The sequence below is a fragment of the Catharus ustulatus genome, chromosome Z (assembly GCF_009819885.2).
Source record: "Catharus ustulatus isolate bCatUst1 chromosome Z, bCatUst1.pri.v2, whole genome shotgun sequence".
NCBI lineage: Eukaryota > Metazoa > Chordata > Aves > Passeriformes > Turdidae > Catharus > Catharus ustulatus.
In genome coordinates, this window is record NC_046262.2 from 65,888,954 (window position 1) to 66,024,401 (window position 135,448).

Below are 135,448 nucleotides of genomic sequence, written 5' to 3' on the forward strand. Positions count from 1 at the left end.
ACTAGCTGTCAGTCAGAGAAGGGCTCCTGGGTGCCTGCCACCAGCACACCCTTGTCATAGTTGACTGCAATATGCCAACCCAGCCAAAAGAACCTCATGGAAGAGACAATTTCTCCAGGGTAGAGTGGGATTCAGCCCCAAGCTCTGTACCCTGTGTAGCAAAAGGCAGGAGGGAAGTAGTTCTATGGCCACAGCCTCACTACCACACAACAGTGGCACTGCAGGGAGGGTCCATGCTCCCGTCTCCTTGCCACGCCTCCTATGCCAGGGTGCAGCCATTCACTGAGCAGTGACACAGCTCAGCAATTTCACATCATCATGTGAAGGAAAGAGTGTCTCCCAGATCCCACCTCATTTTATATTTCTGCACCATGGCCAATGTGTATTTTTGAGCACCTAGGGCCGCCAGGTTTTGACCAAGGTGGCAGGTGCTAGTCTCCAAACCTGAGTCATTCCTTCATCCAGCATCCATCTACAGCAACGTCTCAAGCCCTGATGTGGTGCTCAGGGTGGCCCCTTGCAAGGAAAAGAAGGTGCATTAATGTTGCCTCTCCGTGCCCAGTTGCTGTAAAAAACTTGAAGGTATTTCCAACTGTTTGAGAGAGAGTTTAATGCATGAAAGGGTCTGTCCCAGCTCTGCTCCATGGTTGCATTCTGTCCAAAGGAACAAGAGGATGCCTCCAACTGCTGTAAAAGTGAAGCTGTGCTTGGAAATCTGACCTAAGTGCCCTGGCCTGTCATCAGGGAGTGTTAAGAAAGAAGGACCACTCCACAAAGACAACCAGGCTTTTCTTCCTTATTGTGTGTTTTCTCCAGGGTACTTATTTACTACAAATTTAAAGATTTTGCTTAGCACTAGTATGAGACCAAAACACTCAGAGGCGTTGGGGCATGAAGGGCACTGGGAAACATTTTTTAGCCAAACAATTGTTTAATGTCTTTTTATTTAGAAGGCATTTTGATGACAAGTTCCACAGGGATGTATTCATGTATTGAAACCCTCTCTCAAGATCCATTTAATGGGGGCCAGGTGAGACATGACCATAGTGGGTTTCAATTTGATTTGGATTAATTTTACTGCCTTTCCAAAACTCTCATTAGTTAACAAATATTTGCTGTATGAACATTTTTAACTAGTAAAGTATTTTAATAGCCATCAGTAGCTGTTTGGCTAGACTATTACTCAAGACACTGTCAAAAATCTCGCGCTTCCTTTGATAAATATGGAGGCGCTGTTGCAAGGCACTGAACATAACACAAAGGAGCTTAAGGGCTGAGTTAATTTTGAGTAAGGAGAAAACCTCAAGTGCAGACATTATCCTTCATGTCTAAGAGCACATTTGTCAGCTCATTGCATAAGGAAAAGAAATTAACTCAGTCGACCACAGAACACTTTTTAGAATAAATGCAGATCAGACATGTTTAGGTTTTGGGTTTTGGATTAAGAGCCATGCAGAGCTATGAAACTCTGTGTGTGTGTTTGTTTGTGTGTGTGTGTGTGTTTGCAGTGAATTCATTGACTGAGTAGCAGCAACTTTCTGTAAGGAGGTGGACTGAGAAAGAGCTGCAGCAGTCCAAGCAGGGGACAGAAGCCTCTGTCCCTCAGGACTGAGCAGTAGCAGGGTTATGCCTGAATTGATGGTTTCAAGCAGCAGTACTGGCAAGAAGGAAGAGTTTTTTCACACTGTGGCTTAGGCCAAACATTTTGTCATGCGTGTTGGGGATTTGGGGAGACTTAATAGTTTAGAAGCACACATTACAGGAAAACGTCCATAAATGGGGACCTGATTGCATAAATAGAGGAGGATCCATTCTGGATGCTGCAAGGAGAGCTTCCATAGGGCTTTATCATCCCTACAGGCTGTCCCTGCTTCATAGTACTTCCTTATTTTCAGAACAGCTCCCAGAAGCTTACGAGAATACTGCTGCATGCTGCTGATGTTCCAGCCTGTAATACAACTATCCCCCACCCTTACTCTCAGTACTCCTTGCCCAGATCAGCTGGGGATTCTGAAGCTACCTGAGATTTTCAGAGAGAAGAAAATATTAACATTTTCAAATTCACAGGGCTCCTAGGTGGCCAAAACCCTATCTGTCAAAAGTTCACCCCTCTACACCCCCATCCACTATCATGTGGCTTTCTCTAGCACATACTCCTCCATCCAAAATAAAGGCACAGCCAAAGGGTTGTTCTCCTTGTTGTGGAATCAGTGGTAATTTTCCCACTGAGAGGAAAACTTCCTCCAATGTATAGAAAGAGAAACAATAAAACCAGCTATATAATAACAAATACATTATTTGATTTGAGTTGTCAGAACTTAGTTTAGCATCTGCGAAGTTCTCAGATCACAGAAATTGACTCTTAGAGTGAATAACTTTTAAATCTGTTATCTATGAATAGATATTAATAATGCTATAGCAGCAGGCTGGAAGAGTACACACACAAACACTTAATCCTAACCCAAAACACATACATGGCTCTGTACATTTCCTACTCTATATCTTTCAACAGCAAGAATTCCACATTACAATCACTTCCAACTCTAGGTATCTTATTTTGGAAATAATCTTTTCAAAATATGTTAATGCTTTAAGCATCCCACACAGAACTGGTTGCTCTGAGTTCTCCATTATTCTTTTAGCATAGTGAATGCACACTTAAAATTTCCTAATAGGGACTAAGAAGCTCAAGGCAGAAAAGATTTCTAAAATAACTCATGCTATTTTCAGAGAATCCAATTTAAACAAGTGCCAGCTAAAATATTTCTGGATTGAAAAGTTTTCTATAGTAACTTGCAAATGCAAAATCTGTCACCAGGACAGTTCTAGCTGCTATCTTTTTTGTCACAGACCTATACTTCTGTCCAGTTAAAAATTCCTAGTTTGAAAATAGGAAGGTGTGGGGCGAGCACTGATTTTTATCTAAGTGTTTCCAAAAACAGATTCGTGTTTCTAAACCACAGGTTACAGGTAAGGTCAAAGGATAAATCTGCATGGGTGTTAGTACAAGGCTTGCTCCTACAACTGCTGGAGGAGCCAGAGCTATAGCTTCTGAACACAGAATTGGTGATCAGGTTCTGCCAGGGCAAGTTTGGGCCAGCTGTGGTCAAACACAGCCCTCTCTGTGGATCTCACAGACCCTGTGTTGTAGCATCCCAGACAAGTTGGAAGATCTCGCATTTGCAAGATCAAGGCCAGAAGCCTCACTGCACCTTCTCTGTTTTTCATCCTGGCTCTGCCTGTACATTCTCACTGTAAAGCAAAGCAAAAGCTACTTTGTGTTATAAAAGGGGGGAAACTGGACCTGGGCACAAAAAGAAGCTGAAAACTTGAAGTCAGTCACACAGGCCTATTGGGTAGTTCTGTTGTTTCGTTTCCAAATGGTTGCTATTAAACCCTTTGGAATATTCTCTGCCTATCTAAAAGCCAGGCTGCATATCTCAGCCTCTATGTGAGATTTTAAGCACCTGCTTTTCAGCAACTAATTTCCAGACTCCGGGCTCTTCTCCCAGACTGCTGTGACCCTTGCTGTGTACACCCAAGCCAAAGAATCTGTTAGAAGGAGATACAGACATCCAGGTGTGAAAGCTGAGAATGGCATGCTGGAATGCTCAGGCAGGCAGAGAAACACAGCACAGCCTCTTCCACATGTGCTGCTGCAGGGGCCCCTTCCTGCCCATGCTGGTGCTGGGCTGGGGAGAGAGCAGCCAGCCCTGCTCAGTGCACTCAGGACACAGGTTGCTGCTTATGCTCTGAGCAGCTTGGAGACAGCTTCTCTCCCACAGCAGCTCCTCATGTCCCTACACCACTCCCCAAACTCCCCTGCCACCTTTCCGTAGCTCCATTTAGCTGCTTTACTTCCAGCACCGAAGACTGGTCCACTGGGGCAGCTCTGCGAGCAGAAGCAGCAGATAGAATTGTCTCCATCAAGAAGTAAACAGTAAAAAATATCTGCTTTAGCCCCACAGAAGTGGCTGTCAAGCATCTTCTGTTCCTGGAAAGATCGAGACTGTACAGATCTCTAGCATAACATTAGCTGCCACACAGCAGACCCCAGCACACAGGAAGATTTGAAAGCCTACATGCTAGAAACTCAGTGAGATCAATCCCACCGGGGATGGAGAAGCCAAGGCAGAGCACTGACTAGCACCCACACGCATCACTTCTTCCTCTGTCTCAGCTGGGCAGACAGAGCACAAGCCATCAGAAAAGTTCACACACTGCTGCTTTAAATAGCAGCTAATCCCCAAAGCCCAGTACTCAACAGAAAGCTGCCTGAGGAAAAACATTCAACAGCCTGAAAATCCCAAATTAATTCATTCTGATCGCTGCTGCCAAATAAACTGAAGTGGATTAATGGCAGCACACAGTAGACAACTGAATGTAAAGGCTGCTTTCTGGCTTGTTGCTTGGTTCTCCAGAAGACATCACAGCACATCTCCACGCAGGGAGTTCCAGCTGCTCTGTCCCCAAGCAGCCTCTGCAAGACAGGAGGCCAGGGGCTGGGGTTTCACATTGTATGTGGGAATGCATCTGCTTTCAAGGACTTGTTGAAAATCCACTGAAATCAGCCTGTGGAGGACCAGGGCTGAGTTTTCACCTTGCTCCAGCAGCCCCTCCGCACACTTGCGGTGCCATTGCCTCAGCACAAGCACTGGATCACCAACCCTGGCCCATCCTGTCTGCAGAGGGTGACACCAAGGATCTCACATTCCCTTCCTGACACATTCTGCCTGTGTGAGGCCCTCAAGCTAGCGCCCCTTAAGGCAGAAGCAATAGTTACCTCCAGGCAGTGCTAGTGCCCACATCATGGATATAGGGTTTCTGTCTTCCCTCATAACCCATCTGTGCCAGAACTTCACACACTGAACAATGAAATTGCCCAGATGAGCATGTACACGCCTGGGAAAATGGTGGTGGCTTTCTGTAAAGCAGAGAAATTAAGAGCTCTCCATCTTCCATTTCATTTGGGAATCTCATCCTCTGGTAGCCCTTAGCTCTGCAAAATAACATCCCCAAGAAGCTCCACCCTCACCTTTCAGCACCTCATCAACTCACTTCTTGCTTTTGTTGGAGGCACCCAAGAAGGCAACATGCCTACAGAACTGGTCCCCTCTTATATTAGACACTGGAAATCCATACATACCTTCAGATAACTCTATTCTTGACAGTACCCTTGAAACTGTCCTACTTTTCTTTCAGACTTTTCATCTGGACAAGACAAGCCTGCTCTCTTCATCCATTTTAAGAAAGTTTTTGCCTTTTCTTCACAAATTCTCTTTGAGGTCTGGAAAACAGCTGTCTTCAGGTCAGTAAAGTCTCCAACAGTTGCAAGGAACTACTGAAATGTTGCTTCTCACATACCAGAGGAGCAGACTCACCAGAGAAATCATTCTTGTCTAGATACTCAAATGAATGTGGATATTCACAAAACTGGATGGGGCTGCTGAGTCCTAGCTTAAAGGACATCAGTCTCTAAAAGCACCAGTTGAAAGCTTCCCACAGAGCTGCAGGAATTGCCAAGCTCTTCCTTCCAGCACATCAGCTGGGAGTGAGATGCTTCCAGGGCTTTGCCCAGCCACATGCAGTGTAATAAGCTGCCTTCCTCCACAAGCCCTTGTAGACAGCCATGTCAGGAAATGTCAATAGCTAGGGTTTCTGGAAGGTGGCACAGGTTTTCCGTTGGCTTTCCAACTTTTTATCACTGATATTACCCTCACATGCATATTCTTTATGTAGACATGCATACAAGAACTTGTCTGATTTTTGCCTTAGCTAATAAAATTTATTCTCTCCCTGCATGCCTTTACAAGAAATCATGTCCTGATCAGTAGACTGTGCACAGGGACACCTCACCTCATACAAAGGGAAAGAGAGCCAGGAGGAGGGGGTGTATTGGGTTTTTGTGGACAGGTTTTGATGGTGGGGAGACTACAAGAGTAGCCCTGTGTTCAGCGGAGCCAATGCCAAATGGCTCCGGGATGGACCTGCCACTGGTCAGGGCTGAGACAGCCAAGTGTTATGATAATGCCTCTGTGATAACCTATTTCAGAAGGAAAAATATAAAGTTGCTGTGTAGATGCAATTGTGGCCAGAGAAGAGTGGGATGAGAATACGGGAGAGGAAAAACTCTGCAGGCACCAAGGTCAGTGGAGAAGGAGGGGCAGGAGCTCCTCCAGGCACTGGAGCCAAGATTTCACTGCAACCCATGTACAGACAGACCATGGCGAAGCAGCTGTGCCCCTGCAGCCCATGGGGATCCATGGGGGATGCAGAGATCCACCCACAGCCACTGGAGCAGATGGGTGCCTGGAGGAGGCTGTGATCCTGTGGGAGACCTGTGGTGGAATAGGCTCCTGACAGAGACCTGCAGACCCATGGAGAGAGGAGCTGCAGCAGATTTCCTGGTAAGACTTGTGACCCTGTGGAGGACGCACGCTGGAGCAGACTGGGCCTGAAGGACTGCATCCTGTGTAAGAATGATCCATGTTGCAGCAGGTCATGGAGGCCTGTCTCCAGTGAGAGTGATGCACGCTGGAGCAGGAGAACAATTCCTGTCCCTGTACAGCAGCAGAAACAACGTGTGATGAACTGACCCCCATTCCCTGTCTCCCTGCTCCTCCAGGGAAGGAGGTAGAGCTGAGAAGGGGTGGGGGCAGAGGAGGGGAAGATGGTTTTTAATACTTATTTTATTTCTCATTATCCTGCTCTTATTTTGCTAGTAATAAATTCAACTAATGTCCTCAAGCTGAGTCAGTTTTGCCAATGATGGTATTTGGTGAGTGATCTCTCCCAGTCCTGACCTCATGAACCTTTGTTGTACTTTCTCTTCCCTGTGCACTGTTGGAGAGGAGTGAGGGAATGTCTTTGGTAGGTGCCTTGCATCCAGCCAGGGTTGAACCACAATGGTAAAAGCACACTTCAGTTAAAGCTCTTGACTGCCTGGGGCTGGCGGGACTCAGACAACTGTCCCCTCATCTTGGCCATATTGAGGTTCTGCACAAAAACCCACCACTGACAGTTTTCTGCCTCATTTGTGACCAATCTTCAAGTTTTATCTTTAGCCACAAAATCAGTGCTGTGAATTCAGCTTGGACTGGGGAAGCTGAGCACGGGAAGAAGCTCATTTTCCAGCACAGCAGAGGAAAGGATAGGCTAAGTGTTCCCCTTTTGCCCTCCTCATGCCTCCTCCTGCAGGATAAGAGCTAGACCAGCTGTAGTTTCCATGCCATAGAATGCTGCCAGCCTCATCAGTTACCAGACTGAAATACTCATGTTTTTCTAAGTGCTGTTTCACACAACAGACAGCAATTATGGAGAAGCATGCAGAAGAGGATGAGTTTTATCTCTGTCATTTAATTTGGGAAAAAACAATTTAACTTGTCATTTAGGAGTAGAATCCCAGAAACTTCCCCCTGCCCCTTTTGTCAACACACTAACAAGGCAGTAATTGCCCTGTGAAAGCAGAGGCACAGCACTAGTAATCTAAAACAGCTTTTTCTCCTCTTGAAACACAGTTTAGTTTCTCTCAACATAGCTGTGTGAAATGCAGCAGATGAACAAATACATACACAGAAAGGCATGTATAAAGTTGTGAGATGCTCCCTGAAAGAGGCACATGACAGTGGTGTTCCCACAAGCTGGTTTGTGTGCAGCTGAATAATTCAAGGACTCAGCAGCTTCAGTAGTTAAAGCAAGAGAGGGCAGAAGTCGCCTGAAAGCTAGAAGTGGTGACACAGAAAAAAGCAAAACAAGTAAATACAGGTGCTGTCTTCCACTTGCCATGCATGCTCCTGTAGAAGGCTGTGTTCAGAAAATACGGGGTTTCTAGATATATATCTATTCACAGATTAGCTGTGTTTTTCTTTCACCAGTAAAACTCTCTCTCTTTAAAGCAATGAAAATTCTCAACCACTTTCTAGAATTTTGGCTTCATTCTTCTTAAAACAAGCTTCCCTCCTTCATTCATAAGCTGTGACAGGACCTTTCTTGAGATGTTACCTTGAGGGAGCAAGCATCTCTGTGAAGTAGGAGCCATAAAATGAGTGTTTTATAAAACATTCATGCATGAAAAAGGAAATTGAACTATACTATCAATTCTAGCAATGCTCAGGGTGCAATGTCTGTGGATATTTGTACATTATATTTACAGCTCTCCCACCTTACGCCTGCTTTTCATAGCATCATAGTAAGATTTGGCTTGTAAAGGATCTTAAAAGGTCCTGTGACCCAAGACCCCTGCAACAAACAGGGACATCTTCAACTCCATCAGGTAGCTCAGAGACCTGTCCAATCTGGCCTTGAACATTTCCAGGAATGGGGCATCCACCACCTCCCTGGAAAACCTGTGCTTTTGTTTCACCACCCTTACCATAAAATATTATTCCTTACATCTAGTCTAAATCTCATAGAAGCACAGAATCCTAGAACCACAGGATAGTTTGAGTTAGAAGGGATCTCAAAGGCCATCTAGTTTGAGACCCCTTGCCATGGGCCAGAACACATTCACTAGACCAGATTGCTCAGAGCTCTTCCCAACTTGGCCTTGACTGCTGCCAGGAATGGGGCATCCACAGCTTTTCTGAACACTACTCTCACAGCAAAGAATGTTTTCCTAATTCTAAATCTACCTTATTGTAGCTCAAAACCATTGCTGCAGATCCTACTAAAATGTTTTTCCCCATCTTTATTATAAGCTCCCTTAAATAGCGGATAGTGTTGTAAGTCTTCTAGGAAGTTTTTCCTCTCCAGGCTAAAGAGCACAAATTCTCTCATCTTATCCTCCTAGGAGAAGTGTTCCAGCCCTCTGATCATTTTTCTGGCCCTTCTCTGGATCTGCTTAGGTCTAAGTCTTTCTTGCACTGTCTTTCCACCTGCACTACATCAAGACACATTGCTCTGTGCAGGTCTGAAGCTGCACAGAGGGTGATCAATGCAGGATCCCATGAAATGCTTCCTAGTCAGCAAGCAAGGCTGAACATGATGAGATCCCAGCACTCTCATATTGTACTGTGGGATGCTGCTCATAAGAAATCATCCTGTGTGGAACAGAATGAATGTTCCATGAGACGGAGTGTTCTCAATAAGAGCAGGGAGTTTTAATTGGCAGTTCTTATAAATGCTATTGGTCTTCAAACTAGACTAATTTTCCAGCACTGGTCATTTTGTCCAGCCTATGTTGTCAAGTCCCCTTTAGTTTTCTTTGCATTTCAATTCAGAAAAAGAGTGGATTGAAGTTAGTCACAAACCCTCAAGAAACACCTTTAAAACAGATTTCATCCTTGCTTTTCCACATTGCCACCAATAAGTTGAAGGATCACTGCCTGACACTGGATTCACATGTTTGAGTCTTCCTCTTTTTCTTCTGTTCATTGTCTTCCTGGTGTTTTCTGTGTCCCATCTGGCTACTTCCATCTGATTCCAAACACTCAATCCACACTGCTCTTTTCCTGCCTGCAATTGTTCTCATCACTTCTCCTCTCCTGCCAAGTCTCTCCCTCCAATCACCACCACTGCTCAGGGATAAGATGCAGAAAGCCTCTCCTAGTATCAGACTGCTAAATGCAGACCCAGCCTTGAACACAAGAGTAGCTGGATGTCTGTGTCATCCCCTGAGAAGGCCTTCTCCACATGCTTAAGCATTTTCAGGATCTGGATCTTTGATACCCTTGAATTAGAGAATGCACCATTCTCTTTGCATGATCAACAGCACTTAAGGCAATTACACTCAGAAAATAACACTCAGTATGCATATGCCTACATAAAAGCAGCATGACACTGACATTTCAAATGAAGAATTAAACTGATTTGGTCTTTATTTTCTAAGAGTACTTCATACATCTCAAGCAATACAGCATCAGGCAAGTAAGAGATTCAGTGATGGCAACTGGAAATTATTTGCAAGTTAGGGCTCTCTTGCCACTATGAGCAAAACACCCCTGATTTCAGTGGGAATAAACAAGGCTCAATTAAAAAGCCCATTCCAGGGAAACAGTATGTTTAGAGGGGTTTTTGGGGGGGCACATGGTATGTAAGAATGCGAGATAATCTAATTGGTCTGATGAAAAGAATCCAGCCACTTGATTTAAGCATCTAACAGCAGGTGAAACACTTCCAGGGAAGTTACATTTGCTCTGTATTCAGCTAGGATATTTTCAAACCATCACATATCAAAATACAGACTAATTATAGTCTTTGCAAAAAAAGAGGAAAACTGCCCAATCTCTGTGCTTTTGTTTCATCTAATCTACGTTCATTGCACTCCTCATGCAAATGAGCACATTTGTTACAAATGGAGTAAAATTACTTCGCTAATCATCTAGTATTTTATCATCTGAGTTTCAGGCTTTAAATATCTTGTTTGTCTATACCTGTCTGCTAACTGTGGTATACAGCACGTGATATACTTTTGGTATGATGTTTGCTCTGCAGAATTCACCCTAGGGCAAGCAAGCAGGCTCCACACAAGTTATACACAAAATGGAGAAGGAAAGTCAGACCTTTATCTGTCTGTCTCAGCTAATCTGTGAGCTAGGAGAGTGTTGAGTGTCCCTTTGGGTGGCAGACAGCCCCCAGGCATGTCCCTACAGCATTCAGTGAAGAGGAAAAAGCGTTCATTCGAAACTCAGTGTCCTAGTCTCAGGCAGGCGGTGTGACACTCCTGGTTCCCTTTCTGCTGAGATGGGAATCCAGTGCAGACAGTGTCACATACCCTGACAGATGCAGCAGTGTGGAGGAAAGATGGAAAGGGTGACTCATTTCTATCCTGCACTTGTACTCAGGAATCAAAACAGGAGCAGCTGTCCAAACTCCACCACAAGGATGATAAAGTAGAGTTGCAGGTGTTGACCATGGTTGTAGATAAGAGCATTCATCAAAAACCCAGTAAAATTCTGCTACTGAGGCACATTTGTCAGATGACTGTCTCTTTAGTGAGTAAGAAGGTACTTGGAGGAGCTTCTCCACTTTGCATTTAAATAAGTTTGTTCCAGGGCCAGGGGAACTAGCAAGGCCAGGTTTCAAACCTGTTCTTTGCCCAAAGCTCATGTGTATGAAGTGGCCAGGCTGCAATTATGGGGAGTGGACACTAGCTAAGTCCTGACTGCCCAGTCCTTACAGAATCACAGAATTGTTAGAGTTGGAAGGGACCTCAGATCAGCCAGTCCCCCTGCCAAATCAGGGTCATCCTGAGCAGGTGTCACAGGAACATCCAGGTGGGTTTTGAACATCTCCAGAGAGGGAGACTCCATGACCTCCCTGGGCAGCCTGTTCCAATGCTCCGCCACCCTCAATGTAAAGAAATTCCTCCTTGTGTTGAGGTGGAATTTCTTGTATTATAGTTATGGCCCTTAACCCTCATTCTGTTGCTAGCACTGCTGAGAAGAGTCTGGCACCATCCTCTGGGTACCTGCCTTGGAGATATTTGTATGCATTGATGAGACCCCACTCAGTCTTCTCCAGACTAAACAGGCCCAGCTCTCACAGTTTCTCTTTCTGTCTTCCCATAAGAGAGATGCTCCAGATCCCAAATCTCCTCTGTGGCCTGCGCTGGACCCTCCCCAGGAGCTCCTTGTCTTTCTGTCCTGAGGAGCTCAGAACTGGACACAGCACTCCAGATGTGCCTCACCTGAGCTGAGTAGAGGGGGACAATCACCTCCCCTGACCTGCTGGCCACACTGTCCCTGATGCCCCTCAGGATCCCACTCTCCTGGATCCCAGCTTTCCTGGCTGCAAGGGCACTGCTGGCTCAGGGACAGCTTGTTGTTCACCAGGAGCCCCAGGTTCTTCTCCCCAGAGCTGCTTTCCAGCAGGTCACCCCCAGCCTGTGCTGGTGCTTGGGGTTGCTCCTCCCCAGGTGCAGGACTCTAAACTTGCCCTTGTTGAACCCCATTGGGTTTCTCTCTGCCCAACTCTCCAGTCTGCCAAGGCCCCTCGAAGTGGCAGCAAAGCCTTCAGGTGTGCCAGCCACTGTCCCCAGTTTTGTATCACCTGCCAGCTGGCTTGGGGTTCATGCTATCCCTTCATCCAAGGTGTTGATAAACAAGGTGAGTAAGACTGGACCCAGTATTGATCCCTGGGGAATTCCATCACCACAAGCTTCCAATTGGATTCTACTCTGCTGGTCACAGCCCTCTGAGCCCTGCCCTTTCAGCCAGTTCTTGATCCAACTCACAGTCCATTCACTTAATCTGCATTTACTGATTTTACCTATGAGGATGTTATGGGAGGCAGTGTAGAATGCATTGCTGAAGTCAAAGTAGTAGCAGAGGCCTGGGAACTTTGTACATGAGATACTGTGGATATTTAGCCAAGAGATATGGGAACTCAGAATATCCTGTGACCTCTGTTTTGCTCCAGGTTTGATTCAAACTGGTCAGCAGTACAAATACGATCACATAGGTTTTGTTTCCTTCTGTTCCCCTTTCTCTCCACTAGCAAAACTTTCTGAGTAGGATGTTGAAATGAAAGCCTATGGAAAGTCAGCTGTTGTGAATTTATATGTAACCAAACTATTGGTTCCAGTCAGATAGCTGTCCTGATTATTGTGATTTTTCTACTTGGGGTTTGGTTTGGTTTGGTTTGGTTTGGGGCTTTTGCTTGGTTGGTTTTTCCTTCTTTTTTTTTTTTTTTTAAATCCTGGGGTTTTCATAAAAGGGATTCATTTTGGCTCACTCAGAAATGCTACATGTGTTGAAAGGGCAGATGAGATTGACAGCACAGCCCATCCTCCAAAAACTACCCCACAAGAGAAAAATTCAACACCATTGAATTCAACACCAATAACTACCACTTTGTTTCATCCTTGCACATCTCTTATCACAGCTATGCTTTCCCTTCGCATCCCATCGTGGAATCATCTCAGTCTGCTACTGAGAGCCTTGGGAAGGAGCCCCAGTGCCCTCAGAGGGACTCCCCAGGCTGCTCATGGTGCACCCGGATATGCCAGGCATGGAGCTTCTAATCACACACAGCTGAGAGTGGCTCTCACATATTAATCTTTTCACATGCTTCACACACCAAATTATGTGCTTTGCAAACCAAAGCTGTGCCCCATGCTACTGCTCACCAAAGGATTTATCACAAGCAGGCACCTCAGTGCACGTGACAACACAGAGTGCTGTGCTGTGCTGGGCTGGGCTGGGCTGTGCTGTGCTGGGCTGTGCTGTGCTGTGCTGTGCTGTGCTGTGCTGTGCTGGGCTGTGTTGCTCTGGACTGGACTGGGCTACGCCGCGCTGTGCTGCGCTGTGCTGGGCTGGGCTGTGCTGTTCTGGACTGGGCTGTTCTGTGCTATGCTGTGCTGTGCTGGACTGGACTGGGCTGCGCTGTGCTGTGCTGGACTGGGCTGTGCTGTGCTGGACTGGACTGGGCTGCGCTGTGCTGTGCTGGACTGGACTGGGCTGGGCTGTGCTGGGTTGGGCTGGACTGGGGCCCCTGAGGGAGTGCCTTCCATTTCCCCTCCATGGTGGAGCTCCACAGGCTTGCCCTGCAAGCTTATGGCAGAGAGGGAGGGAAGCCACTACTGTGTGTGGCACACTGTTGAGCAACATTAACAGGCAATATTGGAGACTTTCTGCCTACACAGACCAGAAAGGAGGTGTTCACACTCCCAGAAGCATGTCTTCGTCAGAGCTGTGGACTGCAAAACTCCAGTCACAACTGCATCTCCAGTTCTGAAAATCCTCTCTACCTGGCTTCTGTCTCCTCTCAGCAGCTGCCTTGTGTTCCAGTTGTGAAAGGCAAGGAGGACCAGGGACCTTACTCCACTGACAAAGCACCTCCAGCATGGCTTTTGTGGAGGAACTAGGCTTGCAGTACCACTGCCAAAAGTCCTGATCACTGATGTGTAGGGTGAATTCATGTGCAACCAAAATCTAAGATGTTCACCCACTCCTAAGTCACTGCTCTGGGCTATTGATTCCACTTATGTTAGTCTCTTAAACATTTATTCAAAACAAAAAGCCACTCATAATACAAACCAACTTGTGCCAAATCAGCAAGCCAGGCACTACACCACGCTCCAGTGCTGTGACCACACACAGCTTTCTCAGGGGATCACCCCATACAAACAACTTTTGCAGGTCAGCAAAAACTTAAGACCAAGAAGGGATGTTTTGGGAACTCCTTCAGCCTCCAAAGACAGCTTTTCAGGGTTTGGTTTTTTTTCTATTAGTGAAAGTTGAGCTCAAGTCTTTTTATTTTGACAGACAGAACCAGTCTCAGGGTAAGAGGTGCAGGATCTTCTGAATGTTTGGAACCTCATGTCTTCCTGCTGGTGAGTACCGGGTGCATATTTGCCATGTGAGTGGGACTGTGTCAGGCTCTGCATCACCAGTAGTCTGCAACAGACATCAGCAAATACAACACACTGCAGTGGTAATGTCAGAGGTCTAAACAAGGCATAGCTGAATAAAGTTTTGCCATGTATTGATGCCTGGAAAGGTTGACCTGGAACAGAGACTAGACAGAGCAAAAGGAATAAAATGGGTATTTATTGAAAGGATGGGCAGTGCAAGAGCCTGGCCAGAGCTACACCCAAGTTGAATCCAAGATGCATTCTGGTCATGAGATTTACATTTTTATAAGTTTTGGTTCATCCAAACCACAGCCCCAGGTTATGAAGTCTCAACCCCTTGGCTTGCCCCACTCTCTTTGCTGTTATTTGTGTATTTTGGGTAACTGGTGTCCTTGTTTCTCCAGCGGGGAAAGGATTGTTTTATCTAACTACCCTGGGAAGAGAACTTACTAACACCTAAAATGTTTCAGAGTTAGATACCAAGCAGCAGAAAGTCTGAAAAAAATAAAAGCTAAAACCCAAGGCATCACTATAGTTCATCTTGAGACTACCATGCTTAAGGCCCATCACTAGTGGCCAGCATCCTTAGTTCTTCAAATGACAATGATGTCATGCAAAAACAGTGGTGCTTTGAGCAACAGATTGAGCATTTCACTGAGTTATACCTTAACCAATGTATCACACTGAAAATGTGTCCTCCGTACCCTGCAAGTGGGGAGGACAACAGTACTACGTTGAGTGGGAAAGACAGCTGAAGGAACAGGGCTATTCCTCATGGCAACCCAAGCTCTTCATCAAATGTTGAGGGAGAGGTAGCAGGTCCTTTGGGAAGACCCTCTGTCCCCCACCAGGCAAAACAAAAGGAATTAATGTCCACAGCCTATTCCTCAATCTGAAAACAGAAACAATGTTAGAAAGTTAGTCACCTACATGTGTCCTACCAAACATACCCAGCATGGACCTGCAGAAATCACACCTAGCTTCACTTCAGGTCTGACAGGAAAGCTGAACATTTTGGGGAACCATCTGAATCATAACAGAGGCAATGGCAGAATAGGGCACCTTTTGTAATCAAGTCTGGGAATGCTCAAGCTACGGAGGCACTAAAGTGCAGGTGACATTAAAACTAGGATGTAAATGCATGGCTACAGAAATAAACAACAATTTTCAACTGCGATGTTTATCTATTTTTTAAAAAATTACACAAACATTTTCTTTTTTGTTTGCTTTTGAGTTGTTTGTTTCTTTTTTAAATTATGAAATCAATTACAAAGCTTTTTGACTTCAGGAAGAAACCTGTGAAGTGGTCAGTAAGAAATTGCAGAGACAACTTCAAACACAATAAAACCACAGAATCCTTGCTGAATGTTGGCTGGAAGAGATCTTAGGAGCACACACAGTACAACTTCCAACCCACAGCAGGGACAACTAAATGAGGTTGCTCCAGTACTGGAAGATCTCCCAGGGTGGAGACCTGGGCCTCATCTCCACAGTAAACACACAGGTAAGAGAAGTCCCCTGACCTCCTGGAAATGCCCTATACTGCAACTTCAAGGGTCTCCCTGTGCCCTTGTGAGAAGAATTCACTTCCATACCTCCCCTCCTTGGAGACGACTGCAGCCAAAAGGTCTCTGATGCATCCTCATCCCCAGGCAACAAGGCACAAATCACTGCAAACTCAGGTGGTAACACACTGTTCATGACTGCACAAAGGTCAGATAAGCAACAACTTGCTGAGGATCTCGGCTAACCTAATTGCTCAATCAGTATTTCACAGTAATTTATTTAGATGACAGCATAATCACTCACTAAGTAACTGGACAATTATCCCACGTGTGAAGCACATTGGCATCAGTCAAAAAAAGAAATGTCTCTTCCCAAAGACCTTGCAGACTCAAGGAATTCACTGCCTGGAAGAGCATAGGATTCATGGGATCTACAGGGAGAAGCACATCAGGATACAGTGAAACTTATGGCATGTGTTTACAGCGATTGATGGAATATGCAAGTCATTACACAATACTTGGGGAAGAAACAAAAGGTCAGGAAAAGGAAAGACCACGATGGCTCAGAAAGGAATAAACATGGGAAAGCAGAGGAAAATATGGAGAAAAAGTGCTGACTCTGTATAAACAGGCCTCTAGTTAGTGTATTTATCTGTGTGAGTCCTTCACTTCATCAGTGCCAAGTGCCCCATCCTCTCATTAAATCCTATTTCTCTGTGAGTGTATCTTCTACTCTTGATAGATGTGTGTGAAAAGCAGTGAACTTCAAGGTGGATTCACTCATAAGAGAAGAGGTCTGGATACCAGCAACAGCAGCTGGAAACCTCTGGGGTGCCCTTGTCTGGGTGACAGCAGCAGGGCAGGCCACTGGGATCGAGGGTTTACTGGGTAAACTGTCCATGCAGACGTGTGTGCGCGCGTTTGCTCCTTGAACACTGATGAGCTGGGGAACAGGCTCAAGCTGTCAGGGCTGCTCAGCAGCCCACGGGCCCCATCCTGCACCATTACCAGCTAGGGGCGTGTGCCCAGGCTGTACTGCCGGTTGTCAGCAGCCCTGCCCTTCAGCATGTACACCACTCCCCCTACTTGGTACCATTTACAGATTTGCTCTGGTCTTTCCCCTCATCCAGCTTAAGAATGATCCTAAGGTGCCTTGCCCTAGTATCACATCACTTCCTCTCTGAAAACCAAGGCTGAGATGGGGTGACTCAGACCACTGAAGTCAGAGTCCAGATCCAGTCCACCTTCAAGCCCACTCATCTATTGGCTGAGCATGTGGTTGCCAAGTACACCCTCCTGAAGGCCTTGCTCAAGTTGTCCAACATCCAGTGCTCTTCCCTTCTCCACAGAGTCTCTCATTTCTTAAGAGAAGAAATCAAGTACCAATGGGCCAGACACAAATTGTCCTGCAAACTCCCTCTGAGTAATTTTCCCTCCATCTAGCTCTTGGCAAAGAGTTTCTCTCTCTATTACCCGCCTGTGGATTGAAAAGAGGCTATTTCCCAGACTTTCCATACTTCTGTTATGGTGCAATGCCAGCCTAACAAATGTCCCCTGAACAGTCTTTCATAGTTAGGAGTGGCAGGCCTATAATGACATCAGCCAGCTCTCTCTCCTGCCCCACCGACCAGTGGGATCACAGCTTCTTTCCCCTTCTGGGGAAGCACTCAGGAAAACCTTGGTTTTTCAGAGGAAGCCCTTCACGGTAACTTGCAACTGCGGTCCATCCTCCTGCAATTGTGCAATTGTGGAGCTAAATCTTGCTTAGTTTTCAAATGCCTGATGTGAGGGATTCCAGAAACTGCCCAACCCTTACAGAAAGAACCACAGAGGAACACTGGCCTACCACATATGGCCTGCCTGCTAGAAAGGCCAGGGTTCATGCTGTGGATTTTGTGCTGGCTTATGCAGAGGCAGGGAAAATGGAGGCTTCTTTTCCTAGAGCAGAAACACATATAGAGTACCTGAAATACAAACAGATTTAATATTTTTTTTCTTAAACCTGAATTCATTTACAGGAATGAAACTCAAGCTTCACCACTGTGAATCCCTGGGACCACAATGGACATCAGTTACAAGTTTTGAGTTGTGCTGACTGGTGGTGATCTAGTGAAATCTAGCAGAGTAAGCTGCAGACCACAGTAGTTGGTTGTACTGTCTGACCAGCAGTGGAGGTGCTGAGTGGAAATATTTAACATATTTAATAATACTAACATTTAAAACTTTATCCAAACAGAGAAAACATCCCTGCTTGGACAGTATTTAAGGAGTCTGTGCCTGTGCACAGGGCACTACTGAGGAAGCCCAGGCTGATCCCACACTGGAGCAGAGACTACAGGTGAATTGGACAGAAGAAACTGGTATGCTCAGAATGGCAAAAAACATCCCATTGGCATTCCTACTTCCCGCATCACTTCTCTCCTTTTCTGAGGGCCTGAAACACACTGACAAGTGAGGTGGAACAACTAACGAGATGAGAATTTGTGTTCAGGCATTTGCTTTCTCTGTACATTCAGACCAAATGCCAAAACGTTATGTCGATTTAAAATAAATTTATTACAACATAATTCCCCCAGTTAAAACCTGGTTGCCTGCAGCAAGAACTAATTCATTCCTTCACTGCCTAAGATTTGCATTGCAAGAGCCCATAAGCACATGAAGCATTATTTCATTTGCCTACACCCAAAGGGAAAGGGTGAAAAAAACCAAAAATGTCAATTCTGAAGTTGAAAGCACCATGTTTCTTTCACATATGCAAATTCAAAAGTTAACTTGAGATAGAGATGCAGTCTCTTCTCCTTCCATCCTTCCTTTCCAGATCTTTAGGATAAATAACGGTTTTCCCAAGCCATTTAATCCTGGTCCAATCTTTCAACTTAAGACGAGAAGGGTGACACTGATCATTTAACTAAGTAACCTGAAAAAATGCAATCTTAATACACACACAATAGTTTTGATTCAACTATTTGATAAAAGAGATATACTAGAAGAAAACAACAATAACAACAAAAAAACCAGAAGGAAGGAATAAAAGACCTAGTAGGATTTTGTACACCACAAGCAACTTCTGCTCTTCTGCTCTATCCCTTCCATCTCTTCACTAGCACCCTTTCTCTCTGACTCAAATGTCTTGTAAACATACTCATAAGAATTTTAGGGAGGACTGCTTACAAACTAACAATATAAATAAACAGAGAATATGTTGATAATGTTGACATGGCTGCCAGCCAGCAGGTAACCAAAAAAATACTGAGAATAATGAAAATGGTAGATGCATATTCACAAATTGTTTTAAATAACCATAATTGGCAGTAAAAAGTGATTTATTAGAAGTATTTAATTTTCAGTCTTCCAGCAGGTCACAGTAAATGACATTAAGATCCAGTACTCTCTCCTCCAGAGCAATATGTTGCAAGTGTATTGAAAATTTTAGTTGTTTTATAGCTCAAAACATATTTCATTATTAGTAATCAAGATGGCCTATTACTAATGTATAAAAACTAGAGGCCTACATTTTGAGATCTGCATTATCTTTTACATGAGACAAAAAGTGCATCAGTGATTTTAACAACTGTGCTGTCAAATATATCGGTCTTGAAAGTTTTATTTTCCCATATTTATAACAAAAGTTAAAAGGTCTTTGTATGCTTCTCTTCTGATATACCTCAAACATATTTAGACTAACTCATATTAGCCACTAACATGGACAAAAAACATGGACAAAACTAAGAGGCAAAAAGACCCCTCATAAATACTGATAGTCAGTATAGTCATTAACATGTATCTTCTTGAGAGAAGCAGGCAAAACAATACTGTTAGAAATTAATTACAGCACATTCAAGTGAGATGGCTAGACAGGTCACTAGAGGGGTGGTGATGCAAACTGCAAATACACCTTTTACACCTTTTATTCTGCTGGCAACTTAATCCATTAAACTGTTTTCCTGTTCACTGCTCACAACTCTCTACCCATGTGTGGAAAACATGATCAAATGTTCAGGATGGCTGCACCAACCTGATTTATCATTTGTACCTTGGTAAGAAGAAACAGCATTTAAGCAGTGAACGGACTCCACAGAAGACTCATTACTTTGTTGGACAATAAGTGTTTCTTATTCAATGTCTGAAGTGCAGATCAAAATCCATTACAAATAATGATGACACTCACCTTGCAAAGAAAAATGCTGCTTTTAAACAGAAATCCTTTGCTGCCTATGTAAAACAAACAATATTTCTTACCTGGGATGTTTGTACAATAAAAATTTAATAATTATTTCAATGCATGAACAAGAAAGAAAACAAACAGAACCCCCCCTGAGGTTAATGGATTCAGGATCATGTGAACAGCACCTAGAAATCCTGCACATTTTTAGGATTTTTTAGTGTAAGAAGATAAAAAAATTGTGTACACACAAGATTTTTTTCTGTGCCCATGAGGCACTGGTCTGTATTTATATTAAGATGTATATTTTTAAATTCAAAGTGTGTAGTATCACCACTCTGTTATTTGGAAAGTGCTATAATGACAGCCATAGAACAAAAGGTATCCATGAAAAAACAGTTTATTTCAATCCTATATTTTAAAAGTAAACTCAGTTCTAACACAAGACTGATCTTGACTAAAATAAACAACTCTTTCAACAATTTGCTCTTCAAAATCTGCAAAACAATTTAAAGCTGATATTTTCCCTCTTCCATTCCAGTGGCACAGTGGACATTGCAATGCGGAACCACACATCGCCCACTTAGTTTCAGTCTTGCACTTTTTAAGTGTGGTTCTGATCCATTGCTGTGAAGAAGAGGCAGACAGCAGCTGTGATGAACACATGCACTCCCTCATACAGTAGCTTTGGCGAGAAGACGCTCCATATGAACAGGTGGTAGCGCAGACCTGTTACCAAAACAACGTAGATGGCAACTGGAATTGAACGCATTAGAGCGTAGCAGAAACAGCCGTGACCCACTGCTGCAGAATTCCTGAGAACAAAAACAGAGGAGTTCACTCTCAGGCAAACTCAGAAAAGACACTGGAGTTCCTCCCCTCTTCAGCATTATTTCACCACACAATGATTATACAGAGAGCTCCACTTTGTGTTAGAAAACTGATTGTCAATGCAATGATGAACCAATAAAATTTGTTCTCGTCACCTCTATATATATCCTATAACGTATATGTCTGGTGTAAGCATAGCAATTGTCATTGCAATAAAGGCGTCCAGTAGCTCACACTTAGATTGTTCTGTGCGTTAATGTATTTTATTCTAATTGTCAAAGTTTCCATTAACCAGTTTCAATTCAGCTTTGTCTCCTGTTGGCCTTACAGTGCCATTCCACAGAACCGGAATGGTAAGAGGAAGAGAAGACTACAGTACTCCTTACTAAGCTTTCTAACCTGTTCTACAATCAGATGGAGTCTGCCCTTGCTTTTAAAGAGCATAAAACTTGTCAGAGTACACTGCTGCCCACAGCCAGCAGTACAGTACAAAACAACATAAAAGTTGTAATATTCGAAAACTTCTCAACGCTAACTAACGTAACATTCTCCAAAGAATACCATATTCTTAGGATCACAGGAGCGATACACTGCATTCCTGTCACAGCTGCTTAGCTCAGCTGAGTCCGCTGCATCCCAAGAAATGCCTACCCCATGTAACCTACATGGTCCAAATTTGCCACGTTTATGTATTTTGGTTGGTGACAAGAGTCAGATGAAAATGGAAGTGAAAAGGTTTTCTGCATTCTGATTGTCCTCCCTCTCCTGAGGCACCAACTCAAAGAAATTACACTTATTGGCCCAGTCCAATTTACCCAAAATATATCTGCAGAGATTAATTCACTTAGATTCAGATGTTTACCCCTTTAGACAAAAGGAAGGAAAAAACTATTTCACTGGAATAATAAGCGAACATTTTCCTCTCCTCATCAAAATATTTTACATCATCAGTTCCCAAAAGAACCCACTGGCAAAGTGTGGAAATGTTTTACAGTGAAATCCTGATCTGAGAATCTGTTCTGCTCCTCCCAGTTTTTAATTCTAATCTTGTTTCAAGTAATAAAAATGTAACACGGCTAGCACTTCTGCAAGATGTTAATTAGTCACTTATGACTAAGTAAGCTACAGAAAGCAGTATTTTACATAAACCATTAAACTTCTTACTCTTTAAATAAAAATAACTAGGATACAGCCCTGTTTTCCAGTGAAGTCAAGATCTAAATTCCCAAGGCTTTCAGTAGAAGGAAGAACAGGTCATGAAAGCAGAGTTTTAAAATCAAGAACAGCAGGCATGAATGACTGAAAAACATACTTGCAGTTCACATAAAACTATTTCCCTTGCTGCTTAGCCAAGGAAACTGAGACTTGGGAGTGAACTAGACTGCTCCCTGTTTCTGCTTCTGTAAATAACCAGATTCATGTTTAATAACCGATTTTGTTGACAAGGATTAAATAAAGTGCAGTTCACTCAGTCTTGGCTGTTTTCATGCCGATATGAGTTAAAACAGTATTTGTAGTAAAAATAGTATTTGTAGTAGTCAGATGACCACTGAATAAACAGAGAAAATGGTTTTTCAATCAGACAAAGAGGTATTTTTAAAAATAATTTTCTAGAGTTAAAAAATGCACTTGATACCATATAGATGAATCCCCAGCTCAATGACACAATTTTTTCTGTATTCTGGTATCATAAAAATAGCTGTTTTCTACTTATAGGATACCTCTATTTAGAAAAGCTCTCAGCACTCACTTCACCTCTCAAGATAACATAAACACCTACCTTCAGAGGGAAAACTCGGACGGCTTCACTGTACAATTTAGTGGTGCAATTTAGAGAAGGCAGCAAAAGCACACTGTATCCACAAAGTTAAACTGCTACTGGAACTCAACAGCAGAATAATTGGGTTTATCTCAGAGCTGGTGAAAGTGTTCACACATGCATCACTGTGCATAGAGCACTGAATGGTTAAGCACAAGCAGGTAGACCTACTTGACCTGATCCTAAGGCAACAACTTAGCTCTTCAAGCATATCATCACTCTCTCCTCTTACTATGGCCAGGGACAAAATTTGAACAGTCTTTGTGTGCTCCTTCACCTCATTCTACAGACACAGTGCCCACAGCATCTCTAGGCCGCAAGGAAGGCAGCTACTGGTAACATGACCATGACAATCCAGCTAGTTCATCTGGTTTCTGAGTTACTCCAAATGAATTCACCACAGCCAGAGAAAGCTGGCTGCAGGATGCCACTCACGTATCCTCATGTTTATGATCTGGACCAGCCAGTAATGAATAACCTTGCAGATTCTCAGTGCTGTTTTCAATTAAAATAATGGAAGACCACAGGATACATCTAAAGTATCAATCTCTAACTAGTCCACACTGAGATTAATACCTTTCACTATTTAAAGGAGAAAAGCATAGACAGATATAAACTGCACACAATACCTCCATGTTCTGACAAAACCAGCCCACTATTAAGGCCTCTGCACAATGCACAAAAAGGAATACTCACTTCTAATATTCAGCTCATTTAGAAGGTTAACGTATGGGAACTTGAAAGAGAAATCCATATGTGTTACAGGTGACAAAGCCTACCCAAACTTCATGAGAGATCCAGGAAAAAAACAATGTTTTTGGAGAGTTCTGAAGCAAAGAACACTACAGATTCAAATCACTAAATATGCTGTTAATTAGCATGCAAACATTAAGTGTGGTCCAGAGAACATAACAGCTTTCAGCAAAAACTGTCTTTTTTAATGGAAAATATTTAATATGTAGTAAAAGACACCAAAGAAACTGTTATATAATAGGTTTACCACTTCTTTGGATATCCTAAACTCTATTTGTAGATGTTTTATCAGCAAATCTTTCACCTCTCAATCCATCTCTAAGGTGTTGCTAAGATGAGTAATATGAGGCTCGCAAAATGAAAAAATTACAATGCCAAACAAAAAAAAAAAAAAAAAAAGAAAAAAAAAAAAGAAAAAGAAAAAGAAAACCTATTTTCTTGTGAAAACATGTACCCTAGTTATATGGAATACTTGGTAGCTAGTGCCAACAAGTTTTGTAGCTTAAAAATCAAGCAAAAAATCTCCATAGACAGCGCTACAAATGCATCTACAAGGAATTTTAAAATACACTTTACAGTTTTTACAGTGTTCCAACCCTTTTCCCAATACACCAAATCAAATAACCAGTTCAGAGACATGCAAGCATATGAGGGTGGAATACCCTAGTATTGTTGCTTTTCTAGGGTTGGAAGAGGGTTTCAGTATGAATGTGCTGAATCTTTTAATGCAAGCTACCCTCTAGCATTTCTGCCATCGTGAGTATCACTGTCTAAGTTATCTCCTACTGGAGATACTGAATTTGCCTATTTGAAGGCAGTTCTTACCGTATTAACATCTTCTACAGTATTAAGTGGCACTTCTCTTTCCAGGTATTCTGCAGTTTCAAAGATCTCCCTGTTTAGCGCTCTCTGGAAAATACTTGGAGTTGTGGGGTGTCTCAGTTTCAACGCTTTATTCTGATACCCTTGTGTTACTGGCTCATTCCCAGTTAGCGCCTCCTTCTTAGCTGCCAATCTAACCTGATACCTGCTCCTTGTTCCAGCAAATTCGCTGTCAATCCTACCTTGTGCCAACCCCCTGCTTGGAAATCCCCTAATCTTCGAAGCCCTATTGGTTTGTTGAAATTGTTCCCTCCCCCTGTGTTTTCTCATTGGGTTATGTATTGTAAACCCCACCTTGTGCTCCTCCCAGCCTTCTCCACTATTGGTTGAAAATCTGTACCTTCCCTTAGAACCTCCTCCGTATAAAAGTCCCTGTACAGACAGCGTCTTTGTCTTTCGTCCCCGACACTAACTTGGGATAAAGCCTCCTTGGAAACCATACAGACGACCTCTCCCACATCCTTGTGCCAGCTACACCTGTGCTGTAGAGCATCTGCTCTAAGCTGTATCCCTACTCTCCTTTGGGGAACAGCCCACTCTCAGTGTGGATCTGCGAGCTAGCTGTGACTCCAGCACTGCGTCAACTTGGCATTTCGTTCATCTGCCCCATATATACCAACGAAGGGTTGCACTCAGAAACAAACCATGTAGCACTCCAAATGTCTCCAACATCTTAGAGTAGCTGCAATGTATAAGAAATTTCCCTGATCTAAGCAAGTATCAATCACTTCAGCAGCAAGAATAAATTAGCTACATCTCTCCCACATGTCCCACTCTCCCTGAGTACAATTCTACAGCACTATTTTAGATTATAGAACACAATTCTGCATTGTCATGGAAAAACACTTTTTATTTTTAGAAGTTCCAAGGGAACCAAGAGTCCTCTGGAAATTTGCATGATTAATTCTGGTAGAAAGTACCAATCAGAACAACTTTTTTAATGCTATGAAGTCACAATTTTTGTCACCACACCCTATCAATGGACAGATGTCAAAAATGCTGGTTGCCAGCAAGTTAAAAGAACTATAAAGTGTATTCTGCTGCCATGGAAATGATGGAACTTGGGGATGACTGATTTTTCTCTGCCCTTTGGATTCTCTTTCCCAGTAAGAAAAGCAGAGAAGGTACAATTACCCAAGCAAGGTTGTGTCTGTGGCAGTAAGTTACAGGGGACTGTAGTACATGCAGGGCTCAGCAGGTTCTCACAAAGATTTAGCTGTAAAAATCTATTAGGCCTTGTAACTTCAATTCTCTTCATTTCAGCATCAAGAGTACAAAAAATAGAATTGTATCAATGTTTTTTCCTGTTCTCACTGCTGGCATAATCAGTTGTGCTGTGAGCTTCACATCAGCAAAATAAGAAAAAAAAAAAACCAAACACCCAAAAGCCCAACAACATCCCAACAAAACAAACAAACAAACAAAAAAACCAAAACACACACATCCAAAGCCAAAATATAATCACACACACAGACACACAAACCCCACAACGCCACAAAAAAAACCAAAAAAAACCCATGCACACATAAAAAATACAAAAAAAAAAAAAAAAACCAAAACAAAACTAAACCACCAAACCAGTCTATTCCTGTTGACACTGGCCCAGATTTTACTGCAGCAAAGTATAACCAAACTGTCCTAATAATCAAAACACAAATCCTAAGTATTTCAAAACCCAGCATTGGTCAGTTTTCCAGTAGGCAAAAAATCTGAAGCATTTTACACTGGCATAATACATGCAAGGAATAACAAGGAAATTTATAGCTTGATTTCCTGTTAGGGTACATCTGCAGGCTTTCCTGCCCATCTTTTTAAACAAACAGTTATTCTTCACAATATTAGCTAAAGCCATAAAGAAAAATTTCATCCAACAATTGCTATTGATAGCTGGGATCTGAAGAAATTTAACAGAGATTGTTAGTGTCCAAGTTATTTGATTAAATTCAAATTTAACAGGTTAAAATATACAAGTATAACAAGACACAGTGACACAAGGCATTTCAAGAAAGGTGAAGCACAATTTATTTAAGTATGGATAGCAAACTGGCCAGCAAGGCCATAATGGGTGATCTTTACTCAGTGTGGCTGCCAGTCACAAGCAGAGCCCCACAGTGAATATTACTGAGCCCCAAACTGCTCAATGTTTTCATAGTCTAGATGGTAGGATTGAAAGCACCTTCACTAAAGTGCCGTTGACAGTAAACTGGATGGACACATTAGAAGGGAGAACTGTCTGACAGAGAGATCTGATCAGGTCATCAAGACCTGTATGAAATAATGAGTGCAAAGTCCTGCACACGGGTTATGGGCTAGGATGCATGTGGCTGGGAAACAGTGTTGCTGAAAAGGACCTGGGAGTACTAGGTGACAACAGGTTAAACATTAATCAGCAGAGCACTGCTGCAGCAACAGCAAATTGCGTCCTGGGCTGCATCCTCAGAGGCACTATGGACAGGAAGAGATGTGATTATCCCAACTCTACTAGGTGCTTGTCAGGCCATACCTGTAGTACTGTGTCCAGTTTGGGTCCCCCACCCTTCGAAAAAGACATGGACAGGCTGGAGGGGCACTAAAGAAGGACTAGAGAAGATGAAAGAGCTCTACAGCATAAGACAGTAGGAGTTAAGTCTCTTCTTCATGGAGAAGGCTCAGGGAGACTTCATCACAGCATTCCTGTACTTAATTACTTAAAGATGGTAACAAAGGATGGAGCTGCTCTCCTCACCATGTGGTGCATGGAGAAAACATAAGGCAATGGGTACAAGTTGTGCTGGGAGAGGTTTCATCTCAGTATAAGAAAGACTTGTTTTGTAGTGAGAACAATCAATCATGGATACAATCTTGCCAGAGATCTGGTAGAATCCCCATCACTGCAGATTTTCAAGACAAGACTGGACAGCATGCCAGATGATCTCATGGAGGCTCCTGTTCCCAGAAAATGTTGAACTACATGATCTTTTAAGGGCATCTCCATCCTGGCGTGTTCTGTAGTTCTGTGAAGCAACACTCACTCTTCTGCACTGAGGGCAGAGTCAATTCTTGTATTTTTCCACTACAGTAACTATTTTTAAACTTGTGACTTAAATAAAATAACAGCTCTCTCCTCAAATTACTCCTGCCATCCCAGTAACACACACATTCAAGAAGAATTTGTTAACTTCAAGAAAAGGTGTGAGGAAAGAAGATAGAAAAATCCTAGATAAACACAGAATGACAGTATGTTATGTACAGTCCTATCCACAGCACCATAACCAAGTAATTCTGTTTGCCATGGAATAGATGAGAACAGAAAACCAGTGGTGAAAAAGGAAAAAACTTGTAAGAATAACAGAACTAGGCCAATACCAGCAGAAGTACAGGTTACATCTAGAAACATTACTACAACAAAGAGGTATGTAAGCAAAGGTCTACAAATATGACCCTCTCTTTCCAGTAGTGTTCTGAATGACTCTGTTTCTGCTTGAGCAGCAGCATAAATCACTCAGAGTCCAACATCATCATGCAGCTCTTCCTAATTTAAGAGAGGAAAAGTTGGTACTATGCTCCAATCTGTTTCTGAATAAAGAGGAAGGAGCATGCAAAGTACAGTAAATTCACGAATACAAGCTGCACTGAGTATAAGCCGCATCTCTGGGTGTTGGCAAATATTTCGGTTTTTGTCCATAGATAAGCCGCACCCGAATATAAGCCGCTCTGTCGTTCGCAGCGAGGACCCGCGTGCAATTAGTAAGAGAACCGCGGGAGGGCGGGGTTTACTGGCTGAGCTAAGGCTGTGCAGGCTCGGCCCGCTAGGGGCCGCTGACGGGGCCAGGTGACTGAGCCCGGTGCTGCAGCTCGGGGCCGGCCGCCGCTGCCCCTGGGCTCGGTCACCCCGGGTCGGCGCTGCCCCGCGGTGGCAGGCAGGGACGGAGCTTCCCCCGCTCCTACGGCAGCGGCGGCGGGCGGGGACGGAGCTTTCCCGCGCCCGAGGCGCCGGCGGCGGGCGCGGACAAAGCACCCCGCCTCCTCCCCGAGCCGCGGCAATGGCGGCGCGCACTTCCCGCCCCTCCCCGGGCCGCGGCAATGGCTGCGCAGGGCTCCCGTCGGCTCCTGGAGCCGCGGCAAAGGCGGCGCCCCCCCCCCCGTCAGCTCCCCGGGCCGCGGCAATGGCGGCGCCCCCCCCGTCGGCTCCCCGGGCCGCGGCAATGGCGGCGCCCCCCCCCCCCTCGGCTCCCCAGGCCGCGGCAATGGCGGCGCGGCCCCCCCGCGTCCTCCCCGAGCTGCGGCAATGGCGGCGCCCCCCCCCCCCGTCGGTTCCCGGGGCCGCGGCAATGGCGGCGCCCCCCCCCCCCCCCCCACCCTGGGCTGCGGCAGAGGAGGGAAGAAGAGAGCTCTCCCGCCTCTCTCCCCGCCCCCCGTGCTGCCTGCAGGGAGCCAGGGCAACACGGTAACACTGTAACAATTGCGAAATGCCGGCTTTTACTGGCCGGTGCTTGGCTCGGCACTCTGGCTGGCACGTCTGGGGTTGTAAATGTCAGAAAATTATTAATATATTAGCCGCACCCGACTATTAGCCGCACTTCCGGGTTTCCACCAAAATTTTTGTCAAATTGCTGCGGCTTGTATTCGTGAAATTACTGTACTAAAGATAAAGGGGGCACAGGATAATTTCTTTCAGTGCGCTGTGTATACTTCACGCACTGTATCAGAATATTGCTCCCAACTTTCTTCATAGCTTTTTCTAGCACAATGCACAGCATATTCATCTTCAGACTCTCTTCCTTGTGGTGCAATGAGATGTCTTCTGGGATTACACAGGAATACTCTTTTTAAGTCCAACTGTCATACACACTTTTTACTTTGGCAAGTTTATAGGAGTATTGGACTTCTTAGTAATTCAGCTTTGTGCAAATTATTTTTAAGAACAATACTCAGCATTAGGATAAAGACTATAGAGTCCCACATACTTTGTCTGGAAAACAAAATGGATTGCAGCATGATCTGTAAACCCATACCCTAAGATCTCTTCAAATGATAAGACACTGCTAATACCATTAAGTGTAAAAGGAACAGTGTAAAGTGTAAAAGGAACAGTGAGCAAAAATGGTTTCATCTCAGGAAGTAATTAATTGCAAGAGCAATCTGATTTTTGATGAAGATACCTTAATATAGTAGCTACAGACCCTCTTCCTAGCTGAGAAGACAGACAAGTCAGCACAAGATTTTTCATGCCATAGTTTTGGTGACACCGTAATTGTAATGGCTCTGAGACAGAAAATGTAAACAAGTATGCAACTTTCAGAAGACTGCAGATGTTAATTTGCACCTGGAGTGTAGGGGGGAGGGGAGGGGAAGGGAAGGGGAGGGAAGGGGAGGGAAGGGGAGGGAAGGGGAGGGAAGGGGAGGGAAGGGGAGGGAAGGGGAGGGAAGGGGAGGGAAGGGAAGGGAAGGGAAGGGAAGGGAAGGGAAGGGAAGGGAAGGGAAGGGAAGGGAAGGGAAGGGAAGGGAAGGGAAGGGAAGGGAAGGGAAGGGAAGGGAAGGGAAGGGAAGGGAAGGGAAGGGAAGGGAAGGGAAGGGAAGGGAAGGGAAGGGAAGGGAAGGGAAGGGAAGGGAAGGGAAGGGAAGGGAAGGGAAGGGAAGTAGATGACGGGAGAGAAAGAGAGAGACAGAGATAGATTAGGATGAAAACTTCACCCCTCTGTGCATGCAATCATCCTGGTGATGCTCTCCATCAGGCCTTCTTGGTGCTGAGGGTCCCCCAAAAACATGGAGCTCAGCACACTGACAGACACTTGGGCCAGGGGAACCCCCAGGTAATTGCCCTGGCTGGGGGAAATATGACACAGTCTCTTGCAGCACACTGCATCTGTGGCATCCCTCTGCATCCTGTGCAATGCTCTGCTGCAAGGCCTCAGCAGTAAGCTGGGGAGTACTCTGGGGCTCTCGGAGGGATTATGACTTGTCCTCACTGCCTCTGTTTCTCATTCTTGTCCTCGTCCATCCATGTCCTCCTTGTTCTACTTGTTCGTGTTCTTTTACTTTTCCTTATGCTTTATTTTCTGCTTTTTCCTCTTATGCTTTTTGTCTTACACTTTTTCTTACATTTTACTTAAGCTTTTTCTTATTCCTTTCTTTCTTTCTATTCTTACTCTAATTTCTTCCTATTTCTGTTCTTACAGATTTTCTTATTCCTATACTTATTCTAATTGTTATTCTCATCCCTATTCTTATTATTTTTATTATTTTAATTCTTCTTATTTATTTTCTTTTTCTAATGCTTTTGTTTATGCGTTTTCTTTTTCTAATGCTTTTTTTCTTATGCTTTTTCTTACCCTTTTACTTAAGCTTCTTCTCATTCCTTTCCTAATTTTTATTCTTATTTTGATTTATTCTTATTCTCATTCTCATCCTTATCCTCATTCCAATCCTTACACTTTTTTAGTACTACTTCTTCATCCCTTCATCTGCTTCAACTTCTAATGGTTCTTCCTAATATTCCTTATCTTTTTGGGGATTTTGGGGTGCTTTTGTGCTTTTTTTGGTGTGGGGTTTTGTTTTTGTTTTTTTCTTTACAACTCCTGTTTCTTAAACCAGTCTTTCTTTCATTTTGTTAGAAGTGGGCGCGTCAAAGTCTGGCAGTGTGCGGTCATGTCCTGGGAACAACACCTCCTGTCTGTGCTCAATCCTCATGAACAAAATGCCAAAGAATAGTATGGAATCCGTTCCAGAGGACAGCAAATAGAATTAGGGCTCTAGCAAGGGGAGGTGCAGGTTCAGTGTCAGGAACAACTGTCCCCTGACAGAGTAGTCAGGGGAAAAGAGGAAAATACAAAGGTGGAAAGAATGTGCATGAACAAAAACTACATGTGCAACAGAAATATGATAAGGAAAGTGGAGAAACTGGGCAAGGGAGTGGGTGGGGAAAGAGCACTGGAGGGAGAGAAGTTAGATGAGTAAAGGCTGGCAAGAGGGGAAGATGACGTGGAAGCAGAGACTGAGAAAAAAGGGAGTGCAGAGAAAAGGAGAGAGGGACAGATAGGAAGACAGAGTGAGGCAAAGAAAAGAATGGATGGCTGTGGGTGGGGTGACATTGGAAGAGACAAGGAGTGAGTGTGAAAGTGATAAGGGGACTGAGGGCGAAGAAGAAGAGAAAATGGGATTTTAAAAGAGGGGACAAAAGAGGAACAGAAGGAGCGAGCAAAGACAACAAGATATGCAAAGGAAGAAGGAAAGTGAGAATGAGAATTTCAGAGATTTGGAAAGGAGCATGTGGGGTAGACAGATTAACTGAGATCCAAAGAAACATAAACAGAAGCAGGGCAAAGAAAACCTGAGCGGGATTGGGAGAGACAACAAAAAGCAGATAGAAAAGAGTGAGAAGGAAATAAAGTGAGTCACGAAGAGGGGAAGAAGAGCAGGGGTAAGAGAGCAAGAAAGATGGAAAGAGGAGTGAGAGGGAAAGGGCAAGCATAGGCAGAGACTGACAGGGGAACAAACAAGAGGACATAGAAAAGAGGGAGGGGGTAAGACAGTGAGCATGACATGAGGTAAAGAAGGAAAATTGCATGAGAGAGACACAAAAACACCTAGGGAAGCAAGAAACAGAAGCAAAAGAGGATATGCAAAGGAGAAGAATGCCCTCATATGCAAGAAGAGGGAAAGAGCTTGACAGAAAGAAGAGGCACAAGAGAGAGGGAGCACAAGAAGGAAAAAGAGGAAAAGTGCACGTAAGAGAAAGGGACAGCATGTGCACATGCAAGAAAAATGCTCAAAATTACACAAAATCTGTAAGAAACTACAAAGCAGAAACATGAGAGAGAGAGCCCATGCATGAGGCGGGGGAAGAATGCAAGACAGAAAGTACAAGGGGTAAACATGAGATACAAGGCAAGTCTGACACAGAGAAAGCATGTAAGATAAGAAGGGAATGTGTGACTATTAAAAGAAAGCATAAGGCAGACAAAATTAGTCAAGAAAGCTTAGCAATCCAAACTCCCAACCAATCATATATGCGTTTGCCCAGGAACTCCAAACTCTCTATTTAAAGACAATTCACAACAATAAAATGCTTTTGTCACATGGATCATAAAGTGTTGTGTATTTGTCTCCAACCTGGCACCAGCCAACATTAAAATGTGTGACATGTAAGACATGTGAAGTACAGGGGAGAGAGCAGACAGACCAGGAAAACAGGGAAAGGAAAAAGGGAAAGCACAATGAGACAGCAATTGTAATATGGCATGTGATGGAAAAAGGATGAATGTGCCTTAGAGAAAGAAATCATAAGAAGAAAGGGCAGGAAAGTACATCAGTGAGAAAGTGATGGTGCAAGAGAGAGGACAGGTACTGTGCACCAAGAGGAAAGGAAAGCTCACACATTAAAGGAACACTGCATGACAGAAAAGTGGTTAGAAGAGAGAAAGTGCAGAAGATAAATTAACACCTTGTTGGAAAGCGTGAAGACAGTCCTAGAGAGGAAGAGATGTACAGGACAGAGGTATAACATGTCAGAGAGAAAAGGAAATCTTTCACGATAGGAAGGAAGAGAAAGCATGCAAGAGGGACGGAAAAAGGATCAGACAGATGTTCAATCAAGAAGGAATCTACTTGAGAGGGGAAATGGGCACACAAGAGGGGCTCATATTTTGATTGAGAGAGACCAAGAGAGTATAAAAGTGATAAACATTCAGAGCAAAGACAAGGGACGCTTGAGCAAACAAGAGGTAAAGCCTGTATGGGAAATTGAAAGAGCTTATCGGAAAGGGAATGCACATGATAGAGCAGGAAACTGAGAAAGAGAAAGTACATGAGAGAAAAATGAAAAGTAGGAGAGAAGGATGAAAAACAATAGGAAAAAGGAAGAAAAGCATACCAGGAATACACACTGAACGTTATCTGTGGGTGTGAGCACAGAGATAAAATGAGAGACTGTGTGCACAAGAGAGCAGAAAGGTGCCACAGAAAGAATGAAGAGGTGTTAGAGAGGGGAAAGATGGGGGAAATGGATGAAAAAACAAGAGAGATTTTATGTAGAATATATTTTTATTAGGAATATACCTGTGGAAGATCACAATCGTGATAGAACAGGAAAATATACAAATGAGACATAAAGTTTCCAAGTCAGCACAGGAAAGGAGGAAAACGGCTGCGTAAGGGAGGGAAAGTGCACCCAAGAGAGGGAAAGTAAAAGCAAGAATGAGAGGGCAAGAATAATCAATAGAGAGGAAGCGGAAAACTGTGAGATGGGGAAAGTGTATCAGAGAGGAAAAAAACATGCAGAAGAAGGGGGACACACTACAGAGAGAGAAGGAAAGCATGCATGCAAGAGAGTAGAAACTTGAAAGATGAGGAAACCAATGTGAGGCAGAGGAAGGGGAAGCAAGAGAGGAAGGCGTACAAGGGCAGGCAAGGAAAACTGCAGTGGACCAAAGGAAAAGCACATGCAACAAAGTAAAGGCATGAGACAGAGAGTATTCTAGGAATTCAAAGCATTAATTAAAAGGAAAGCATAAAAAATAAACAGGGATGGAATGTGTGAAAGAAAGAAAGCATAAGCAAAAAGGGAGAGGAGGGGAAGTGAAAGAGCAAGTGAAGGCACAGGTTACAAAAATGCAGTGTGCACAAAAGTAGAAAAGTACAAGCAAGAGAGACTGGGATACTGTTCAACTGAAACTTAATTAAAGACAATGAAGTATAAAAGAAAAACAAAATGCATAAATCAACCCACAAGAAAATGAAAAAAAAAAAGTAAGGAGTGCAACTGGGATAGGAAAGTGCATATGCAGAAGAGTAGGAGCCAAGAAAAGCACAGTAGAAAGGGAAGCCCTGTGAGGCGACTGTGAGAAAGCAAGCAAAAAAGCGACAGAGGGAAGTGTGTGAAAAAGTAAAAGAGGGTAAGAGGTTGAAAGATGTCTGATAGGGGGACCCAAAGGTACAGTGGGTGGGAGGGAAGGGATGTCCAGAATGGGGTGAAGGGAGTGCAAGGGAGAGGGAAAGACGCCAGAAGAGACAGACTGATGAGGAAGGAGCATGTGGGAGTGACAGAACCTGTGTATGCCAGTGAGTGCCAAGGTGCGTGAGAGGCAAGAAGAGTAAGGAAGCAAGAGAGGGAGTGCTAGGGTGAGTTTTGGTGGGAAAGTGAGGGGGCAGCAAGATGAATTAAATTATGGAGGAGACGAATGCAAAGAGAGAGGGAGCTAGCAAGTAGAGAGTGAGAGGAGTGCTACTGAGTGACAGACACACAGGAAGCACAACCAAGAGTGACAGCATGTGCTGGGGCTAAAGTGCAAGTGAGTGATATGAAGCATGCAATGGGAAAAACTGCAAGGTGGCAAAGTGAGAGAGCATGATAAAGGGAAGAGTGTGGGGAAGATGAAGAAAAACAGGAAATCGTGTGAGAGGAAAGGAAAACAAGAGGAAGAGAAAGAAAGAAGGGAGAAGGAAAAGCAAGAAGAGATCATAAAAGATCAAAAGAGGCATCATGAGAGAGAGGGAGGCAAGGAGCACAGGAAATTGACAGTAGGAATAAGAGAGGAAGTACAAGCAGAGGAGAGGAAAATTGTGTGCCTTGTACAACAATGCAAGAAAGGGGGGCAGCAGTAGAACTGTGACAGAGGGCAAGGCTGTGCAAGAGAAAGATGACACACACAAATGAGTGAAGGCATGCAAGCGAAAGATAGAAAGCAAGAGAAGGGGTCAAAGTGCATCCAGGAGAGTGAAAATGCACACTCGAGAGAGGACATGAACATGAGGACAGCAGTAAGGACATCTGACAGAGAGGGAAACATACTGTGAGAGATGTAAAGCTAGAGGAAGTGTGAAGGGCAGCAAGGGGGACAAGGACAGAGAGCAATAGAGAAGGAGGTAGCAAGCTTGAGGGGGAAAGCATTAGCCAGAGACTGGAAGCACAAGCGAGAGGGAAATCCAAGAGGAAAAAATGTGAGAAAGGTGGGAAAGCATGAGAGAGGAGGTTAGTGAGAGAGAAAGACTTGACACAAGATAAAAAAGGAAACAGTAATGCACAAGGGAAAGAAAAAGCACAAAAGGGAAGCAAAGCATTAGAGAGTGAGCACAAAGTGCATGCCCAAGACAAAACTACATGCCAGACAATAAAACTGGATGACAGCATGAGGGAAGACGTGTTTGGCAGAGGGAATACAGATGAGGTGAAGATGGGGAAGGGGTGTGAGAAAGTGCGACGTGAGCAGAACATGACATCAGTAAACCATGCATAAGACAGAGAGAGGCACTGCAGGTGAGAGGGAAGCAAATCATATACTACTGGGAAAGTGTGTGAGAAAGATGAGGCAAGTGACAGAGGGTAGGAGTTGAAGAAAGAGAGAGGTAAGGGGGAACTGAGGACAATAGGACAGAGGGAATGAAGAGAGAGGGAAAGCTAGAGAAAAAGAGAGGGAGCAAGACAAAGACAAAGTAACAGAAAGAGAGAGGGAACAATGACACTAGACAAGACAGAAAGCAAAAGTGGCATTGAAAGTGCAAACAGGAAAGGTCGTTTTGTGAGACAGAAAGCATGGAAGAGAGGGAGGAAGACACAGAAATGAAGAATAGTGATACACATGAGAGAGGGGAGTGCCAGAGAATGAGAACAGCAAGCAAGGAAAAGCACACATGGGAGATAACATAAGCATGACAGGTAGAATTTATGTGAGAGGGGAAACACGAGAGTGAGAAGGATGCATGTGAGAGGGAGGTTGCTGAGACAGAAAGGCACAAGGTGCACCACATGTGGGTAAAGGGCACAGATAGAGGAAAAGGGTGTAGGAAACCAGTGAAAGGGAAAGTGTGAGAAAAAAAAAGTAGAAATGAAGAAGAGGGAAAAGAGGCAAAGTGTCAGAAAAGCAAAGCAAATGCAGATATCAGGAGGCAGAAGGAGGAAAAGAACAGGTAAAAATGGAAGCAAGAGGAAAATAAAATCAAAAGAGAGAAAAATATGAAAGAGAGATGGTGCATGCAAGAGAAAGGGATCTGAGGTGAAGAGATTAGAACAGAAGACATTGAGACAGGGAACCACCTGAGAAAGAATAAACTTACAGGACTCAAAGGTACAAGAGAAATGCCAAATGAGAGAGGCAAAATGAAAGTAAGAGAGAAAACACTAAAAAGAGTGAGGAAAGGCATGTCTGAGAAAGATGGGATGAAGGAGACATGTGAACAAGTGTGGCAATTAGAAAGGGAATGCATGTGGAACAATGAAGGGAGAGGAGGAAATGGGAAGGAAAGGAAGAGTGGTAGGAAGCACTAGTTGGGGAGAAGGGACCAGAGAGAGGCGGGTGGTAACAGATGCAAAGCATGAAAGAAGAAAAGCACACCTAAGAGACTGAAAGCACAGGCAAGAGGGAAATCACATCAGAGAGAGGGTAAGTATGCCAGAGAATGCAACAGCAGGAGAGAGAGGTGAAGCAAATCCAGAAGAGCAGGCAAGCATTTGAATGAGGCAAAGCAGGAGCACAGCAGGTGCATGCAAGAGATGAATCATGTCAGATGGGGTGACCAAGATGGGAGAACGCTTGAGAGAGAAATCTGTGATGAAAGCAGAGAACAAGCACATCAAGAAGGAAAGCATGCCTGAGGCTAAGGGGCAAATGATAGAGACAAAGAGAAAAGGATAGCATAGGGAAAAGAGAAGAATAGAGTCACAGAACGAACTACATTGGAAAAGATCTTTGAGGTCATCCAGTCCAACCTGTGACTTAGCACCACCACCTGATCAACTAAACCACAGCACCGAGTGCCACGTCCAGTCTTTCTTTAAACATGTCCTGGGACAGTGACTTTACCACCCTTCTGGGCAGACAATTCCAGTGCCCAATCACCCTTTCAGTGAAGAAATTTTTTCCTGAAATCTAACCTAAACTTCCCCTGGCACAACTTAAGATGGTGCCCTCTCATTCTGTCAGTCGTTGGCTGGGAGAAGAGGCCAATCCCCGCCTGGCTACAACCATCTTTCAGGCAGCTGTAGAGAGTCATAAGGTCTCCCCTGAACTTCCTCTTTTCCAGGCTAAACAATCCCTGCTCCCTCAGCCACTCTTCACAGGACCTATGTTCCAGACCATTCAGAAGCCTTGTTGCCCTTCTCTGGACATGTTCAAGCATCTCAACATTCTCCCTAAATTGAGGGGCCCAGAACTGGGCACAGCACTCAAGGTGCGGCCTCACCAGTGCTGAGTACAGGGGAAGAATCACTGCCCTGGTCGTGCTGGCCACACTATTCCGGATCCAGACCAGGGGCCATTGGCCTTCTTGGCCCCCTTGGCACACTGCTGGCTCATGTTCAATCACCCTGGACCAGTTATGCCCAGGTCCCTTTCTGCTGGGCACTGTCCACTCTGTCCCAGCCGCAGTGCTGCAGGGGTTGTTGTGACTCAAGTCTAGGACCTTGTACTTGGACTTGTTAAACCTCCTATTTTTGGACTTGGCCCATCTATCCAGCCTGTCCAAGTCCCTTTGCAGAGACCTCCTACCCTCCAAGAGACTGACACTCGCTCCCAGCTTGGTGTTATCTGCAGATCTACTGATGGTCCAGATCATCAGTGAAGATATTAAACAGGACTGGTCCCAGTACAGATCCTTGGGAGACACCACTGATGACTGATCCCCAGCTGGATGCAGCACTGTTCACCTCCACTCTCTGGGCCTGGCCATTCAGCCAGTTCCTAACACAGAACAGAGTGCTCCTGTCCAAGCCATGGGCTACCAGCTTTTCCAGGAGTGTGCTGTGGGAGACAGTGCCAAAGGCCTTGCTGAAGTCCAGGTACACAACATCCACAGTCCCTGCATCCACGAGGCGGGTCACCTGGTCATAAAAGGAGATCAGGTTGGTCAGGCAGGACCTGCCCCTCTTAAATCCATGCTGGCTGGTCCTGATCCCAGGCCATCCTGTAGGTGCCAAGTGACCACGCTCAAGATGATCTGTGCCATAATCTGGCCAGGCACTGAGGTCAGGCTGTCAGGCCTGTAATGTCCTGGATCTTCCTTCCTGCCCTTCTTGGATGAGTGTCACATTGGCCAGCTCCCAGTCATCTGGGACTTCCCCAGTGAGCCAGCACTGTTGGTAAATGATGGAGAGCCACTTTGGAAGCTCATCTGCCAGCTCCCTCATCATGCTGCGATGGATTCCATTCAGTCCCACAGACCTGTGAGCATCTAAGTGGCTCAGCAGGTCTCCGACTGCCTCCTCCTGTATTATATGGGGGCTACCTTGCTCCCTATGCCCATCCACCAGCAAAGCAGGACAGTTGCCCAGAGGACTGTCTTTCTGTTGAAAATTGAGGCAAAGAAGGTGTTAAGTACTTCTGCCTTTTCCTCATCTTTAGTTACTAAATTCCCTCCCGCATCTAAGAATGAATGGAGATTATCCTTGACCCTCCTTTTGCCATTAATATTAATAAAAATATTTTTATTGTCTTTCGCAGAAGTGGTCATATTGAGTTCTAACTGGGCTTTTGGCTCTCTAATTTTTTTTCTACATGACCAGCAACTCCGTTAAACATTTCCTGAGATACCTGACCCTCCTTCCAAAGGTGATACACCATCTTTCTTTTCCTTAGTTCCTTCCGAAGTTCTTTGCTCACCTAGGCTGATTGTCATCCTCGATGGTTCGCCTTTTGCCACAGGGACAGCCTTCTCCTGTGTCTTCAAGATTTCTGTTTGAAGCATGCACACCCACCTGGGACCCCTTTGTTTTTAAGAGCTGCTTCCCAAGGAACTCTACAAATAAGTCTCTTGAATAGGCCAAAGTCTGTCCTCTGGAAGTCTAGTGGGGAAGTTTTATTGATACTCCTCCTTGTTTCACCAAAGATTGAAAACTCTATAATTTCATGATCACTGTGCCCCAGATGGCCTCTAACCACCACATCTCCCACCAGCCCTTCTGTTTGCAAACAAGTCTTCCATTGTCCCTCCCCTGGTAGACTTGCTCACCAGCTGTGACAATAAGTTGTCCTCCATACACTCTAAGAACCTCCTAGACTGCCTCTTCTCTGCTGTGTTTAGTTCTCAGCGGGTATCTGGCAAGTTAAAGTCACCTACAAGAACAAGGGCTGGTGATTGTGAAACATTTTCTAGCTGTTTATAGAACAGTTCATCCACCTGTTCATCCTGGTTGGGTGGTCTATAATAGACTCTCACCAGGATGTCGGTCTTGTTGGTCTTCCCCTTTATTCTTACCCACAGGCACTCAACCATCATTAATCTCCAGTTTTGTGGTGACGAGAGCCCCTCCTAGTATACAGAGCCACTCTTCCACCTCTTCTCCCTTGCCTGTCTCTTCTGAAGAACTTGAAGCCATCCATTGAAGCGCTCCAGCTATGTAAGTCATCCCACCATGTTTCCATGATGGTGCATACATCATAGCTTTCCTGCTGTACCATGACTTTCAGCTCCTCTTGTTGTTACCCATGCTGCATGCATTAGTGTACACATACTTCAGCGAGCTGCTGATTGCAACCCTGACTCTGGCTTACCACCCATGGGCTTGTTTCTGGAGAGCCTAGTTGCATCCCCTTCCCACTCTGAATCTAGTTTAAAGCCCTCTAAATGAGTCCTGCCAATTCATGGGCTAGAATCCTTTGGTCCTTAATGGATAGATGGAGACCATCTGGCTCCGGCAGGCCAGGTGCTGTAAAAGTTGCCCCATGATCAAAGAACCCAAAATTCTGCTGGTGGCACCAGATCACTTGTTGATCATGCAGGTTCTCCCGTTCCTTTCATCATTTGTCCCTGCCACTGAAGGGACTGAGCACCACCTGCACTCCTACCCCATGAACCACTGGACTCAGAGCTCTGAAGTTCCTTTTAATTGCCCTGACACTCCTCTTTTCAATCTCATCACTGCCAGCCTGGAGTATCAGCAGTGAGTATTAATCAGAGGGCCAAATCAGCCCAGGGAATCTCTTGGTAATATCCCATACTTGGGCCCCGGGGAGGCAGCAAACTTCCCTGTGGGATGGTCCCTCTATTCCCCTCAGAAGGGAGTCACCCACTACAACTACCCTTCTTTTAATGCTAGAGGTACTGATCCATCTGACAGATGAGGTGTAATTGGGAGGCTCTCTGGGGAGATTATTTTTTTTTATGTTATCTACCTGAACCTCTGGACCCAGGGCCTCATACCTATTTTGAAGTGGCACCTGGGTAGGTGATGGGGCTTGAGAGGAATTTTTATTAAGTCCCCAAGAAGGGACACATTTCTACTCTCCTTCATCTACTAGGTCTCCTTCTTCTGCCTGATTATAGGAGGCACGGGAGTCCTCTGGCTCCAGATGGGCTTTTCTTAGGGATAGAAAGGTGAAGCTCCACAGTATTTCCTTTTACTTTCCCTAATACTCCTTAGTCTTTTGACTTCCTCCTTAAGCTTGGCCACCAGAGAGAGGAAATCATTCACCTGTTCACACCACAGCCGGGAGTCTTCTGCACCATCCCCTGGTACAATGACAGGCTCAAACATTCCTAACATGAAATGGTCTGGACAGACACATTCTTCTTGGGGGGTTCTGTTTGAGTTGGCACACTTTTACTAGCTATGGCTTTTGATCGTTTGGAGACTATTGCTGAAAAAAAACCCACAAAACCAACCAACCAACCCACCCCCAAAACAAAATAAAAAACCCACTAGCAGGAGGATGACTGCAACCCTGCCTGCACGACCTGGCCTGCAACTCCTTCAAATATGGACCACACCCCTGTTCACCATGCTCCCTTAGACCCTTCTTTTAATCGCACCTCCAATGGCCAGAGGAAGCTCCTCCCTGTGCCTGAATGGCTGCCAAGAGGAAGGGGGCCACCTGCTCAACTCCTTTGAGAGAAATCTGTGAGGAAAGGGGAGAACAAGCACATCAGGGAGGAAAAGCATGCCTGAGGCTAAGGGGCAAATGATAGATACAGAGAAAGAAATAACAAGGGCAAAAGAGAAGGATACTTAGGGAGAAGTAAGGCTGGGAAGAGATGGCAAGAAACAGGAGTAGGGAAAGTATGAGCAAGAGATCGCAAGTATGAGCAAGAGGGAAAGTGCACACATTAAAGTAGAAAAATGTGTCTGAGATGGAAAAGGGCCCAAAGGAGAGGAAAGAATGAGAGAGAGAAGTAAGAGTGGGAAAAGGGAAGTGCAAAAGAAAGTAACAGCCCTCAAGAGATGCAAAGCATGTGACAGAGGGACAAAAGACATGTCAGTAGTGTGAGAGAGGCAAAGAAAGTAAATAAGGAAGAACACTGAGAGAGTGACTATGAAAGGGAAAACGTTTGAGATAGAGTAAAAGAAGGGTAAGGAGAGACAGAGACTACTCTGAGAATATCAAAGGAGGGACAGAGTGAGGGGGAAGAGGGGGAGGAAAAAGATACAAGAGATTGAAAAGGGAAAGTGAGAGAAATAAGCAGATTGAGAAAGAAGGGGAGAGAGGGATAGCACGAAAGAAGGTGAGGAAGCACAAGAGACAAAAGTATGAGGGAGGAAAGGTACTAGCAGGAGAGAAAGGTATTGTGTAATAGAAGGCACATCAGGGAGAGGAAGAGAGATGAATAAGAAGGGGCAAGAGAAAGAAGAAGCACATGCAAGCCTGGGAAACTACAAAGACATGCAAAGTGCATGTAACCAAAAAAAAGCACCTGAAAGTGGGAAAGCTAAGAGAGAAGAAAGTAGACAACTTTGGGAAAGTACGGGAAAGAGAGGGAAAATATGCCAGGGGAAAGATTATACAGGCAAGAGGTAAGCCAGAGACACAGAGAGAGGAAATGAGATGGGTAATGAGAATAAATAAAAATAAAAGGAAAATAAATCAAGCTGGAGAGAGAGAAGAGTGTGGAGGAGAATGGAAGAGAGTAGGTGAAGGGGGGAAGCAAGACAGGTATGTGGATAGCAAGACCTAGCAAGGGCTCATGCAAGAAAGGGAGAAAAGTCACAAAGCACAGGAAGCAAGAGCAAAAGGAAAACTGAAAGCAGGAGACAGGAAAATTGTGTAATAGGGAGAAGGCATGCAACATGAAGAAAGAGACTTGGAATGGAATACAGAGAAAGAAAATGCAAAAGAATGAGAAGGAAACACAACAGAAAAAGAAACATACAAGAGAATCAAAGCACATTAGACACAAAAGCAGAGTGTTGAAGTGCGTGCAAGAAAGTGACAGTGCATCCAGGAGACATAGGAATATTGGGGGGCATGCTGTGCAGTAAAGGAGGGATAATGACCCAAAGAGAAGAGAAGGTTTGAGAAAGAGACACTAAGAGTATGAATGAGGGCAATAAAAAACATGTTTCAGAAATGGAAAAGTATGCAAGGAATGGGAAAAAAATAAAGACTGAGCAGCACAGCAAAAGAGGGAGAGGGAAACTGAAGCAGAATAAGAAAGAGAAATGCAAACTCAGGAAAGATGAGGTGGGGGCAGAGTGTGTCCAAGAGAGAAGACAAGCGAAGGGAAGGAGGTCAAGAGAAGGAAAGTGCATAGGGATAAACACACATACCACAATGACACAACATTCAGAAATGTTCTAACATTCAGAAACAACATTCAGAAATTCAGGTAACATGAGAGAGAAGTGAATCATCTATGGGGTAAAGTGATGTAAAGGGAACATGTGTCAGGGAGAGCTGCAGCAGAAGAGAGGGAAAGGTTAAAGGAAGCAAATGCACAAGGAAAGGTGAGCTAGTTGGAGTGTGTGCATGGAAGAGAGGAGAGAAAACATGGAAGACAGGGAGAAAGTGAGAAACCACAAGAAAATAAGCATGTTAGAGGGAGTGCTAGTGAGTGTGCATGCATCAGCAAGATGAGGAAAACAAGACAGAGAAGAGGGAAAGCTTACCTGAGAGTGGGAAAATACATCTCACAGAATGGCAAAGCACATCCAAAAGAGAGGGAAAATATGTCTGAGACAAATGGAAGGCTCAGGAGGGAGTAAGCAAGAGAGGGAGGAAGTGAGCAATCCAGAATGAAAGAGTGAACAGAGGACAAACAAGAAGCCACAACCATGAAAGCAGGAGTACACACAAGAAAGCAGAAAGTTCTCAGTAATGGAGTGGCATGTGAGCCACAGGCAAAGACAGTTTGAGAGAGAGGTAAAAGGAGGAGGGGGGACAAGGCAGTTGAAGACCAAAAATTAAGCAAAACAAGATGGGTAGGAAAGCATGGGATGGGGGAAAGGGAATGAGAAAGATGAAAGAGAGAAAAAAGGGAAACGAGAGAGGGACAGCAACAGATAGTAAGGAATAGCACAAGAACAAGAAAGCGCAAGTGTGAGGATGCAAGTAAAATAGGAAAAATGCAAAACAGGAACATGTAAGAGGAAGAGGAAAAACCTATCAGAGAGAGACAGAAAGCACATCTCAGAAAGAAGGGGAATTTGGAGAGAGAAGAGAGAAAAATACATAGGGAAAGTAAGAGCAAGAGAAAGAGAAGTCAGTGGGATGACAGCAAGGAGGAAAAGTGAGGAACACAGAAAAAATAGAAAAACATACAAGAGCATGAACGTTCACAAGAACATAAGAGAAAAGCAAACTAAGAGAGAAGCAAGATGTGTGAGAGGCAATGTCTGTGAGAGAAAGCAAATGTGTTTAAGGTTGTAGGAGAGGTGAGGGGTCTGTGAAAGAGAAGGCTGATCAGAAGCAGATCTACAAGAAGGAGATAGAGTTTCTTTGGGAAGGGGAGAGAGAGAGTCAAAGGCTGAGAGGTAAGAAGGAATTGAAACCAAACTGCTAAGAGGGAAAACATGGAGGGAGAGAGACACGTGGAAGGCAGAGAGGAGTCCAGAGAAAGCCTAAGACAAGCAGAGACAAAGGCAGAAGCTACACAAAGAAGAAGAATAAGAGTGAGACTCGGAGGTAATTTGTGAGGAGAGGGGGGAGAGAAAACATATCTAAGACAAAGGAAAAGCCCAAGAGAATGATGGATAGAGAAAGGAACACAGTGGGATGCTGAGAGCAAGAAATAGCAAGCAGTGTAGGGAAAGCACAAGCAATGGAATGAAAGCATGAAAGAGAGGGAAAGTGCATGCAAGAATGTGTCAGAGAGGTGGGAAAGCACATGAGGAATGGAGAAAGTGAAAGATGCAAAGCAAGGGAGAATGTAAAAAGGCAAGCATGGGAACAAACATCATGCAAGAAGCAAAGAGAGTGAGTGTTGTAACCCAATACCCTACTGCTTTAAGAATAGTATGTCCCTTTAACCCTGTAACCCCTGCAAGACCAATGGACTGACCCCTGCGATGGGATTGGCAAGAAACCAAGACTGACCCCTCCCCTTTCCTGACCCTTAAAAACCTGAGCCCTCCATTGGGACGCTCTCTTTATCCTCCTCTCCCGCTCTGCCCACATGGAAGCGTAAGAATAAAACAGAATAACCATCCCTGGGACTAAGAGCCCCTGATATCTCTTCTGTTCTACATGATACAGCACCCCAGGCCAGCTCTGCAGGGTATTTGAGGTACAGGGCCAAGGCACAGGGTGCTGTTTCAAGTGAGAGGTAAAACATATCTGGAAGACAAGAAAGGCCGGAGGGCAGGGACACAAATGAGAGAGGAAAAGCTCATCTCAGGGAGCCAGAAAGATAGGAGACAGAGCAGAAGAGATGAAGGAAGAGAAGGACAGAGGCCAAAGACAGAAAGATTGATGGGGAAGAGGGAGGCAAAAAGAGATGCAGAGTGAGATGGAAAGTTATGGAGGGAGAGGAATGGGGGGTATGATTGAGAATGAGGGATAGTGAGCAGAAGAGAGAAGTACAGTGAGGCAGAGAGTGGGACCATAAGTGACACAAGGGGGATAGTGAGAGACAGAAAGCTGTAGTGAGACAAAGTGCAAGGAAAGTAAAACTGAAAGATGGAAATGCATGAGAGAGAAGAATTTTAGACACTACAGCAAGAGAAACTAGGAGAGCAAAATGCCTAAATCGACACATTAACTGCAAAGCACGAAAGACAAAGCAGCAAAATGCGTATGAGGGAGACAGAGTGGCAAAGCACACACATACAAGAGACAAAGGGCACACGCATAAGAGGTAAAGCATGAGCACAAAACACTGAGGAGAGAGAGGCAGAAAGAAAAAAAAGAGAGAAAGGCAAAGCATATGACACAAGAGACAAAGCACAAATGAGGGAATGGCAGAACATGTGATAGGTAAAGCCCACATGAAAGACAAAGTATGTGAGAGAGAGGCAACAAGCTTGTAAAGATGACAACATGCAGAAGGGAATGGAAGATTCCCCCTGAAAGAGGGGAAGTGTACAGAGGACAGAAAATGCATGCAAGAAGAAACACACAAGTGGAGGGAAGTGCACACAAGAGTCAAAGGTCAAAGCACAAGAACAAATTGACAGAATAAGAAATGGAAGCTTGGAGTAACAAAAAAAGCCACATGAGAGAGGCGCAGCACAGTACTCAGATGAAAGGCAGGAGAAGCAAAACATGCAGGAGAAAGCAAGGGATAGCAGGGAAAGCATAAGAGGGAAAATTAATGCAAAAACTATGTAGAATCATTTAGGTTGGAAAAGACTTTAAGATCTGTGAGTACAACAATGAACCCAACACTTTCAAATCCACCCCTAAACCATGTCCCGAAGTGCCACATCTGCACATCTAAATACCTCTAGGGATGGTGACTGAGCTACTTCCCTGGGCAACCTATTCCAATGCTTGACAATCACTTCAGTGAAGAAACTTTATCTTAACATCCAATCTAAACTTTCCCTGGCACAGCTTGAGGCCACTTCCTTTTGTCCTATGATTTGCTACTTGGGGGTAGAGACTGACCCCCACCTTGTTACAACTTCCTTTCTGGTAATTGTAGAGAGCCTCCTTTTCTCCAGACTAAATAATCCCACTCTCTCATAGGACTTGTGCTCCAGACCCTTCAACAGCTCCACTGCCCTCTCTGGACATGTTCCAGCACTTCAATGTCCTTCCTGTAGTAAGGGGCCCAGAACTGGACACAGGACTCAAGGGATAACCTCACCCTGCCCTGGTCCTGCTGGCGACACTATTGCTGATACAGGCCAAGATGCCATTGGCCTTTGTGGCCACCAGAGCACTCAATGGTTCATGTTCAGCTGTTGCCAACCAGCACCCCCAGGTCCTTTTCCATCAGGAACCTCTCCAGCCATTCTGCCCCCAGCCTGTAGGTTGTTGTGACCCAAGGGCAGGACTTGGTACTTTGCCTTATTGAATATCATACTACTGGCCTTGGCCCATTGATCTAGCCTGTCCAGATCCTTCTCCAGGGCCTTCCTGTCCTCCAGCAAATTAACACTTCTACCTAACTTGGTGTCATCTGCAAACTGACAGAGGGTGACCTGATCCCTTTGTACAGATCACTGATGAAGATACATATGAGGGGCAGGCAAAGCAAAGCACATGAGAGAAAGGCAAAGCCTATCAGAGAGAGGGAAATATGGATGCAGAGAGAAAGAGAGAAGAAGCCTCAGAGTGAGAGTGGGAAGAGATGTGGGAAAGGAACAACAGAGAAGAGGAACAAGTGGAGATAATGCCAGAGGGGAGAGAGGATGGGAAGCAACTATGTTTTGGAAAGGACTCAAGAAAGCTTGAAAGACAGATAGGAAAACCCCAAGAGAGAGGAAATGCAAATCCAAGAGGGAGGAAAAGCAGGTTCAACACAAGCCAAAAGCAAAGTATGACTGGGGGAAGCTCTACAAATTTAGAAGAAAAACTATAGAGATGGAAAGGACAGAGAACGAGTGGGAAGAAGAAAGCACAAGTGAGACACTGCAAGCTTAGGAGAGGCAGAGTGCATGCAAGAAAGTATGCCTGTCAAGAGACTGGAAAGCATACAAAGGAGAAAGTAAAAGACAAAGAGACAAATGGAATGAGGGAGGGAAAGGAGGAAAAGGCATGTGAAAGAAGAAAGGTGGGAGCGAAAATGAGGACCCAGGTAAAAGACTTAACATGGGACAGAGAAGGAGAGTGCAAACAATTTGCATTTGGAAGTATTTGAGTGCGTGTGAGAGCTGGAAAATCTGTGAGACATGGGAAAGCGTGCAAGAAAGGAGAAAAGCTACAAAAGGGAAAGGAAGATATGAAAAGAAAAACCAAGAGACATAAGGATGCACAAGAGAAAGACACAAGAGACCGAACATGCTCAGGAAAGCAAGAGAAAATCAAAGCACATTTGAATGAAAGAGGGGGATCATTTGCATGGTTGCAAGGGGGAGAAAGTGCATGAGCAATAAGAGCTGCATGCATGAGAGGGGGAAGCATACAGGGCGGAACTGCAAGATGGGAATACACTAAAGAGGAGAAAAGTGTGCCAGCCAGGAGAAGAGCATAAAGGTGAGGGAAGCAAGTGAGAGGGAGAAAGGTATGTGAGAGAAGGGGAGAAGTGTGTGAGAGATGTGGAGCACACGAAACAGAAAGAACACATATGTGAGAAGGAACAAGCATGATTGGGAGATGGAAAAAGTGAGCATGGGAGAAGGAGAAAAGGTATGATGGGGAGTCAGGGAGCCATGAAGTGTGAGTGAGGAAGTGCATGAGGAGGAAAGCTCATGCAGAAGCACCAAACAGCAAGAAGCATGCTTGCAAGGTGTCAGAACCATCAGAGTGACATGAGTGCATTGAGGAGAACAGCATGAGAGTGGGGAAGCCCATGAGAGAGAGGTAAGCGTAACGAGGACACGTACGGGAGGCGGGAAGCACACACATGTGGCAAGTGGGAAAAGCCTGCACATAAAAGAGGTGGGAAACCCAAACATGAGGGGTGATGAAGCACAGCCATGAGACCGGCAAAGTGCACAAGAAGGGCAAATGTCTGACAGAGTAGGAAAGCAAGAGGGAGGAATAACTGAGGGGGGTAAAGAGAAGACAGGTGTAGTACCAGACAGAGACAAAGAGAGAGACTGACACAGTGAGAGAGGAGCATGAACAGAGGTGTTAAACCACATCCAGGTGCCTCAGTTTGACTGGGACACCTCATTTGCGTAAATAAATATTTACTCTTGTAATTCTGTGCTTTCTGTCTTATTCTCTCTCCTCAGTCTGTATGGAGCAGTCTTGTCTTGATGCAAGTATGAGAGGGAGAGAAGTGATGCACATCTAAGTGACAAAAAGTATGAGAAACAGGTACAAAGTGTGTCCATGAGAGAAGGGAAGTTTGGGGCAGGGTGGTGTGGTCGTGACAAGAGGATAACAAGCAAAGAAAAGGATACAGAAGAGTGAGAGAAGAGACAACAAGCAAGATATAATAAAGGACAGTGAGTCAGAGACAGCCAGAAAGCACACAGGAAAATGAAACATTTCATAACAGCACCAAGCTTCACAGTCCTTCATCTACTATCAGCTGGGTTGACTAATCAAAACTTTCTTACATGGCAGTGTAGAAAAACCTGATCTCTTTCATACAAATTTACTAAAATTCCACTTATTGCAGAATGATGTGCTTTTTGAAAATAACACACTGCAAGACCACCTATTATCCTGCAAATTTGAGGAAGGATAGCTCTCCTCTGTTACATTCCAGTAACCATAGCTCAGTAACAACAGGAAGGACTGCCATAAGTTTATTTACAGACACAAAACTTAACCAACCTTTCATTATTATCTTCTCAGCTTTTGAAGTTGCTTTAGACTCCTGCTAACAGTTTCTGACTAGACTGTCATTATTCTCTGAGGATACCCTGCATGCCTACCATTGGAACACAAAATTTCCCCAGGTTACTCATGTCCAGCATGGTTAATATCAATTGTCTTAGTACATTCAATAAGCTTTGCATGTATTAACATCTAATGAACTCTTCTGTGTAAGCAACATTGGGAAATTTAACCATACAGGATGGCAGAAAAATACTGTCTCACAACACAGAGGTTTCAAACAAAAATAAAGAACAAATACTGCACCCTTTTGAACAGAAGAGTAGTATTGCATAGTTGCACTGTAGGTAGTTGCAAGTCTAAAGATGCAATGAGAACTGTCAATTCAGCTATGTGCTCTTGAGCAAAAGTCACATGAAAACCAAAAGAACAAAAAGAAGAAGACAATGTAACCATGACAACCTCAAATCAGAGCTTGGGCAGATATAAAAAAGATTTTCAGAACCCTTTCAATTCAGTATTACCCACAAAGAAAAAGTGACAGACCATTTAAATTAAGAAGTATAGCTGATGTTAATCAAAGTGGTCTCTTCCTACTGCAGTTCTGTCTATGAGAACAAATCTCACAGCAATTGCAATATATAGCATCAGTAAGACCATTTAAAAGCCAAGTGAATAAGTCTCAATGATTTGGGCAGCAGCTGGCACACTGGAGAACAAGTTCTCAATTAGGGTCATCAGTCATTACCAGAAAGCAAACTTCATGTTTGATATGCTAACTGTACTGAAAATTAGATCATAATTTTTTAAGTTCCAAATCCGCTCAGATACTTACTTTTATCTACAGAAAGCAAAAATAACCTAACCTACCCCAAATCTGTGTATTTATAAATTCTGTGCACATAACTTTCCTTAATATTTACACAGAAAGTGCTTCAGTTCCCAAAACTGATCCACGGAGAAAAAGGATGATGTTTATTTTGCAAATGACTTTGAAGCAATTTATTTGTTTATAAAAGAGGCATCCCTACTTTGCTGGATCACTTTCCAACTAGAAAATACTTTTCAATACTGAGAGTCATGGCTGCCTGGAGGAAGTCTCATAGGAAAAGTCAGTATCTCAGCAAGAAAAAGGAATAAATGAAGAGGTATCCATCACAGAGCAGTAACAAAGTCCAAGAGAAATCTTCAGCCATCTCTACAATGACAGCATCTCAGGAAAAACCTAAGTGAGTAGAATACTCTTCCATCTTGTGGCAATAAAGCCCCAGCTCAATTTTAGTCAATCACTTACAGATTTCCATGCATATCAACAAATAAGTAGGTTACCTCTGTATTTCTTTTTATTTATTTAGAAAATGAGACTGCTGGCAGTACAACAGATAACAAGTATTACAATTTTAGAGAATGCAGCAGCATGTACTCTTAGATGCTAGTATTTTTTCAGCTTTAGTTAACCTAAGTAAGAGAGAATGGAGTTAAACAGAAGAATTAAAAACTACTTGCATAAAATATTGAAGGGTTCAGTGGAAAATGTTTGGATTATCCTTTGTCTGTAAGGAGGGCTCCACTTTCTACCTTGGACTCAAAAATAAAGGTATACTGAAACCCTGACTGCATGTCCAGCTTACATCAGAAAGAAAAATGATTAATGCATTAACAAGGGTAGTGAATGGGGGACTCAATCAATCAAACACATAAGGCTGAAGATGGCAAAAGCTAACATTAACTACTGAAATTCCTTAGCCAGCACACTTTCCTAATTCTGTTTAGATCAGCATTATAAAAGAATTCAGAGCAAAATTTAAGTTTGCTATGCCAAAGTTCTACATTAACATAGTTAAGGCATAACATTCAAGTTATGCAACTATTAACACCCTCCTGTTGGGCATACATCCATTTCTGTTATCTGAAAGTCATTTGCTAATGTGAAAGCACTGTTACAACTTTTGATATCTGAGGAACAAAAACTAATAGGCGTGCAGGTTTCTAGCACTAGGAAACGCCCACCAGTTCACCCTGACACCTAACTAACTAAACCAACTAAAACACAGATTTCAATGTGCTGGTAATCTGAAAACTATCACGATGCCTAACTGAAGAGTGGTAATTATACAACACTGTGAACATCACCCACATGACAATTTTGTTTGGGTAGGACTTGGAAACTGAATCCATCTGGAGTGTACTGCACAGTGAGGTCATATAATATAGGTCAAATTATCCAACAACATGGGACCTTTTGCAGTTGTAAGGACCCAAAAACCCAAAGTGCTAATTCAGATCAGAGCAATAGCATGGTCATGGTAAAAAACAGCTTTTATATGAACCAGGTGCTCACAGGAACTCATGCAAGTCACACACAGAACACTTGGTTAAGTTCAGGCATCAGTTTAATCAGTACTCCCCATCTCAAAAATAGTTTCAAGAGTTATTGCACAGTTTCCATGGAGATTGAACCTAAAGAGTTCTTTCTATTTCTGTCTGTGAAAATCCCTTCACATTTATGCTGCCAAGTTTCTCAGAAGAGCCTGAAGGATTAAAAGTGGCAGTAATATCCATGTTAGTGTCTATCACATGCCACTTAATTATTTTAGAAACACATTTACCTTTCCATATGAAGAGAATATCTTAGTTTCAGGAGTTTGTTCAGATGAAAGCAAATTATTTAAGGACTTCCAGCTACATTTCCACAGCAAACGTACTATCTGAAAACCTCCTTATCTTCTATTCCACCTTATCATACCAGCAAAATACATATGGTCTACATGTATCTAATGCACTTTCATCTCACAAGTAGGCTCTTAATGTCTCTCAGCACATCTCCACAGGCAAACTGATGCAGTCCAGGCCAGGTGGACATTCAGGTGAACTGAAAAACTATTGAGATGCTGCAGAAATTCCATCTGAAGGCCAGTCACCAGTGATCAACCACAGGATGTCACACAGGGGCCAGTACTACTTAATGTCTTCACTAATGAACTAGGCAATGGGGCAGTGCCCCCTCAGCAAGTTTGCACACAATACAGAACTGGGAGGAATAGTCTGTGCAGGAGCTGGGTCTGCAGATGGGTCAGGGGCATCTTGGCAGATGGAGAAATGAATGGACTGACAAGAAACTCAAGCTCTTTAATAAAGGGAGACACCAAATTCTGCACCATGCACCAGGCTTGGCGTTGACCATGTGGAAAGCAGCTAGGAAAAGAAGGACATATGTCATTCCTGCTGGACAACAAGTTGAGCATGAGCAAGCAATGTTCCCATGAGTCAACCCAGGTAGTACAAAAACGGAGCCAGCAGGTTGAAGGAGGTGATCTTGCCTCTCTGTTGAGCAGTTGTGAGATCACATCTAGGGTTCTGGATCCAGTTTTGTGGCCCCTAGTACAAGACAGACATGGGTGTACTGGAGCAAATGCACTGAAAGCTCACAGAGATGTCTCGGGCATTGGAACATCTGACAAAGTGAGAGGCTGAGAAAGCCAGGACTGTTTAACCTTGAGCAAAGAAAGTTTGACAGAGTTCTCACCAATGTTTATAAATGTCTCATAGGCAGAAGTAAAGAAGATGTACTCAGACTCTTCTCACTGGGACAGCAAAAGGATTAATGATATACAACAAATTCCCCTTAAACACCAGTGAACAACTATTTAACTCCAAGTGCTGCTGTATGCAGGAACAGGTTGCTCAAGAAGACCCTGGAATATCTCTGCTTGCTCTGACTGACCCTACTTTGTGTAGGAGGGCTGGACTCCAGATTGAAGTATTCTGAGGCTTCATAAATGCAAAGTGCCAAAAGAGGTAAGGGTATGTACCAGTACTTGCCCCTAGGCAGTGATGCCCAATGCAACACAGCTTTAAAGAATTTCAACAAGAAACTCTGGTAAGCCAATCCAACTGATGCAGTTGTTAATTACACGGGCCAAGTAGCTGAACTTAACAACAGCCCTGGAGTCAGGCTTTCCTATCCAGACCAACCTCCTCAGACGCAACAGCTCTTAAAGAGGCTGCAGAATGCAAGGCTCTTTGCTAAGAATGACACTTCTGAGTGGTTCTGGGCACATTTTCATCTTGTTCTCAGAAACATATCAAAAAGTAGGGGTTTGAATTCCATGGACCAAAGCACATTGCTATAAAGCAGTTAATAAGAACCTTTTATAAAGAACATCCTGAAGCATCTGGCACTTTTTAAAAAAAGTTCAGTCTCCCATACATGTAAGAAAACACATGAAGCAGCCAACCTCCTGTCTTCTGCAGTTTCAGCTTTGGTTCCAAGGAGTAACAAGCAAGTAATAAGAATCATTTGGACAGTGATGGCAAAGCACAAGAGTAAAATAAAAAGCATATAGCCCAAGTTCTGAGCAGACTAACATACCAATTTAAGCATGTCCCAGCAGCTAGAGATTCAGTCCATATTTATGTACTGTTTCATTGAGGAAACAGCCTTACCAGTTGACCCAAATGCACCTTAAAATGGCTACAGACACAAGCTGCTTGATGGAATCTACTTACATAAGTGATGTGGGTATTACAGGCCGTAGCTACCCACTTGAGAGCAGGTTAAGCCAGCACTGTACCTGGCAACACTACTAGCTGAGATTTAATCTGCAAAAATTCAACCAGGAAAACATCAGAACAACAACCAACACTACCGTAGATGCATATTATTTGAAGCAACATAAAACAAGTACAGATACTCAAAGATTTTGTCAGCAAAAGTTTTTTGTTATTTTGTTAGAAGAGCTCTCCAAAAACATGCTAAATGTTATCATTTTCTCTTCATTGTATGTTAGTGTTCATCACAGTCTGCAGTCTAGGTTTTAAATAACAATAAAACTGCAGTTCTTTAATTATTTTTTTTCTCCTCCTTCCTCAGACAATGCCACCAAAGCAGTGCTCTTTACACTGATCAGAATCCTCCAAGCTCAAGCAAAAAGTGTCAGTTCCAAAGCACCTACAGTGTGACAATGAAGAATGGAGAGTGGGTCTGCAAAAAACCCAACACGGCAGAAACACGGATGTGAACAATTAAACGGCACAGCGCTATTTTAAACGAAATCACAACAGAGGTATAAAGGAATTGGGAAGAACAGGACATTCATAGAATGCAAGCAATACACAGATTTATGGGTGACATATTTACAAGAAAACAAGCAGCAAAACTTTTTATATATACATGCTCACTCTTTTGTCGAAGAGCTGAAAGAATGGAAAAAACTTGAAGAGTTTGGAGACTGGAAAAATATATTGATTGAGCAAAGCAGTAACTAAAGCTAAACTGGGGAGCATTAGAAACAGAGTTAAAATTCAGTTTGGTGTCAAGTCAATAGGTAGTAAGGAAAAGAAAGGGCTTTCTAAGGTTACACAAATCAAGACATCAATAACTAGTGTACTCCACATCTACTCCTCCTGAAGCAAAAAAATACCAGAATGAACCCAGAAAAGCCTAACTTTCGGAAGTGTTATACTCAAACACCAGTACTTGGACTGTATCAATCTATTTAAGACTAAAGAGTAAGGTAGCTGGCCTCAGACTAAGAAGTAAGTGAGTCTCAATTTACACTAAGGAGTGGATGAGTAGATCAATACAATAGCCCAGCACTGGCCTGCATAAATCCACAGCAACCAAGTAGAGACTGCTAGACACCTTTAGAGAGCCATGCAGCAGGACAGGCAATTCAGTGAACAAAGGAACAAAGGTTCATCATTGTGAACACCTATTAAAGGAGCTGTTAATTCAGAACAATGGACACAGTGTTCTAGTCTGCTAGAACTGGTCCTGCCTGGCTCAAAAACCTCCACTGGTCAGTGCAGCTTGGTCAGCTGGTGATCCCATCTCCTTACACCTTTAATGAACACAACTGAGCCAACACAAGTACACAGTGTAGGCACAGCCCAAAATAAAGAAGAAAAAAGAGAAGAGAGAAGCCAGAAAACAAAAATCACTGACAGGGTGAGACCAGATGACACTCTGTAGATAAAAGGGAGTCAGAGGTTTACAGAGCTTGACAATGCCTAAGGCAAAAAGTTGTGATAAACTAAATACTGTCTAAAATCCCACCTGCCAAGCCTACTGCAATAATTTTTTCATCACTGAAAAAAAAAGTAGATAACAGAGAGAAGACTCTGAGATGGTAAGAATTTAGTCATTGTCAAATGTTAATTCTGTGAAAGTATATCAAGTTTTGGCATTTGTGCATTGATATGATACAATATAGAATTCACAACTCCCCTATTTTAACATACTGTAATGCTCAGTTTAAATACCCTGAATGATGATTTTAAAGCCATTTTAGAGAGTCCAATTGGATTTCATATGCACACTCTTAGATTACATTAGCATTTTACAACCGTCTTCTTAAAATTCCAATGAAATAATTAATTTTACTTTAATTCTTTCACCACACAAGATACCAAGAGAAGTACAAATACTTTAGATACAAATGACTGCAATAACCAGTAACATACAATAATATTAGTATGTTTTGTTTATAAAACTTTGTGTGTCATGACATCAAAGAAAGACATTCAAAGAACACAATGTTAGTTAAGTTTGAATTCTATTCTAATACTTTAAAAAGCCCTTTTCAGGCTCTAACTTCAAAGGTTTCAAGAAAAATGTTTTTAGACAGAACATGCTGTCATAAAAAAAAAAATAGAATTTAAAGTAATTTAACACAGCAAACTGAGAACTCATTAAGAAACAAAATTAGTAGAACATACATATATATTCCCAAAGCAAAACTTCTGCAGATAAAATAGAACTGGAAGAGTTAGGTGATACAAACTTAAACTGAAAAAAGAAACATGCATTTTTTTTTAACACAAAACTTTCAGGGAGAAAGATTATATGAACAAAAACTTATTTGAAGAAATATGCACTCTATGGATGGTATTTATATCTGCAGTGCATAGAGGAGCATTACTTTAATTCAAAAATTATTACCTGCTAACTTCAGAACTCAAGTAGCACAGCAGATGGATGGCCCAAAGGAAAGGTCCTGCATATGTTGCAAATGCTGTGAGGAAGATAGCTGGTATCTCCACATAGCTATCTAGTCCCACAAAACCTGCTGAAATGTCCACAGTAGCAATACCATTTGAATTTCCCTGAAAATAGAGATAAAATAGTAAATATCCAAATACTTCCAAAGATACACTTAAAATATATTAGAGTAATATTAATTATTGCACTCATTAAGGACTTACTCTTTAAATTGCTTTATAGTACAGATATATTCTTGACATCTAAATTTCAATAAAACAGCTTACCAAACAAGTGCCTTTAATTAGAATTTACAAGTTAACAAAGGCATAAACAGCATGCTATTTTGCAAGTGTTATTTTGTCTGCAAATTAACATGCCTATTGTTTAATAAGTTACATTTTAAAAAAATAATTTAAAATAAACAGCTTCACTTGCTGATTTCAGACACATTAAGAAAAAGATGCATTTTTTGTCACACAAGGTTCAAACACAAGATTTTAGGTCTGCTGCCTAAAATTACACCAAGAAATAAATACTTCTTGCCTTTAGAGACAGCAGGACTCTAATTTAGAGCTGTAATGGAACATTACATCGCCCACCTGCCTGCCTCATGGCACAAGTTCCTGCATGCAAACAGATTGGGACAGACAAATTCAGAGAGGTTTCTCCTTCTCAAGTCTCTACACCACATAAGACTGCATTGAAATAGACCAGAAGTCAGTCTAGATAGCCTGAATCATCAATAAAAGGCATTTAAACCTACCAAGGGAAAAAGAGAAGGAACATACAGCAATTAAAGTATCAAGTGCTGTCAAAGTCTGGTATGTTTTATTTTCCAGTGACGAGGACACTAAATAACAAGGAACAACGTAAAATTGAAGGAGGTGTTTTCCACTGAAAATCCGAAAGTACTTAACTTTACCCAAACACCTAAAGCAACAAACACACCCTATGATTAAGGCAGAGTATTTTTTAAATTAATAGGTCAGAGATAGGTTTCCTCAGACTAGTGAGATAGCTCTAAGATATTCTTGCTGTACCTTGAGCAACTGATCAGTTTCTACAGCACTGATATTCTAACATCCATCAAACCCTCTTTTTCCACTTACAGAATCCCAGAACAACATAAGAACTGTCACCACCACTAGCCTTAGACTCAATCCCAACAGAGCAGATAAGGAGTGGTGGCTCCCCATTTACCTCAAACCTGACCACAGGTCACCTTAGTGACTGCAATTCCCTTGAACTGCAAGTTACCCCAGCAAGGAAGTGCTATCATCAAATACACACTTCTGTCACAAAGTCCAGAGCACACAGGGAAGCACAAATGATAGGCAGCTATTTTAGTTACATAACTAACTAGGCACCAGCAAAAAAACCTGTTCCTGAGACAGCCCTAAAATCTAAGCAAAAAAAGGCATGTTGATGGAACCATTTAGAGCTCATTCTAAACAGTCACCATCCCCATCAATCCCACCATAAAGATATCCCAGAATGTGAGGGAAGCCTGAACTGCAAGAGAGTTGTATGGTATGGATTTTACCAATATATCATAAAGCAGAAAAATCTTGATTTATGACTGTTAGTCTTCCTCATTTTGACTTTCATCATGCACCAGTGTAGTAAATCACTGTACCAGTATAATCAATTATTGTTATGAATTTAGTGTAATGTATATAGATGGGTATAGCAGCAGGTCTTTTACCCACCACATTCACTTATTTTTCACTCCCCTTCTCCTCTGCATGATGCATGCAGAGTAGAAAAGATGAGACATCAGGAGGTCCTTCCTGCCTGTGTCATAAGGAGTTGAAAGGTCTCTTTATACTGTTTAATCCACATCCACATGGCTGATCTTTGCCACCTTGGGGCAACTCCCCATGCCATTGTATGTGAGAAGAAGCGAGAATAAATGCAGCGCTGCAATGCATGTCACTGGTCCTGCAGAACCAGTGCAGGCAAAAAGATGTACTTCCTTTTGGTAGGTAGTCAGGGCAAGCAAAGAACCTGGAGGAAGGAAAAGGGTCTCCTCCTCAGCTCCCCAAGTCCCTTCCCGATAGGGCTCACTCCATCAGTCTTTGACTTTGTTTAAAGTGACATATCTGTAGACAAGGATGCACACACTTGGATCCACACGCAACTCCAATCGCACTGTGAAGTGTCCAAACATCTTGCTCCTACCATGAATTTGCCAAGCCTCATGGATACTACTGGATACCAGAAGAGCCCTAGTGGGTAGTAAGCAGCATTTTTGCTTCACATTAGATATCTTTGTCCAAGACAAATTCATGTATTTACATTAAATTTTCATAGCTATAAATTCTAATACTCCACACAATAAAGAACTGACAAGTCAAAGTGCCTCCTTTTATTTTAACATATCACTCCAGTGTTTCAGAAATGGTTGGCCAGAAAGGTTCTGCTGTCTCCAGACAGATCTTGGAGGTTTCAAGACCCTGAGCCATCTTGTTTGACTTCACAGCTGTTCTGAAAATGGGACTGAACTGTGAGCCTGCTGAAGTAATTTCCAAGGTAAATTATCCTACTATACCTTGAAATCATAACAAGAGAAAGTTAAAATCACTTTAAAATGTCACTCAGGCCATCTCTTTACTTAAAGGCAGGAAGAATTAGATATAAATGATTCTAAAAATGTACAAACCTATTCTGGTTTCCTCCAGTGATAAAAACCATCAGAAACTGGAACAGTATTTTCTTTTTCCAATCCACAGGTATACTGCTCTAAGCATGGCAATAAAACCCCACGAAGACTAATAAATAAATAAATATATGGAATTTTTGTTCATTTATGAGCTTTCATGCAAGGAAACAAAAATACTTTAGCAATATTTACTGCAAAATAAGTTTTTTAGGAACTGGTTTATTGAAGAGAACACAAACAAGTTATTTATTTCTATTCTAACTGCATTTTAAGGACAAATAGTAATGATAAAGATACAACACACTTTTGGGAAATGACTGCTGAGTTATAGGATGTGGACAACTCAGGGCTTAGGAGAAAATTAATTATTCAAGCTCATTGCAAAATTGAAGAGATTCTCAGGCTTGCAATAATATATAAGTAGTATTCTGACTAAATGTATTAATTTAATCTATTTTTGACAATACTGGAGTATTTTAAACTTCGCTTCACTTCATCAATTCACACAAAGTGATAGATAAAGCAAAGACCTTAATTACTTAAACAAGACTAGAAAACAAATTGGCTTTACGCAGTTCCATATTAATAACATGGTTCTTTATTGAGATAATCTCTAAAAACCTCCAAGCATGAAGACTGCACAACCTGTGTGAGCAACCTCTTCTTCTCCTTGCTATTCACAAAAATCTTGCTAAAATACTGGAAAAATGACATCGCACATAGTCTTCCCATTTAATTTACAACTGTTTAACAACTGTGCCTTTTAGATCCAAATTACGAGAGAGCAGATAGGGACTTCCTTTGGTTCTGCAAAGGAAGGTAAGCTGGGAAATGAGTGTGAAAACAAGGCAGGTGAGAGCAGTAAATCATTACTCTTCAGGGGCATATCCAGGTCAGGGCTGGATGCAGAGACAGTGATCAGGGCTAGATGCAGCCCAGAGATTGCAAGTCTGTAGTGAAAGGCAAGTCCAAGATTAGGTCAGAAAGCCCAGCCTCCAGGTCCAAGGCAGATAAAGTACAAAACAGCACACACATACCTGCTTACATTGCTGGGATACAACACAGGCAGTAAACCATCAGATTAAAGCACAACCAGAACTGAAAAAAGGGCAGGCCCCTCCCTCTGCTTTCCTCCCATCAGCACCTCTCTCAATCGAGGACATGACCCTGAAGCCTGCTAACTAAACTCTGAGACAGGAGATGCACTCAGGGTTCAGACACAGATGAAGTATAGAAAGCAAAACCAAATGTAAGATCCAGGCATTTTCTTTCAACCCACCCATATTTTTTTTTCCTACTTACATTCAAAATCAAAAAACTAAGCTTCCAGATCCAAGCACTTTATTTTTTCCCCCCATGTTCATCAGCTATAGCAACTGATTAATGAAAAGTAGTATCTGTTCCTGTCAGCCTTGCTTATTCTGTACATTTGGGGTTTTCACAGATCTACTTCCATGAAGTCCTGAAGGACTCTACATTACTTTTTTGAAAGAACAGTGCCTCTTTCATTAAATATGCTATCCTGAACAAGGCTATTTTAACTATCGTATTTAAAAGGCCATCACTTACAATCCATACTCAGCAAGACAGAATTACTGTTTTAGTCATTATGTACCATATTGTCTACCAAGACTTATTAAAGGCTCAGCAACATGGGCAAGTCTCATTTACTTCATAATCACACCAAGACATGTGCAAAAAGTAGGTCTCCAAACCTCTCTCCTATTTCCAGATGGAAGCATTCCGTATTTCATTTATATTTGTCTTCTCCTGCTCCATTTAGCTAGCACAGTTTAAATTTAGTATCCAATGTGATCTGCATCACCAACAAATTTCAGTGGTTTTCAATTTTTGTATTTCATCCATAAGTCTGCTATTTTTTTTTATGCTACATTAGATCTTTATGCCTATCTAGAAATTGAAACCCAAGCATCACTCTGGACTCAGTTTAACAGTGACAGCTCTTCTGACCACAAAACTTAGAGAAACAAAGTCAATGAAGACATTTAAATCTATGCCAGCATCATCTACACATCATACCTAATGACACAGTTGTGTTTCCTTCACATCTCTCCCCAAGAATTCTAGCATAGAATTGCTTGCTTCTGAGGCAGTAAAGTGACTGTTACCAAGAGCATGCTGAACAGAGATCAATACTGAAGGTGAGAATTTGATGTACTCCTCTAGCAGAAACAGCCCAGATGTATTTCCTTAATGTTTATTCAGTATCTGAGAACAAGCCATATATGGTCTATCTGAAACCCAATCCTTTCCTAAGTCAAAATATAAGAAGTCAGCACTGATGGTCATGAAAAGGACAGGTAGTTGTTAAATCTGGGACACCTGAACTGTACTTAGTAAGAATGGTGTCACATCACTGGGAGGCATAGAAGTAAGGCAGGGATCTCAAAGTTGTCACCAAGCAAAGACCTTCCTGATTTTCCCATAAGGTAAAGGAAAAAGATCAAATGTCTTATTCAAACAATTAAAATCAGTTACTAAACCTGTATGGATACCTCCAGAGTTCCACCTTCCATCACTCCCTTAAGGAAGATAATGTCTGCATTTGTCAAAGAAGTTGTGAGTGAACAGGGAAAAATGCATTGCCATAAGACTAAAACACACTTGAAGGGGAGAGGTTACCTCCATGTGTTTGGGAGACAGGTGTCTCAGTGCAGGGGATAGATTTTTTTTCAAAATAAGGTACACAAAATGGCCTAAATATTGGTAAAAGTTCACCTGCTGTATATCTGGTATGGATCCTGCATCTATAGTTCAGTGACTAGCAGTTAATTATCAATATATAGCTGTCCATTAATTATGTGTCACTAATAAACCAAAGAAACATTTCAATCCTGATATTAAGCTCTACAAACTGAGCACTTTTCCCTTTGCAGCAAGTCATTCATATTCTAGACAGAGCTCAAACGAAAAGGAAGAATGTATTTAAATACAATTTTAAAAACTATGAATTCTGTTTTGTATGTTGCCAGCTTTCTGATTTTCCCAGATAATGAAGATCAGAATGCCACACTGAGAAAAATAACATATAAGAGGGATGAAATTTCAGTAATTTCTCTACTATAAGGCACACCCGTTTGACTAAAATTTTGGTCCGAACCCGGAAGTGCACCTTGTAGTCCAGTGCGCCTTATATAATGGACAAAGTTTGGAAATTTGCCAACCTGGAAACGTGAGCCCACAGCAGCCCTGAGCTAAGCCTGCCTGGCCCCAGCAGTGGAAGGGCAGTGCCAGGCCGAGGCGAGCCCAGCGGCGGCAATCAAGGCGCAAGGGGGACAGGCAGCAGAAGGGGCAGCCCGGGCATGAGGGGGACCGGTGGCGGAAGGAGTGGCCCGGCAGGGAGGGAGACAGATGGCAGCAGCTGTGACCCGGGCACAAGGCGGACAGGCGGCAGCAGGGGCGGCCCAGCAGCGAGGGGGACAGATGGAGGAAGGAGCGGCCTGGGCACAAGGGGGACAGGCTGCGGAAGGGGCGGCCCGGGCTTGAGGGGGACAGGCAGTGGTAGGAGTGGCCCAGGCACAAAAGGGACAGGCTGCGGAAGGGGCAGCCCGGGCTCGAGGGGGACAGACGGTGGAAGGAATGGCCTGGCAGCAACGGGGACAGACGGCGGAAGTAGCGGCCCAGGCGCGAGCCCAGCCAGCCGGCACTGGGGGTGGGCAGGACCGCCCGCGGCATGTGGAGGGTGCCTGGGGCTGCGTTTAAAGGCTACACCAATCTGTTCAAATGTTTCCAAATTGAGCACCTGCCAGTAAACCCCCTGAGCTCATGATTCCGTTACTAATTCATTACTTTGTTGCACACAGCGCAGCTCCTCACTGCAAAAAAAAGGTGCGCCTTATAATCCGGTGCGCCTTATAGTCGTGGAAATTACTGTACACATAATTTCTGGAAGAAGTTCCTTCCATCCTTGGAAATGTGGACCCAAACTGGAAAGACTATTTCAGAATAAACTGAGAGAAATTTATAAATTGAAGAGAGCATTAACTAGATTTAGAGGCACGTTTGTAGCCTCTGTAATTTATGAACTACCAGCTCAACCATTCTACTCTTCCATGGTAATATTCTGCACATCAGATAACTGCTTTCAGTTGTGAAATGCAAAAAATGAAAAAGGTCCCTCTTACCCATGGATGATTAAATTTGTTTCTTTCCATACCTTCATAATAGTTTTTCCATCAGAAAATAAAAGAACAAGCTGACATCTAAAGACAGGTATTTTGGTCAAACTCTTAATCTCCATCCTAAAAAGGCAACTAATATAAATGGACTCACAACATTTTTAAAAGAGAACCAAAAACTTGTTCTCTAAGGAGCGAGAGGGAGGGTTTGAGAAAGAAAATTCCATCTGTCTTGACCCTTAAAAGCTCTTTTTTCACTAGCAGAATTGATTTCTCTATTTCTGAAACATTTCTAAGATGTTCTGAAAATAGAAAAGCAAAAAGAGAAATAAAGAGAGACAACGGAGGAAATCCTTCCTGTTCTATTACAATTCATTTGTCATTTTAATCAGTCTTGGACATCGTGAATAGGCACGTACCTCAATTTTTGTGGACACACACACAAAAAAATTCTAGAAGACTGTTAGCATGTTCTCCTGAAATCGATACATTTTTTTAAGGGTCCTGTGCTAAAACAACTTAAAAATTCCTCAAAATTTTTGCTAAGCCATTGCTAATTCAAAACAGTCTTTTCAAAGCCACAGATTTGGGACACAAAAAGGCAGCTTCTTATCTGGACCTGCTCTATTTCATACAAAGCAGCATGAAAAACAACATGAGGGAAAAAGCATTGCTGTGCTTCTAACAGAAATTTTGATAAGTAACTATCACCCAGATCAGATCATTTTCCAGATCTTACAGTGACGGGAGATGCATCTAGAAATCTGGCTCAAAACAGAGCAGTGGAGAATTTCTCATTTATGAGATTTAGATGCTGTGACTCAGCAACATGTATATGGGAAGAAATTCCCATGTCAGAACTAATTTTTCAAATATCCTAAAGTTTGCTGAAACCTGTATCATACTGGAAGTTATTATTTCCAAAGGAAACACTTCTAGAAGAAATGTCAAAATTGCCAGCACAGTGATGGGGCCTAGGCAGATGCTCTGAAACTGCAGGATGTTCAAAAGCACAATTCGTAGTCAAGTAAAATGGAAATCACTACTTCCAGTCTTCTAAAAACAAACAAAAAAAAAATCCTCAGAGAGCTTGCAGAACCTTCACTCTTTCGGGTATTTGAAACAGGGAATAGACATAGCTCAGACCAAACTGGTCTGTTTAACCTGCTGTTTTGTAGGGTCAGGTTGGACTAAATGATTTCCAGAGGTATCTCCCAGCTTCAACTCTCCTGTAATTTCATGGTTCTGTGAAGTTCTCAGCCAACTGTACCAAGAATTCAGCATCACTGAAAACATTTATGAACCATTTGCTGCTTTATGAAAAAACCTGAACCATTATTTATTAGTCCCTTTTCCACAACTAGCCATGACTTTCTCACCAGACTCCTCCACCATTAAATTTCTGGCAGCTGTTTTTGTTTGGTACCTCAGTACAGAGATGGCTCTGTCTTCAGCATTTTGCCAGCTGCACTAAGGGGTGCTCTCAGAAGGCTGTAATCCAAGCTGACTGCCTGAACAGTAACATTCCAAACGTGCAAGAGCCACTCAAACAATACTTGCTATGCCCTCTGAACAGGAAAAGTGGGTAGGAAGAGATGTATCATGATGATCTTACCTGCATCAGCAGTTCCCTATCTGGACATATACTACTCTCAATCAAGCCAACCTTCAATCTGTAGTTACAGTACCCTAAGCTTAACCAGAGTTTTAACATCCCCAGCCATGCCTCAGCGGTAAAGTCAACAGAGATCCCACATTGAAATTTTGCAAACTCTGTCTCCTAAATCTGATTCCCATGTTAACAAATGCCCTATTTAGACAGCCTGCTACACTAAGGTTCCAACAATATTGGAAGTAGAAAGATCCTCTCCATCTTCAGTGCAAAGCAAAATTTTTGTGGAATTACAACCTTATATTTGCAAGACAGAGAACTAGGTGATAGAAGTTAGTAAGGCTCCTCAGGAAAGAAGATATCATTTGATGTAAGAAAAAATTAGTTCTGGTTCTCATAAGAGATATTACATACCACAGCATTTTCCTTCAGTCTTAAACAGTATATAAACCTATTGTAAGCTTCAAGAACCAGTGACAAAAGCCACCTGCCTTTTACTGGTATTAATCAACTCAGATGATATTTTAAAATTAATTATCATCTGAAAAGTACTTATGAGGCTCATTAACAGACCAAAATCATCCTAGTATAGGTATCTGATCCTTGTAACATTTTTGGAAATCTACACTGAAAATAAGACACTAAGGTATGCATCTTTCCCTGATTCTGAAAACAAAATGTTAAAAAAGCATTGAGAAACTAAATCCTTCTGACAACTCAGTAAACTCTTCCACTGTAATATTTAGTTAGCATTTTATTTACAATGGACAGTATTTCTTTGAAAAACTATCCCCTCTCCCAACTCTGCAGGGGAAAAAGTATTCAGCTTACCTGAAAATAGAAGAAAGCTTGGCCAAACCAGTAGTGCATGATGGTAATCTGTGCTGCATCAAATTTCAAAGGTATCCAAATATATTTTGTCATCATTGTCTGAATCAGCAGACAAGACACCAAGACTGGTAAATTGTGAGGTCTAAATAGAAGAGTTGCTAATAGAACCAATCCGCTATATACTTCCCATAATCCTCTGCTCTTCGTGTTGGAGTCTGCAGAAATAACCTGTGACTTTAGTAAATCTTTAGTGCCAGTGAAGATTATGCCAAGAACAAAGACATAAACAAAACGAGCTTCAGTAATCCCCCTAAAGAGAAAATAAAATTGAAAGAAAAATTAATTAATAAATAAAACACCAAGATAAGTTACTTACTAATACCTACTCCAGAGCCTTTCAAGAGAGGTCAAGACCAACCAGTTCTGCCAAACAGGTTAAATCCAAGGCTAATATTTTTCAAATCCCCCAGCAATTCCATTGCAAAAAAAACGTAGGTTTTAAATTGTAAGTGTAATTAGCACTTGCACTATCTTCAAACCACCGATAAATTCATTTGCCTCTTGATTTCTAGTGAAAGCCAGCTTCTGAAGGAAACACAGCATGTTGTCCAAAAACGTTGACAAGGACAAGGAGCAGTAAGCTTAAAAACTGTGACCTGCATTCTAGAAGTGCAAGGTCTGAGAAACTAAGACTGAAAGGGACTACAGCAAGTCGTCTAGTCCACCCTTCCTGCTCAAGGCTCAAGCAGAGTCATCCTAAAACATATTGCACAGGATTGTGTCCAGACAGTTCTTGAGTATCTCCTGTGAGGCAGACTCCACAACACCTTCATGCAACCTGTTCCAGTGTCTGGTCAGCCTCACAGTAAAGTTCTTACTCGTATTCAAGTGGAGCTTCCTGTGCATCAATTTCTGCCCGTTGTCTCTTGCCTTGTTGCTTGGCACCACCAAGAAGTGCCTGGATCCATCCTCGGACATCTTTCCTTCAGAGACATTGCTGAGGTTGTCTCTCAGTCATTCTCTACCCAAGGGTGAACAGGCCCAGCTCCCTAAGCCTTTCCTCATAAAAGAGATGTTCCAGTCCCCTAACCACTTTCAGAGTCCACCTCTCAACTCACTCCAGGAGCTCCATGTCTCTCTTATCCTGAGGAGCTCAGAACTGAACACAGCACTCTGGATGTGCTTCACCTAGGCTGCGTAGATAGGGGCAGGATCACCTCCCTCAAAATGCTCTTCCTAATGCACCCCAGGATCCCATTGGCCTGCTTGACCCCCAGGACACACTGCTGGCTCAGGGACAGCTTGTTGTCCACCAGGACTCCCAGGTCCTTCTGCACAAAGCTGCTTTCCAGCAGGTCACCCCCAGCCTGTGCTGGTGCCTGGGATTGTTCTTCCCCAGGTGCAGGACCCTGCACCTGCCTCTGCTGAATTTTGAACAGTTCTCTGCCCCACTCTCCAGCCTGTCGAGGTCATTCAGAAGGGCTGCACACATCTGCCATTCAGCCAGGACCCAAATGTCCACTCATCTAGTCCACACATCTTGAGCTTGTCCATGAGGGTATTGTGAGAGACTGTTGAAATCCTTGATGAAGTCAGGGTAGACAACATCCACTGATTTCCCCTTGTTCATCCCTATATTTGTTTCACTGCAGAAGGCAGTCAGGTTAGTCAAGCGTGACTACTCCTAATCACTTTCTTGTCACCAATGTGGCTAGAGATGTCCTCATTTCAGAATGAGGTGCTCTCCGTCACCTTTTCAGGGACTGAGGTAAGGCTGACTTGCTATTAGTTTCCTGGATCCTTCTCCTTGCCCTTTTTGAAGACTGGGGTGACATTTTCTTTCTTCCAGTCCTCAGGCACTTCTGATTGCCACAACCTTTCAAAGATGATCATTAGAAGCCTTGCTATGCCCATCAGCTCCCTCAATACCTGTGGATGCTTTTCTCATCTGGACCCATGAGTTTGTGGGTGTGAGCTTTGCCTATACATAATCGCTAACCCAATCCTCCTTGACCAAGGGAAAGTCTTCCTTTCAACATTCTTTCATTATGCAGAGATCCCTGGCTGGTCTTGTCAGTGTCACTGACCAACAGCAAGAAGGAGTTCAGTAATTCTGACTTCTCTGCATTCTCTGTTACAGGGGCCTCTGATCCATCAGGTAAAGACACCACAGTATTCTTAGTTTTCCTTTGTTTTTCATGTATTTGAAAAAGCTCTTTTTGTTGTCTTTGACATCTTTGGTCAGATTTAGTTTCAGATGAGCCTTGGACTTCCTTGTCTCATTTCTATCTTCTCTGAAAACCTCACTATATTCATTCCAAGTGGCCAGACACTGCTTCCACCTTCTGTGTATCTCCTGCTTACACTTCAGCCACAACAGGAGTTCCTTGTTCATCCATGCTGGTCTCTTACCCTATTTCCCTAATTTCTTGCTCATCAGGATGTGTCATTCTTAAGCCTGGAGGAAATAACCCTTGAATATCAGCCATCTCACTTGGGCCTCTCTTCCCTGCATGGCTTGTTCCCATGGGATACTTCCAAGAAGATCCCTAAAGAGGCTCACATTAGCTCTCCTGAAGTCCATGACTGCTTGCTGTCCTACTTCCTCTTTGCCCAACTGAACTCCACAATCTCATGGTCACTACAGCTAAGGCTGTCCCCAACCCTCCCATCTCCAACAAGGCCTCCCCTGTTTGTTGTTATGAAGCTGAGCAGCACCATTCCCTGAGCAGCACACCATTCCTTGTGGGATCCTCCGCTACCTGTGTCAGAATGTTGTCATCAATGCTTTCCAGGAACCTCCTGGACTGTTTGTGCTTTATTGTGTTGCTTCTCCAACAGATGTCAGGGGAGTTCAAGTCCTCCAAGAACCTGTGACTTAGAGGCTGATCCAAGCTGCCTGCAGAAATCCGCATCCATTTTTTCCTATCAGGTGGCCTATAGTAAACACCCACAACAATGTCACCCCAGTCTGCTCTTTTATCCTGACCCACAAGCTCTTGATTCTCTCATCATCCACCCTAGACAGAGCTCAATACATTCCAAGTGTATCCTCACATAGAGGGAAGATCCACCTATGCATCTTCCTGCTCTGTCTTTCCTAAGCAATGTTTGGCCCTTCACGACAACATTCCAGTCATGTGAGGTATCCCACCATGTCTTTGTAACTTTATCTGTGTTCAATCCTGGCTATGTCCACATCCACCTTCAAATTAGCCTACAACTCTCTCAATGGGCCTTGCTAAATTCTGAGCTAAGATTTCCCCTTTGAAAGAAGTGTTCCCTATTCACTGTCAGCAGACTCTGTGTCATATAAACTGACCTGTTATAAAACACTCAGAATTCTGCTGGCAACACGAGTTTCAAAGCCAGGTGTTTGTCTGCCTGGTTTTCCAGTTTCTCGCCCCAGCAATCCCTAAAACTGGTAGGATAGAAGAGAACACAGCTGGTGCTCCAAACCCTTTGAACAGCTGTCCCCAGGGCCCTGAGGCCCCTTTTGATCATCTGCACCCTTGTTGTTGGGACTTGGTCATTTACCCACCTGGAAAACCAGCAATGGGTAATGATCAGTGGGCTGCACCAGGCTGGGAAGTTTCGTGATGTCCCTTATCCAGGTGCCAGAGAGGCAACACAGCTCCCTATTGGATTGGATCCAATTGGCACATCAGGCCCTCCATTCCCCTCAAGAGGAAGTCACCAAGCACTACTACCCTTCTTTTTCTTAACTAAGGAGATTGTGATGTGGGGGGTAAACTGCTCTGCCACAGACAACCTCATCAACCTTGACGGACCTTCACCCACATTTTCCTTTCTCTGGTCCTCATTTCCCTGGTTCTCAGATTCCAGGGCCTCATCTCTATTGCATACGGGCACTTGAGGAGGTGAGGCAGGTCATGAGGAGTTTCTCCTGCCACCCCAAGCAAAAACCCATTTTCACTCCCCTCCATCCTGGAGGTCCCTTCCTTCTGGCTGGTGGTGAGAGGGCAGGGGGTCCATGGCTTCTTGTGAAGTGGATGTCAGGCCTGTTTGTCTGAGGCATGGCAGAGTGCAGGTCCACCTGTCAATCTCTTACTATTGGTCTTCTCTAAACAGGAGTAATGAGTGAGCATGGTCTCCTACTAAGTTAATATAATTCACTCAGAAGTGAGAATTCCTGAGTCATCTGGATTCATCAGTATATGGAGGACTCTAAAAATAGTAATATTATAGTTATACTCATATAACCAACGTAACTAACTGACCACAAAAAAACACCACTAGTCAAAATTTCTAAATTAAGTTTTGTAAATAAATGGTTTTTTCTTAGAAAGGTCACATTCCTTCTCAGCCAATTACTAAAAAATAAGCTTGAATTCAATCTTATTTTTCACATACAGAACAGAAAAAGTAAGAGGAGAAATAATAAGCAAAAGCATTTAAATATGCAATTTTCTTTTTGCATGTACAAAATCAAGAAAGAAAGGTAAAACCATGACACAACAGTAATGTAGTTTTCCCTAAGCCTGAACACAGTGCACTGTTCTGTCATTTACCTTTCAATGGTTCAAAATTATACCTAACAGCCTATGCAAAAGGGCTTTACTGTTTTATTCCCTTTGATAGCAACCGTTTGGAAAAGACCCGTATAGCTCATTGAATTTTTCTTTTGTGGAAGAAAAAATAAAGGTAAAAGCCAGTAAAGTTTAGACAATTCCTGTGTTTCTGGCTAATACAGAAATTAAGTTCCTCTTTTCAGCGTCTCTGGTATGTCTGATGTAATTATTACCACATATTTACTTTAGACACAAAACTTTAGGAAATAGATTGGGGTATTTGCCTATTCACCAGTTGATGGAGATTCAAACTAGAAAAAGTGTTCTTCAGCTAATGCACTACTATGATTTGGTTTGTTTAGTATACTATATACTCATCTTTTTCACTGCATAGGCTACAATTCTTTTTAAAATAACTCTGAGGTAAAAAGAGCAAAGTTTCTCCATCTTAGAGAAGTTTGCACTATTCATGAAAAAAATGCAGTGTCTGCCTACATCTTTTTCTCATATTACACAAAACTACCTCTACCTTGCACCTGGATCTGGAGCTATTCCAGATCATGAATACACTAAAGATACCTCTAGACATATTTAAAGTAAAATCCTGGGTTTCTTTGGTTGCAATTTAAACAGGTTTTTATCACACATATCACATCAACTATCTAATAAAGACAAACTAGTATCACTGTGTCAACATGTCACCCATCATCTGAAATCTACTAAGATTTGCCTACCATCTCTTTTGACATTCTGTAGTGGGAGCCTTGCTGAAGATAATGTTTGATGAGTCAATGACCTTGGGCAAACCATGTCCCTCTATTGGGCCTTGCACTTAGAAGTACTGAGAAGCCCATATGTTAGCACGTGAGGGGCCACTGCCAGGGACCATGCTGGAAGCCATAAGCCAGCCTGTGCTGTGCACAGAGACAACACAGACAATGTACTGATCTGGCAGGCACAGACACAAGTTCATTTTAGATTGTTTGCTGGTTTGTTTTTACGCAAAATAAAAGGCACCACTGTATATGATTTAAGTAAATCATTGTGTTCACCATTTATTTAATAATAGAAATAATACCAAAAGCTTTGTATCTTGAAACAATTGAGATTCATATGCTGACTATAGAATGAACAAGTAAATGTTTGACTTCAGTATTTAAGTACTGCACTTATTTCTCCAATCACATTTTATTTGTGGTTCAATTACTGTATTTAACATTCTATCCCATGCTGCAAGGATAGTATTATTCTCCAAGGTTTTACTGAAACACAAAGCAAAACTAGAGATCATGCTCAAAAATCCGGCATGTTTCAATCACAAAGCCAAATTCTGTACAGTAAGTAAAAATTATCATTATTTTCTCATGAAGCAGAACTAACACACAATGTTAACTTAATACTAGTAAGCAATTAGAATTATCTTCAATATTTGGAGAGATGGAATGTATGTAAATATATCCAGATACACATATAAACAAACTATTCCTGTAAATTATGCCATGTTAGCAAACCTGATCTTCTTAACATCCTAAGATCTTAAGCTGCAGGGCTTCCTTCATCCCTATATGTCTTGCAAGTCTCTGGCCCCTCACTAAGAAGCTCTGATAGCATTTAGATTGATATAAAATTCAAAATGAGTGCAAGAGAAAGTTCATTACATCCAAAAGACAATGGTTTCCACAGCTTCTTTCCAATAATCTCCTACTTTGCATCAAATGTTCCCACTGACTCTGGAAGTTTTCCACAACTCTGTTACTGCCTTACAGTTACTGACTCATTCTTTAAGAAACTTAGCATCAGACTAAAAATCTTTACTATGCACTGTGCTGCACAGGTGAGGGCATGGTTACATCTTGAAAGCCCATGTTACAGAACACTCAACTGCAAAAGCAGGACTCTGAACTACTAAGCACTTTTGAAATGAAGAAGTAGCTAAATGAGCTTGGCTTGTGCACTGCTGGATGTGGCAAGTCCATCTAAAACAACAAGAGATGGTGCATTTGGAGTTTTTTGTAGCAAAAATATAGAGTATAACTTAATAGATTTTCCTCATATTAACTTTTATCTGACTGGATGCTCATCTATCACAGTCAAAAGACACTTTATGCAGCTTAAAATTTAGCACACATAACTAAAATTCAGTGCTGGTCACCTACAAACTCCAATTCTATTCACAAGAATGTAATTCCAACCTAGAACATCCTGTCCACCTCACCCCCTGACAGACGAAGTGGTCAACACCTTGCTAGGAACAGTTACTTATCTGTTGATGAACTTACTTGGAAATATCTTTGCCACCATGTTGCCATGGAAATATGACATTTCCAATAGCTGCCCGGTAACTGTAGACTCCCAGGAGCCCAAGTGCCATAGCAATTTTTGAAACCAGGGAGCATTTTCTTTGAACCAGAAAGAAGATCATAAGAAGAGAGACTGCAGCCAAGAAGGAGAGTTCAGATTTGTGTTCTGAGCTGGAAAAAAAAACAACAAAAAAACCCCTTTTAAAACAGTAGTTAGTGCTAAATACATTTGATAGAGCCTTAGGTACAGCACTGTATTAAATAAACTGTATCAATTAACGAAGCACCAAATTAATCACTGCAGTGGTATCTGTTACAAACTTTCCAAGAGATATAGTAAAATATTTTAGTATTTTTAGAAAAGCAGTTTTATTAATGAGGTTTTCTATGCAAGCATGCATATTTAAAAATGTAATTATTGTGTTACACCATAGGCTAGTTATTCTACAAATTATATAAAAATTGAGATGGATATTGCATAATGGAAAAGGGTCTACTGCTTTTAAACTATGGTTTTGTTATTTATACATTTTGAAAAAGTGTGTTTTCCTTATACTACAGCATCTCGTTTTCGAGCACTACACAAAAGACTTTTGCACTACAGGATTAGAACTGTCTTTTGAAACAATTATATATATATATATATATTTGTTTAAATTTAGACACATCACCTATCGTACTACCTACAGAACACATTACCTATCCAAAATGACCAAAAATATACTTACATATTTAAATGTACTTATATATTTACTTTTTACATAGTTTAAAACACACACACACTAACTCATTAGCACAATATGATTCCCTTATGCAACTATAGCACCTTTTATTGTGTCAATACATACAACAGATAGACACAAAATTTGCATCATTGGCAGAGATCACAGATCACCGTGTTTGTTTGCTCCTCTGCATCCTAAATAGGTAACACTCATTCCAGAATCAAGGGCATTTCACTGAGCATGCTGCCAGAGTTATACATTTAAATCTTCAGTACTAGAAATTAGCACTGAAAAATATAACGGGGTAAGGCAAAGATCTGTACCCATTCCTAAATGCATAGTTTCAGAAAGCCTGCTGTAGTCCAAGAATTGCCAACCCATGCCTACTGAAAATATTCCCAGTATCCCAAATAATATAAAACCACTAATTTTGTTAAATCTGCCTTCAGTTAAGAACATCATGTAGATTTTGAGAGCTAAGGGCTCCATCTTCTATTCTCCATAACTCAAAATCCCATGATGAAAGATCACTAACTTCAGGAAGCTAATGGCATGCCTGGGCTGTTACCTGCATTGCATTCAATCACACTTATGAAACTCTAGTTTTATCTCTGACTTAATAAAAATTATTTTACTTAAAACAGGTTTACTTTCCTATTCCCTACTATACATTTTATCAGGAGCTGGACCAATAGCTGTTCCAGCTGTTGTGCTTGAAAAGTCACAGACGAAAGGTTGTAGGACAGATGAATTGTCTCATTAGTTCAGCATGCAGGACCCAGTTAAGTCGTCTGTACACCTTAACAAGATTCCCAAGAGATGCACTGTTCTCTGAAAGCCAGTGGAGCAAAGTGAGAGGAATAAGATCGAGAACACTATGAGACAGAAAATGTAATCTTGATGTTTCTTCTCCCAATTATTCTTCCTCTACACATGGAGAGAGCAGAAACAATGGACTCTGCAGCAACCATGAAAATAAGGCATGCACCACCTTCTTCACGATCAAAATATGAAGATCATAACAAACTAAATCAGTAGCCATTAAACCTTTCAATTGAGCATTTATAGAATATTTTAAGCATTCAGGTCATATTCTCCTTGACTAATGATTGAATAAGACAAATCAGCGATAAATAATAGCACACCCTCACCATCATCTTTGTCTCTTTATCTAAAAAGCTCAATACACACTGAGTTTGTATTCTTGACTGCTAGCACAGAGACTAACATACAGTAAATTCACGAATATAAGCCACACTGAGTATAAGCCGCATCGCCGGGTGTTGGCAAACATTTTGTTCTTTGTCCATAAATAAGCCGCACCCGAGTATAAGCCGCTCTGTGTTTGCAGCGAGGACCCACGTGCAACAAAGTTGCCAAATAGTAACAGAACCGTGGCAGGGCGGGGTTTACTGGCTCAGCTCAGGCCATGAGGGCTCGGGGCTGCCGACAGGGCTGGGTGGCCCAGCTCGGCGCTGCCACTCGGCGGAGCCACTCGGGGCCGGCCGCTGCCACCACTGGGCTCGGTCACCCCGGCCCGGCGCTGCCCCGCAGCGGCAGGGGGGGCACAGGGCCCACCGGCACCTGCGGCAGCGATGGGACGCGGGGATGTCGCCTGCCTGCTCCTGCGGCGGTGGCACGCGGGGACGGGAGCCCCCCAAGCCGCGGGGCCAAGCAGAGAGAGCTGCCCCGCCTTCCCCCGAGCTGTGGGGCCAAGCAGGAGAGAGCCCCTGCTTCCCCCGAGCTGCAGGGCTAAGCAGGAGGGAGCTGCCCCGCCTTCCCCACCCCCTGTGCTGCCTGCATGGAGCAGCTCCACCCGCGGCGCAACAGAGTAACAATTTGTAACAATCACGAAATGCCGGCTTTTACTGGCAAGTTGCTCGACTGGGCACCTCAGTTTCCACTTCTGGAGGTGGAAATGTCAGAAAATTATTCACATATTAGCTGCTCCTGAGTATTAGCCGCATTTCCGGTGTGGGAGCCAAATTTTAGTCAAAATGGTGCGGCTCGTATTCATGAAATAACTGTACATCTCATGTCCAGGTTTTCTGGTAACAGTCTTCTGTGATCTCTGTTTGGAATTTTTTAGAATCACACAAATCTGTTAAAAAAAATTCCCACCGAAGTGTTACATAACATTTGCTGAAAAAACAAGAAAGGGATTTACAGCAAACAAAGTCAGGTCAGCACAAATCACCTACAGTTTCAAGGTTTTCCAGCCAAGGTTCCTACAGTTAGGCAGCTAAAAGTATATGTAATTAGCATATATTTTGAAAGGAGATGGTAGTTGCTTAACACAGAGTCCAATCACTTAGCAAAGTTCTAAATGGTTTTGATAGTCTGCTCAGAAATACATGCGTAAGCAAGTTTCATGTATTTCAAACCATCTCAGCTACCATGTCCTGGGTTTTGCACAAACCAAAAAACTGAAAGTTAAGAACCAATAGCACCCTGAGAAAATATCTGGTGAGAAGGGAAAGAAAAAAGAGCACTTTGGCTCTCTCTTCCTACTGTAAAAGTTTGTGGTCTACACTCATACTTCTGGTACTAGAGCAAAGGTTGAAGACATTTTCTTCCACTGCTTGGACCTCACCTCATTACTGCAAATACAAGTAGAGCGAAAGGAATTGTAAATGTGCATGATTAATAACGTATGTGGATAAGGCCTTTTTAAATTGCTTCTTTCATTTTAGAATCCAATACACAGAAGTCACAAGGTATGTTAGCTTTGAGAGGAAGGGCATTTAGGGATGGTTAAGTACATTATTAAAAGAATATATTATCATCTTCCCATGCTCATGTTTTCTTGTCACTTGTCTTCAAGCTGACACTGCCATGTAGCAGCTCTGACACCTTTCATGTGTGAGCGCTGACCAAGATTAACATCCAAATAAAGCTAACTGAATATCAACCAACCAAAAAAACCCTGACTTGCAGTCAGATTTAGATTGCATGTTTTCTACCATTTCATCTACTGTTTAATTTTCTTTTGCTCTTTTTCCCATCAAAGCATTGTTCATGTTTCACAGTCTGTCTGCAAATAACAAAGAGCATCTTCCTTATTTCAGCACTACTGAATATATTCCTAGTAGCCAAATTCAACCCATTATAGGTAGATGTCTGTGTTCTGATGCTTACATCAAACAGAAAAATCTGAACAACAGTCTCTCTGTTTTAAATGCTGAGTCCCTTAAGCACTGTCTAGTTAAGCAACATACTAGTCTAAGCATGAGCACCGAATTCCAAAAGATCAATACAGCGAAACAAAAAGAGAGCCATTTGCTCATTAGTTTATCTTAGAGACTAAATAGAGGACTGGTTAGAAAAAGCCTGAGGAACTCAAACTCAAACTAACAACGACACACATGAGCCACGTAAGGTTCCAAATTCGTATTAATAAAAAATATGCTGTTAAGACATATCTATGCCAATTAAACTAATATTAAAAACAGAGTAACAATCAACCTTATAGACTAGACATGTATTTTGGGAAGAAGAGTAAGTACTTAATGCAACTCAGTTTATCACCAACTTTTAATTCATGCTATAAGGAAAACATATCATCTCAATCCTGATCAAATCGCCAGTAAAACAGACATCTCTACAACCTCACTATCGTGTGAAGGAGAAGGAACAAAGATGTTAAAACCTCCGACCACAGAAAATGCAAGCATGCTGGCCAAATAGGAATTCCCAGACACTTTACAGAGCACAGGATGTGTAAAGATTTAGTTGTATCATTGCCTAACCTTTCTTAAGCTTGTTCCGTGAGACATAGCAGAGTTGTACACTCAACTACATCCCATCATTCAAGTCCAAAAACTGTCATACTTCAAATATTACTGATTTTTTAACTCCATATTGCGACTGATGTATATGTCAGCATGGAGACATACATAATATTCAATTAGGCTGAAAATTGCTCCATTGATTGAAGTCAACATGCAACTCCGCAGCAGCCTGAGCCAACCTGTGCCAGGGTTGCCAGGGTTCTGTTCTTTCACTTGCTCCTTAAACACAGCAGTTGTTACACCAATGAAAGGGAGAAGGCAGAACTTTGACAGTGACAGTTCAAATCACACATCCTCTTAGCCTGCCGTGGCACAACACTCTGAACTGCTGCTTAGTCTTTTTAAGCTTCTCAAAACACGGGGTAGGGAATCATTGCTTGTTTTTCAATTAGATTTGAAAGGCAAGTGGGTTTTTGTAAGGAATGCTTGACAATGGCAGGAAGAAAAAACTGTTTGTCTGCAGCCCTTCAAAAGATGCAGATATTTCCACATTCTCTTCTTACAATAATTTCAACAGCAGTAATGGCTTGTATACACTTCCCTTCCTGCATTCCTATTACTAAGCCAGCCCATTTGCCTATGAAGACTGATGGTAAATCAGAGTGAGAACTGATCCAACTGAAAGCCAAGAGCTTCCCATGCCATCTTGAGTTATTTTTCCAGACACATCTTTTCAGTGATTTAGCTCACCACACTGACAGTTGAACAGGAAAAAACACAGGAGAAAGAGAGCAAGTTCTTTGCTTTGTATGGCAAAAGCTCCTATAGTATACTATTTTTGCCAAACAATTAGTCATAGTCTAAAAGTATAGATGTATAATCTCTTTTCTTCTACTTGCTTCAAGATGTAAACAAATACACTTGATATGAGGCCATAATTTGATAGGGAACAGAGGAAGAAATCTACCTGTAAAATTCTGAAGTTTTTGTTTTGATATCTAGCTGCTGTACTTCAGTCTTACTGAAGGGGGAGGCAGACAACTTTAGTAATAAGGTTCTGATGGCTTCATGAAGGAGAACACTTCATCAACCTGACAGATTTTTTGTGATGAGACAAGCTCTGTGGAAGAGCACAAAGAAGGCATTGTTTATCTGCGCTTTAACAAGGTTCTTAACACCAGCTCCCATTACATTCCCACAGGCAATCTCATGCTAGAAAAGTGAACAGTTAGGTGGACTGAAAAGTACTCAAATGCTGGATTCACAGAGCTGCCATTAGTAGCACAAGGTCCACCTGGAGGCCAGTCACTATCTGTCAACCCCAGGACTTGGGCATTGGCCCCCACTGGGGCCAATACTGTTTAATGTCTTCGCTAATGAGTCGGGCAAGGAGCAGTGGCCCTCAGCAAGTCTGCACACTATACACAACTGGGAAGAATGGTCAATACAGTAGGTAGGTCTGCTGACACTCAAAGGCCACTTGACGGCCTAAAGAAATTGCCCACCAGGGATCTTACCAAGTTCAAAGGGGGGAAGAGACACATCCTGCACCCTGGAAGAAATAGCTACACATATCAGGACAGACTGGAGGCTGACCATCTTTTCACCAGAGGTGACTCTGGTCGACCCTGAATCAACAATCAGCATGAGGCATGCCCTTGGAGCAAAGGCAACCAACAGCATGTGGAGCTGCATATGAAGAACCTCACCAGAAGATGGAGGAAGGTTGTTTCTTACCCTGTGTTCAACCATGGCTCCAGTCAGGGGTTACCCAGTACAAAGAAAGATACTGACATATTCAAATGCACATGAATTCCAATTCACAGCAACAAAAACCAAACACAAAAATAGACTCTCCCTCCCTTGCCCCCTTGCCTTCCTCAACAATAACAAATACCACCACCACCACCAGAGTAAGCCAGAACAGATGTAAAAAGGCTAGGGTTTACCTGAGTGGGTTGCTTGAAGTTCCTGACAGGCAACGAGTGTTAAAGCTGGGCATGTAGGATTTCCCACTTCAGTTATAAATTAGGAAACACCTGCTCTATCTACACTCTGCCTGAGTTATTCCCCTGAGACCCCAACAGCCCGAGGCTACAAAAGGTTTTGCTGCTTTCTAGGCATACTTAGCACCATGAAATCAGAGGTGGGAGCACACTAAAGCAAGACAAGACCTTTTTAAGTTAAGCCCACACATGCACACACAATTTTTAGAAGTTTGGTAACATTTCCAAGAGCAAATAAACATCTCTGGGGGACCACATGAGTAAAAGCATGTATCTGAAACAAACCAAATCTTTCAGCTGCAGGAGTATCAGGTCCTTGTTTCATGGCCTTGTGGCACCTGCACAGTCCAAAGAAAATGCCTGACAGTCTGAAGAAAATATCTAGCTCAGGACATTACTGGGAAAATAAATCTTTTGCAGATGCTCAGCATTAATTGTAAAAATCCTCACAGTCACACCAAATCACACCTCATCCTGCTCACACGTTGGTTTAGCTCATAATGAAGGAGTGAATTATCTATCATATGGATTTGATGTAGAAAATATGACATTTTTTTCCTCATTTCCTCACCTCCAGAGCAGAAATGCATGGTGAAAACTCTGGTATAGAACAACGTCTATAATGAAATAAATTCCCTCATAACTCATGTCCTTCAGCAAGCATGCCTGTCATAGCAATTAGCATTTCATCTGTGAGGCTGCCAATAAATAGCAAGTCTCATATTAGTCCATTTGCTCATGTCATTTTTAATGAATGATGAATGACATTTCATCCATGTGTTCTAAGATACTGGCAAGAAATCTATTTTTTGTACACAGCAGAGCTTCTTCAGCTGCTGTTTGCAAAACCTTGTCTAGACAGTCAAAAAGTATTGCTTCTCATCCACTAACTGAAGTATATGAGACAGTTCAAGTATCACTGAATAATAACTGTAGTTCTTAAAAATACTAAAGGTGTTACAAAAAAGCAGAAGCCCTTCTCTGATGTACTTTCACTTATAAAAAATTCCCTTTCTTGTTTATCGTATTACTCAAAAAATTCCTTCAGCATTTCACCCACACATTACAAGCATGTGACAGACAAGGAAGAATTCTATGCATGGCATCTCCTGCGACTTCATAAAGTTTGGAATTATGCAGAACATTCCTGCCTTAATTTCAAGAGTTTAATTCTATTAAGTGATTTTCAATTTCTCAAACCAGACATTGCTGACTTACACATGGAAAATATTTACTTTTTGCTTCTGATAAACCTATCATGTATAATTGGCATTAATTAGATAAGTCATGGTGCAGGGCAAAGATTATAAATTATTGATAGTACACAAGAAATTACTCCTGCATGAAATAGCAATGAAAAACTCCTTATGTCACTTCATCATTTATCTGCTTTGTATGCTTAGAGCACTTTCTGATCAGAGACCACATACAAAAATACATATTTCACCAAAAGAAACACACATTAATTTTTAAATAAGGCATAAAGTGTGACAGTAAATCAGATACTCACCTTGTCAACCAGTGTCCAAAGTCTGGCCGATGAGCCCACTGGACACCTGTCTGATTCAAAGATCGAAGCAGTCGACAGCAAATAAGGATGATCCATGGAGTTGCTAAGCTTATCCACTTATCTGATCCTTTTATCAAGTCTGATGAAGAGGTGGCCTTGCCCAGTTTTGAATTACTTTCTGCTGGAATGTCTATATTCTTGCACTCAGAGGTTTCCCTGATACTATCAAAATTTTGTTTCACATTAGTGCTATGTTGAAGGTCACATTCTTTCAGAAGAAAATTATTTCTACAAAGTTCCTGACACAACACCAAACAAAGTGTATTGATAAGAAAATACCAGGTTTGATGCTCCTCTTCTATAAAACTGCTTGCCCCCAAACTCAAAACATGGCCAATAGTTCCAGCCAGAATAAGCACATCTACTTCTGACCAACTAGAACTGGACACAGTAGGATTCTGTTAAAAAAAAAAAACATGGTGAAAGAGTACATAAAATTTCACTTGTAAGTATTCATAGTGTGCTTACAGCAATTTACAGCAATGAAAATGAAATAAACAGCAGGATAACTTCTTTCTATCTTAAGAAATCTCAAAAATTTATAAAATAATAATTTCAGTGAAGCATACTCAGCACTACAACATAGTAATAATTTTTAAAACTGCATTCTGTTTAAGGAATAAAACTTCTCTATGAATAATCACAACTGTACAGATAAAGATTCCCTATTACCCTGTAACAAAAGGTTCAAAAGTAACTCATGCCCTGTTGCATATTTGTAGAAGTAAAAATAGAAATCCTGCAGACATTTTGAGACACAGATAATAGGTAATTCTCTTAGAGTTGAAATCTGTGATATCTTCAACTGAATACAGTAACAGCATTCACTACTCAAGTCAACAAAGTTACTGCCTGATGGCAGCCCTCAACTTTGCTTAGCTTGAAATGTGTCTTTCATCATAACTTTAAACCTTTACCCATCTATTATTTACTTCACAAACTGTCCTTACCTAAAACCACAATACTTTTTGTCTAATGCCTTCATGAGCTCAATTTCCTATTCTCAGGAGCTAATTGGAATTGCCTTCTCATCACTATCTTCAACAACAAGGCTAAAGAGAAAGCGTAAGGGCATGAGGAATTTGAGAGCACTCAGTTCATAGCTGTTATCAGGTAAAGAACCATTCCAGCAGACAGAAAACCATAAAAAGACCACAACTGGAGACACAACCATGATAAGTATGCACTAAAGAAAATCATAAAGATGACCAAAACTCTTCAGTCATTAAGTGACAGGCCAATAAGAAATCACAAGCATAGTTCTGCAGAGCGTCAGTCTGGAGTCTGTAACAGATAAGGGGGATGTGACAGTGCATGGGTGTTACAGACATCTGATAGCGCCTGTGGATCTGTAACAGAGCAGAGCTTCAAGAAACTGTCAAGCGTGGGGAAGAGGGGGTAATGAGGAATATGCTGGAAACAGGGGCAAAGTAAGAGGAGAAAGGATTCGGTTACATTTAAGCAGGATCCAGCACAGATCTCTGACTGTGCCCTGTGCGTGGTCACTGTGGTCAATCCTGTCTTACTCTCTTCTGTTCAACTCCACTCCCTGTCCCACCTCTGGATGTTACAAGATGCCACTGCAAGTAGCTGGGGATAAGCCATCATGTCAAAAATTTGAGACCAGAGCAAATAAAAGCAAGCACCAGATGTCACTGGAACCAGCATGAGCTTCCTAACATCCCTTAAAAAATAGGATAACATACATGCTTGTGAAGAATTTTAGGAAAGACTGACAAAAATCAGACATTAATATTTTATCTAATTTTGCACTATTACAGAATATCATGGAGCATCTCTTGAACTGTATTTTAAGCACCTAATTAAACAAAAATTTTAAAGCCAGGATGAAATTACTGTATGCCATTTTTACTGCAGAACAAAGATCTCTGAAACTACTTTCACATTCATTTGTTTAACTGCATATTTTTTACCACATCATCCTCCTACATTTGACCTATGAACAAACTTTAAAAAATATCTTGAATATTCACAGGGATAAATTTCACAGAGAACCTACTAAATTAAAAGATGCACAGTGTACTACAATTCCTGCATGGTTTAAATCATGTTACAAAGAAAATCAAACCAAACTGACCATTGAGCAGGTATAAATAATAAAATTATCTCTGCACATCTGAAATGCAAGTATCACTTGTGTTTATGCCTTACTGACAACAGCATATGTATTTCTGTTCAATAAGCAAGACAACGTAACACAGAGAAGACAACAAACACACAATGAAAGATACTCAACGTTATTAGGAATTTTGCTTTAGGGAAAAAACTTTTGCAAAATTGAAATTTCATGAGAGGTATGTGAAAGAATGCAGGAGCCATAATTACAATTACGAATTATTCACATCTCCTTCATTTCTGGTGTTGTTAAAGAATACATGACATCAAAGTCATTTCACTTAAAAAAACCCCAACAATACAAACACACAAACAAAGCCCCACATGAGGTCACACACAACAGTAATGGGGGGGGAAAATACCAATAATCTGAAAAAAATGCCCAGGTTCAATCTAAATTTACTAGCATTTGAAATTTCTTGGGTGTTCTAAAGACCACTCAGGTTTGTTTAGCACTATATTCTGAAAAGCAAATACCATAAGCTGGTATTTGGAACAAAAGGACAAGGTAGTCTCTGCAAAGACCAAAGAGCATGAAAATCACAAAGCTGGGGCAAGAACAGTACAAGACAGATCTTCAGCAAGTTTAAATTCCAGTAATTCTATCATGCTGACCTTAAAGATCTTGGCTAACTAAATAAATGAGCATGTAAGCACCATCTGCTTGCAGAGACAAAGAAATCTGAGATCCTAAATGAGAATGAACAAGTCTGTAATATAAATTTGTCTTTGTAAGACATAACATAAAATCTATGGAAGGATTGGTCTCTTGTATCTGGCTGCTGTCAGCAACTGATATAAAAACTGAAGAAGTGATGTATTATCAACAGGGAACCTACAAAAACTCATTAAAATGATGGCATTAATGCAAAATGTCCCAGGGTCAGAAATCTGTGTGTTTTGCCTGCTTGTCTCTCACAACTTTCAGTGAAAAGAGAAAAAAATTACTCTTACATTCACAGCAAAGGGTTAAAATCCAATGACATTTCAGATCAGAGTTAAATCACTACGCAAAAGTAAAAATTATGATGCAAATTATAATCTCCTGAGCCTTGATAATCGTAAGAAATTCTGGAAATACTTTAATCTAAATTTTTTAAATTTACTTCTACTCCCTTATTTTGAACTGCGCCTTATAACGAATGCCATGAGTATGGTGTCATGTAAGTCTAACCTTAGATTATTTACATTGTACCTAGTTTTTTAGATTTGGTTTAAAGGCATTAAAATGTAGGTGTTACTCTGATATTCACAGCTCTGTTTTTCCAGTTGCTGAACATTTCCAGTCCTCAGGAACTCAGCAGACACTCCAGATACTAAAAACCCGTATGACTCTGTTTGATATCTTGGCAAAAAAAACTTAAAACAGAAAGTTTGTTTAGAAATCTTTAAATGCTGGGCTTCAAATGATGTAAGCATATAATCTCCCAAGCCAAGGCAGCTTGAACAACTGATGTATCAGCACTAGTATTTAAGCCATACAGAAACTGATCTCTCTGCCCTATCTTTGAACATACCTTGCTAGCTTGCAAAAGTGTCAATACATAAACGACAGAGTACATGGTACATGCACCTTTGATCATAAAATTTTGAAACTTATTGACTTTGAAATAAAACCTCCTGTAGTCTGTGTTTTGAGTCTTATTCCAGTTATCTGGGGGTTCGTTTTTTTTCTGATTAACCATCTACACTTAATGCCTGAGAAATTCTGAAACTACTTTTCAGAAGAGAAACATTTTATTTTTCATGCTCGCCATCACTCACAATTTAAACACTTACCATTATGTTCCCTTCTGATACTTGAGCTCCCTGAATCCAGTCTTGATTCTCTATGATGGTAACTTTTCCATGACAAAGTACTACAGCTCACACTTGTTCCTACATTTTCACAGCAGTTTGGGATAACTTTTGAACGCTATCTGGTAAAGATACCACCCAATCAGCCTTTTTCTCCCCATGTCCAAAATGCAAAAAATATTTTAGGTGCAATTGCATAAAAATGTAACATTATTCAATTAATCAAGAATATCATACAAAAGAGGAAAAGCAAAAATACTGTTAAATTAACAGATGCTTTAAAATAAACTGAAAGGATACTTTGTAGACATGATAAAAACCCACTATGATTTTGCATAATGAAAATTCTCAAGATCTCTACTTGACAAGTCTTAACCTCTGTATTCTAGTTTCAAAAAGCTGTTAGTTTTTATCTCTATCAAAAAAGGGCAAAAAAACTCCACAATTAGTAGTAGTAAATACCATGCTTAAATCAACTACCAAGCAATTAGAGTGAAACTATGAACAAGAAGTTAGAATTTTTAACGGTTTTCTGGAATTCATAAAGGGCTGCAGAACTATTTAAAGCCTGAAGTATCATTAAAAGAAGGGACTGGTTCTGCTAGAAACACAGCAATCAGAATCTATAAATAACAGCCAGGAAGCAGATGCTAACACTGCCTGCACTGGTCTTCAGAAAATTCATGAACTTGGTAATCAGTTTCTATATTCAGCCACAGTGGGGAAAAAAAAGCATTACAAATGAGAAGCACTTCAGAGAAATCTTTAGAAGTGAACGGAAACAATTTGAAGGAAAAAAGCTCTGAAGCCATTAACAGGAGAGCTTATCTTAATTACTTTTAAAATACCTGCATTTTATCGTATAGCTTAGAAAAGCTTTTAGCTTTTTTTTTTTTAACCAGAAAGGCCAAGATTCAGGATTCTGCTCCCATCATCAGAAGACCAGGGCTTCAGAATTCTTTAAAAAGTGAACCCCACGCACAGATTCACGATGTGGAGATGCACAGGTGATAAAACACCTGGATTCAAAGATATTTTAGTGTAAGTAATACTCATAACTCACACAGAAGGCCCTCCGAGATCAACACATAAAAACAATCCATTTCTCCCACAAAACCTAGGCATTCTACTGGAAAGGGGATGAAAGAGAGAGATCAGTGTTTGGAACACATCTGCATTACAAGCACCACCAGATTCACACAGTGCTTCTTTCATCTTCTCCTGGCTCTATATTTGTCTAAGCAGACCCAAAAAATCCTCCCCACACCATTCTACAACAGCCCTGAGACTGGTAAAAAGTGTAATCAGAACCACGCCACTGCTTTTGTATGTTTTTGGAATGAAGATACATACTAACTAAACCTACAAAATATTTCAAGCTTTCTTTGGAACTTCAACTCCCTGACTGCGATGCAATGAGATACATCCAGTAATTCAGTCACCTATGGAATAGGAGTGAAACAGGATAACAAAAATGTATTTCTACAAGTCTGAATACGAAGTCTTGTCTGCCTCAACCAGAATTACTTATTGCCTAAACTTCATAAGATATACTTAAGATTCCCACATTTTCAGATATATCTTAAGTAGGGATATGATCACAGACCAACATGGGATAGAGAATCCAGTATTTTTTTGTTCCTATCAGCTGTGGAAAAACATACACACAAACCTGGAAAACATTGCTGAAAACCTCATTTATGTATTATCAACTTGACACAGATGATCAGAGGGTGGCAAGACAGTAGAATAGGTTGCCCAGAGAAGCTGGGGATGCCCCATCCCTGCAAGAACAGGCTAGACAGAGCTCTGAGCAACCTGGTGTCCCTGCCCATGGAAGGGATTCAGAACTGGATGATTTTGAATATCCCTTCCAAACCAGACCATTATATCATACTGTGATTCTCTGAGACTATCCACCTGGAGAAGAAATGTATTAGCTGTTGTCATTGCTCTCCATGCTACTGAAGTGGTACATATGTAAATATTATGCAGGTCTACAAAATTCATCATATTTAGATTTCTAATGCTTACTAAAATTAGAAAAACTAGTAACAAGATGAAAAACAAGTCTATCTTTCATAGCTGTGTTTGTTTGTCATTGCATACCAAGTACACATGAGATTTCTACATGGGAACATTAATTATTATTTCAAGGTTATATTCTTCTTTTGCCAAGAAAAAAACCTAGACAGAAATTAGAGAAACAAAATTACAATCTGATATAGTTTGAATAAAATATATTAGCAACCTCACTTACAAGAATTTAGATTTAAATCTACACTCAGGAATTATAGCACTTATCTACATAAAGTACAAAATTAATCTTTACTCAGGAATATTGAATTTTCTGAATTGTAAAAAATATAGCTGTTACAAAATGTTTCTTCAAGTCAGAAAGTTTGCTTTTTTCCTTGATGTTGTCATATCATTAAGCAATGTACTTGCTATGTTTTGTCACACATTTTAAAAAAAGGTGCTAAACCCCCAACTTGATTCTACAAAATATAGATCGATGAAAGACTGTACTGTAGAGATTGCACCACCGAATGGAGTACTATGAGCAGTGAAGCTAATCAACATCAGAGACCTTTGAAAAATATGACTAACAAGCAGTAGAAAAAACAGCTAGAAGCTGATTTCATGGTGTGACTGACAGCTCTTGGCACACTAAGTTTCACAGTGGAAGAAAAGACATTGCAAATTCTATTTCCTTTCTATTTTCTCAACAAAACTCATCAAGTAACATACAGAAGGTAACTCGTCACACTGAGAACACTTTGAGAACTCCAAATATTTTAACAAACTCTATGTCTTAAGCTTAAAAAGTAGAAAAGATAGATTAAATTAGCTCCTCTATTGCATTTTCAAAACTATTAAAAAAACCCCAAACATTATTAACACCAATACAAGAAAAGGTATACTGACAAAGTATATTCTTCTTAGAGCATTACTGTCTGTTGCATCACCACTGTCCTTTGTGCATATTGTTGTAAAGTATTTTACATCTCGCTTTAACTGCAACTGTGAAACTCAATTATATAAAAGCATATGATTTGTACAAAGCATATCTGCTTCCGATCTCATAAAGTCAAGTGAAAAATATTGTACAGTATTTTTAAAATTTCTTCAAATTATGTCAAAATAAGCAATTCTTAGATCTTCATTGGTCGGTATCATGCCAAAGTGACAACAGCACATTTCAATTACAATTTTAAATAATAATACATATTAATATTACATTACAAATAAGAATTTCTTTAAGCACACACAGAGAAAACAAAACTTTAACTGACAGTATTAATGATAAAAGGCAGTATATGAAAGATAAGACATTTTGAACCATAACTAGTGCACATTCTCACCTTTGGTGGAAGTCTGGAATTCTCAAAGATCTTTGCAGTAGCAGATAAAATACCACACGTGAGTGCAGAAATCAGCATCATCACTCCAACTGCTGTTAACCAGGACATACTGCAGAAATAGCACAAACTTTCTGCTGATGTGCATACAATGACATGAACAGCACAAAGCATCAGACACATCAAGTAAAACAGCAGAGAGAACAGTGGAGGGGAAAGGGGCACTTCAAATTCTGCCCGCTTGGTCAGGGCTTTTGGAACACTAAGCAAAAGCAGTAGCAGAACCTAGAAAAAAGAACAGAGGATTAATACTTTAAAAACTGGGGTTAGCTAAACAGTAAGAATTAACACAAAAAACCATGCTTTTGTCATCCATGTCAGTCTGCTAATATGCATGCTTTATCAAAAAAAGCCTGTGAAGAATTATGTTGGATTTCTTTTCCCCTAGTAAGATATTACCACATAAATGGGAGAACTTGATATTTTCTTTTCATTTATTAAGGGCTTAAAGACACAAGTTTCCAAGTTTAATATATTATCATTTGCCTCCTCACCTGTAGCAACCAATGACAGGTATGAACCTTCATTACCTGTAAAAGACCTTGAACTCCCAGTATCAAAATAGTTTCTAAGCAAACAAATTTGACCCATTGTTTTGTCATCTGTAAATGCCTGAAGTTAACACACTCTGTCAAAGGCAATTTATTTCCTGTACAACAAATACATATGTATGAGATCCTACTGAGCTAAACAGCTTCCCAGACGAGGGGAAGTTCTCATATTATCACATAAGTGTATGGTGAATTTCTACCTTATGAATTCTCCCAGTATTTACTTCTTGTATCTCTCCTTATCTTAATTGAATTTATTGGTTTTACTTTCACTTTGCTCTGCCCTGCACACAGATCAGGCAGAATTCCAAGTTTTCACTTATGTAACTGTTGCAGCAGAGATGAACAATACAAAGAAACTTTCTCCTACTCTTATACAAACCTTTGCCAAAAAGTAGGAAAAGTGAGAACTTCAGCCACACACTAAAATGCTTTGCAAGTTTAAGAGATGGAGCTAGGACTAGACTGACCTCAATCAGCTGGTGATAGGGCAAAATTAAAACAAATCAAAACAAAAACAACTATATCAGACCATTGTCAACCTATAATCTTTCACTGTCACTTGTGAAGACCTATGCCTAAAATTTTTTCCACATTACAGTGAGATATAGTAAAATAGACCTAAAAAAAGGCTTTGCAACAGTCTGCTGCTTCTTCATATTCAACTGCATATTTCAATTGGTTGTGAAAATACGCAGTTTTGAGTATCACACTCAAAACTTAAGTCTTACGTTTCAGCCCATCACTTAAAACAAAAACAGCACTCACAGCAGGAACATGCTCAATGTGCAGATATCTACCAAGCTAAATTTAGGTCTTTTGAGCAAATGCACTGTTATCCATTCATGTCTAGAGGCATTTTCCTCATGCGAAATGCAGGATAATTGGAATAGCATAGTGTAGTTTGAAGTGACATCTGAGTTTGTCTACTCTTATTTCTTCAGCAAAGGTCAAATATCGATATCAAGAAAAAAACACTTTGGAAAGCAAGGCAGTTTTTTGAGTATTGCACTGCAGAAGACTCTAGCCATTTTGCTGGAGTCTTAAATTTCTGTGGTTAATAGCTGCATATTCCTTTGATGAAGGCTGATTGCATATAACACTTAAGATTTGTTTTCCAGAAACATTAAGCATCTACAACTGCATTCCAGAAAAAAAACAGTCCAGTGCTTCAGATCTTAAAAGTAACTGTCAACAGCTTGAACACATATGTTCTAAAAACAAAGGAACAAAGAAAGATATGCACCTTCAGCTTTGCACCGAACTTTGTCCACCTCCAGATCTTCCATCTGCACAGCAGGAACAGAACCTACCATCTCATCTACAGAAAGGCACCGCGGAACTCATTCCTGTGAAGTGATCAGCAGAGTGACAAACCCCACTGAGCAGTCACCAGAAAGCCATTTCAGAAGCACTCTGTATGCAGAGAGCAGCGCATGGGAGACAAGGCACAGAGCCCTGCCAGGACAGAGGAGACTCAGCTCTTGAGTTTTCCCCAAATATCAGTTGGACAGATCCACTTAAAATTAAAGATATGGTATATCTTATCCTTATAACTACAGGAGATATGAAGAGGTAACCCTCCGGCAAATATTTATTTCAGGGTTCTAAATCTATCACTACAAGGAACAGTCCCTGGAACTGAAAATCTTCCATATAAGGTATTGCCTGTTTGGAGCAGCTATACTCAATACTAGATAAAGAGAAACAGCTAGGGGATTTACTTGCCAGACGTTTTTTTTTCCTAATGCAGCAAAGCTACTCAAAAATAGTAGGCAACCTATACAGAAATAATTGAAGTTGTTGCACAACTGCTTATCTACTGTAACTAGCTAACGAAAATGTAAGTAATTCATATCAAAAGCACTCTTTAATCATTTCAAAGGCCAGATTTTACCTTAAATGGAGTATTAATTGTATCCAAGCAGAATGTCAGCCAACACCAAGAACCTACACTCAGTAATTTTAAAGACAAGTGAGTGTACACTTTACATATCGAACACCAAGATACTTTACTTTTGTGCACTTAACTTTTTCACAGACAGATCTATTTTCATACCTCCATAATGATCACAGTCCCCACCATCATTGAATACATGTCATATTGTGCCACTTGTTTGCTTAATGAAGAACTCAAAGTCTTGAGGGCCTCCAAGTATTGCTTCAGGACCTTCTTGCCAAGATTTAAGAGTATTTCTGAATTATTTCCCTCTAAATAGAGTTTGATCCAATTACCATGGGATTTTTCTGCTATCTTAAAATGTTCATAGCCAGGATCTGGACAGAAGTGGAGAAAAGAAAAGAAACAAGAGGATCCATGAACAAAGAAAGATTACTCGGAGATGTGATCATATTTTTATATTTGCTTGTGTAGTGTATAAAAATAATATACATTTGAAAAATTTTTCAGAGGTAAAAACTTACACTATCTACCTGGAGCAGTTACTTGGAAAAAACCCAATAATTCTAACGTAATAAACTGTCAAGACCTCTAACAATTGACAAACTTTTTGAAATAACCATTCATTTTTACAAAGAGTTTCCAGGACAAAAAATTCGAATGCTCCAGATACTACGGGATGGGGAGGGGAGGGGAAGAAAGCAATGCTGTCCACTGGAATTACTCATTATCCAGAACACATTGTATAAGCTAAGTAGGAAATGAACAAATAGCGGATGTCTAGGGAAAACACCAAAGGGACAACACACACAACCACATCAGTTGGTAGTATGGGCTGGATGAATGGATGGTGAAGGTGGATTGAGAACAGAAAGAATGGCAGAGCTCAGACGGTTTTAATCAGCAGTGTAAAGTCTGTCTAGTTGGAGGCCTGTTAGTAGCAGTGGCCCCTAAGGGTTGACATTGGGTCCAATGAAGTTAAACTTATCCAGGGACTTGGATGAAGGCACAGAGGCCTCCCCTCACCAAGTTCCCTCCTGACACAAAGCTGGGAGCAGTGGCTGGTGCCCCAGAGGACTGTGCAGCCCTTCAGTGAGACCTCAACAGGCTGGAGGGATGAAAGGAGAAGAAAAATCTGAAATTCAACAGAGCCAAGCGCAGAGTCCTGCACCTGGGGAGGAGCAACCCCAGGCACCAGCACAGGCTGGGGTGACCTGCTGGAAAGCAGCTCTGTGCAGAAGGACCTGGGGGTCCTGGTGGACAACAAGCTGTCCCTGAGCCAGCAGTGTGTCCTGGGGGCCAAGCAGGTCAATGGGATCCGGGGGTGCATCAGGAAAAGCATTGCCTGCAGGTTGAGGGAGGTGATCCTGTCCCTCTGCTGTGTCTGGTGAGGCACATCTGGAGTGCTGTGTCCAGTTCTGGGCTCCTCAGGGCAAGAGAGACATGGAGCTCCTGGAGAGGGTCCAGTGGAGGGCAACAAAGTTGACAAGGGGACTGAAGCATCTCTTCTACTAGGAAAGGCTGAGTGAGCTGGGCCTATTCTGCCTTGAGAAGAGAAAACTGAGAGGGGACCTCAGCAATGTCCATAAGTACCTAAAGAGAGGCTGTCAAGAGGATGGAGCCAGGCACCGCTCACTTGTGCCCAGCAAGAAGCAGGAGTGCCTGTTGACAAGAGGCAACACAGGAACACAGGAAGTTCTACCTAAACATGAGGAAGAACTTTTTCACTCTGTAGGTGGTTCAGCACTGGAACAGGTTGCATGGAGAGGTTGCAGAGTCCTTTTCTTGAGGTATGCTAAAGTTTTCTGGGCACATTCCTGAGTAATGTGCTGCGGGGGACCTTGCTTGAGCAGGGTGGTTAGACTAGATAACCTGCAGTGATCCAATCTGCATTCACATTCATCTGCATTTTTTCTGAAAAGGAGATGTTTAATTTCACACTAATAGTACTTGCTCTTTCCCTGCAGTTTGACTTGAAAGGTAGTAATAACTTAAGTACAAAATATCAATTTGGAAATTTTTAAGACTTAAGTTACAGCTTTTTCAACCCTTGTAGATGAACAGTGTATTCTACTTGGGAAAAAACACATTTTATTTTTTGTTAAGCCTCTTCAGCAAAAGCACATTTTTAAATCCAGAAACGTTTTACATTTTACTTCAAGTAAATGAAGGTGAATAAAGTATTTCTATTCATAATTTGTATAGTCATGAAAGAATCATGCTTACTGTCTCCAAGTCCCTTACCATACAAAACACTGCATCATCTACTGTGGGTTGAATTCAAAGTGAGAATTTTAAAAGGCAATGTTTAACTCAAAACGTCCAGTCTGTTTTCACAAGACTTCTAGCAGACTCCAAGCCACATTGACCCTGCTATGCAAGGGGCTTGCAGGGCTCTACTAGAAAGTACAATCCAGCCAGCAGCAAACACCTGTATATCAAATGCACAAAGAAGATTTAATTTCTTTCCTGTAATTCTTTTAACTTTGCTGTAAAGTTTCTCTTCCAGTATATTTGAAATAAGAGTTAAATATTCATACATTTGAGGACATCCATAAAGGATCATCTAAAATGAGCTTTAATCAAACTGAGATTTGACATGACACTTTTTCATTACACAGAAGACTGAAATGAGTTCAAGCTACATTTTGAAACATAAATAAATTCCCTCCACATCTTCTGCTCCTGTTCTGCTCCCTTTTCATGCTTCTTGACTAGTGTCCCTCTTCATTTCTTTTAGCATTTTTATTTCATTCTCATCTACTTCTTTCCATGCTAACTGCCCACAGAAACCATTGTGTCTGTGTTATGAAAGATGACTTTCAGTCAAACCCTCATGAATGAATGATTTAAAGATCTTGCAGACAGGAATAAAAGACCATGGTTGCCAAAATTCATTTGAGAACTCCAGTTACATTGGTTCAGTGGCACATTTATATGCAGAAAGCATAAAATAAGAAGGGTTGTGGACACTAAGTTGTTAGAGAAAACAGGCAGGTAATATTGGCAAGTCACTCCCATATGGGATACTGATAAGGCAATTTTGAAGCAAAATCCAAAGTAAGCTTGCCCAGCTGCACATTTTGCAAAGCACTGGCAATGTTTTACTTGCATAGTATTACATTAGCAATTTGTGCTTCAGCCTTACTACCATCTTACCACAACCAGATGGATAAGCTTTGCAAGCATCTGTTTGACAACAATTTCACTTAGTTCCAGTCACAGGCAGCAATCATTTTAAAAGACTTAAAAGGAAAGAATTAATAATGTAAAAGTGACTTCTCCAGTTTCAATATATAAATGTCCCAGTAAAAGTCAAATTATTTTAATCTAATACAAGTTCAGGATCAGTCCCAAATTGAAAAGCTTGCACTCAATAACACCACCCAGCTTTCTCTCAAGCATGACTCTTCATTCCACTGTAAAATATCTTTGAAAGAAAAGGTCCTAGTTTAGCATTTACAGTAATTTCACGACTATAAGGCACACCCTTTTGACTAAAATTTTCCCCGGAACCCAGAAGTACGCCTTATAGTCCGGTGTGCCTTATCTGATGGACAAAGTTCAGAAAATTTGCCTACCTGGAAGTGAGAGCAGCAAGCCACGGGAGGAGCCAGCAGGGCCATGGTTGCCAGGTGGAGGCGGGCGGAGTGGTGGTGGGCACGCCCTGGCCCCGTGGAGGCAGAGCCACCCCTCCAGAGGCAACCCCCAGCCCCGTGGAGGTGGGACGGCCCCTCTATAGACACCCCCCAGTCCTGTGGAGGTGGCACGGCCCCTACACAGGCACGCCCCGGCCCCATGGAGGCGGCACGGCCCCTCTAGAGGCACCCCCCGGCCCCGTGGAGGCAGCACGGAGGGGCGGCGGCCACAGCCTGGCCCCAGTGAGGTGGCACGGAGGAGTGGCGGCCATGCCCTGGCCCCGCCGGATACAGGCGGGCCTGGGGGCCAATGGCTGCTAGGTTGAGGCGGGGCCTCGTCCAGCAACCGCACGGAGGGAGCTGGGGGCAGAGCCTCGCTGCAAAACAAAAGTGGGCCTTATAGTCCGGTATGCCTTATGGTTGTGAAATTACTGTAACTACATGTTCAGAAGTTTAGAACATGAGGGAAGCATTACTAGATACTAGGGCTGCCCATCTTACACTGAGGTATGAACTTGCTCAAAAACCCGAAGTATGTTTTTACATACTTCTTCTTTCAGCTTTTTAATTTTTGCTTACTATTTTCATTCTCCTTTTTCAGACTTTTTCTTTAGCTGCATGTATCCACATCTAAGGAAAACCTCATGCCTCACATTACAATTTATTAGCATGTTTCAAAAATATATGTTTTTAAATAATAAAGCCCTTAGTCAAGCTTCAAGTTTCTCATGGAAAATTTAATTTACTTGAAGATAGGTGTTTAAGTGTGAGGATTCTTTTCTACCTCAATAAAGCAAATCCCAAGTCCCATTAAATGTTGTACAACCTCTTAGTTTGAAAATGCATGTTTATATGAACAAACATGGGGGGCAGAGGGGAGGGGCGACCTGCCTTCTTTCTGCTCTTTATTTATTAACAGATATATTTAAAACACACTTTAAGATTAAAAGAAATTTTTGTGTACTGTTACAGTTTGCTCTTAATATTGGAGCAGCTGAATCCAGGGAAATCCATGGCTTCTTTATGAAACAGCTTGTAAAGGTCATAATGACTGCAATTCAACTCAACTGACATCTGACTTCATCTCAATGTGTTCTGAACGAAACTAATATTCCAGCAAAAATGAATGCATATTTTATGATTCGGCTTAAAATGGGTGAGTCTTTTCCTGCTATCACTGACTCAATCATCCTCCTCATGGTCCCAACAGCTGCTCTAACCCCTGTGCTGTAAATTACAGCACTGGACAGGAATGCCATGTTTTCTCCTTCAGTGGAGCTTACTGGTTTTGACCTCAAGAGTCGAAAATTACAGTAATATCACGAATACAAGCCGCAGTAATTAGACAAAAATTTTGGTGGAAACCCGGAAGTGCGGCTAATATTTGGGTGTGGCTAATTTATGAACAAAAATGTGATATCTGCCCTTACCTAGTATCATACCAGTCCAGTCCCGAGCCGAAACAGTTTGAAATCCATGGTTTCCCGTTGTTCCGACGATGAACCAATCAGAGAACAGCTTATTGCCTGCCTGTGGATGGCAGCGTTACTGAGGGGCGGGGGTTGTTATCGGGGTGAGTTACCTCGGCGAGTTACCTCAGCAGTTCGATAAAAGTGTGTGATATTTCTCTGTACTTTTTAAAGTGTTTTCAGTCTTGTGCGGCTGCGGGGCTGGCTGGGCTCGCAGGGAGAGGGCTGGGGGAGCCGCTCAGCCCGCAGGGAGAGGGGTAGAACGGCCACTCGGCTCGCAGGGAGAGGGCTACAGTGGCCACTCGCCCCGCGGGGCTGCGAGGGCTAAAACGGCTGCTCACCCCGCAGGGCTGCGAGGGCTACAGCGGCCACTCGCCCCGCGGGGCTGCGAGGGCTACAGCAGCCGCTCCTGTGCCAGCACGGAGATGTGGCTCCGCTCGGAGCTCAGTTGCCTGGCTGAGTGGCTGTTTAAAGGCAACGCGGATCCATTGGGAATGCTCGCAAAATGACCACACTATTGTTCCTGTCTTTTTCGGCTTGTAAATAAAGGGTGTGTCTTTTTTCACTTGGAAACAATGTTTCCGAGGTCGGCAGTAAGCCAGTAAGCCCCGGCGATCCCGCGATTGTGTTACTAAATGACGACTTTGTGAAAGTTCACGGCGAACTAAAGTGCGGCTAATATTCCGGGTGCGGCTTATTTATTGACAAAGACATCAATGTTGCCAACACACCGGATATGCGGCTTACACTCCGTGTGGCTTGTATTCGTGAATTTACTGTAATTTTTTTTTTAAAGCAGCAAGGTTTATGCTATCCTGTCAAGTATTTTCAAGTATATCTTTCACTTTAAACCAAACTTCCAGTCATAAGCATTTCTCTTGGCATTAATCTGAAATGTTATGATCTACTAGTTGTTACTACTAGCTGAGAATCTGCAGTGCAAAGCTTAAAACTGCAGCAGCAGTTTCAATATGAGTGATATCTAACTATGAAAATGTGAGTGATGTCCAACTGACTCTATCTATCTTTTGGGGCTTCTTTCCCTCAAAATACCTGGTAGCAAACTTTGTCTGTGGAATTCAGAATGTATATAACCCAAGAGCTGTCAGCACAACTCTGATGAGCATTCAGATGTTCTACAAATAAAGATCAAAAGGCTCTGAGCAGGATGAGCTAAAGATGACTGCTTAGATCTGTGTCCAGCCAGGTCTTGAATGCTCACAGGTATGAAGCCTCCACAACATCTCCAGCCAACTCACTCCAGTGTTTGACAAATCTTACCTAAAAAGGTTTCCTCTAAATTTTTTGCAGGGACCACCAATAAGACCTTCGTTCCCTCTTGTTTATATTCTCCCATCATACATTACAATAATTTCATGACTATAAGGTGCACCCTTTTGACTAAAATGTTCCCCCGAACCTGGAAGCACGCGTTATAGTCCGGTGCGCATTATATAATGTACAAAGTTGTGAAATTCGCAAACCTGGAAATGCGAGCCCGCAACAGTCCAGAGCCGAGCAGAGCCTGCCCAGCGGCGGCACTGGGGCAGCGCTGGTGCAGGGGGAAAGCTGGCGGTGGCAGCGCAGCCTGGGCAGGGGGGGAAAGCTAGCAGCATCGGGGCAGCAGCAGCACGGTGTGAGCCTGCCAGCATCAGGGCTGCACCGGTGCGGGGGAAAAGCCCGGGGGTGCACGGGGCTCCTGGAGCGGGACAGGGAGGGAGGGAGCGGGCTGCCACAGAAGTCGCAAGCCTCAGCTGCTTCAAGCCGCACCCGATCCGAGCTGCCACTAGCCCCAGCTGCTCCGAGCCGCGCCCACTCCGTGCCGCTGCTGTTCCGAGCCACACCCAATCCGAGCCGCCGCTAGCCCTGGCCTCTCCGAGTCGCACCCACTCCAAGCCGCTGCCGCTCCGAGCCACCGCGAGCCCCGGCTGCTCCAAGCCGCACCCGATCTGAGCTGCCGCTAGCCCCGGCCGTTCCAAGCCGCCGCGAGCCACACCCGCTCTGAGCCGCTGCCGCTCTGAGCTGCTCCGAGCCGCCCCGAACCGCCGCCGCCCCAAGCCCTGCCTCAGTAGCCGGCGCCAGGTGGGAGTGACGGGCCCCACGCATGGGGAGGGCGCTTGGGACTGCGTTTAAAGGCTACGCCAATCTGTGAAAAATGTTTGCAAATTGAGCACCCGCCAGTAAACTCCACGATCGCGAGATTCCGTTACTAATTAGTTACTTTGTTGCACACGGCACAGATCTTCGCAGCAAATAAAATGTGCGCCTTATAGTCCGGTGCGCCTTATATAATGTACAAAGTTGTGAAATTTACCAACTCCCGGAGGTGCGCCTTATAGTCCAGTGCACCTTATGGTCGTGAAATTACTGTACTTACTTTGATAAGGCCCCTCCTGAACAGTACTAGCATCCTCAGCCCCTCCTTGTATGACAGATGTTCCAATCCTTTCTTCATCACCTTCATGGCCAATGCACTGCACTCATTACATTATATCTGGTGAATTATGGTACTGAGAAGTCCAGCACCAGACCCAAGACTCCCGATTTCTACTCACCACAGCTGATACAAGAGGCAGGACTGACCAGCTGATGACTGCCCTCCTAATGCCACCTTGGATGCTATTACCCTTCCTTTCCCAAAGGTGCTCTGCTGCCTGATGTTCAGCTTGGTGTCCCCAGTCACCTAGTGGTGGTTCTTCCAGCTGTTTCCAGTCTGCACTGGTACATTGGCTTTATTTCTTCCCAGATGTAGGATTTGGCATTTCGTTTTGCTGAACCTTAAGAGGTCCTGTTAGTCCATTTCTCCAGCCTGTCAAGGTGCCTTTGAGTGGCAGGAGACCCACCTATCGCATCAAGCACTTCTCACACATTTCGATTGTGTCCTTCCCTTGCTGAGATGCCACTTTGTCCCACTAGTCAGGTCATTGATGAAGATGTTAACAGTTCTGGCTTGAGTCAAGCCCTGTAGGTGATCACAGTAGCCTTCAGGGGGACTTGTGCTGTTGATCACATTCACATGACCCCAGTAGCTGAGCCACTTTTCAGTCCACCTCACTGTCCAGTTATCTAGCCTAAAATGCAACAGGAGGGCTGAAGCACCACATGAGCACCATGGATGGTGAACGCAGGACTTCCTCTAGTTGTCTGAAAAGCTACAAATTCCATACAATCCAACTGTCTGCACTAGATGCTCAAACACTATTGCCGGTCTGTGCGCTAATCCTGACCCAGAAATTCTCAACTGTTACATCATCCACTCCCAGGAACAGCTACATGCCTGCCACCACTCTCTCACATAAAGACCAATTTTCCCTCCTCACATTCCCAATTTATAGTCTTAGAATTATCCAGGCTGGAAGGTTGCTTTTAAGATTATCCCATTGATTGCCAGCACTGTTAATGGAGACTTCTTTTGCTAGATCACCACTCATTATTGGTTTCCAATTACACATTAAACCACCAACTTTCCAGACATGCAGCCAGTTTCTTATTCATGACAGAGTCCATTTGTCAAACCATATCACTCTAACAACAGCAGCAGGAATGTTCAGAGAGGCCTTACCCAAGTCCTTACAGAAGGCTAAGTAGATGACACACCTTTTTTCCACTCATGCATTTACTCCATCACAGGACACTTAATTAGCCAGACACAACTAGCCCACTGCAATTGTCAGTCGTTTCCAATAACCTTTTTGTCTTCCACGTGTTTTGATAAGTCTTCCAGGGAAGATCTGTTCTGTGATCTTATCAAGCACAGAGGTGAGGCTGACTGGTTAAGTACTTCCCAGGCTCCTCCTTTTTGCCTTTTTTAAAAAGAAGGCAAACTTCTTGAACAAGAATCAGATTACTGAATATAATAACTTCTCTGCAAGGCAACTTCTTTCTAGGGCAATCCTGACAGATGTGTATGTGCCTGTAGTGGGATAGTATTTATCTTCACTTAAAAGCCATGCAAAACAAACAGCAATTTCTATATGCTCTTAAGTTACATATGTAAGTCACTGAGTTAGTGACATTGTCTTTAGTGTTTCTAAGCCTGTAGTACCCACATCAATCAAACAACACTAAACAAACAGAATGTACTGTTTCCCTGCCAGTCTTAACTGAACAGACCAAAGCATTAACCTATAGCCCTGCACATCTAGGATGCTCTAAGAAAAACAAGATCCCTCTAAGAAGTCTACAGAAACATTGCAAATAGACATAAAGACTGTTTAAAAAGCTACCATGACTTGGACCGAGACTTGCACCATACTATTGAGACTTTCTGTTATTGAAAGGAGAGAAAGGATGCTTTGCCTCCTGAAGTCTTTCCAGTAAGACAGCACCTCCAATGAGTTTGCAGTCACAAGCAAGCAGCATAAAAAATTCTCACATTTTTATCCTCAGCTATTTTAACTTTCATTTCTCAGATGAAAGCTATAAGTTGAAATTAAGCTGTTCCCAGACAAAAAATAAAATTAAAATGAAGATATAAACCAGAAGCTGGTTGCTGGTAGTCTGTTTCACCGGTGTTTGCAGAAACACTGTCAGATGGAGTTTTGTGATGGCATTTTCAGCAACACAGTCATATCCTGAAACGCCTCAACAGGGCAAGTTCCTCACTTGACACAACTGGGTTAAGTTAAGAAATCTGTGCAGAAAAAAGATGTCAGAAGAGATGGAGCATGGGTCCTGCTATAGCCATGTTGCTGCAACAAGCAAAATTTGTTCTGTTGAGATTCCTGGACAAGGTTTAATTATGATTAGAAGCTGTGATGGTGAAAGATAATTGATTCTTGACCTAGAATGATTATTTTGCTAAAATTTATGTTGCTATCCACTTTAATTATTCCAAGCTGTAAAACAACTCTGAATTCTCGTCCAGTTATTTTAATACTTCAACAGATTATAAATCAATTTACAAGCTTCACAGTCACTTAAGACAACATCTTCTAATGTCAATGGTAAAATACTCTCCTTCACCCTCTGATTCAGTTTTTTTCACAAAATTATTAAACTAACTCCATTATTAATACTGCAATGTGTATCTTGCTTCCTAATAAAATAACACATTTTGCTAGGTTTGGTTTATTTTTAATACTTGTTTTTTTAATCTTTCCTCAAATACACACATACACACATTTTTAATAAGCAGTTCTCTAGGTTCTCATTCCCAGCAAATACATAAAAATTAAATAAAAAGATAACTTACCCTAAATTATCTCCCAGCTTTACTTGAAGCATCTTTTTGTTTAAACTAGAAAATTCAGTCCATTGTGTTAACTCTCCAAATAGCTCAGAGTCAGCGCCCTATATAGGACACCTCACAAAGAGCAGTTATGAAACCACTGACAGTTAACTACACTGGAGTTTTACTTTAATCTTACTCCATCATTATTTTTGCTCTTTTGCCAACCAGAAATATTAGCAGTGATTTTAAAAAAACTGTCTTCACACAGAGTGTATCAAAATATGTTGCAGTAAAGATTGAATTCAGTAGTACTGTTCTGAATATTGATCTCAAAAGTGCAATCCCATACCATGGAATTTAAAAGTCCAAACTTTTTAAAATTGCTTTATAAACAATCTCCAATCTGTAACATTTTTTAAGCTAATTTACCTTTTTCATACGCAGGTGTATTCTCTTGGAGCAATCTGCTAAGCTGGAACCCATTCAAGTGCACAAAACGTAGCTGTTCTCTCATTGTCTTGCCTCCAACAACTGGCAATATAAGGTTCCCAACACTGTTTCTTGAAATTGGTAGGCCAAGACCTATTGCCAGTGTGCTAGCTAAATCTGTTTGCTGCACATGTTCAGGTTGCACTAGAGGAGCTAGAACGAACAAAAAAAAATAATAAAAGGTAAGAAAAAGAGAGAGGAAAAGAACTATTTCAATAACAGGCCCGTTCTATTTCTCCAGAGACAACTGGCACCTTATTAGTTTCAAAATTGTTTCATTGGTGTTAGATCAGCTATTTTAAGTGGTCTGCAGAGAGCTGACTGATCTTTTTCTGCTGCTATCCTCTGCTGCTGTAAATCCAATATTTATTAAATTCCTAGCCAGCACCACTCTTCAATGCTAACAACTACTGTAAACACAACATGAATGTTATACAAGTACAAGTAAGAAAACAGATGGTCCGGGACATCACCGTAATATTAAGTTGCAGCCTACATCCTAAAAGGGTTTCATAACTTTTACATTAGAAATAATAGAAAGCACTCCAGTAGGCTAATTTAATGTATGAACAAAGAATGAGAATCTAAAATAACACTGACAGCATTCCAGAATCTTCTCAATATAATGACAACAGCTCAAGATTCAATTAATATCAGGTTGCCAGGCAAACAGAATTAGACATCAGGTAAAGAATGTTAAGGCTCGAAATCCATGCCTACATGCAGGCAAACCTAGTGATTTTCAAAGGGTCCTGTGTAAGATTCCATTAACTTACTGCAGTTATCAGAATTAGCCTTCAGTCACACAGAAATCTACAAAAATGAATGATTTTATTAACACAAGTAACCTTCTGTTTAAGATTGTTTCACTAGCTATTTTTTTTCCTGCTGAACTAGTTAGGTAACAATGTTTTTCTACTATGCTTTTATTTTAACCTCTTTGTAACTTCAGGCATTGAGCGTTTTGACTTAAATTCAGTATAGAAAGAATTCTACATAGTCTTTATTTCTCTCAAGGCTCCTTTTAAGAGCATTAAAATTTCCCTCATTTCTCATCTAGTTTCGATTAATCCCATACTTGTACAGAATGCCATCTATAATCCGTAAAGCCTCTTTGCATGAGTGCCTGTATGTCAGCAGTTTTCAGATTTTATCTTTAAAGGCAAGTTCTTAACTGGTTAAAAAAAGCCAAACTACCAAACACATTTAGCCAATCATGGGTGACACATCTTTGTAGAAGGCTATACAAGTAATACCCTGACAGCATACTAAATGCAAAAAGCCCACAGGATTACTATTTTGAGGTCTACCAAATTAACCACAGTACATTTTGTTTACAGTAGGATCATAAGGAGCAGTCACTAGAATCCTGATTACTGTACCAATGAAAAGTAAACTGCTGGATATTTACAAAGGCATTAGAAATCACGAACTCTATCCCAAAAGACAGGTAAACAGATATATTTCACTGCATTGTAAAAACTGTTCCTTCAGTTTAAACCTCAGAGAAACTAATTCCAATGAGCAGGAGACTGCATTTACAGAATCTATACTCTTGTGGCCTGGCTGCCAACACATGCTAGTGAAATTCAAAAAATAAAAATAAAGCAAAGAGCTTTGATCCACTCTTGACTTTGTTTTGTTTACAGAACTGAGAAGAGGTCAATGACTCCTCAAGCAGTGTTTTCTATTGCAGCTCGATAACAACTTTATAAACAACAGGAAAATCTACCTTCACTCCGCTGCAGGAGCCTCCAGCAAGACAAATAAATCAAGGCTCTGCACACAGGTTTTGGAAGAAAAGAAATCAGATGGAAACGAGCAAGTGGCAGAATGAAAGGCAGAAGGAAGTATTATTTTGGAGAAAATATTCACTCCTGGTACAACCACATTGTGCTGATTCACTCAGTCAAGGAGTTTATTTAGGGACAACTCTACAAAGCAGACTAAAGATTCTCTACTACTTCATTTCTTTATTGCCTCTTGCCATTAACTATCATTATCTGGCGTTTATTTTTTATTATTAGAAAGTAGAAAAATCAGCTTCAGAAGCATGTAAACTCACATCAATGACATAAAATTAACCAGTCCATCAGTAAATACACTTATGGTCCATATTCCATCCTTCAGATTTAGCAATCAATAGTCATGTTACTAGTGCCATCAAGCTCACCCTTTCACAAGCATCAGATCAATTTCATGTGAAAAAACAATCCTATTTCTAATAGGATTATTTTCTATTCTTTTCATTTTTCTTTATGTCTCTAGTTGCCCAAGGGCTTTCTTCCTCATTCTGGTTAGCTCTTTGTGAGAAATTGTCATTCATTCCTCTATCCTAGCTGTCTCAGAGAGAAGAATGGAGGCCAAGGAAATATTCTGGCCATGAAAAACAAAATTTAAACCCACTCCAAATAGGATTTTGCATCTACACCTATTACTATTAGCCCAGAATCCTGACAACAGATCTCATTAGCTCTCAACACTCAGATAGGACAGTGCTGTAAAAGATTATCATCTCAAAAACACACAATTCTCTCAGTGCTTACAAAGCTTGATTCATGACTTCACCAAGATACAGATGTTAACTTTGGCTGAAACCAGAGTTTTGGATCACATGGAATGGGCTTTCCCACGTAGTTATGGAACAAACTAAGCATTTTTCAGTAAGAATTCTAGAATAACATAAACTGGAGTTGCCAGTGTGTGTCCTTGTCCTGATTTCAACTGGGACAAAGTTAGTTTTCTTCCTCGTATCTGGTACAGAGGCTGTGTTTTGGATTCAGAATGAGAATAATGTTGATAATACACTGATGTTTTAGCTGTTGGTAAGGAAGGCTTACTCTAAATCATTCTGCCAGTTTGATTTAGATTGATTCTCACTGCCTGTGCTCTGCCAGTGAGCATGAGAAGCTGGGGGAGAACACAGTTGGAGCAGCTGATCTAATAATCCATACCATAGAGCACCATAGCCAGTACACAAACTGGAGGGAGTTGACTGGGGACTGTGGATTGTTGCTTGAAGGTGGGCTGGACACTGATCAGAAGGTGGTGAGCAATTGCATTGTGCATTACGTGTTTCTCTGGGGTTTTATTCCTCTCCCTCTCCTAGGTTTTATTCCTCTCTCTTTCCCGTTTCCATTACAATAATAACTACTATAATCTACATATAATTATTATTGCTGCTCTTGTTACAGTTATATACAGTAGTAGCGTTCCCATCCTAATAGAGTACACTATGCATTGGTATCTACTGGAGCCTTACACACAGCCACTCACTCACACCCCCCATCCTGGTGGGGAGGAGAAAGAAAAGGTAAACCTTTTGGGTTGAGACTCGAACAGTTTAATAATTGAAACAAAATTAAATGAGACAGGGAGAAGAATAATACCCAAGAGAAACAAATGATTCCCAATAAAATTTGTCACCACCTGCTGACCAATGTCCAGTCCATCCCCGAGCAGTTTATATACCAGAGATGATGTTCTATGGTATGGAATATCCCTGTGGCCAGTTCACATCAGCTGTCCTTGCTATGCTCCTTAATGGCTCCTTTTGTATACCTGCTCAATGGCAGAGCACGGGAAACAGAAGAGTCCTTGATTCAGAGCAAACACTTAAACACCAGTGTGTTACCAACATTATTCTTACACTGAATCCAAAAAACAGTGCTGTACCAGCTACTAAGAAGAAAACTAACTCTATTCCATCTGAAACTAAGACAGTTTTTAAAAATATAATGCTTCCTTGATACTTACCACTTCTCTTTTCAAAAGCAGAGCTGATAAACAGCAGTGGTGTGTGCACTTCTCCTTCTGAAGAACCACCATGGCTGCCTGTTTCAGACATCCCATGATCCCCACAAACAACTAACAAATTGGGCAGAGAAGCTTCTTCCTGCAAATCACAGAAAAAAGATCTAAGTTGCCATACAAACACAATTCATTTAGATCATTTCACTATCTTCATCACTTCCAAACATGAATAGGTCTCATTTTTGAAACTTACTCACCCTGGGGTAGATAACAAGAGATGGCTGCAGTTAGGTGTGATTCAGCAACACTATTTTTTAGAAGTTAAAGTGCATTCATATCTAACACACTGGTCAGTATCTCAGAAAAAAAAATGCACAAAAAAAGCTTTTTTAAAAAAACCCTCTGAATTTACAGTTACAAGAAACTCTCTGGAAGATTAAATAAAGGCTATCCCACCGTGAGAAGAAAATCAGGAGTCCCAGAAGAGCATCATTAACACAGAAATATTCCCCCTCTTCATTTTTTCAGCTTCACTGCATTTTAATATACATGCTGAATTATTAATATTGTAAATATAAAAAAATATCAATCCAATATTAAAAAACAATCCTATTTCTAATAGTATTTTGTTTCCCAAGGGTTTTAGGGGTTGAAATCTGACTGATTTGGGGGTGAAATCTGACAGTCAATGAAAGCTGATTGTTAACGATTGCTGAAGAATGATGTTGAATGTTGTATGTTTCTGAAAAAAGAGAAGCAAAAACTTAAGTGAGGCCTGTCTAAGAATTTTGAGCTAACAAATGAAAGTGGCAGAAAATTAAGTCATTCAATAACAAAGTACCTTTTTATCATCTCTAGTTATTACTAGTACTTATTCTATCCAAAAAATAAAGTGCTTCTATTATGTCTGCATTCTAAAACTGAGATAAAGGTTTGAATACAATTGTCAAAAGCAAAGATATTAAAAACCAGCAGCAAAACAACCGTAACATTCACAAAACTTCCACGTACAGGATTTAACCTCTCTTTTCATGCAAAATGACTAAAAATTCTATTGAAAACTTCACGATCAGCTATGCTGAATTGCAGTAGCCAAAAATAAACAATAAAAGTTTCACGCCACCTGGAACTAGGAACCCGGCATTTCAGCATCCAGACTGCTTAGGTAACTGACAACCAGTATTTACAAATCTAAAAACAGATTCAGATGTGCTATGTTTACCATTAAAAAATGCAGATTAAAACCACCGCTTCCATTTGAATTTATCAAATATCTAAGAATTAGGTATGCCTTCATAATTCTGGACATCAGAGCTATTAGCTACACATGTCCATTACTCCTTCTGCAAAATTTCATTACTAGAAAGCACTAGTGGTTACTAGCAACCATTTTAATTCACAAGTGATGAGAGAATTTTGGCAGGCATTCCTCTCCTCTTTGCAAGCAGCAAGAAGGTGATATTTCCCACAGCTGCCCAGAAGAAGCTGTTAACAGATGTTACTAAGGTCAGTCACTAAATCCTTAAAAATGCTACAGGAAGAAGGCAAAGAACAGAACACACACTTTAGTCCATGAATAAAGAGGCTACCAGCAAGCATTTTAATGACAGTCCACAACTAACAGACACTGACCCAAAAGGAAGCTGTACTACCTTTGAAAGAAGGGAAATATGGATCTTCTTCAGTATGTTATCCATTTCACGAAGTTTTGGTCCCACTAATGGGCTGTTTGGCCCACTCACATGACCAATATGGTCCAACCCCAGGTAATGCAGTATTAGGAGATCCCAGTCTTCTCTCTTTAACACTCTATCCAAATGTCTGGTAACATTATCATCAACCTCAAAGAAAAAGAAAACAACTATAAGGAAAAAAAAATCCCTCTTGTAAAAAGTACAAAAAATTTAACCACAATACCCACGAAAATTCCATAGAAATTGATGAGGCTACAGTCACTCACAGTGTTAATAAGAAAAAAAATTATTAGTTCAATGTTAGGCAGTCAAATATATTTGTCTAACAAAATAGATTCTTCACCCCATTTAATCTTTTCTGGTAAAGACACAAGATTACATACAGACAAGGCAAATGGGTTGCCAAGCTTCCACAGAAACTTTTAAAAACTATTTCAAGAACTTTTTAGTCACTTTCACCCTTCACACTCCAGATTATCACTTCACATGTGATACATCAAGTATTACAAGAATAACAAAAAAATCTCAGTTTAGTGATGGAAAGCTCAGGGCTGCAACAAACCCTGATCTTTCAACTCCATTTCAGCTAGTGTGCAACACAAGAAGACTGTACTTGCTATGAGTAAAAGAAGTGACAACATAGTGAGAAAGAAAAACTATTTGAAAAGTGCTATTCAGGGTCTAAATCCCGTTTTCCTGCTTAGGTTGACAATACATTTTTAGTTGCATATATTCTCCACAGTTATTAAAAATCCCTACAACATTTCCCATGTGCTACTACTGTTGAGTCTGAATATAACTAGCAAAAAAACTATAAAAAGCTGTGTGTTTAACAAACTGTATAAAACAGCATAAGGACTGCATAAAGAGCTAGAGAGCCACATAACCACAGATCCAATAGAACATTTGTACTTTTTACTCCAGGCTGAAGTTTTTGCAAGTCTTATCAGTATAACCAATTAAACATGTCTTCCAATTCATGTTGGACCTTTGTAACTTCCTAAAATAATAAAATACTTCAGTCAGTAGCAGCAGGTCAATGGCTTGAGGTTTCACAAATCGTAAAGGCTCAAAAATTAAGTAAATTTGCCAATGCATTTACTCTTCCAATGTGCCCAGAGTAAGAATTTTCAGAATTTGTTTCGCTTACTTTCTATGCTCCCTACTTGACAACATAAAGAAACACTGTTCTCATTCCAATTACAAAAATGATGCTATACTATAAAAACATACCTCTAAGAGGCCACGCTAATATATTAATGGACCTCTTGCAGATTGCACTAATAATATTTGATAACAAACAAAAGGTGGATAGTAGAATTTTTAAACAAAGCAACTTGTCCACCTTCCAACCACAAGTCTGTGAAAAACCAGTATGTTAAGGAAAGTTATAGAGTGATAAATTGATGATTACTGTATCATAACAACACTTTTTACAGTATATGCATGAGGGACTGAAATGCTTAGCTTTACAGTGCCCACATCAAAAAGACATACAAATTCAATTTCTATTTAATTGGTAGGTGAGTATTTCAGAGCAAGGGTGGCTTTACTCACTCATTCTCAGAAACTGACAATGTTTGTACTCACTTTATTTAACTTGGGATCATATAAAGCCTCTCACCTCTGTAAAATCTGACACAAAAAATGATGTTGTTCCATCATATTCCACAAAGTGCTTTGGGAACAATTTGACCCAAGTATCATCTCCATAAAATATTATTCTTTTTCCAGCTGTTTTTGCCTGCCATATCAGATTGTCATCCAACAGAGCTGGAGAATTGAGGTTCACAACAACATCGATGAAACCAGGTATGCTACCTGTCATCAAAGCCTAATGAAACAAGAAAAGAGACACATTAAACAAGAAACTTCCAGTGCTCAGAAGCCAGTAGCAAGGTAAATGGCAGGAAGCAACAAGCCAGATGGCAAATTATGTTTTTGGTAAAGAAACCTAACAAAGTAAAAGAACACAAGCTGTCTTGCCACATAATCTCATCTGCCACAACACAGTGTGAGCTGATGTCAGAGATAAGAGCTTTACAGAAGGTAAAAATATTACTGTCTAAATTAATGGACAGAAAAAAGACTTGATAACTATGAAAGTTGACATTTTTTCATTTACTGGTCATTAAACCACCAAAAGACAATTTAGGTGTAAGTAAACTGACTCAACATTAACAACAACAGTACCTTCAAAACACTAAGTAAGAAACTTCTAGAAAAGGCAGTTAAGTCCACCTATAAAGAGTTATCAGACTGTCTCCCCTCACTCTCTCACTCACTTGCTAGTTGACCTACCAATGATCACTCCCTCAGCTTCTTCAATGCAGAGGTGTTACTCAGAGCTACCACTGACAAGCCTGAATGATCAAGTATTTTGATGACATCATTACAATTCATCTTTTAGCTATCTAGAACTTGGCAGAATTTATTTTTTAAGCTCTTCAGAAACATCCCTATGACAAAACAATTTTACACTAAGCTGGATTTTCTCTCAGAAGTTACGTGAACACAGAGAAATACAATAAAAATGTTCCTAGATAGAAGACAGCTAAGAGAATATTGACTTTCCATGATTACAAATAAAAAGGCTATGTCAATCATTCAAACCTGCACTAGGGCCTTATCTGGCCTCAACCTCTTGCCCATGGCAAATCAGGACTCTATGACATGCATTACTACTGCAAGGAGACATTCAGCCATAGATTGCACTAATACCACAAGCATGTCCTTTATGCCAATTCCAACCATATGAAACAACTCGTACTTCAAAAGCTTCTCCAATGAAACAACAGAAAAAAATCCCCCTTACCTTAATTCGAGGCATAGTCACAGTGGGTGGCTTGGCTTCAGCAATGAAACTGTAGGAAGTCCCTTTTTCAACAACTTGAGTAGTATATGGCATGAACTGTTTACCTTTGGATCCAAACACAAAGTCATCTCTCAAAGCATCTATCAGCACAATGACAACTTTTTTGAAAAGCGGTGGAGGAATCTTGGTCCAGTTAGAAACCATTCCTAAGCAACAAAAAGAGAGCATATAAAAGTCATCAACAACTGAAGACAAGACAGAAGTTAAAGGACTTCACCACATAAATGAGTGCTTTTAACTTCTTTATTAATTCTACACCCAGAAATGAGATGTTGCAAATAGTAAATCTGAGAAGTACAATAATTTCACGATTACAAGCCGCACCGTTTTGACTAAAATTTTGCTCCCACACCAGAAATGCGGCTTACACTCAGGAGTGGCTAATACGTGAATAATTTTCTGATATTTCCAACCCCGGAAGTGCAAACCGAGGTGCCGAGTCAAGCAACCTGCCAGTAAAACCCAGCTTTATGTGATTGTTACAAATTGGTTACTCTGTTGCACCGCAGGTGGAGCCAGGCTCAGTGCAGGCAGCGCGGGGTGGGGGGGAAGACGGGGGACTCCCCCCTGCTGGCCCCACGGCCGGGGGGGAGGCAGGGGGCTCCCGTCCTAGCCTGCCACCGCCGTGGGTGCCAGCGGGCTCCATCCCCACCTCCCACCACCGCCGCAGGTACTGGCAGGCTCCGTGCCCCTCTGCCACCGCGGCGCAGCACCGGGCCGGGGTGAGCGGGCCCAGCGGCGGCGGCAGCCGGCCCCAAGCGGCCCCGCTGAGCGGCAGCACCAAGCTGGGCCACCTGGCCCCCCGCGGCAGCCCCGAGCCCTCACGGCCCAAGCCGAGCCAGTAAACCCCGCCATCCCACGATTGTGTTACTATTTGGCAACTTTGTTGCATGCAGGTCCCCCCTGCGAACAACAGAGCGGCTTATAATTGGGTGCGGCTTATTTATGGACAAAGAACAAAATGTTTGCCAACACCCGGAGATGCAGCTTGTGGTCAGTGCGGCTTGTAATCGTGAAATCACTGTAATCTGAGGAAGATGAGTTTTCAAGTCATCCAGCACAGGAATAACACAACAACAACGCCAATACCACTTCTAGAAAGTAAAACAAGATGTGTTTTACACATGAAATTGGGAAAACTAAGGAAAGGCTTTGAAACTGAGTGTTCAAATAGCTGCTACCTTCTCTCTTTTTACTTCAGTAAAGTTGAACTAACTGTATCTGACAGACAACTTCTGTTAGAAAAAAGACATAGCATTCACCTGTGCCAATACCCAATTTTGCACATCACAACATAAACAATGCCTCTTTATGAAATTTCACCTTAAGATTACAAAGAAAGAGACAACTTCACTGAAAGTGGTATGAAATAGATTTGTGCACGTTCACTCCCTTCAAGGTAGAAGACTGTATGATAAGCTAGTTCAGTGATAGCAGCTGCAGGGCTAAAATCCAACTCCAGAATTCCCTGAACAAAGTATATAGGGGGGTACAGAAAAATGCTGCTGTGCATCAAGTAGTAGGTGGCAATGCCATAACTTCAAGCCCACCTCCTTCTCTTGCATGGACTTAATTCTGGCCACAGCAACTTCATCTTCACTGAACTTGGTCCACATGGTGACATTCAGGTCTTACAGCAGCATTTTTGCCCCAACCTCTACAGGGTTTCATTTCTCTATCAGAAAAAACCACAGAAGGGCAAAATGGGAGCAGAATGTATCCTACCCAACAGGCGTCCACCCAGACACCATTGCATTGAATCGAGTGCTCAGTACATGCTTTAAATAAATTTAGGGGTTTCTGCAAAAGTGGTTGACAATTTGGAAATGTTGCAGATAATGGTGTGTCTAACACAACAACATCAAAAACCACCTCAGAAATTGTATTTTGGGGTACATAGATAAGCATCAAACTGACATTCACAGACTAGTTACTGCTAGTGAGTTTCCCAGATCAGGAAATGGGGCAGGAGGGCACAGCAGGGAACAGAAGGAAATCTCAACAACAACAAAATACTGACTGAAAGCAATCCTAATTAAACTGATAATTTTGTTTTTCCAGGACTTGAATTATGAACTTAGCAGGCATGCTTTGGCTGTCCATGAGAAACAAGAAGGCACCACTGGATGTTCTGTTAGTTACATTTTTCCTCTTCCACTTTCTTAGTGAAAGAAAGCTTGCTGGACACCAAAAATGCTCAGATCACAAACACATACACTCCCCTCCTAACTTCTTCCTGCAGTGTGATTTATCAGAAGGTCAAACTTGAGAAGTTCAAATTAATTTAGAGTCATTTACAAGGCATGTGAAAATATTTACTGTAAGACAGCTAAAGCAACACATTGTCCAAGCCTTGCCATGCAACATGCTTATTTATCTCGGCCAAGGTTACTTAGAAAACAGTTACTTTCAATGAACCTGAATTTCTGTGAAGAAAACAACAGTTTCTCTAACAAGAATTTATTACAATAATGTGCTGCAAGAATTCAGTATCACAGCCTTCTCACAGCCAAGACAGCATGTGCTCAGGGGCAGTCAGAAATCACAAAGTGAGACATTCAGGAGCTACAGAAGCACTGGAGAAAGATTCTTTTTGGAATAGGTCTCAAGTTGAAACAGGTTGAAACCCTCCATGGTTTTAGTAGGCAATACCCTGCCTTTAGACCTCATCATCCAAACATCACTCTGCACACATACTGTAACCAAGAACTACAAAAAGTAAGTATTCTTCTACTGTCACTCCATTTTTGCCTACTACACTTAGGCTTAGACATGCCAAAATTTAAACTGCTTGTAGTGTGCGGCACACACTTCCACTCTTCAACACAAACCAGTCCTTTCAAAACCAAATTGTCCAACATCTCCTTCCCACCAAAACAGTCTCCTTCTACATTAATCTCCTGCTCATAATCACATGTGAATCCAATATTTCATTCACAGCAGCCTGATCAAGTACCTGTGACAGTAACCTGCCTTTCAGCAGAAACCACTCAGTCTATTACCAGATTAAATTCTTTCAGTGTTCCTGCTTAACCAATACCAGCACATCACACTCTAAATCACACAACTTTCTGTTCTCTCCACTGTGTCTCACAATTTAAGTAAACCTATCCCCACAGGCATAACATTAAACACTTCAGAATTATTAACAGTAAATATCAAGCACCTAAAGACCTAGTTTGGCAGTTACAGTCCTGCTCCACAAAGTTAACCATAAGTAGGTGTCCCGATCAAGAGTTTTGTATGAGCAAAATACTACTCAATCCACCTGAAGTTTTATCCCCTAAGGTCCAAACTGGTGAAAAACAGTCCCTCAAGTACACAGTCCTCTTCACTTTACTTTAATACAATTTGTTACATATAAGATAACTACATTATTAGCACATCCTCTACTGACTCCTTAAAAAGATTATCGAAAATTTTAGGTTCACAAATTCAGCTCTGGAACAGAGCAGGACCTGTAAAGACAGAATTTCAGATTTCTGACAGATTTCACAAAAACGGTGTTGTGCATATTGCAACGTGCATTACTACAGCTGCTTTGTCACTACTGAGGGGTTAAAAGTCTCACTGAGGGGGCATTAAGACACTCATACACCACAGAAACATCACAGAGTCTTGGGCACAACACAGCCAGCGAATGATCAGGAAACGTGTGAAGCGATTTAGCCAAGGCGGCATCATTTAAGGCTAACAACTTGGCATTGAACAGGATTGGGTATCGCGGCTCCATCAGTCAGGGAAAGGGAAACAAAACGACAAGAAAACCTATCCTTCAAAAAAATGACAGCTGACACTTGAGGCTTTTCGACTGCGAGCAGATACTCCTGCCTATGTGCCATAACTACCAGTTAAGTTCTAAACTGTTCCGGAAACTCGTCTGGAAACACGAGGGCGCTACAGAAAGATGTTCCGCGACACCGAGCGACGGGGCGCGCCGGGCAGCCGCTCGCCTTACCTGTGCCGGGCGGGGCCGGCTCGGCGGGAGGGTCCGTGCGGGCCTCTCTGCGGGGCACGGACCTGACCGGCACCGGGAAGAAGCCGCGGAGGAACAACGCGACGCCCAAGGCCTGCACGAGGAGGCAGGAAGAGGCGAACACCCCCGAGCGCAGCTTCATTCTGGCTCGCCACCAGCGACGGCAGCACCAACCCGGCCCGGCCGGCGCTACGCCGGCTCTGCGGGGCGGCACCTGCTGCGCCCCTCCCCTCCCGCCTGGCCCCGCCTCCGGCCCGCCGCCCGCCAACCAGCGGCCACCGCGCGCTTCCGCCAAGCCTCGCTATTGGCCAGCAGCCCCGCAGCCCCTCCGCGAGCGCGAACCGGACCGGAAGTACAGCCCCCGCGTCCCGCCCCCTCATCCCGCCTCCTGACCCTCCCCCGCGCCCGCCTCCTGATCCTCCCCCGGCCCCCTCATCCCTCCTCCGGGCCTGCCTCCGGCCCCCGCATCCCGCCTCCGGACCCGCCTCCGGTCTCCGCATCTCACCTGCCAGATCCGCGTCCCGTCTGCGCATCCCACGTCCCATTGCTCATCCCGTCTCTGTATCCCAGCCCCCTCTTGCCACTCCCGCATCCCGGCCCCGCGTCCCACACCTGGGACCCCCCAGCCCATGTTCCAAGCCCTCATCCCACCCCGCGTCCCGACGGGACGGAAGGGAAAGGAGGTCTGATGGATTGTTGGAGCAGAGTGCTTGGCAGGTGAGGAAGGAGTGCGGGACACGCTGTTGCAGGTGTTTGGCAAGCAGAATCTTTTCCACGGAAACACACACCTCTTAATAAAACTAAAGTGATATCTTTTGGTCTCTCCGCTGGCATGGAAATGGACTGTGGCAGGCAGATCATGGCAGAGGAATGATGACAAGTTTTAAAACTTGTATTTTCTGAGAAAGGAAACCGAAAACACTTTGCAAAGTGCAGAATTTATACTGGTCCCGCTACGTGCATTGAAATAAGAAGAGCCTCAAAATGTCAAGAAAACGGCTCCTCATTTCTACCCAGGCAGTTTTTGTATGGCCCGCCACTGTGCTGGAAAGATGTGGCACGTTTCTGCAGTGTGCACCGGCCCTTGGCTTTACCTGCGAGTGGCACCTTTTCCCTGGCCCCCAAGCACAGCGCCCTGCCAGCTGCACTCCCACGTACCGCAGGACGTGTTCGGCTCTGCTCGGTCAGGACAAAGCTGCACTGCCACAGTGTGCTGCTGGCAGGGCACCAGTTTGAGCCAGCACCCACAGCTGTGTGCCTGTGCTCCTCTGTGACCCTGCAGCAGCCCTGTGAGCAGGCCCCTGAGTGTTTTTCCCGTTGGGTCTTTTCCCTCAGCACAAAGCATGATCTGTTCTGGGTGAACACGCGAATGTGAACAGGCTGAATGCGTGGTGTGCTGTGCTTTGAAAAATGTTTTCTTGCTGCAGTTGGTCAATTTGTGGTTTTGCTGCCAGTTTCACTGTTAATTCTGTTAATTAATTAATTCCAGCTGTTAATTCTGGGCTTTGTAACATCTGCCATGAGGCAAAGTTGCTGTGATGGGAGAAGCGTGTGTAAGGGGGTTCAGGATAAATGCTTGGTATTTGGCTTTTCCTAGCGTCTCCAAATATAGAGAGAAAAATTAAGGAGCCTGAGTCCTGTAGATTCATGCTCTTCATGTTTGAGCATCCCTGAGCATTATGCTACCTGTAGGTTAACTACTTAGGTTCTCTAAGTGTTTTTTCTGGCCACTTTTACCACTTCATGCTTCTACTGAGAATACTGCTAATATTTTCATTTCTTAAGATTATCCAAAACCATTTTTTAGAAGAAATTGCATTTTTGCGGACGCCATTCACTTGTTTCTTTACAGGAGCATGAATCTGAAGGTACATTCCAGTTAGTATTCAGTAATTAACTTCAGTTGATTATGAGCGGTGCAATGAAATTCAGAAAAAACATGCAAGGAATGTTGCTTTAATCAGTAGGAAATGGCAAAAGGCAGCATGGGCATTGTATTCAACTTTAGAATTACTTTAGGCAATGTGCCTTAAAGTTACATTATTTGTATGGCCAAGAAAAGCTGTATTTGCTGCTTTCTATGGGTGTGTTTCCTTCTCTTTAAACCTTGAACTAGTGAGACTCTCCAACCAGAAACCAGGAAAGGTTGCCTAACAAATATAAAGCCACCTATTGTTGGCAATATTTATGCATCACAAAACAGCATCTAAGAAATTACTGTCTTCTTTTTATTTCATGTGTAAAGTTTACTTTCCCTTTCAGTAAGTGGAAATTCCCCAAATTGCATCTTTCTCCCATCATTCAAACCTTCAAATTCACACATAAGATCAGAATTTCTGTGTTCAGGAAAAAGGATTTCTCCACAGACATAAAAACAGTATCTAGCATGTGATTCACACTCCCTGGGACTTCTCACTGGGTATTTACTGAGCACCATCACCATTTGGCAAGTTCTTGCAGGAACACACTTTCAAGTCCATTACTGTGGCACTACAGGGTTCAAATAGAGGAAGAATCCTGAGCATTGTACAAGACTTTAAATCTCACTGTCTATGAGTCTACAAGCATGTTACAACATAATATATTGACAATCACTGCTGTGCACTGCTGTGGCCATTTTACAAGCTCCTGGGTATAACCTCCTCTGTTGTGCGTAACACATTTATGCCCTGAGAGCTGGTGATTTCATGAGCATTCAGAGGAAGTGTTTGTATGCTTCCCAGTTTGTAAGCACACAATCAGTGTTGCATGTACCAATTTACGTCAAGGGGTACTGGCTGGCTTAAATTGCCTGTGAAAGGTTAAGGGTTCATGTCAGAGTGTCAGGAAAGGTGCAATGTAGTGCAGTTCACATGATTCAGAAGGCTTTTTTCTTTTTCATCAGAGCCAGCAACCATTTTAGAGCACAGTACAACCCATCCCTGTGGGAGATGAATTTGCATCTTTCCCTACAGGAGAGCACATTGCTACTGCTGCTGTTGTGAAGAGGCTCTCAAGCAAACTTACATCTCTGTGTGTTGAGGAAGAAGAAGGAATGTAGTGCTCTGTGCAAAGCCTTCTCTAGAAGCATTTTCCCAAATCTGCTGAGAAATGAGCAGACTGAAAGCCAACCAAGCCTTGTCTTTACCAGGCATATGTACTACTAACCCAGTAGGAACATATTTTGGTGTGTGTCTTTGCAGCCAACATTTAAAGCAGCCAGGTGATACTGTTTGTCACTCTGGCATCCTTCAGGATTTTCTTTACTGAGGCAACTAGCAAAAAGTAGATAAGATAAAAGTTCAGTGTGTCCCATGAGGGAGAAGCACACCCCCTTCCAACAGTTGCTGTGTCCTCTGCCAGCACGTAATGAAATACTGCCCGTTAGTCAGCACTCAGCACGTCTGCTTCCCCAGCCCCTTATCTCCTGATTCTTTCACTTTCACAATTTGACTAGAAAAACAGGCCCTATCTGCCGTTCTCCTCTAGTTTCAGATACAGACAGTATGCAGTTTTCTCAGGGGTTTTTTTCAACTTTTCCATTCTCTTACTTAGCATTATTTCGACTACTTCCCTTGTAGTTTTGCTCTTAGGCCTGTTTACCTGCTGTTAATAAGTTTTGGGTATCTGTGGCTCACAACCTTGCTTTTTGAACTGCTTCAGTCATTCTTCCTCTCTGGGCCTAATTTAACAGGATTTCACGTCTGAATATGTGTGTTTATGTGAAACCTGCACATTTCTTCTGGTATTGGCAATGTCAGATATGTGAACACATCATGCCAATAGTTTAAACAAGCATCTCTTTTCAGTAATCTGTAGTCAACCTCTTAAACTTGTCCCTAATACATTTAATATTGTATTGGGAAACATGTAAGTGGAGCAGGAGTAAGGACAGTGGCAAAAAAATTGACATGTATAAGTAAAAGCAATCATTTTTACATATAAGGGATGTGAGCAAGAATTAATTCAAAATTAAGTGAAACTGTAATAAAAAAACAAGACTCCCCAAGGTGATCTGGCACTTTGAAAGCACTGTGAAAGCACTGTGATGTAGTTAGAAATTCAGAAGGGCACACAGTAATTTTTTTTCTCTCCTATCATTTCTCCATTCTTCAGTACATGACAATTTGAATGTATGTCAGGTCTCTGCTGTATTTAAGCCACAGTAAAACATCAGAAAAGGTTATAAAAGACTGTCTGCTGAAGTGTGACTCTCCCTCCTCCATTCTGGTGCACTGCAAAGCCTCCAGAGATTTGTAGTTGCTGAGGCAAAAGACAAAGCAGAAGCACTGCGTTGTAAACCCAGCATCTGAAATGTGACACTGAACAGGAATTTCTTCACATAGAAAAAAAAATGTTTAAAATAATTCAATCGCTTTACTCACATCAAGTAATTGATTCTCTGTCTTTGTGCACACATGCACGTGTACACACATGCACAGAAGTCTAGCTTCAGATTTAGCTATTTTGGAAACCCTGCTTGCAGAGCTTATGGGATTTGAGATTGAGGCAACCAGGGATCACTGAAGAAGATAACCCCTGATAACCCCTGAGCTGGTGAGCTGTAGGAGCCAAAGCCTGGTTTGTTTCTGCAGACTGCAGATTTGTTACTTGCCGCAGTATGAGATTACTTGCTTTTGAAGGGGAAGCAAAGCTGCAGAGCAAGAACTAATTGAAGAAAGAAGCTGCTTGTTAGTTTCCCCCCAGAGTCTTGCACTCCAAGCTTACATGGCTTAGTAGCAATATCAGCATCTCTCTTTCTCTGCACAGGGTTGTACAGAGATGCAGCTAGTCATTCCTGCTTAAGACAACCCTGGCTTTAGAGCTGCATTTGTGCACTCCCCCAGGCAGGTTCTCTCAGAGCTGCAGCCATGAACTGGGGTCACTGCTCGTGAACCCCGTATGTGCTGCTGATTAGAGAACATATTGCGGGATGCTGACCCAAGATAAGTTTTTCATTCAGTCTAAATGAGCTGGTTAAATCGTGAATGAAAAGGAGTAAAACATCAAGGAACACTTCCAAAACCACTTAAGTAGATGGACTGATTCTGGCATTATAAGTGTCTGAAACTCCCCTCTAATGTCAACAGACTCCACAAGTTAAAGCCAGACATCCGGCCTTCAGAGCAGGCACTGAGAGAAGGAGCCAAATCAGGGCTCAGCTGAAGCAATATCTTTTCAGGACACATGAAAACTTACCATAATCTCTCCTCCCTACAATTCTACTCACTTATCTTGCTGTCCCCTCTTTTAGTCCCATTTTCTTTCCTAATCTGTTTTTTTCTTCCTAAAATAAAAGCTTTTTCAGTCATGCTTTATGTTTGACAGTCTCTCTCCTGCTCTTCCTGACAGTTTTAGCTGTTTTTTAGAAAGGTAATGAACAGGGAACCCAGTGATACTAGGTTTTTCCAGATTTAATGAGGAATGGAAACAGCAAACAGACTTTGTCAGTGCTCCTACCAAGGAAACGACCTGTTGTGTAAACTGATTCCTTATCAGGTGCCAAAGCATCCTATCCAGAAACATGTGCAAAACAACAATATGTTTGCATCTTTGTTACCAGGAAAGCCAGCAACTTCTCCCTGCAAATGCAAGAAACTGGGCTGTCCCTTTTCCTGCTTAGCTATGGCTTCTCCATGACATTAGTACATTATACTCAGCATGAAGGTGATGACTTCAACTCCCTCCAGTCCTCCTTTCTTGCCTGATCCTCCTAGTGCTGCAGGGCTTTCTTTAGTCACATGGTCTTTGTCCTACAGAGAATTTCTTATGCTGCAAAAATCCTCTTCCTATGTCCCTGTGAGCAATGGTGAAAAACAATTGCAATGCTGAAGTAGGAAATGTGGCTACATTCTTCCATGACATATGACTTTACTAGAATAATCTTCCTAAAATATCCTAGTAAGACATTTTTTTATCTTCGTAGACTTCTTGCCTCACACCCTTCTCTAAGCTGAAGCCTTCTTTTTAAAGTGATTCACCTGCAAGTGCCAGATGTTCAGTGGCACTGCCTTTATGTATTTTAGGTCTAGATATTTTTTACTAACTAAACACTACATTGTGTTAAAAAATACCAATCCGTAATGTAAACACTTCTTGTTTCAGAAACTAACTTCTTCTCTGACACCTCTTACTGCACTTGTTTCCAGGAGAGAGGTCTTTATGTGTTGCTTTTCACTGCAGGGAATTGCCGTGCTGTACCAAGCCAGCATCATAAGCCTGCTCATCTTAATGCTCAGATGCTCTTCGACTGTCTGAGCTAAGAAAGCAAAGAGTGAGGAAGGCTGGCAGGCAGTGAGAGTGCAGGCTGTTGGTGTGCTTGCTAACTGAAGTCTGCACTTTGTCAAATTTCACGCTGAATAGCCAAGTCATCGCCAAGGGAGAAGCTGAAACTGTACAAGGGGCCTTAATAAGACGTGTTAGTGGCTGCAGGGAGGTCAGGGAAACAAGAAACTGTCAACTGGTAAATTATCCAAAGCAAAAGTGTTTGTGAGGGGGAAGAAACAGCAACTTAGCTGTCTTTAGTCACCTGGGGTAATTAATCAACATCATCAAACCCTGGCATCAGTAAATTCTGAAAAAGGTTTTCAAGTGTTTATAGTTTCAGGATAAATTTCTTCCAGTGCTGTGTACCTAGAATTTCTTGCTCCGATAGCTTTGTCACAGAGTAACAGCCTGCTGTGCAGATATACCCATTTCTTCCCCAGTGGGAAAAGTCTAGCTGCTCCTTCATGGGCCAGAGTCATCTCACCTGGACCTTCTTTCCTCCATGCCCTGAGTCGACTAGCTCTCCAAGACCACTGATTTTGGGGTTTTCCCATTGCTTCTGCAGTGGCAGAGTGGTGTGTTTTCCTTGAGGGGAAGCTGTCAGCTGTTGCCTACCCTGAGAAGGACCATAGGGGGTCAGAGGGAATTTAACCTACCTGAAGGGTCACAGGGGCCAAGCCTGGTGCAGTGTTGCCCAATGGAAGTAAGATCCTGAGACAGACTATCTGCATTACCACATTCCAGTTACTTATCTCTGTGTTCACACCTGACCACAGCAGCCAGGACAAGAAAACAGCACCAGACAGAAAAACTAAACCATCTAGGTTTTCTAGAGTTTCATTTCTTAATATGGCTGGACCTCTTGTTTCCCCCACCTAGTAACTGAGCCAATTATGATGTCTAGTGGGTTCCTAAGGTCTAATCAGACAGAAGTTTGTGTTAGTACTTCTCTTGTCCCAGCTGCAGGCTCCTTCCCCAACTCACACTGCCAACTCACAGAGCCAGGTGAGGTGTTTCTGCCTCTTATTCTGGTTTGTGCAAGCAGGGAGCAGGGTGGTAGCCCACAAAAGGCTGGCTCCCCAGCCATCAAAATTTTACACCATTTGTACATTTTGACAAAGCATCAGCATCCACTGCTTGACTTGACAGATCACATGGCTTTCGTTAATTAGTACTCAACCCCCTATTTACCATGCTAATTAGTCTGCAGGTGCAGTTCTTCTCTCCGTCTGACTCTGGGTCTGTTTGGAGTAGGTGGTCACTAGGTTGGTGGACCACTGCTGGAATTTCCTCCAGTTGCTGCTCAGTCCTGACCTTACTTCTGGTGGCTCTCATCCAGACAGCCCATTCATCTTGGGATTGTCTTCCCTTTTCTTTAAAACAAACATTAGCCAAGCATATAATGTTCACAATGCAACTGCTTAATCATAACTGTCTAGCTACATCCACTGATTGACAATAAGAAAATATTGTGAAGTTTGATTCAGATCTTGAGGGGCTCGATATGACATCCAGCCTCTCATAGGTCCTCTCCACCCTACTCAGCCATCTGTCTCCTCAAGTCAAGCAACACTGCTGCCTCTCTGCATATTTCTTTGTAGTTGATAACGGGAATAAAATGTTAAGATGGACTGGCAGTGACACGCAGAGACATCATAAGCCTGTAAATCATATTTCTAGAGGAAATCAGTCAAGAACTCCTTACATCTGATTGCAGGATGTTAACCTTATCTGCACTAGTAAACTGAAAAAGTTTCCTTGTCTGAGCTTTTATTTTTTTCATTTCCAAAACAGCTTCTGGCATATCCATCAAATGAAACAAAGCTTAAGCAGGATTTCTCCCTTACTTAAGCTGTTCTCAGTGCCTGTGTTCTCAAAATGTAGATGGGGAATGAGACTTGGGTCTCAGCAATGCTGGACTCAGCTGAACTTTTGGAAGATGTTCAAAAATCACCAGTTCTCCCTACAGTAGAAAAAGAAATAGTAGTTTTGTATCCATTTTAATGAGTTTTGAAAGCTTTCAGTGAGCACAAGAGTTACTATAACCAAGAATCAAAAACTGTCAAGAAGATGAGATTTCTATTCAGCCCTTAGTAAGAAAGGTTTTCCGTTCCTTGTATTATTAGGACAGGTGTCTGAGTATCCTCTATTATTGAAATAAGAGTCTTCCTTACACACTCCATTTTAAACTACAGCAAATTCTACTATGAATTTAATTATAAACATAGGCAGAATGCTAAAACCACGCAGTGTAATAGGTGCAGGTCAAGATCTTTTTCGTTGGTTATTTCCCTCTCTGGTTTGGTTTTGGAGAAGTCTTTTTCTATTATTTCTCTTGTAACGGTTATTGAGTTCAGTCCCAAAACTCTGCAATGAAGAATGAGCTATGAAAAATCACATCTTTTTTTTATTCAAGCAATATGGCACAGGGAAGTAGATGAAGGGGCCACACCTCATCATTTTTCTATCATCTTACATGCTGGCTTCTTTAAACCTGTCACACTCCATCTTGTTGTTACTTGGGTTTCTTAGGTTGTCCCAGGAACTTTAATTACATTTGCTAGGAAGCTGTGAATTTCTGCCCTCAGCATATTGGGGATCCCTGATTCATCTGAGGAACTTCTCCCAGCTGTGCCCCACCAATTCTCTGATCTTTTTATAACTGGCATGCTGTCATGCATTTTGTTTCTCCTACATGACCTCTGATGTATTTCCAGCTGAACACAAAGATTCTAGCTGCTGGTTCTCAAGATCATCTTATCAGTTTGGGTTACTTAAGCTCATGTTGTATCATTGCTCTCATCTCCTTAAAAAAATCCAGTTTCTAATTCTTGTGCCAAAAATCACTGGCAAAAATGTAAACAGGTTACCATCGACAGGAGAGCACAGATCCGTCCTGTCTCAGAATGGCCTATTGCAGTCAGCACTATTCCTCAGAATCCCCAGCTGAGTACCTATAAATCTGCCTTCTCATTTCATTGTGTTAACATGACTTTACTGAATAGATACATTCTTTCCATCTGAAGCTCATCATTTCCCTTACTAGATTAAATTGTTTTCCCCCAAGAAGAGGTTTCACCGCCACTATGGGTGGCATCCTTCCCTGGGTATTTCTGTCCTCTGTTACCCTGTTTTCATCTGGCTCTGGTTCCCCTTCCTGATTGTACTGAATGCAACAAGAAAAAAAATATTCTTTGGCTTTTTCTCAAACCATAGCAGTAGCAATCATAGTAGTTAACAGCAGTTTAGAAGACCCTTATTATCTTAAAACTCTGGAGGAAAATGTATCAAAGTCACCTTGGTTTTCTTACAAGTGTTTGAAGTGTGACTTAACAATGGAAACAGTCATAAAAAAAGACATTAAAAAAAGGAAAGAAACATAAACACCATGACAGTGTAAGTATGGGAATCTGGAGCTGCAAAGAAGGATGGCAGGCTGTGAGTATGATGCTTCAGGATATGCCACATAGCCAAATGCAGCAGGGCCTTGCTGATAGCTCCTTGCTGTCTGCAATACTTGAAGAACATTCTAAGGCAAGAGAGGAGATCTATTGTGGGAGGAAGGAGCTCCTGGAGAGCAGAGAGTTCTGGAACACTGACATTCAGAAAGAATGAAGCCTTTTCTGTGAGGGAGACTCTTTAAACAAGAAGAAATAAATAATCCCATCATCAAGCCATGGCTCCTAGGAAGCAGTCCCTTCCTGCTCTAGGAAGAGAATCTGTAGCATTTCTTCAAAGACTACATTGCATATGAAGTTAAAAAAAAATGAAACAGAAAAAAAGAAGACAAGAAAAAATCACGTTAAATGGCCAAACAGTGCCATCTGGGGACTCCTCTCATAAGAATAGCATGAGCAAAAGACAGTAAAGTTAATGAAGTACCTGCTTTTTCACTCAGAATGAGTAGAACTTTATTCAGTGGGAAGTTGTGATTATTTGAACAGGGTCAGTCTTGGGGTCAGGCACTGAATGGCATGTAATGCTCTAATAATAGTCAGGTGCTCCAGAAAAGGAATGCCAACACATCTCTAAATTCAAGAGCTGTGGTCAAGCAGCAGCTTTATTATACCTTCTTGCTACAAATAATTTCTTAATTTGAAGATTGTGGGAAACAGGAGACTACATGGAAATCAAGGAAAGGACAGTAAGATGTAGCACCAATGGAGAAATGCTTTCAGAGTTTCTCATTTTACTATGCTATACAACAGAAATTTATTTCACAAAGCCTCCAGGGCACACTGATCCCCCATTTAAACCAGTTCTTTTCATATGACTGCCTGATATTTTGCTTAAGGACTGCAATAAAATCACAGAATCATTTCATCAGAATGGTTTGGGTTGAAAGAGACAAGAAAGATCATCTAGCTCCAGCCCCCCTGCCATGGGATACAGCAAGCACTGCCACATAGCTGTTTGTACAAACAGTGGGAATATGCAGCTTTCCAGGCTGGTGCAGATGACACAAATGGAAGTAGAGATCTCTTGTAAGGACAGCTGTATCTTTTCAGAAGTGGTTTCAGAATGAGGGAAAGGAGGATGCAAGAACAAAGCACCTGGTGCTGCCTTCAGGCAGGCAGTTTCAGTCTCGGCTCCTGCAGGAATGCAAGCTTGATGGCTGCCTAGGAAATGCAGGCTTTTCAGCAGAATATAGAAACCCAGAGATGGACAAAATCTGCTGATTTGGGTGTTGTGCAAACAAAAATGAAGAGCAGCTGCTTCTAATCCCAAGATGCATATATAAAAAGGGAAGTAGGAAAGAAGCAAAGGCAATAAATTTTTTGCATTTCTTTCAAAACCTTAGATTTCTCTGAAGGATTATGAGTATTATGTTAAGACCTTCAGTTTAAGCTGGATCAAAGAGGAAAAAGGAACCAGAGAATGTGGTCCTCAGTAAGAAGCTATGGAAGTAACATAGACTTTTTTTTGCTTTTACCCTCAAATTGCCTACAAGCCAGGCTAGCTCTTGTAAAACCAAAGTGAAAAAAATTGGGCTGCATCAGAATTCTCTGCAATGTTTGTACCCATCTGTGGTATTTTAGTATTTTCAAGATTTCAAAATGTTCAGTACAAAAGTATTCCCTTCTGTTATATTTATAGGATTTAAATTGCATGCTATTTATTCTATTTATTATTTATAATGCATTCATTTCACTTCACCTGCTGCAATACACAGTTCATTTTTAATACATAATTTCTAATTTCAGTTTCTTTGCAAAGTCTATCTTCTCTTGGGCTAACCCTTGGAATTGAGTTCTTATCCAGAGACCAGCACCTGGGAAATCTGCTAAAAACAACAGCACATGATATGCATCCTCATTAAACTGCCTGACATTTAAGGTCACCACCATGTCAATACTAAGCCTGCTGAGACTGGAGTGAGGACAGTAGGCACCAACTTCTCTCTTAACTTTGCAAGGGAAGCTGAACAAGTCATCCAGCCACTAGGATGGAGTGACCCCCACTTCTCCACCTTCCTGCTCAGTCTGAACAAACACAAGTGATGTTTTGATCATCTCTTGTTGTGGCTACACTCACCGTGGTGCATGAAGAGACCATGAACCGTAGCGGGGACAGATTTTTGTCAGAGCAGGCACTGAACAACCTGCTCTTGAGGAAACTCATAATCAGCTGGACAGAAACCAAGGCATAGCAAATGAATTCTCTCCAGCCTGCAGCAGTTTTCAGGTAGGGTAGGTAGTTCCATGCCCCACGCATCATCCAACACTCAGTAACTCCCCTCAGCCTCAGCCAGAGGCCCCATAGGTCCTTGGGGAGGTTTCTCTCAGCATCCTCTCTAAGGCACAGCTCTGGGGAGGTTCACAGGGGCTCTCAAGCCCATGCTTGTACCCTCTTGCACTCTCCACTACTCCTCCTTCTTGCACCAGCTCCCTGCATAGTTTGACACCCCTCCCCTCCGGCACAGTGATGCTACATCCTCTGTTTTCACAAAAGAATGCTGTTTAATGAGTGTGTTACCACAGACAAAACAGATGCTATACGCCAGCTGGCAAAAGATGCTTTTTGCTGGTAGAACTTCTCTGCAGGTATACCAGGGGAACTAGACTAACAAGAAAGTTTTAGATTTTCCCCAAAACAGTGTCCAAAAAAATCACCCTCTGTTTTATTCCATTCTTCAGATACAAAAGAAATATGTATTCAGCTCCTTTAGGAGTTAAACTATTGACCTTTCTGAATGGCAGAAAGCCTGGAAGTAGGGCAGAGAGAGAATAATTATCATATTGTTGAAACAGAAGAACTTCCAAATCTGCTAACTGTTAGACCTGACACTACCTGGGAAAAAGGAGGAGGACAAGATGCTGTTGTTAAAGCAGGATCTGTTCCAGGTTGGTTGCACAGATAATTCAGGGTGGCAGAAGATTCTCTGATGTTTTGAAGGGTGTTTGACTTGTCTCAGGTGGCACACACAAATAACTCACATCCTTACAACAATTGTTTGCAAGATGAAGGAAGCAGCATTGACCCAAACTGGGTGGAACCCTCAGAAATGTGTTTCTGGTAGAGGTGCTCTGTTTTCTCCCAGACACTGGAAGTCCCTGTGATGGTGGGACAGTGGGAGGGGAGGCACATATGCTGCTGCCAAAGAAGTTGCCTCAGCTCCAGGCCAGACAATGCAGAGCCTCTCACTTTCCCTGTCCCCTGCAAAGCCCCTCAAAAGGGCACATGCAGACCTCCTCATAATTCATAGCAGGTACATAGGCACCCCATGACAGCACACAGGCAGGTCACTTTCCCAGCCCTCTGTGCAGAATGGGGTGCAGTGGGCATGACTTGAGGACAGCACCACTTCTGCTAACTGCTTGGCAGCCTTCAGTCATCCAGTTAAAGCCAATTTCCTTCCCAGGGCCTTTGGAAACAAGAGGGCTCCATCCATGTGTGGGTTTCAGGTGGTACAAGAACATACCTTTTAACTGTGTGGGTGCCCTCACCAAAGAGGGTTCAGTAACACTTTGGGAGCAGCTAACAACCCCATCTGCAGCGTCCTGCAGAACTCAGGACACATCAGAGTGCTGCAGCCACCTGAGGAGATGAGGACCCATGATATTTTCATTTTGACAATATCCCACATACTGCAAGTGTCCCCCAGGACTGAGCCAGAGCCCGTATTGGGAGCCATCTCAACTGCAGTGACAAGGCAGGCATGTTCTTTCACAGGCCAAGAGCTAGTAATTATCTATTTATCAATGGCTTGTTGTTCAACACTGCATTGCATTAATGGCATTAATAAAAGTGACTTCACCTTGTGCTTTGGTTTGGTTTTTTTGTAAAGTTTTCTTTTGTCTTTACTGACTCGTGTCCCATGTGAGAAGGCATGACCTAAACCAGCAGTGACAGCAACAAAGATTATCTATTTTCACTGGGAGATTTTACCGTTGTATGATTCATGATTTCAGAAATTAAGAACTGCTAAATAATTTTTATTTCTGCATCCAAAAATCCCCATAACCGTTGTTTATACCCAGTGAGGCAACCTGATTCCTTTACCAGCAGTGATGGGATGTACATATATTTGGAAGAAACTTGGAATGCCCAAATACATTCTTACCTACTTCTGTGCTTCCAGGAAGCAGAGTGCAGTGTTTTCAGCACAGAAAAAGTTGCTTCCTAGGATTTCTTTGAACTCAACTCCCTGTTCAAGCTGCAGTCCTGCTAGTTTGACAGCAGGTGGGTGTTCACAATAGGGAGCTGCTCAAAGGGGCAGAGCTAAGGCTGAATAAATATTCAGACTCCCTTGTGCTTGGTTTAACAACTGACTCTTGCTTTGAAAGGAGTTCTCTGAAATACCAGATCCCCTAGAGGAGTCCCTCCAGGTAACAGCTGCTGAATGCCAGGGATCAAAATGCCTGAACCCCTGGTGTCCAGATTCATTGTCAAGCAGCTTCTGTCTTTTTGAAAGTTGCTTTGATTAGGATTCAGTGACTCTTGCAGTACTCATACACTAAGTGCTCAAACACCAATATAAACCAGATCTGAAAACAGCTTTTGCACTCCTGGGAGAGTTTCTGTGAATCTGCTGAGGAACCACTGTGTCTCACAGCACTGCAGTTTGTCTTTATCTCATCTTCCCACTGCCCTCTGTTTCCAAGGGAAAATAAACAAAACCAAGCTTATGATGCAGTCACAAGGGAGAGGTTGCCCAGATCATCAGTAAGGTTGCATTTGGGTTGCCAAAGCTCAGGGAAGGGTGTTCCCACATCCCAAGGTACATGCAAAAAGCACTCTGCTTTTGGGAGCTGTGGTTCACGCACTCCTGTGCATTGTAACAGAGCTGCTTAAGGAAGGATGGGTGTTACCTGGGAGGTCTGTTTCCTAAATGAATATCCATCCAGTGGTAGCAACAGCTGAGGGTAACCATCTACCAAGGCATACTTCAAGGCAGGTTTATTCTCTGTGCAGTTGTAGTGCCTGAGGATGCACCTCTCTCCCTCCTCTCTCCCTCCCAGCTGCGTTTTGCTGATCTGCTCTGTGCTGCAGCTGCCCAGGGAGACCATGGGGCGGGTACTGCCTCCTACACCAAGATCAGGCCAGGAAATTGTGTAATTTTTGTTTCTGCACAACTAACTCCTACCCAGAAACCTACTGAAAAGTGTGGGAATCCTTAAAATTAGAGGGTTTGGGATAGCTGCAAAAAGCAGGCCTCAGAAACAGTAGAACTGCAATTAGAGCTAAGTGGTAGCCGTAAGATTTGTCAGCAGAAAAGTTACATGAGATGTAGAAAGCAAGGACAAAAAGAACAATGGTCTGTGTATTAATACTTGGCTAGAATAACTCTATAAGCTGCAGAAAAGTATACGTAGCAAGATATTAGGAAGGTCTAAACTTAATAATGGAGTTCTGTGCATTGTACTTTAAGGTTTACAAAGTAGGTATTGTATTAGCAAGCATTGTTTTAACCAAAGGTGCATGTACTTACAGTGGGTGGATAGAACTACTGTCAATATGCTTTTGCTTTTTGTGTTGGCAAAAAAACTTTAGAAGTGTGTTGTAATCTCACCTTCTCTGGCTGCTGCCAAGGACATGAGCTGCTGGCATCTTCCCACTGTCCCAATCATGTAACAGACTGATGCTGGAAAACAAACGGCTTGAGATGAGTTCCACAGAAGTCTTGTTTGTGATTCTGTACATTAATCTGCGGCTGACATTGATAAGTGGGGAAAGAACAAATCCTCTTTATTCCCATCAGTGGAAAGGAGGCTTTGTAAGCTACGGAGTAACAGGTGTGAGGGGATGGAGAGGAGCTACTACCTGCATAAGATTACTCTTTTAACAGCTGTGTGCTTGTAGCATTGCTTGAAGCAACTGAACATGCCTGTGAGCTCTGCCCACCGGAGCGCTCAGTGGTTAATCCACAATACAGGGATCCAGAGCAGAACTACAGATTTGACTAATGACTCTAGGCCTTTGTTGTATGAAGAATAGAAATTATAAGACAATGCACCTCAGGGTCTGTTATGCTACTGGTACAGCTCTAAACAATTTGAGACCCGTGAACAACAACCTGCTGTTGTCCACGGCAAGAATTGGAACACCAATTGTGCTCAGTGGGAGCTCAGAGGAAAGTGGCCAAGCTGAGGAAGAACAAGCCTCCAGAGAAATGTTTGTTGGTACTGCTGTCCAGTTCTCCACTGCCCTCCTTTTGGGAATCCCTTCCCAAGAAGAGCCTGGTTGTGCTTGATGGATAGAGCTTGCCTCAAGCACCATCTCAGGCACTGTGTTTGTGCAGATCCTCTGCCATTCTGCAGCAGGGTTTCAGGCACATGGTGAGGAACCTGCTGCCCTAAGTTAGTCACAGGAAGCAGTCTCTCCTGTTTGGTTGGACTAACACTTTCAGCATGCAGGGAGAAGAAGGAAGCTTTGGATTGGAGTTTTTTGCTCTGCCAGCCTGAGGAAAAACTCTGTAGCAGGAACTAGGTCCTAACAGTGGAGGAGCTGGGTTAGGTGCACCTGAGAGAGGAACACTGCTCTGCAATGTTAATTAGTGTAACACTAAAAAATTGTACCCTGCCTTCCTTTCCAGCTGAGCTGGACTTAGATGCAGCTCGTGGAGGAGGGGTACACAGCTCCCCTGAACCCCTCTGAAGAGACAGGGTTCTACCTGGGCCCTGACCCATGCCATCCAAGGCCCATCAGCCCCTTCTATGTGTGTGATGGGGCTCTAAGAGCCACAGCTCTAGGGCAGAGGCTGACAATGGAGCACTTTGAAGATTAGGCCGGGTGGGAGAGGCCCCTTTTCCTCACTCTGAGAACATTTAGAAGAGAATTGACTCCCAGACTTGTGAGGTTTCCTTCAGAAGACTTTCACAGTCATAAAGTTGATTGCCTCACTTTCCCAGCCATGCCCCTGTTTTGTCATTTTTGTACGTTGTTTTTATCTGAGAGGGGATTGAGCTGTGAAAGGGAAGGACAAGGACAGCAAAGCAAAGAGGCTCAAGTAACAGGACACTGAGCTATGCAGTCAGGGCTGTCCAAGGACAGCTTCCACATAGCTGTATTCCTGAGCACCACAGCTGAAACAATAAAGCGAATCTGAGCAGAAAAATAAACCAAACCTTCTTTTTCATACCACATGTGTCTGACTGCAGCAAAGAGGGCGAGGTGGAGTGCAGGGAGCAAGGGAGCACTCTCAGGACAGACAGATCAAGCATCCCCAGACCCATTCCAGACCTGATAACCTCAATATCTTCCTAATACCAACTAGTCTCCTAGTGTTACAGCCTTAAATTTCCATTTTCTTGTGATGGCACATCTGCATGAGTACACACATGATTTACACCTCCTCACAAACACATAATCCCTTGGCAGCTTCAAATGCAGCTGCAGCGAAGAAGGCAGACCTTCACAGTGTGAGACACTTTAGAGATCTCTGCTTAGGTTGACCATGTCAAATGTTGCAACCATATAAAACCATTTCTCTCAGGTGTAGCTTCAAACTGAAACTCTAAAAGCAGCTTTGAAAAAAACAGCCACTGCTGTCAAACTCATCAGGAAAGCTGAAGTATAGAGAGGAGAGATTTGCTCGCATTAGCCAGGAACAGAAAGAGCAGATGACCAAAAGGAGACCTGGAGTCAAAACCGGTGGATGAGATTAAAAAGAAATCATAAAGTCTTGGATCAAAATACAAGCTGGAGTGTTAGTGGCATTGAGCACCTCTTTTAGTCAGTAATGTTTCTATTTTCATACACAATTACCCTCACTAAAGCAGTCAGAACTGCCTCAAGTCTCCTTAATGTAATCATTGCTTGTGGAAAATTTCCCCTTGCGTCTTTGTTGCAGTTTCTCCCACAACATATCTCTCTGAATAGGTGATCATTTCAGTCAGAGTGTGAAGAAACATCTGGGCCCATCTGGCTCAATTAAAGTGCCTTGTTCTAAAAGCATAACCCATAATTTTCTGCTCATCTTGTTGTATTTTCACTTTCGTCTGAAATTAGGACACGCTTGGAAACGCTAATTATTTTATGAATCATCTAAAATCAGACTTGATACATCTTTTTTTGCTGTTGTTGTTGCTGCTATGCAGGGCCCTTTCAGTTCTTTTGTCCACCGATACCAACGTAACGCTGTCTGGCTTACCTCATTTCACAGGCACTAAATAAAGCCTTCCTCACAGTGGAACTGGCCAGCGTCAGGGCAGCTCCTCAGCAGAGAGGGAGAAGCTTTAGAAGGCTGGCACAGGCAGGGCAGCAGGAGGGAAGGCTGTGGGAAGTGCCTGTCCCTCTGGGTACCAAGGAAAAGTCAGGCTGAGCAGCAGTTGTGTGTTACTGTTGTGTCGTACAAAGGTGGGTCTGCTGCAGAACAGCATGTAGAAGGCTTGAGAAGTACAACTTTGAGTCCCTTGCCTTTTAGCTGCTGTTACAGGAAGAAGAGCAGGGACAGGCTTTTCCAAGACATTTGGGACAGGATTTACAGGACAGGCAGCAGTAGGCAGTTTCCTTTGGTCTCCTGCCCAAGGAGGGGGAAACAGCCAGAGCAGGAGAGCATGGAGGGATGGTTGAAGGCACCAAATTCCTTGTATTCATTGTCCCATGGTACTAAAGGGTTCACTACCATGACACCAGTCCCTGGAGAAGGGCAGATCCCTTCTCTAATGCTGAGCTGTTAGACCTGCATTTTCATGATCCAGTGTTTCAGGCTCACAACATCACAGACAGTGTATCAAGCTTTCCAGAAACTCTGGGATATGATAGCCCTGGAGCCAAAGGAATAACCAAAGACTCTCTTCCAGGGGTCCAGACCACACAAGGGTGGGTGTATCAATGTCAGAATCCCTGAGGAAGCAGTCTGCAGATTCCCAGTTATCATGTGCCTTGCTTCCAAAAGTTTGCTCTGAAGTCAGAGGTCCAAGACCACAGCAGGCAGCCAGAACCCCAGAGCTGCCCTGCTCCCTGCAGCAGCCTCTGTTGGCCCTAGAGCAAGCTCCTGGAAACAGTTCCCCTGCAGCAATGCAGAGCCAGCTCCCTTGTCAGCTTCTGGTGATGAGTCTGCAGCAGCAGGAGCAGAACCAGCTCTGCTTAGTAAGGTATTTCTGCCAGACATCAGTCCCTGGTCTGTGCAGCTGCATGCTGCTCATGCAGAACCTTGGGGTTCCACTGGCCAGCAGTGGCTCCCACTGCACAGGATGCTCCTGGCCCTGGTGGCTATGCAAACTATGATATCACAAGTAGAGAGGCAGGAAATGGCTTGTGCCGTCTCATCCTTCATGTCCCCAGGGCTGAAATGTCCATAATAAAAGCAAGAAAGATTCTAACTGCATGTGTTATTTGCTAGAGATCAATTACGGATCAGTGTAAACAGATGATCTCCTAGTGAATTCAATTCTTTATTATACAATTTATTAGAGGATTATTCAGACAGCTCAGCTGGCTCTTACTAGCACATCAATATTTATTCTGCCCTTTAGCAAGAAGCAGAAAAGCAAAGCATAATTTCCTTACTAAACTCTCTCTCCTGCTGGGAAGGCTGCACCTTGCTAATGCCACAGAAATCCTCTCTGTCCTCCATGAAGGCACAGGCAGCATGATGCCCATGTGTCACCAAAGAGATACCACAGCCCTGGCCAGTCACTGCTGTGGAAACCTGAGTTGAAGCTAAAAAGATAAGTGGAAGCATAGCTGCAGCAGTACTTAATGCCAGGGGAACACCTTCAGAATTCAAAAAACACCACAGTGAGAAAAATAGATAAATCACCACTATTTCAGATGACTCTGACACTGGAGTTGCAGAGATGGATAAGCAGATAATTCTACAAAAGCCACATATCTGAAAACAAGGCTCTGCCTCAGCACACATTTGCCTAGTTGCCGGGCAGCTTTCTTGTTCATGCTCACTGTTCCAAAAATAAATTGCTTCAGCATCAATAACTGCATGTGTAAAACAAGGGCAAACATTACTTCAGATACAGTCAAACATCAGAAAATACAAAATACATAGGCCTGTAGGGCCTGTATTAAAGGCACTAATATCTAAAAACCTTGGATTTTTTGGAAGCTGCCTGAGTCATTAGAGGTATTGATCTCCCACTGCAAAGTCCATGCCATAGATTGTTTTAAGGACTTAATCCCTTGTAACTCTTGGAAATGCTTTACAGAGTAGTTTGCTCTCCATAAACACATCACTGAAAACAGAATTTCTGACATTTCATAGCTTTTGTATCAGAGGCCTTGGATTTGCCTTTTCTCACCTAGATGTTGTAACCTTGTAGCTCAGCCGTACTAGCAACAGATCTTGAGCTTCAAAACATTGCTTTACTAGACCTCAGGCCTTAAATCTGTCTTAAATCTGTCAGGCCTTAAATCTGTCTTTGCTTGATTTTGGCCATCTCTGCCAAAGCTATTAAGATGCATCACTTGCAATTTACCTCAGACATTTACTGCCTAGCTTATATTAGCTGCAAAAGCAAAATTGTCTGATGGTCAGTGCCTGCTCTTGCGTGTGGCTTTGAGGGTTTCCTTTTCGAGATGTTGCCTCGAACGTCTCTGAATCTAAGTTTTGTTTAGCTTGTGCTAATTGTGTTGTTCTTCCTTCCTAAGAAATTGTGTCTTGTACAAAGAAACAGCAAACCTGAATAATCATGGTACATTTATCCCTCTGGACTAACACGAGACAAGAAAGTGTAACCCACCGTATGTGGAAGGTTGATAAATTCAGAGAACTCTCTAGACATACACAAAACCAAAAAGAAAAATAGTAACCATTATGCATAAAGCATTTTCCAGCAAAATGCTGTGAAATGCCAACAGACCATGTACAGGAAGGGATAAGGCAAGATATTGATGAAGTAACCAGTGCTATAACCAAAGCATTGCACCTTTTAGGACAAATGTCTTGCTCTTTTCCTTTCCTTGTGCTGGAGAAGCCAGCTCAGGAGCAATGTTGTGCCCAAAATGAAGCCAGGACATGTCCAGGTTCTTGAGCTCCAAGAAAACTCCAGCCACTTGTCCTGTCACTCACTACATGCCCTTTCCAAAAACCCCTTTCCCTCCTTTTTGTAAGCCGCCTTTAGATGCTGGAAGGGCATAATGAGGTCACCTCAGAGCCTTCTCTTTCCATGCTGAACAATCCCAGCTCTTCAAAGAGCTCCTTCAGCCCTCTGATCATCTCTGTGGCCTCCTTGGAACTCACTCCCACAGGTCCATACCCTTATGCTGAGGGCTGCAGAGATGGACTCAGTACTACAGCTGGCATCTCACCAGAGAAATGTAGAGAGGCAAAACTCATAAGACTCAAGCAATTTCTAAGAGAAAGATAAGGAAAAATTGCTTGGTTTTCTTTATCTTGAACTCTAGTGACTTCCTGGAAGAAAATGCAGGGGTGGGTCTGGCAGGAGGACAAAGCTGGCACAGTAGGTAGGTGTGTGCTTTCTCTCCTGTGCATTGTCCAGTGGGGCTCATTAAAACTGATGCAGCCTTTTTCCTGTTAAGGGATACAGAAGTACACCACTGCTCTGCAGAACTGGAGCTTCACAATTCTGGATAAGAGTATGCACACTCTTATCTAACATCTTCTTTGGATGCTTCTGCAGAAATTGCAAACACTGCCAGGAGAAATGGCTTTGGGAAATGCATTTGCATTTCAGCCTGTCTATGGAAAAGGATACGAAGTATTAAATACTACCATGGATCACAGCAACAGGAATTCCAGCCTATGCTAAAGATTTGCTGAAAAATTCAGCAGATTCTGATCTTCCAGCATCAGGAGTAATCTTCTAATACTATTTGCATAGCACTAAAATTAAAGAACTGCATTTATCATTTCTCATTTCAAGCAGACATATTACACTTGACAGCAATAGAATTAAAAGTTGAAGCTTATCTGATTTTATTTATCTTACACAAGATGCTTGATCATATTAAAGATGCAGTTCCCAATCATTCATCCAGGTAAAACTCAAACTTTGTTTTTGAGGTCTTGTTGATATCAAATTATTTTGAATTGCTGTCACTTAGGCTGAGTTTTATACCATCTTGCACAAGGATGAATAAATGCACATAAATTTTCCTTTGAAGCTTTAGACTTTTTTTTTCAGACAGGAAACATTCCAGGACAGAACTTGATTCAGAAGCCGAGTTGGAGCATTCAAGATATTGACCAGATGAATTTTGTGGCATTCATGGTGGGGCACAGCAACACTGGTGAGAAATAGGGCTTTCTCTGAGAGCATTTGTTAAGGATGCTAACCCTGGGTCTAGTGTTGGACCATGCAGGCAGGTGCCCTTTGCAGTCACTCAGGAACCTCACACCCAGTCACCTCAACAACCTCCCCAAGGCTGGAGCAGCCTGGGCTGAGCTCTCAGGGCCTCATTTCTCAGCTCCATTTACTCAGAGCGAGCGTTAGGACTGTACAGCAGTTTGCACCACCCGGAAGCTTTGAGTGCTTAGTCTGTTCTTCCTCCTCCCGCTGCAGCTGAGTAGCTGCATTTTAAATGCTGTCTGTCTCTACTGAGGTCACTCCTACTCACCACAGGCTGAGCACATCAGGGCACAGCCCTGGGATCTACCTGGATGCTCTCTGCCCAGCCCCTTGCTCTCCCATGCTGTTTCCAGTCTGTGCGTCCACCCCCACCCGAATTTCCAAGGCTCCTGTGCATGTCTACTCTTCCTCATTCTGCAGCACATGTTACTTGCTCGTGTTCACTTAGTGGAGCATCTGTTCTTATGGGCTGTGAGTTCTGCCTTCAGCATTGTCAGCCTGGGAATTCAGACATCCAAAAGGAGCCCTTTTGTGCAACATGCACACACAAACTGCACAAACACATTCAAAGCACTTAGTATTAAAAAAAAGCCCTATGTGATAAGAGTGTGAAATGATGATGAACACATCATTCTGCCAGCAGATGGCAATCAAAACAAAGAAAAATGATTACTGATTATAAATAACTCCACATGAAATCAGGTGCATTTTTCTCAGGGGAGCAATGGAGTTGCCACCCACCACAAGGGGGTAAATGGCAGAG

The 135,448-nt window shown here is 42.3% G+C and overlaps 1 protein-coding gene across 1 annotated transcript; it reads right to left on the reverse strand.

Moving 5' to 3' along the window:
- Window positions 1-20,344: 20,344 nt before the first annotated feature.
- Window positions 20,345-112,941, reverse strand: PIGG (phosphatidylinositol glycan anchor biosynthesis class G). The gene is made up of 13 exons (XM_033084722.2): window positions 112,712-112,941; window positions 108,694-108,899; window positions 107,503-107,712; window positions 105,837-106,025; window positions 104,188-104,326; window positions 100,372-100,584; window positions 89,822-90,039; window positions 87,155-87,436; window positions 79,797-80,254; window positions 71,804-71,995; window positions 64,993-65,302; window positions 55,707-55,870; window positions 20,345-20,775 (listed from the first exon to the last, which is right to left on the reverse strand). The coding sequence occupies exons 1-13, from the start codon at window positions 112,869-112,871 to the stop codon at window positions 20,565-20,567; spliced, it is 2,952 nt and encodes a 983-aa protein (XP_032940613.1). The 5' UTR covers window positions 112,872-112,941; the 3' UTR covers window positions 20,345-20,564.
- Window positions 112,942-135,448: the final 22,507 nt, after the last annotated feature.

What these genes read in the sequence shown, in the direction of transcription:
- PIGG (XM_033084722.2), bottom strand. Translation starts at nt 112,871, where the DNA reads ATGAAGCTGCGCTCGGGGGTGTTCGCCTCTTCCTGCCTCCTCGTGCAG. An exon ending in TGACTATGCCTCGAATTAAG is followed by an intron (nt 107,713 to 108,693) that starts GTAAGGGGGATT and finishes TTGTTTCATTAG; the next exon opens with GCTTTGATGACAGGTAGCAT. An exon ending in TTGAGTTCTGAAGTTAGCAG is followed by an intron (nt 20,776 to 55,706) that starts GTAATAATTTTT and finishes TTTTGTTCTCAG; the next exon opens with GAATTCTGCAGCAGTGGGTC.